The sequence below is a fragment of the Bos javanicus genome, chromosome 1 (genome assembly GCF_032452875.1).
Source record: "Bos javanicus breed banteng chromosome 1, ARS-OSU_banteng_1.0, whole genome shotgun sequence".
NCBI lineage: Eukaryota > Metazoa > Chordata > Mammalia > Artiodactyla > Bovidae > Bos > Bos javanicus.
The window spans coordinates 94,825,844-94,970,022 of record NC_083868.1 but is presented as its reverse complement, the minus strand read 5'-3'; the positions used below and the strand labels follow the sequence as shown (position 1 = coordinate 94,970,022).

Here is a 144,179-nt window from a genome sequence, read left to right as displayed (position 1 = left end):
CCTTTAACTGTGTGGATCACAACAAGCTGTGGAAAATTCTTAAAAGAGATGGAACTACCAGACCTCCTTACCTGCCTCCTGAGAAACCTGTAGGCAGGTCGAGAAGCAACAGTTAGAATTGGACATAGAATAACAGACTAGTTCAAAATTGGGGAAGGAATATGTCATATTGTCACTCTATTTAACTTCTGTGCAGAGTACATCATGTGAAATGCCAGACTGGATGAGGCTCAAGCTGGAATCAAGATTGCTGGGAGAAGTATCAATAATCTCAGATATGAAGATGACAGAACACTTATAGCAGAAAGCAAAGAGGAACTAAAGAGCCTCTTGATGAAAGAGGAGAGTGAAAAAGCTGGCTTGAAACTCAATATTCAAAAAACTAAGGTCAGGGCATCCAGTCCCACCACTACATCCCATATTGTCTAAAAGAGGAAATTCTACTACAAACACCAATGAGAAAATAATCTTCCTCTCTGCATTCAAGAGTCTGGGTAAACAACATTTGCCTGTCTGTAAAATGGTAGCCTTTGAGCTGAAGGATATTTTTTCCACAGCAAAATGTTCGAGAAGAATACATTTTGAATGGTTATATCCAGACACCTGTTGACTCTGCCTCAAAGGCTTTTAGGTCACTTCTACTGAACACAGAGGAAAATAGGGCTGTGTGATTGGCCAGGAAATAAAGATGCTCAATCTGTTTGCACCTCCGTTGTAGTAGCAGTATCTAACTAATGGAGGTCACCATGTCCATTTGGGGACCAAGGTTAATCAGTCTGTCAGACGTACCCATGGAGACTAGGGCTGTTATTTTGCTTGCCCCTTGAGTGAAGTGGATCACGGTCTTATTTCTTTTGGGTTATGGCAGCCAATTTATTGTTTCCCAGGAGGTTTCTTTTCCTCTCTTTTTCACGGACTCCACTCTGACATCTCCCACCAGGTAGGTCTGCACAGGGACCAGTTCCTCTTCTTGACCAAGAATCACTCAGCAAGCAATGATGTGAAGACCTCCATGAGGGGATGGGAAGAGGGATGTCTGGAATCCCATGACTGCACGTTAAAAACATCTTTGTTTTCCAAAGTGAATTCAATTTAGAACATCTGAAGAGTATTTATTTGTAAGATACTAACAGTTCTAAGATTATTATAAAATGCAGCAACTCTAGGTTTTGTCTCTCAGGGAAGACTTCTGCTGTCTGAAAAGCCAGGTTGATGGCACATGAATTGTATCCAATATCTGCAGTCAGTCTGTGTTTGGTTACTGCAGGGTTTTATAGCTGGTAAAGAAGTTGGCATAGAGTTAAATCTCAGAAGTGAAGTAAACAGCTTGTTTGGTGCCTGACTGTTGATCTAACCAGGTCACTCCCTACATTAGTAAACTACTGAAATTTCATATCCGGGATGGTTATCAGATGTAGTGATAAAGACCATGGAGTTTGTAAACAGGAGGTTTGATTCAAGGCCTTGTGGTTACTGCCTCTAGGGCTTTTTTTAAAGCAGTGTATTGTTTATTTTTGGCAGCACTCGGTCTTTGTTGCTTTGCGTGGCTTCCTCTAGTTGAAATAAATGGGGGCTACTCTTTGTTGTGGCGCTCAGGTTTCTCACTGCAGTGACTTCTCTTTTGCTGTAGAGCACAGGCTCTGGGCATGCAGGCTTCAGGAGCTGTGGCACACGGGCTTAGTTGCCCCATGGCATGTGAAATTCTCCCACACCGGGGATCAAAACCATGTCCCCTGCATTGGCAGGAGGATAATAATCCACTGTGCCACCAGGGAAGTACCTTCTGGGACTTCTTTAGGCTGTAGTTTTCTCATCTATAAAGTGGGAATAGCCTTAATATTTATGTCATGTGCATTGTGTGGAGGTTAAGTAAGACAAAGCATATGACTGAGTTAACACAATGCCTGGCACTTACAAGGACTCAGGGCTCTTAGCAGGGCTGCCTTAGCTACCAGCCACAGCAGGCATAGTACCTAAGGACCAGACAACTTTGAAGGGCCTGGGAAAATGGTTTAATTTCTTTTAGAATTGGAAGGAAAAATATGAATATGATAATTCACTTGGCTTATAATTTGTCTTTTTACTAATATGGTCATAAACCATGTTTTTTCATATAAAATAAGGAGCCTGGGAAAGCAGAAGCACCTGGGGCCCAGGAAAGTCATAATGCAACTCCAGCTACTAGCAGTCTTATTTGTCACAGTAGCAGGAGCCTTTGCAGCAAAATTGAGGTGAACAAAATGATAAGGTGTGACTGAGTCCTTTACAGAGTGTTGTAGTTAATCTCTCAGTGAAAGCAATACAGTGCTGGTAAAATCAAACATTTTGTAGGATTAGTAGTAAAATAGCTCTAAAGATGGGGGGAAATAAACATTTCTTTTGATAATATCAAGACTGCGTCATCACTGAAGAATGCATTGTCTGGAATGACTGTGTGTGACTGAATCACACTGACTTTCTCCCCGATCCTCCTGGATCAAGTAGACCCCAGCTGGGCCCTTCCCTTGTCTGGTGTAGCTCCCAACAGTTACATAAGACCAGGTTCAGCAATGCAGAGCAAAAACTTTATTCACTGATCAAGGATGGAGAAGGGAAAGCTCATGCTCTATAGCTATCTTCTCCCTGAAGGGAAGAAAGAGGGGGTGGGGTGGGGTGGGGGTATGGGGGGAGGGTGGTGGTTTCTAAGTGGTGAAAAGCAGGTGCATCATCAGAAGCTGAGGGAAAGGGCAGAGGTTTCCATGAGTAGCTAGGGCATCATGGTCCCTCAGGCTCCCTTGTACAAGGCACTCAATGTGCCTAGAAAAGTACAAGCACTTTGACTAGATTTATTAGCGTGACAATGAAGCAAAGGGGCTTTGAGGAGACACCTAGGTTTTCTCTGCACAGGAACTGCTCTTGCAGTTATGCTGAATCCATTCAGGGCAGTTGACTGTCAAGTTTCCTCTGAGGTATAATTGATAAACATCTTTGACAAACATCAAGTGTTTTGGAACAAGACTAGAAATAGGTTAAAATAGACCTTTCAGCTCCCTAGGGCTTCCCTGATAGCTCATTTGGTAAAGAATCCACCTACAATGCAGGACACCCTGGTTCGATTCCTGGGCCAGGAAGATCCCTTGGAGAAGGGATAATCTAGTATTCTTGGGCTTTCCTTGTGGCTCAGCTGGTAAAGAATCTGCCTGCAATGTGGGAGACCTGGGTTCGATCCCTGGGTTGGGAAGATCCCCTGGAGAAGGGAATGGCTATCCACTCCAGGATTCTGGCCTAGAGAATTCCATGGACTGTACAGTCCATGGGGTCGCAATGAGTCAGACATGACCAAGTAACTTTCACTTTCACTTCACTTTTTCAGCTCCTGGGATGTGCATGGGTGACAACCTCATTTTGTTAGTCCCACATGAGGCCCAAAGTCCTACCTCTCCCTCTTTCTTTTCATGCCTGAACTTTAGACTAGATGCAGGGAAGCTCCCAAGCTGGAGATGTGGCCTATCAGCTTTTACCTTTGCTTTCATTTGATATGAAATCTGGAAAAATACCTTTAGCTGATGCAGATGATTAATGGTTATGAGACACCCTGCCAGAGGTGGGGGTGCTTCTGACTCTCACTGGTAGTCAGATTCTATCTTTAGTTTCAGTCCCTTGGAATATCCTGTATCTCTTTCAAAGACATGGAATACAGCTGTGAATACCTCTGGATTGTCTTCTGCTCCATCCTGCCTGCACCTAAGTTACTCGTAATAAACTCCAAAATTGCACTTATGGAGTGGCCTGTTCATTTTTCAGTCTCAAAGTCCTTTCTCGGTTCAGAAGAGATTATTTAATATTCTTGCCTTGGTGCAGACAGAAATGGTCATGCTTACCCTACATGCTCAGGAGAAGAAAATCATGTTCTATACAAATTGTATCGAGGAGTAAAACACACCAGATATTACTATATTTTGTTTCACTTCAGTTCAGTTCATTTCAGTTCAGTTGCTCAGTCATGTCTGACTCTTTGTGACCCCATGAACTGCAGCACGCCAGACCTCCCCGTCCATCACCAACTCCTGGAGTTCACCCAAACCCATGTCCATCAAGTTAGTGATGCCGTCCAACCATCTCATCCTCTGTTGTCCCCTTCTCCTCCTGCCCTCAATCTTTCCCAGCATCAGGGTCTTTTCAAATGAGTCAGCTCTTTGCAATCAGGGCCAAAGTATTGGAGTTTCAGCTTCAACATCAGTCCTTCCAGTGAACACCCAGGACTGATCTCTTTTAGGATGGACTGGTTGGATCTCCTTGCAGCCCAAGGGACTCTCAAGAGTCTTCTCCAACACCACAGTTCAAAAGCATCAATTCTTCTGTGCTCAACCCTCTTTATAGTCCAAATGTCCTTGACTAGATGGACCTATGTTGGCAAAGTAATGTCTCTTCTTTTTAATATGCTGTCTAGGTTGGTCATAACTTTCTTTCCAAGGAGTAAGCATCTTTTAATTTCATGGCTGCAATCACCATCTGCAGTGATTTTGGAACCAAGAAAAATAAAGTCAGCCACTATTTCCACTATTTCCCCATCTATTTGCCATGAAGTGATGGGACCTTATGAACACATAAATGCCATTTCTTTTAAAAACAACATAAAACATCTATATTTTATCCACATTATGTTTAGTCTACTTTAGTAAATTTCTATTTTAATTAAAACTGATTGTCATATACAGAAAGAAAAGTACTGTATGATCTAACTTATATGTGGAATCTTAAAAAAAAATAATAAAAGCTTATAGAAAATGAGATGAAATTTGTGGCTACCAGAAGAGGACGATATAGAGAGGGGGAATTGGGAGAAGGTGGTTAAAAAACATAAAATTGCAGTTATAAATAAGTACTAGGGGTGAAATGCGTAACTTGATGACTAGAGTGAACTCTGAGGTATGACATATAGGAAAGTAGTTAAAAGAGTGAATTTAAGAGTTCTCACTCATTACAGGGAAAGATTTTTGTCCCCCCCCCTTTTTTTAACCCTTTCTTTTTTTTTGTATCTATATGATAAGGTCTATGTTAACAGAACATATTATAGTAATCATTTTATTGTATATGTAATTCAAACCATCACACTGTATGCCTTAAATTTATACAGTGATGTGTGTCAATTATTTCTCAGTAAAACTGAAAAGTTGGATGTTATAAAACTACATGTTTTATGAAACAAAAAAAATTCCTGCTAAACAAGCAATGGGACGCATGTTTGTTTTTGTTGGAAAGTGTATTTATAACTGAGCTAATCAGCTTGTTTCTCCACTGATCAAAGACAAGGATTATTGGTGGGATTAAAATCATTTCCAAACTTACTGAATATAATCTTATATATTAAGCGCCTATAAAATGAAGGAAGATAAAGGAAAGGAATGAATGAAGACCATGTCGGCTTTGGCCTCAGAGATTAGGGACAGCAACATTGTGGAAGGGTATTAGGAAAAAGAGCAACTTAGTAATAGTAATTTTTCTCATTTGAATTTCTCCCCAGAACATCTTTAGTCTATGATTCCATTTAATATATTTTAACATCAAAATGGTTTATATTGACAAAGTGTTTGTCAGTTCAGATTTGATCAACAGTTTTAAACAACTGGATGGATTCCTGGTCTTAGTGGCTTTCCCAGAACTTTGTCTCTTCTCTCATTGTCTGTAGAAAGATGTGGGAGGTTATTCCTCATATAAACAAGTCTCCTGGGTATTAAACATTTTTCTATGAAGGTCTATTACCTTGTCCAGTAACTTGGATACTCCCTGTGTGCTCTCAGTGCTCCCAAAGAAAATAGCTATCTTGATTTTTGTGATACTTAGTTTCTTGCTTTAAAAAATATGTAGTTTTACTGCCTGATTTCTATGTAGAAAGTGAAAGTCTCTGCAACCCCATGGACTATATGGTCCATGGAATTCTCCAGGCCAGAATACTGAAGAGGGTAGCCTATCCCTTCTCCAGGGGATCGTCCCAACCCAGGGATCGAACCAGGGTCTCCTGTATTGCAGGCAGATTCTTTACCAGCTGAGCTACCAAGGAAGCCCTGAATTCTATGTACATGGACTCATATAGTAAACGTTCTTTTGTGAGTTGTTTTTACTCAATCATATTATGTTTATGTTTAACATAAACATATGTTCTATGAACATATATAGATCACTATAAACATAGTGATCTATGAAGCTGCAGTTTGATAAAATTCTCACCACTTTAAAATATTCCATTACGTAAAAATTTGACAATTTATCCACTTAATTGTTAAAAGGCTTTGGGGTTGTTTTTTAGTGCTGCCATGAACATTCTTATACACAGGTGCTCTGATGCACATGCCCATTTATCTGTATTATAGGTTATGTTCCTGTCACTTTAACAGGGAAAGTTTCCAAATGCTAGTGCCAATTGGTAATTCCATCTGTGGTAAAAGACTTCCTGAAAGTTCACCAATACTTGACATTGTAGCTGTCTTTTTTTATCAGTCTGTTTGATGTATAATGAGAAGCTATTGTGACATAATATGCATTTCCTCACAATAACACTCAGTATCTCTTGATATGTTATTATTCATTTACAGATCCATCTTCTGTGCAGTGACTGTTCAAGTTTATTTTTTAACCTTCTCTTTCTGTGGGATTATTTTGTTCTTAATGGCTCATGAAAACTTTTCATATATTTGGGATTCATGTGTTTTGTTGTTTGTATATGTTGTAGATATCTGGTACTTTTCTGTATTTTCTTTGCACTCTCTAAATAATGCCTTTTGATAAGCAGATAGTCCTAATTTTTATATAGTCAAATTTATTAATCTATTCCATTATGGCTTATGTTTTATGTCTTGTTTACGAAACCCTCTCTGTCTCCAAATTGCGACTATGGTATGAAACTCTATTTACTTAGGTCTTGATATTTATGCTTTCAATCACCTGGAATTTATTATTATTATTTTGGCACTTCCCTGGTGGCTCAGACAGTAATTAATCTGCCTGCAATGCTGGAGACCTAGGATTAATCCCTGGGTTGGGTAGATCTCCTGGAGAATGGCACGGCAACTTATCTCAGTATTCTTGCCTGGAGAATCCCCATGGACAGAGGAGTCTAGTGGGCTACAGTCCATGGGGTTGCAAAAAGTCAGACACAACTGAGCAACTAAGCAAACACATTATTATTTTTTGGTATGGAGTGTGGTAGGATGTCTCAGTTCCTTTTATATGGATAGCCAACTGTCTCAGAATCTTTTATTGATAAATCCACACTTTGCCTATCTATCTCAAATACTAACTCTGTCACATACTGAACATCTTTATATGCATAAGTCTTTTGAGTTCCCAGTTTTGTTCATTGATTTATTTGTTTGTTGCCATGGGAATGCCACATTGTCTTCGATAGAAAGCCCTCTCACCTTCTTCAAGATAGTCTTGGATATTCTTGTCTTTTCTTAACTTCAGAATTAGGAGTTAGTACTAGATCATCCCTATGGTTCTCTCTAGATCCAAAAGATGTATTATATTCTATATCACATTATGCTGTATAATAACATGGTTGCTTTTCTTCATGGTACCACTGGATATACCAATTATTGCCAAACTACATTAATCTTTTAAAATAATTTTACATGGTTCTGTGGTTATTAAATTAGTACCTGTCCTTTTTTGAGGATTTTAATGCTCTTAGCCTCAATACCATTTTAGAATAATGGCATTGCTGATATACAAGTATTTATAGAGTATTACATGTGCCCAGCAGTTGCCTGGGGTTTAGAGGAAATGCAAAGAACCATGCATCACTGTCTGATGGGGAATAACACATACTTTAACTGGGGAGACATGGCAATGACACAGTACTAGCTTTGACTATATCTGGATTTAATCATCAAATTTTCAGGATCTCAGATTTTTGTCCCTTATTTGAAAAAACACCCCTTTTAGGCCCTCATATATGATGAATTGCCATACAACAGCTCTCTCTATACCCTGCCCATCAGAAGGCTGTCAAAACACAGATAACTTCCTGAAACTTATATGGTATTGTATGACAACGATGACTCCATTTTTTAAAAAGCAAGCCAACCTACACATAATAGGGATTCCAGGAAGAGACCACAACAGTATGCAACTAGATATCCACCACAGAAAGAAAAATGAGAAAAGAAAAGATTACATGGAGACTAAACAACATCCTACTAAAATACTAATGGGTCAATGTGGAAATCAGAAGATAGCTTGAGACAGACAACATTGAAAACACCACCACAAAAAATCCATAGGATGCAGCAAAAGCAGTTTTAAGATGGGTGTTTATAGCAGGACTTTATGCTCAGTTGTGTCTGATTCTTTGAGGCCCTATGGACCATAATCCACCAGGCTCCTCTGTCAATGGAATTTTGACAAGAATTCTTGCCTCCAGGCAAGAATACCGGAGTGGGTAACACTTCCTGCTCCATGGGATTTTCTCAATCTAGGGATCGAACCTGTGTCTCTTGCATCTCCTGCATTGGCAGGTGGTTTCTTTACCACTAGCACCACCTGGGAAGCCCCAGGCCTTCCTCAAAACACAAGAAAAAATTTAAATGAAGAGCAAATGAAACCATAAACAAAATAAAAGGAAAATCAACAGAATGGGAGTAAATTTTGCAAACAAAGCAACTGACAAAGAATTAGTCTCCAAAATTTACAAATAGCTTATTCAGCCCAATATCAGAAAAACAAATGACCCAATCAAAATATGGATGGACGACCTAAATAGACATTTCTCCAAAGAAGACATAAAGATGGCCAACAGGCACACGAAAAGATACTGAACATCATTAATTATTAGATAAATGCAAATCAAAACTATAATGAAGTGCAATCTCACACTGGTCAGAATGACTATCATTAAAAAGTGTACGAATAACAAATCCTGGAGAGGGTGTGAAGAAACGGATACACCCCTAAACTGTTGGTGGGAAACTAAATTTGTGTAACCACCATAAAGAACATTATCAGATCAGATCAGTCGCTCAGTCATGTCCGACTCTTTGCGACCCCATGAATCGAAGCACCCCAGGCCTCCCTGTCCATCATCAACTCCTGGAGTTCACTGAGACTCACATCCATCGAGTTAGTGATGCCATCCAGCCATCTCATCCTCTGTCGTCCCCTTCTCCTCCTGCCCCAATCCCTCCCAGCATCAGAGTCTTTTCCAATGAGTCAACTCTTTGCATGAGGTGGCCAAAGTACTGGAGTTTCAGCTTTAGCATCATTCCTTCCAAAGAAATCCCAGGGCTGATCTCCTTCAGAATGGACTGGTTGGATCTCCTTGCAGTCCGAGGGACTCTCAAGAGTCTTCTCCAACACCACAGTTCAAAAGCATCAATTCTTCGGCGCTCAGCCTTCTTCACAGTCCAACTCTCACATCCATACATGACCACAGGAAAAACCATAGCCTTGACTAGACGAACCTTTGTTGGCAAAGTAATGTCTCTGCTTTTGAATATGCTATCTAGGTTCGTTATAACTTTCCTTCCAAGGAGTAAGCATCTTTTAATTTCATGACTGCAGTCACCATCTGTAGTGATTTTGGAGCCCCCCAAAGTAGTCTGACACTGTTTCCCCATCTATTTCCCATGAAGTGGTGGGACCAGATGCCATGATCTTCATTTTCTGAATGTTGAGCTTTAAGCCAACTCTTTCACTCTCCACTTTCACTTTCATCAAGAGGCTTTTGAGTTCCTCTTCACTTTCTGCCATAAGGGTGGTGTCATCTGCATATCTGAGGTTATTGATATTTCTCCCGGCAATCTTGATTCCAGTTTGTGTTTCTTCCAGTCCAGCATTTCTCATGATGTACTCTGCACATAAGTTAAATAAACAGGGTGACAATATACAGCCTTGACATACTCCTTTTCCTATTTGGAGCCAGTCTGTTATTCCATTTCCAGTTCTAACTGTTGCTTCCTGACCTGCATACAAATTTCTCAAGAGGCAGATGAGGTGGTCTGGTATTCCCATCTCTTTCAGAATTTTCCACAGTTTATTGTGATTCACACAGTCAAAGGCTTTGGCATAGTCAATAAAGCAGAAATACATGTTTTTCTGGAACTCTCTTGCTTTTTCGATGCTCCAGCAGATGTTGGCAATTTGATCTCTGATTTCTCTGCCTTTTCTAAAACCAGCTTGAACATCAGGAAGTTCACGGTTCACATATTGCTGAAGCCTGGCTTGGAGAATTTTGAGCATTACTTTACTAGCGTGTGAGATGAGTGCAATTGTGCGGTACTTTGAGCATTCTTTGGCATTGCCTTTCTTTGGGATTGGAATGAAAACTGACCTTTTCCAGTCCTGTGGCCACTGCTGAGTTTTCCAAATTTGCTGGCATATTGAGTGCAGCACTTTCACAGCATCATCTTTCAGGATTTGGAATAGCTCAACTGGAATTCCATCACCTCCACTAGCTTTGTTTGTAGTGATGCTTTCTAAGGCCCACTTGACTTCACATTCCAGGATGTCTGGCTCTAGGTCAGTGATCACACCATCGTGATAGAGTTTTCTTAAACTAAAAAGTATTACCCCGTGGTTCAGCAATCTCATTCCTCAGCATATATCTAGAAAAGATAACAATCTAACTTGAAAAGATGCATGCACCCCAATGTTCATTGCAGCACATAAGACATGGAAGACATGGAAGCAACCCAAGTCTCCGTCAATGGAAGAATGGATAAACAAGATGCGGTACGTATATACAATAGAATATTCAGTTCAGTTCGGTTCAGTCACTCAGTCGTGTCCTACTCTTTGTGACCCCATGAATCGCAGCACCCCAGGCCTCCCTGTCCATCACCAACTCCCGGAGTTCACTTAGACTCACGTCCATTGAGTCAGTGATGCCATCCAGCCATCTCATCCTCTGTCGTCCCCTTCTCCTCCTGCACCCAATCCCTCCCAGCATCAGGGTCTTTTCCAATGAGTCAACTCTTCGCATGAGGTGGCCAAAGTACTGGAGTTTCAGCTTCAGCACCATTCCCTCCAAAGAAATCCCAGGGCTGATCTCCTTCAGAGTGGACTGGTTGGATCTCCTTGCAGTCCAAGGGACTCCCAAGAGTCTTCTCCAACACCACATTTCAAAAGCTTCAATTCTTCGGCACTCAGCTTTCTTCACAGTCCAATTCTCACATCCATACGTGACCACTGGAAAAACCATAGCTTTGACTAGACGGACCTTTGTTGACAAAGTAATGTCTCTGCTTTTCAATATGCTATCTAGATTCGTCATAACTTTTCTTCCAAGGAGTAAGCGTCTTTTAATTTCATGGCTGCAGTCACCATCTGCAGTGATTTTGGAGCCCCCCAAAATAAAGTCTGACACTGTTTCCACTGTTTCCCCATCTATTTCCCATGAAGTGATGGGACCAGATGCCATCTCAGCCATATAAAGGAATGAAATAATGCCATTTTCAGTGATATGAATGGACCTAGAGATTTTCATATGAAGTTAAGTTAGAGAAAGACAAATATTGTATGTAGTGTATCATACAAATATTGTACGATAGCACTTATATGTGAAAGTGAAAGTTGCTCAGTCATGTCCGACTCTTTGCTACCCCATGGACTATACAGTCCATGGCATTCTCCAGGCCAGAATACTGGAGCAGGTAGCCTTTCCCTTCTCCAGGGGATCTTTCCAACCCAAGGATTGAACCCAGGTCTCCCGCATTGCAGGAAGATTCTTTACCAGCTGAGCCACAAGGGAAGCCCACTTATATGTGAAATCTAAGCTATTTTACAAGTGAATACACAAAACAGACCCACAGACATAGAAAACAAACTTGTGATTACCAAAGGGGAAAGAGGTAGGGAGCGATAAATTAGGAATATGGGATTAACAAATATACAACTCTCTATACAAAATAGATAAACAAGAAGGTTTTACTGCATAGGACAGGGAACTATGTTCAGTATCTTATAATAATGTATAGTGAAAAAGAATCAGAAAAAAAAATATGTATAACTGAATCACTGTGTTGTACATCTGAAACACAGTGTTGAGAAAGATGACCTTTCTCTGTATTATGTGAGGACACAGCAAGAGGATGTCTGTCTGCAAACCAAGGACACGCTTACCAGACACCAAGTCAGCCAAAACCTTCATCATGGACTTTCCAGCCTCCGGAACTGTGAGAAATAAATGTTCATTTTTAAGACAAAAAACCTAAATCAACAACAACAACAAAAACCTCACACAAACAAAAACAGATAACTGCAAGGTGATTCGTCTAGGGGAAAAAAAAGAAAAACTTGGAAGAGATAGTATCTCCTTTAAAGAAACAGGAAACATAAAAATGACCCACCACATCTGTGCCAATTAAAAAAAAAAAACAAAAAACCTTTGTGTTCTCTTCTCTTTGTTGAAATCAGAGTCTCAATTAAGTTGTTTGGTTAGGAAGGAGCCTGGACTCTTGCCATAGTAATCTGCTTTGCTGCTTTGTATGCCATCCAAATGTTAGGTATGATGACAAAGGAACTGCATGAAAACAGTAATGCACCAATGATCTTTGAAATATTTTGAACCTAAGTGAAAAATGCTGAAAGGTAGCCTCCTTCCCAAGTGAATGCTGCAGGGTGACTTTGCCTTGCCCTACAGAGGCAGGGGAGTTTTCCTTAGATTATCCAACAAGACAGAGGTAAAACCATGACTAGAATTCTGATTCCCAGACTCCTGATTGGCTCTTCCTCCACACTGTTGGTGTTGTTTAGTCACTAAGTCATATCCAGCTATTCCCTACCCTCCACCCCTCCCCCCTCCTCCCCCTGCCATGGAAAACCTCCAGGTTCCTCTGTCCTTGAGATTTCCTTGGCAAGAACACCGGAGTGGGTTGCCATTTACTTCTCTAGGGGATATTCCTGACCCAGGAATTGAATCCACATCTCCTATTTTGGAATGTGGGTTCTTTGCCACTGAGCCATCAGGAAAGCCGTCTTTCTTCACATAGAAATAAATAAATCTGATCCATATAGCCTTTGGGGGAAGCCTGTGGGAGACAGGAAATGCACTCTCTCCTAAATTATATTAAAACAAGTATTTCAAATGCAGATAGCTATAGCATTTTCCTAGGAGTGCAGAGAGGGAAATCATGTATTTCATATACCACAGAAGTAAATATTTATGTCTGAGTTCAAGGTTAATAAATATTTTTCAGGAGATAGAATTTTTGGCAGTACATCAAAAAGTATATTAATATCTGTTATGGCTCTGATTGTCTTCCTTCCAAAGTGATATGTTGAAACCTAATCTCCAGTACCTTAGAAATGCAAATGGAAGCTTTATAGAGGTAATTAATGAAGGTTATAAGAATGGAGCACTAATCTAATATGTCTGATGTCCTCATAGGAAAAAGAATAAACCACAGAGATGGGCACACACAGAGAAAAGGCCATTGGAAGACACAGTGAAAAGGCGCCCATCTACAAGCCAAGGAGAGTGGCCTCAGGAGAAACTAAGTCTGCTCATATCTTACATGTTTGGCCTCCAGAACTATGAGAATGCAAATAAATATAGAAATGTAAATTCCTGTTATTTAAGCCACCCAGTCTGGGATGTTTTATTATGGCAGCCCTAAGAAATGAATACAGTATCTATTGAATCTCCTTACTCATATTATAATTATGATAATTATAAAAATATATGATAATAATTACTCATTATCCCTCTAAATGTTTTATTGTCTTAATTCTATAAAAAATATTCTGTCTGAAGTCTCCTTTCTCTATTAAACAAAGTACAAGAACCTTCACCTGGCTGTCTTGGGCTCTGGCTAACTGCTTTTCCTGTGTATGCATCTTGGGCCAAACTCTCCTATCTGAGAGTGGAGCCTCTTACTCTGGCCTCCATGTCCCTGGGATTCCTCTCAGGAGTTCAGGGGATACTGTAAAGGTAGGGTCACCCGGACTTGAGATGCAGGTGGACTGCAGTTTTTCACATCAACACATAACATGTTATTAAGTAAACAAAAGTCAAGAGTATTTTTGCCAGAATATTATGTGGCCAAGGTGGAAAATTGATGTTGATTTGGAAAACACTAGCAAGGTAGATGTTAATTTTCCTAGAATTAAAATAATAATTATTTTTTTAAATGCAGAGATCTCTGGATTGTCAATAGGGATATCTGTCCAAAGTTATTTTGCTTAATTGTTTACCCAGTTCAAATTCTTCAGATAATACTCTCCACTTTGTGATGAGTAAGCATGGTTCAATTTTACTGAATCAGTATTTTGTAAAATGTAACTCATGGAGTTTCTCTGGGTTGTATTTAAAAAGAGAAAGTTCTCTGTTGCTTAAGAATAGTAAACAGTCCTCTCTTGCCCCTGTAACCCAAGGCACTTCTATTTATTTACTTGTCCTGATTGACTTTGTGCCTGACACTGTGCTAAGTGCCTTTTATGCATTCTATCATTTAATTCTTGCAGTGTATTTATCAGTCATGTGCTAATAAATTTTATATGTAAGAAACCTGGGATCAGAAAAGTTAAATGATGATCCTAACTAATGATTTGTGGCTGAGTTAGGATTTGAACACAAATCTGCCACTTAACACAAAGTATTTTACCAATTTTTTTTCTTTCTTGAGTGTCAAATTAACCTGAGAAATGTTTTCCACAAAACATACCCTAGAGAAATTTTAAAACTGGAGGAAAAAAATGCTGCAAATATACCAGTTTTAATGGGTGACAAGTATCTTTTTATAAAAGCACAATTAAAATGCCACTAATTAAAATGTTGGCAATTTGATCTCTGTTTCCTCTGCCTCTTGAGAAACCTGTATGAAAGTCAGGAAGCAACAGTTAAAACTGGACATGGAACAAGAAACTGGTTCCAAATAGGAAAAGGAGTACGTCAAGGCTGTATATTGTCACCCTGTTTATTTAACTTATATGCAGAGTACATCATAAGAAATGCTGGGCTGGAAGAAGCACAAGCTGGAATCAAGATTGCTGGGAGAAATATAAATAACCTCAGATATGCAGATGACACCACCCTTATGGCAGAAAGTGAAGAGGAACTAAAGAGCCTCTTGATGAAGGTGAGAGAGGAGAGTGAAAAAGTTGGCTTAAAGCTCAACATTCAGAAAACGAAGATCATGGCATCTGGTCCCATCACTTCATGGCAAATAGATGGGAAAACAGTGGCTGACTTTCTTTTTTGGGCTCCAAAATCACTGCAGATGGTGATTGCAGCCATGGAATTAAAAGACGCTTACTCCTTGGAAGGAAAGTTATGACCAACCTAGATAGCATATTCAAAAGCAGAGACATTACTTTGTCAACAAAGATCTGTCTAGTCAAGGCTATGGTTTTTCCAGTAGTCATGTATGTACATGAGAGTTGTACTATAAAGAAAGCTGAGGGCCGAATAATTGATGCTTTAGAACTGTGGTGTTGGAGAAGACTCTTGAGAGTCCTTTGGACTGTAAGGAGATCCAACCAGTCCATCCTAAAAGAGATCAGTCCTGGGCGTTCATTGGAAGGACTGATCTTGAAGCTGAAACTCCAATACTTTGGCCACCTGATGCAAAAAACTGACTCATTTGAAAAGGCCCTGATGCTGGGAAAGATTGAGAGCAGGAGGAGAAGGGGACAACAGAGGATGAGATGGTTGGATGGCATCACCGACTCAATGGACATGAGTTTGGGTAAACTCCGGCAGTTGGTGATGGACAGGGAGTTCTGGCGTGCTGCAGTTCTGCGGTCGCAAAGAGTCGGACACGACTGAGTGACTGAACTGAACTGAATTAAAATGTAATTAATCAGAAAGTTTTTTAAGTAACGTGAATGGTGACTGTTTGGGGTCACCCTAGACGCGGAACTTGAGATGGGGGTTCTTATGCAAGGGATATGATAAAGAGTGTTCTCAGGAGAGGGAAAGGGTCCCCTGAGCATGCAGGACAGAACAAGGGAAGAAGTTAGGCACAGATGAAGCCTCAACACAGGCTTAGCTTTGAGCTGATCCCAAGAGATGCTCTGGAGCATGAATTTCACCACATCATTTATCCCACAGCAGGACAAGTGAAAGTGTTAGTCACTCAGTCATGTCTGATTGTTTGTGACCCCATGGACTGTAGCCTGCCAGACTCCTCTGTCCATGGGATTCTCCAGGCAAGAATACTGGAGAGGATTGCGATTCTCTTCTCCAGGGGCTCTTCCCAACCCAGGGATCGAACCCAGATCTCCTGCATTGCAGGTAGATTCTTTACCATCTGAGCCACCAGGGAAGCCCACCAAGACAAGGGGACTGTCTTTTTGTGCTGTGTATCAGTCAGTGATTTGTTTCACATTGCTCCTATGGGGAGGAGAGATGGGAGGGCATAGCTTCTTGAAGCAGCTCCCATTGGCTAAAGACAATTCTTTGGAGACTGAACAGCCAATAAGGCAGAGGGCTGGGGACTGGGTCACCAGCTCTCTAGAGGAGATCTGAGATATGAAGAGCACCTACTCTGTCCTCTCTATGTACTGGTCAAATCCACTTGCTCCTTGTATTAATTTCACTCTGTCTAGGTATAGATTCTTTAGGGTCCTCATTGATCAAAATTCCTGGGAAAGTTTACAAAAAGATTTGATGGGATGAACTACAGTGTCTACTGTTGCAGTTGGTCCTGGGACATAAATTATGCTCAATTATCTTCCTCCCCCACTGATAATAGTTGCCATCCTTGTCTATTAATACTTAGGCTGGTCTGGTTAAGTGTCCCAGACCATCATCTCTGGGGTGATCTGAGCCATTGGTGACTGTGGCCAAAACAGGCTGTGGTTGCTGCCCTTGCCCACATACAGCTAAAATTCAGCACAGAGTGCTAATATATGCCCTAGTAGAACACATGAGAACCAAATATATTCCCATTATGTAGTATAAGCTCTGCGTCTTAGGGAATATCTGTCAATTAAAGAAAATTGAGTGCCGAAGAATTGATGCTTTTGAACTGTGGTGTTGGAGAAGACTCTTGAGAGTGCCTTGGACTACAAGGAGATCCAACCAGTCCATCCCAAAGGAGATCAGTCCTGGGTGTTCATTGGTAGGACTGATGTTGAAGATGAAACTCCAGTACTTTGGCCACCTGATGCGAAGAGCTGACTCATTTGAAAAGACCCTGATGCTGGGAAGATTGAGGGCAGGAGCAGAAGGGGATGACAGAGGATGAGATGGTTGGATGGCATCACTGACTCAATGGACATGGGTTTGGGTGGACTCTGGGAATTGGTGATGGACAGGGAGACCTGGCGTGCTGCAGTTCGTGGGGTCACAAAGAGTTGGACACTACTGAGCGACTGAACTGAACTCTTGCTGGTGTGCTCTTTTTGTAGCTATTGCTCCATTTGTGCAAGCACCCTAAAATGACCAGGGTGCAGCTAAAGCTTCAAACTTAGTGGTACCCTTACTATGTGAATAGTGTAATTGACCATTGGGAAACCAGGATATTCAGACCTACAGAGACTAAAGCTACAGGAATAGCAAGTATAAATTTCCCAAATGAGTTTGGAAATGATGTCAAGTGGTGCTCTTCTGATTTTTACATCTTGTTTCCCAGGCTCATGTATTCTACTTACTGAGTTCAGCATCACAGACTGGCCATTGGTTTAGGGTATATATTGCACCTTGAAGTTTAGTGCCTCATCATTATATGTGTGTGGGGGGAGAGGGGGGGTTACCTCCAAGCTGGTGTCTCAGCTTCAAAAAGCCATCCTAGCACACTTAGTGGTCAGCATCTTCCAGATGGAACATTATGTGGTAGGGTCAGTGGGTCCCATTGCCATTTTCCTGCCAACTCACTCGCTATATTATAAAGAGGATCCTTTGGGCTGAGGTGATATTATATGGAATCCCATATTGGTAGATTAGGCCTTGAGTGGTGGTGCTGATTGAAATATCAAAAGCAAAAATGTAATCCACTTGCTACCAAGTGACTGGTGAGCCCCTTCAAGGAATGGTTTCAGGTCAGGGGCTCTGCATTCATCTCTGTACCAACAGGGTGGATATTCAGCAGTCAAGCATTTTGATGAGAGTCTGCACAGTTGGATACATGTGTAAGTCCCTCTCTGCTATCATGAGCCCATTGCACAGTTGGGGTGGTTGAGACAGTTGCTGCCTGACATTTGCTTTCTGAGTCATCCTGTCCACTTGTTTGTTTAGTGCTTCTTCTGTGATGGATGCTTTTTGGTGGACACTAATGGAGACTATCAATGATAGTGAGAGATCAGGCTTCAACACCTGCTACAGAAGCCAGGGGAAATAGACATGACACTTCCCCTAGCCCCGGCAGCTGGATTGTCCAAGCAGATGCCTCTACCAATTCTTGACTCTCAAAGTAGACTCAGATAGCTCTCAGTTACTGCAGCTACAGCTATAAAGTCTAGATTCCAGGGCCTGAGGGTGGAAGAGTCCTGCAGCACAGAAAGCTGAGATGAGAGTCAGCCAGCAGCATCGGCAATAACAAATGATGTCCTAAGAGGCAGTTCAGTCAGTTCAGTTGCTCAGTTGTGTCTGACTCTGTGACCCCATGGATTGCAGTATGCCAGGCTTCCCTGTCCATCACCAACTCCTGGAGCTTGCTCAAACTCATGTCTATGGAGTCAGTGATGCCATCCAACCATCTCACCCTCTGTCGTCACCTTCTCCTCCCACCTTCAATCTTTCCCAGCATCAGAGTCTTTACAAATGAGTCAGTTTTTCGCATCAGGTGGCCAAAGTATTGGAGTTTTGGCTTCAACATCAGTCCTTCCAATGAATATTCAGGACTGATTTCCTTTGGGATGGACTGGTTGGATCTCCTTGCAGTCCAAGGGACTTTCAAGAGTCTTCTCCCACACCATAGTTCTAAAGCATCAATTCTTCGGTCCTCAGCTTTCTTTATAGTTCAACTCTCACATCCATACATGAGTACTGGAAAAACCATAGTTTGACTAGATGGACCTTTGTTTGCAAAGTAATGTCTCTGCTTTTTAATATGCTGTCTAGGTTGGTCACAGCTTTTCTTCCAAGGGGCAAGTGTCTTTTAATTTCATGGCTGCAGTGATTTTGGAGCCCAAAGAAATAAAGTCTCTCACTGTTTCCATGGTTTCCCCACCTTTTTGCCATGAAGTGATGGGACCAGATGCCATGATCTTAGTTTTCTGAATGTTGAGCTTTAAGCCAACTTTTTCACTCTCCTCTCTCACTTTCATCAAGAGGCTCTTTAGTTCTTCTTCACTTTCTGCTGTAAGGGTGATGTCATCTGCATATCTGAGGTTATTGATATTTCTCCCAGCAATCTTGATTTCAGCTTGTGTTCTGCCAGCTCAGCATTTCACATGATGTTCTCTACATATAAGTAAATAAGCAGGGTTACAATATACAGCCTTGATGTACACCTTTCCTGATTTGGAACCAGTCTGTTGTTCATGTCCAGTTCTTACTGTTGCTTCTTGACCTGCATACAGATTTCTCAGAAGGCAGGTAAGGTGGTCTGGTATTCCCATCTCTTTAAGAATTTTCCATAGTTTGTTGTAACCCACACGGTCAACGATTTTGGCATAGTCAATAAAGCAGAAGTAGAATGTTTTTCTACATCTAAGAAAAAGATACCTCTTTTCTGTCCTAAGAGGCAGTTCCTTTGAGAAGGTTGTGGCTGTGCTTTCCTCCCTTGATTTTGCTGGGATCTGGCTGTTTGAACTTCTCTCTAATGCTGTCAGCAACCCAAGACTCTTTCAATGATTTCCTTTTCTTACTAAGTTATCTAGAATCAGTTTTTGGTTTTGCAAGAATCATGACAAATCCATTCTTTTGTTAATATCAATGAAAACTGGAAAGGTAGGTAGTGCTAGATAACAGACACAGAAAGACCTTTAGAAAGAGAATTACCAAGCCAAGATAGTGTAAGGAAATGAATCCATGTGTCAGGCATTCATATAACCTGGCCAAGTAGGGAAGAGCCTCATTAAAGGGAAGAGATTTTACTATTTCAAGAAGTGAACTCCGGGAGTTGGTGATGGACAGGGAGGCCTGGTGTGCTGCGATTCACGGGGTCGCAAAGAGTTGGACATGACTGAGCGACTGAATTGAACTTAACTGAACTGAACTGGTATCTTGTTATTGAAGTTACAAACAAACACTGACACTATATTTGTCCCCATCATCTTTTGTTTATAAACTTCAGGGACCAAAGTCCACCTACTGGCTCTCTATTTCATTTAAATTCGTTTGCCTTTCCTCCTCATGCCACGAAACACTTTGAAAAGGAAAAATACTCTTATCTATATTGCCACATTTAGCAGTTCAACCAAAATTTTTATGTTTTCTTCTTTTCCAGAATATATATATAAAAAAAAAGATATAGAGCTTCCCTGGTGATAAAGAACCTGCCTGCCAATGCAAAAGACATGTGTTCAATCCCTGGTCTGGGAAGATCCCACATGCCTTGAAGCAAGTAAGCCCATGTGCCACAACTATTAAGCTTGTGCTCTAGAGCCCAGGAACCGCACCTACTGAAGACTGCATGCCCTAGAGCCCATGCTCCACAACAAGAGAAGTTACTGTAATAAAAAGCTTGTGCAACATGATTAGAGAGTAGCCCCCACTTGCCACAATTAGAGAAAATCCCTTGCAGCAATGAAGACCCAGCACAGTCAAAAATAAACAAAAATTTAAAAGATATTTACTTACTTCCAAACCACTCTGAAATCAATATTTCCTTCCTTCCTCCATCAGATGGAAATCTGTCCCTCCATCCTTCCCACACTTCCTTCCTTTCTTTCATTCTTTGTCTTTTTCTTTTACAACTTTTATTTAAGAAAATTTAATATATATATATATTTTAAGGGATTAGAATGGACAAAAATGTAAAAGAAAGCAATAATCAGTAATTGTACTTGCCATAGGTCTTTTGTTTTTGTTTCTTTGATATATTTCCTTCAAGATTTTTTCCTGTTCATTTAGGTTGGTAGCAACAAAATTGTGATAAGAAATTAACAATGAAGGGAAATATTTACATACATACAATATATGTATAATATGTATATCGTACATTTTGCTTTACCCACTTAATATTTTAATTTTCCATTTTATAAAGCTATTTGAAGATATCATTTTTATTATATAATATTCTATCATGTGACTTAACTTTTTATCCATTTCTCTGATAACACTTGGATTGCTTCCAAATATTACAACTAAAATAATATTGTGAAATTTCATTTATTCATGACTATTTCCTTCCCCACATACCAAATTACCTTGTAGCAGAACTACTAGGTTAAGAGATATAAAAATTTTAAGTTTATTGAAGCATACTGTCAAGTTATTTTCAGAAAGGTTATACTAATTTACATTCTCACCAGCACTGCATGAGAATACCAATCTCAATATTGTATTTTTTAAAAACCTTTACTGAGTTGATAATTATCATCTCAATGATGATTTACCTGGTTTTAAGATATAAATTCTGTTTCTGCTTTGATGATTAAAGCTGTCACTCATCTTTTATTTCAGATTTACAAATGCACAGCTTGTTGGAAGAGAACCAATGATTTTAAAAACATTCTTTATCAGAAAAATATCTAGTGTGAGTTAGCCTACTGTAGGAAAGGAGAAATACTCTGTTGACTAATTTCTTCGTGTGACTGGGTAACTCCATGTGAAATTTCAGACAGGTTTTCCCCCAAGCTTTTGACCTTTCATGGCTGGTTCACACTTCAAAAAAAATTTTTTTGTACTTGATACTTTAGAGAGAATAACAGCTTTCCTTTATACCCAGTCAGTTGTTACCTGTAGAAGAATGAACTTCAGGATTCCCTAATATACACTCATACACATATTTATGCACACACATTTACCATACCACATCCCCCTCAGCCTTCCTTCACCAGTCTCCACTTAAGGCATCTAAGAAGCAAGCCCAAAAGTGTGGCTTCTGCATCTTCCGGTGAAGGTTAACTTGATAACCATAAATTAAGCACTGGACACTACGCTTAGAATCATATCTGGTCTAGAGGGTATGTCTAGAGGAAGTGATTTGAAGATAAGGTAATTTTCCCAGTTCTTTAAAGAGGCTCTCAAGAACTAAATAGCTGCATGACTGTATTTGAGCAAGTTTCATCCTCAGACCTACATTAACTAAGGATTTAGAAAGGTTCTGAACACACAAAAATACTGTTTCCTAAAATTGAAACTGGAAGCCTATGCTGGGAAGGTGACTAATCGTTGCATGATTTCATGGTATTAGTATGAGGACTGACTAATTGTTAATTGCTCAGTCATGTCTGACTCTTTGTGGCCCCACGGACTGTAGCCACCAGGCCCCTCCGTTCACGGAACTCTCCAGGCAAGAACACTGGAGAGGGTTCCTAGCTGAACTCAATAACATAATAACTTTTTAAAAAGTAGTGACAATGCTAAATAAATCAGCATTATCTAGAGGAAAAACTGGAAACACCTATCACAGGCCATAATACAGGCCAAAAACATCCATCTTTCTTGATCTAGCAATCTCACTACTAGGAATTTATCCTAAGAAAACAGAGTCTTCAAAGAGATTTATCTGCAAAATTCCCACTGCATCATTATTTATAAAATAAAAAACTGGAAATAACCTAGGAATCCAGGAAGAGGGAAATATTGGGTTGAAACACATAAAGTTGATGATATTCAACTTGTGCTAAGTTGCTTCAGTCATGTCTGACTCTTTGCAACCCCATGGACTGTAGCCTGCCAGGCTCCTCTGTCCATGGGATTCTCCAGACAAGAATACTGGGGTGGGTTGCCATTTCCTCCTCCAAGGGATCTTCCCATATTCAACTATTTTGACCTGCAAAATGGCAATTTTATGTAGTTCAACTTAAATATATATTAAATATATTGTGTTAGATCTGATTTTAGACCATATATTTCAATAAAGAAGATACTTCAATAAAGAATCATGTATTTAAAAAACACTTAATGATGTGAAAAAAATCACAACATACTGATTAGAGAAAAACATCATAACAAAGCAGTGAATATGACATATTTTTTTAGTGACTGGATAGATATACATCTATGACTTAACACATATTATCTCTGGCTGTGAAAGTATGGATTATTTTATACTCATCTTTATGACTTTGTCTTCCTGGTAATCGTGTATTATTTTTGTAATCATTGGGTTTCCTGGTGGCTCAGTGGTAAAGAATCCACCTGCCAAAGCAGGAGACGCAAGTTTGATCCCTGGGTCAGGAAGATCCCCTAGAGAAGGAACTGGCCACCCACACCAGTATTCTTGCCTGAAAAATCACAGAGGAGCATGGTGGTCTACAGCCCATGGGGTCACAAAAGAGTCAGATATGACTTAGTAACTAAAAACAATAACAATATGTACATACAACTCAGTAAAAAGACATGGGAGTGTATTTGCACTTTGCTTTCCCTCACAGCTTTCCACAACTCTTGTCATGGGGCCATTTTCATTTGAAAGTAGGCAGATTGTCATGGACATAAAATAATTTATTGTTGTTTTTGTTGTTCAGTGGCCCAGTCATGTCCAACTCTTTGTGACCCCATGGACTGCAGCTTGCCAGGCCTCCCTGTCCCTCACTATCTCCTGAAGTTTGCCCAAAATCATATCCACTGTAGTGGGGATGCCATCCAGCCATCTCATCCTCTGACACTCTCTTCTCCTTCTGCCCTCAGTCTTTCCTAGCATGAGGGACTTTTCCAATGAGTTGGCTATTCGCATCAGGTGACCAAAATACTGGAGCTTTGGCTTGATTGATTGATTGATTTCCTTTAAGACTGACGAGTTGGATCTCCTTGTCCACTCTTAAATCAAGGTTGGCTATTAGTTGAGACAGTTAATTAGGTGAGGGGTGATGTGCCTTCAGAAAAAGCATTCTCTATGCTTCTCAGATGGTTGAAATACCTTTAAAAGAGGAGAAGCTTTCAACAGGACAGGCTTCTTCCTTGAGAGGTAAAATTCTCATTAGACTGGGAGAAGGGCATGGGGCTAGTGCACAAAGACTGATCAGAAGCCAATACAAGAGCAGTATAGGGGGCAGGGCAGGAAAAGCTGAGAAAGAGTAGGTTGGTGCCACTGCAGACCCCAAGTAAAGCAACAGAAAAAATAAGAAAATAAAATGAACAAGAGCAATGAGCTTCTAATACCTCTTCAAGTTGGGATATTAGAGAAAGATCTTGGAGTCCCTCTGAATACTTAGGTTTAGATCCAGTTGTTGAGAAATCTATTTGGACTAAATTCCAAAATTCACTGGAGATAGTAAAAACATGTCAAAACATTAGGGTAAATGATTACAAATATGAATAATTCCATTCTTGTTTCAATACGTGTGACATCTCAAAGCATGAATTTAGTTGCTTCATCATTTGGCAAGACTGAAACAAGATAGTTCTCTGCTAGGGCCTTCAGATAAACTGCTGGATCCACCTAGAATTTCAGAATTCTTGTTTCAGTGATAATAAAGTAGGTTTCTTTCCTATGGTTTAATAAAACAGAGTTGAGAAAAACACAGTGATTTACTAAGTAGTTCATATGGACAGCTATTTTAACATAAATGAGTGTCATTTTAACTGCTGATTTCTTTAGTCAGGGACTAGTAACAGAACTAACTCCAGAGCCAGACTGCCTGGGTTTACATAACAGCATAGCCATTCATCGGCTGTGTGACCATAGTCAAGTTACCTAACCTCGCTGTGTCTTAGTTTTTCTATCTCTAAAATGGCAGTAGTTATAATAAATAACCCCCTTGTTGGATTATTGTGAAAACTAAATGAGTTGAAATATGTAAAGCACTGTAATAACTGGGCATAGCAAACAAAAGGGAAGTATTGGCTCTCAGTATCTCAGTATTCCTTTGTCTTCTATATCAGTCATTAATTTTTCTCATCACAGTGAGAAATACAATGTGCTTGTCAGTAATGGTTGCTTATTATGGCAGTGATTTTTAAAAGGAGGGTATAAGACTTCCCATGTGGGAGGAGGAGGTCCCTCACTTTTTAAAAGCTCTCCAGATGATTCTGATATCCACTCACTTCCCGGACAGTGATAGGGTAGAACAGCTCATCCAGTGACTGTTCTGCATTGTACTCCTCTCATCCGCTCTAACCTAACTATTTCTTGGATGGCTTTAGTCCTAGACAGAATAGTTCTTGGATACCACCCCCACCCCCACAACTCCCACACCATTTCAAATTATTAACAACAAATATTTGATTCTCTTTGTGTAAAAGCTTGATGACGATGCTTATACCACACCTGTCATGGGTGTTCTTTTTGCCACTGCACACTCCATTCACTAGCCAATCCACTCTTTATCCCTCACTGAGTCATGCCACCTCTCTAAGTGGGAAACAGCTCTGTATACTCCATACTTTGGCAACATGTTATGGATTAACCCTGTGGTTTGGGGCAGAAAGAGCCAATATATGGGGATGTTGTTAAAGCATTACTTCTTCCTTTTGCTATAGGAAAACCTCCAAAGGCCATCTCTCTGCAGGTTTCCCTGTCTTCTACCACAAAAGACTGCAGGTCAAAGAATTACCTTTCCCTCAGGCCACAGCCAGAACTACACAATGACTCTCTTGGGCTCAAGGCACTTTGGCTTGATGGACCCTTCCTTCATAAAAATATTGTTACATTTTATGACTATATTGGTATAAAGAAGAATATATCAATATTACATATTAAAATTTTTATTTTAACCTAAAAGTTTAGGGTTTTTTTCTGATTTTGAAAGAAGTTAATTCCCATTTCTATGGGCCTGTAAAAGCACAGTGGACCTGAGTTATGGCGCTCATTATGCCTAATGACAAGTTGGCTCTGGCCACACACTTGCCTGGGGCCCAGCACAGAAGACCCTTATCATTATTCCCAGCTTTCACCATGGCTGCACTAACTCCATGGCAAAACCTAGGAAGGGTAACTCAATAAGTCGAGATTGGGGTATGTTAGTATCCTACACCCAGGGAGCAGATACTATTGCCTTTTATGCTGAAGGAACGATTGTCATCAAAGCCTGCAATGTATACTACAGATGCCAGTGCCTTATACTAACTATGTATGGATTGTTAGTTGAATTGGATGGACTGAAAATTCAAAGGGCAAAACTAGTCACCTAAAGTAACCAGGCCCTGCTCAGTGTCTTTTATTGTTTCAGTTGCTAAGTCATGTCTGACTCTTGGACTGCGGTACACCAGGCTTCCTGGTCCTTTGCCCTCCTCACAGCAAAGATACGGGAGTGATTTGCTGTTTCCTCCTCCAGTGGACTACGTTTTATCAGAATTCTTCACTATGACTTGTCCTTCTTGGTGGCTCTGAACAGCACCACTCATAGCTTCATTGAGTTGTGCAAACCCCTTCTCCACAACAAGGCTGTGATCCATGAAGGGAACTCAGTGTCTGGGTACTATCATAAGAATTCTGTACCTATGAGGTCTTCAGGGCCTTTTTTTTTATTTTGTCTTTCAGACATTCTTGTCCTTTCATATATATAAGCATACCTCATTATATGCTGAAGTAGCGCTGACTGGTTATACTATTTATCTCAGAAATAAGTTATTTAAATATGTGTGTAGATTCATGCAAATGTAGCATATTTATTTGTATATTAACATTTATACGTTCTTTTGAGTGCTATGCATGTTTTCAGGAAACAAAAACAGGGATTACAGATGTTGTGTACACTCTTGGCCATTGAGCTTTAATTGAAAATGCAAAGACTATTAACCAGTGAGCACTTTGGCATGCTATTCTGAGTTCTGATTTCTGTAACACATGTAATTTACTTCACTGTAACTTCTTTTTCTGCAATTTATTTGGCATTTTGTAAAATACTTAAAACCATTAACGGTTCACTAAAGTTGTGTAAGTAATACTGCTGAAAATGATCCAAAGAATTAAAGGAAAGGTACCATGATGAATGTTAATATGCATATTTTAAGGGGTCTAGAAGCTAGACCTCTGGAGGAGGAAATGGCAACCCACTCCAGTATTCTTGCCTGGAGGATTCTATGGACAGAAGATCCTGGAGGGCTACAGTCCATGAGGTTGCAACAAGTCAGACGTGACTGATGTGACTTAGCACACAGGCACAGAAGCTAGACCTAGGTGGAGATCAACAACTAATTTAGGATTGTTGTAGAGGTTTAAAAGACAATAGAAGGACACTGTGAAATATTTTATGCCAATAGATGTAAAAATTTAAATGAAGTAGATGAACTTCTGAAAACAAATAATATACTGAATGGACTCAGAATACTGACAATCACCCACTTGAGTTGGCAGTTAGGTAGTTGATGACCTTGACAAGACTGATTTCAGTGCAACCATGGATGGGAAGAAAATACATAGACAGTAAGAAGAAACAGTTCTATTGAGGGGTTTTTTGTGAAGGGGAGCAAATTTAAATCTGCTTCACATCTCATCTTAAGCACACTCACACACACATACATACACACACACACACACACACACACACACACAGATCTTGCTTCACCAGGCTTCACCACTTGATTGAATCTATCTCATATGTTAACTTCTGGATTCTATATTGAATTGTTTTTATGTTATCCCTGTATAGATGGATCACAATACTTATACATACTTAGATAACATTGCATGTCAGTTTGCATAACTCTAAAGGCTTAGCCTGTCTCTACAGTCACAGAGTAATGCTAATATGCCAAGTTATGTCATTTCTCTTTTAAGTTTCTAATTGGGTTTTTTAAGATGCCTCACTTCCCCACTCTTAGTTAAGTTATTATGTAGTATCTGCTATGGCACTATATCCAGTCTGCCAGTCTTTAGGGTTTTTTCTCTTGACATCTATTTACAAAATTCAGCTGGACTGGCATTTTCCAAAATGGTTTCTCAGTTCAGTTCACTTGCTCAGTGTGTCCAACTCTTTGCAACCCCATGGACTCCAGCACACCAGTCTTCCCTATTCTTCACCAACCCCCAGAGCTTGCTCAAACTCATGTCCGTCAAGTCAGTGATGCTATCCAACCATCTCACCCTCTGTCATCCTCTTCTCTTCCTGCCTTCAGTCTTTCCCAGCATCAGGGTCTTTTCCAAGGAGTCAGTTCTTTGCATCAGGTGGTCAAAGTATTGGAACTTCAGCATCAGTCCTTCCAATGAATATTCAGGACTGATTTTCTTTAGGATTGACTGGTTGGATCTCTTTGCAGTCCAAGGGATTCTCAAGAGTCTTCTCCAACATCACAATTCAAAAGCATCAATTCTTCAGTGCTCAACTTTGTGGCCCAACTCTCATGGTTTCTAAGGAACACTAATTTCACAAGCCACACAATCAAAAAGGTTTCCATGGTCAGCTAAGTTTAGGAAACACTGCATGTTGGATCCACCACCACCCTCCTGATTATCCTTTTGGAAATTTACACTGTGCATAGATAGCATTGTAAAGGTTTTAAGAGGCTTCAAACTTGTTGAGTTTTATTTAGCACAGCTTTTTACAATAGAAATACTTGTAATTGGGTCTGAAAATATGTAATGATATCTGCACTTTAACTTCAGCATGGACTCAAACTGTGGCCCTAAAAGAATGGGCCACAGCCAACATTGCTGACCAGCCAACATTTTAAATGCCAGAAGTGATTATTTCAAATGCTTCTCTTGGCACTTACCAGGAGGTCCAGTGGTTAAGACTCTGCACTTCCACTGCAGCAGGCATGGGATCAGAAAACTAACATCCCACATGCTGCATGGCATGGCAAAAACAAACAAACAAACAAAAAAACAATTTTGGCATAGTAAATATGAGAAATTTTTTGATGAAAATAATGGCTGATTAACTAGCCTAACAAATGATAGAAATGAATTTCACTGGTGAAATGAAGGTTTTTAGGATACGTAAATTGGCTACAATCTGATACTTGGCTTTCATTATAACCTGGCAGCAAAGTTGCATGGACTTAATGACCCGAACTCTCTGCAACCTTTTTCAGTGACTACTATTATCTACTGAAAAAACTGAAAGAGTCAGGCATTTCCAAATTTTGTTTGCAAAACAGTATTTAAGAAAACAAACAAAAACCCCACAAAAACAGGTGTTATGGATTGGAGAGTACAGATGAATAAGTGAAGGGTGATCTCTGAGGCAAGAATTCCAAATAAAGTGAGGATAAAAGTGTGACTTCCCCTGAGTCTACAGATGATGACGTATTAGTTCCTCTGATTGTATTACCTCAGGCAGAAGACAATGGCTAGAGAAAATGAGTCTGTAGAGGACTTGTCCAGGGCACCTGCCTGAAAATTAGTCAGAGACATCCACAACTCCCACATATCCTCTTGACTCCATCCGTGATAGAATTGTCAGAAGAAAACAGTGCTGCTGCCATGTTAGTGCATCTATAATTCATGGAGCCCAGGGGATCTAAGCAAAAGTGAAAACTTCTAACTGTCTATGAGCTAATGAGTGTTGTGAACTGACTTGAGCATGTTTGGCTGATTATAGAAATCAGATTCTTTTGGGGAACCTCTAATATTTAGTTCAGGGCTAGAACTCTCCTCTTCTCATAACCTGCCTTCCAGGTAACAATGACATCAAGGATCAGTTAGCATTCTGCTACACAAACAAACACCAGCAATGGTTATTGCAGCCGCCCTTATTAGCTTGATGAAGTCCAAACTCTGTTCTATCAAAAACGGGCTCAACCTGCATCTTTCGTAAACAGTTTACTTCAGGTAAACTCAATAAATTCTAATGGCAGAATTCAGCCTCACTTCCTAGTGAGAGTCAGTGAACAGTAATACTCAGGGAAATCTACTGGGCAAGGAGTCCACTGGGATCCTAAATCTAAGGGGTCATGACAAAGGGTGTGGACTACTGGTCTCATTAAATACTTTGACCTTGTTCAGGCTGGCACAGAAATGCAGGTACAAAATCCCCGGAGAGCCTGAACACCTTGATTACCACTTGTTGCACTGAAGAAAAATCTATTTCTACAAGTTAATTATGCTACTTAACCAGGTCCCTTTTTTTGATCTAAGAGAAACAGCAGAAACACTTATAGGTTTTTAAAGGTTACTATAAATCTCAGGCGTATATGCTCAATTCAGATAGAATGTAGATTTAAATTAATAAAACTTTCTATTCCAACCACAATGGGGTAACTTGTCCTCGACCCATCTTTCTACCATTAAACAACTAGATGCATGCATGAATGACTATTTTCAGATGTTGAACTGCAGGGAGTTGTAGTGACCCCTGAAAGAAGGAAACAAACAAGGGGAACTCAGAGATCACCCAGCTCTGTGCCTGGAGGCACTTTTGAGACTGCAGCACTAACGGGAAACCCAAGTACAGCATGGCCCCCTCCCCGAGCTGAGTACCACCAGGGAGAAGGGAGCTACATGAAAAAGCCTACACACTGGTCCTTTGGTCTCTGTGTCCTAGCCTGCTCATTCCCTGGATGCAGTTTCATGAGGCTAGACAAAGGAGAACTACTACTGAGGAAAGAAAAACCACCAGGGAGCTGTGAGCTGAACAACTGTCAGAGATTCGGAGAGCTGGAAGATGTTTGCAGCTACTCTGAATGAAAGGACATCTGTAGCCTCTGGGCATTCAGTGGTGACCCTAGGAAGGTGATGCCTTGCTGCTGCTGCTACTGCTGCTGAGTCGCTTCAGTGTGTACGACTCTGTGCGACCCCATAGACAGCAGCCCACCAGGCTCCCCCGTCCCTGGGATTCTCCAGGCAAGAACACTGGAGTGGGTTGCCATTTCCTTCTCCAATGCATGAAAGTGAAAAGGGAAAGTGAAGTCGCCCAGTCATGTCCGACTCTGTGCGACCCATGGACTGCAGCCCACCAGGCTCCTCCGACCATGGGATTTTCCAGGCAAGAGTACTGGAGTGGGGTGCCATTGCCTTCTCTGAGGTGATGCCTTAGGAGCCTACTAATCCTAGTCTCCTGAGGGCCTACCAGGGGCTAGGGAGTAAATAACACAGGGTGTTTCTACCCTTTATGTAACAGAGGACTTTTCCTGAATCTCATGACAGTTTCGATTATGCAATTTTGGGTGTAGGAGTAAAGACAGAGCTGAATTCTTCCACCAAATATTAATAGAAGGGAGGTGGGACAATGGTGAGAAGGGATTCGGGAGAAACAGAGAGTGGCCAGTAAACCTGGGCCAGGGAGCAGAAAGTCCACGGGTCAAGTTTTTGGCGACTAAAACAGCTACAGAAGGAACATTGAAGAAAGAAATACCTAATAGAGATTAAAAAAAAAATGAGATGAGGAGTGAGAGGAGTTGTGCAATGCAAACTCATCTTGTTCATTTCCCCTTTGACATTTTCAGCAAGTCTACATATTTTTGTGCAAGAGAATTCTCTTTAGCAACTTCAGAGTTGACAGGCATTAAACTGTGAGACCAGCTTGACCCAGCAAGAAACAGAGATAACATATAACAGATATAAGGGCCAGGGGAAAAGGAGATAGCTGCTGACTGCATGGGCCTGCAACAACCCTGGCAGGGAGGTGAGGTTTTCTCCAGCACCTCAGGCCAAACACAAGGAACCCTGCTGCTCCCTCACTGACATGTCATACGGCGTAGCATCCCACCCCACCCTTCAATACGTTTGCAGTTCTCCTTGAAATGAGAAACTTTGTGGGGAACCGTGGTCTAGGATAGGAAGTTTTATTTTCAATTAAATTCTCCTTTGTAGAAAAGGAAAAACATCTCTATGCTAGTATTTAGAACATAACAAACTGTACATGTTTCCAATACTTTTTTACTCTAGGTAGCATTAAAAAAAAACTGCTCTTACTCTGGCAATCTCAATGTTGCCTCTGGAAAATGTCATTTCTAATTGTGCCTTGGTATACTGAGTATCAAGGAACATTTATGTAGGGATCAGTTTTCTTTGAAGGAATCATCTTTTTTTACATATGTTACTGAATTCTTCTCCTTCAATGCACCAGCATCCTTAAGTGAAAAATGAAAACCGTGCTTTCCCAGTGGAGTGAATGAATTCTTAAACCAGAGCTTCCAAAAGGCTGAGAGAATATGAATTGGTCTTCTTGCCTGGTCCTGAGTAACATTTCTTCTTGTTTATGAAATAAGGAGGCTGCTGTTGACTTGCAGAACTCTCCACATGCAAGCCTCTGAGAACATGAAAAGCAGCTTACTAGATGTAGAGAACGGACTTATGAACACAGTGGGGGAAGGAAAGGGTGGGACGAACTGGGAGGGTAGCATTGATATATATATATACAATACCATGTGTAAAATAGATACCTAGTAGGAAGCTGCTGTATAACACAGGGAGCTCAGCTCAGTGCTCTGTGATAACCTAGAGAGGTGGAGTGGTGGTGGGGTGGGAGGGAGGCTCAAGAAGGAGGGGATATGTGTATACTTATATCTGATTCATGGTGAGGTACAGCAGAAACCAACACAACAGTGTATAAAGCAATTGTCCTCCAATTAAAAACAAAACAAAAAAAAACAGCTTGCCAGGAACGAGATGCCCTTCATGGACCACTGCCTTGTCATGGCAAAGGGGCTTACATAACTCAGGAAAGTTCTGAGCCATGTCGTTCAGGTCACTCAAGATGAACGGGTCATAGTGGAGAGTTCTGACAAAACATGGTTCACTGGAAGAGGGAATGGCAACCCACTCCAGTGCTTTTGCTGTGAGAACCCCATGAACAGTATGATAAGGCAAAAAGATATGATACTGGAAGATGAGCTCCCCAGGTCAGAAGGTGTCCAGTATGCTACTGGGGAAGAATGAAGGGCAATTATGAAGTGCTCCAGAAAGAATGAAGTGACTGAGCCAAAGCAGAAATGATGCTCAGCTATGGTTGTGCCTGGTGGTGAAAGTAAAGTCTGATGCTGTAAAAAACAATATTGCATAGAAACATGGAATGTTAGGTAGGTGAATCAACATAAATAGGACATGGTCAAGCAGGAGATGGCAAGAGTGAACACCAACATCTTAGGAATCAGTGAACTACAATGGACCAGGATGGGTGAATTTAATTCAGATGACCATTATATCTACCACCGTGGGCAAGAATCCCTTAGAATAAATGAGTAGCCCTCATAGTCAACAAAAAAGTCTGAAATGCAGTACTTGGGTGCAATCTCAAAACCAATAGAATGAACTCAGTTTATTTCCAAGACAAAGCCATTCAACATCATAGTAATCCAAGTCTATGTCCCAAGCAGTGATGCCAAAGAAGCTGAAGTTGAATGGTTCTATGAAGACCTACAAGACCTTCTAGAACTAACACCAAAAAAAGATGTCCTTTTCATCATAGGGAACTGGAAAGCAAAAGTACGAAGTCGAGTGATACCTGGAGTAACAGGCAAGTTTCGCCTTGGAGCACAAAATGAAGCAGGGCAAAGGCTAACTGAGTTTTGCCAAGAGAACAGATTGATTGTATTCTTTGTGGCTGAAGATGGAGAAGGAACTCTCTACAGTCAGCAACAAAAAAGACCTGGAAATGACTGTAGCTCAAATCATGACCTCCTTATTACAAAATTTAGGCTTACACTGAAAAAAGTAGGGAAAACCACTAGGCCATTCAGGTATGACCTAAATCAAATCCCTTATGCTTATACAGTGGAAGTGATGAATAGATTCAAGGGATTAGGATCTGATAGAGTGCCTGAAGAACTAGGACAGAAGTTCATAACCCTGCACAGGAGGCAGTGATCAAAACCATCCAGAAGAAAAATATAAATGCAAGTAGGCAAAATGGTTGTCTGAGGAGGCATTACATATAGCTGAGAAAAGAAGAGAAGCAAAATGCAAGGGATAAAGGGAAACATATACCCAACTGAATTCAGAGTACCAGAGAACAGCAAGGAGAGGTAAGAAGGCCTTCTTAAATGAACAGTGTAAAGAAATAGAGGGAAAAATAGAATGGGAAAGGCTAGAGATCTCTTCAAGAAAATTGGAGATATCAAGGGAGCATTTCATTCAAGAATGGGCACAATAAAGGACAGAAGTGGCAAGGACCTAAGGAAGCAAAAGAGATTAAAATAGGTGGCAAGAATATACAGAAGAACTATACAAAAAAGGTCTTAATGACCTGGATAAGCATGAATGTGTGGTCACTCAACCTAAAGCCAGACATCCTGGAACATGAAGTCAAGTGGGCATTAGGAAGCATTACTACAAACAAAGCCAGTGGAGGTGATGGAATTCCAGCTGAGCTATTTCAAATCCTGAAAGATGATGCTGTTTAAGTGCTGCATTTAATATAGCAGCAAATTTGGAAAACTCAGCAGTGGCCACAGGACTGGAAAAGATGTTTTCATTCAATTCCCCAAAGAGGGCAATACCAAAGAATGTACAAATCATGCAATTGCGTTCATTTCGCATGCTAGTAAGGTTATGCTCAAAATTCTTCAAACTAGGCTTCAGCAGTATATGATACAAGAACTTCCAGATGTTCAGGCTGGATTTAGAAAAGGCAGAGGAGCCAGAGATCAAATTGCCAACATCCCTTGGGTCACAGAGAAAGCAAGGGAGTTCCAGAAAAACATCTACTTATGGCTCATTGACTACACTAAAGCCTTTGACAGTGTGGATCACAAGAAACTGTTGAAAATTCTTAAACAGATGGGAATACCAGACCACCTTACTTGTCTCCTGAGAAACCTGTATGCAGGTCAAGAAGCAGTTAGAACTGTACATGGAACAATGGCCTGGTTCAAAATTGGGAAAGGAGTATGTCAAGACTGTATATTGTCACCCTGCTTATTTAACTTATATGCAGAGTACATCATGAGAAATGCTGGACTGGAAGAAACACAAACTGGAATCAAGATTGCCGGGAGAATTATCAACAACCTCAGATATGCAGATGATACCACTCTAATGGCAGAAAGTGAAGAGAAACAAAGAGTCTCTTGATGAAGGTGAAAGAGGAGACTAAAAAAACTGGCTTAAAACTTAACATTCAAAAAAACTAAGATCATGGCATCTTATTCCATCACTTCATGGCAAATAGATAGGGAAAAAGTGGAAGCAATGACAGATTTTATTTTCTTAGGCTCCAAAATCACTGTGAATGTTGATTGCAGCCATGAAATTAAAAGACACTTGCTCTTTGAAAGAAAAGCTATGACAAATCTAGATAGTTTATTAAAAAGCAGAGACATCACTTTGCCGACAAAGGTCTGTCTAGTCAGAACTATGGTTTTTCCAATAGTCATATACAGATGTGAGAACTGGACCATAAAGAAGGCTGAGCACTGAAGAATTGATGCTTTCAAACTGTGGTGCTGGGAAATACTCCTGAGAGTCTTGGACATCAAGGAGATCAAACCAGTCTATCCTAAAGCAAATCAACCCTGAATATTCATGGGAAGGACTGATGCTAAAGCTGTAGCTCCAATACTTTGGCCATCTGATGCAAAGAGATGACTCATTGAAAAAGACCCTGATGCTGGAAAAGATTGAAGGCAAAGAGAAAAGAGGGCGACAGAGAAAGAGATAGTTAGATAGCATCACCAACTCAATGGACATGTATCTGAGCAAACTCAGGGAGATAGTGAAGGACAAGGAAGGTGGACATGCTGTAGTCCATGGGGTTGCAAAGAGTTGGACAGGACTTAGTGATGCAACAACAGAAAGGAGATCAGATCAGATCCAGTCGTTCAGTCGTGTCTGACTCTTTGCGACCCCATGAATTGCAGCACGCCAGGCCTCCCTGTCCATCACCAACTCCCGGAGTTCACTCAGACTCACGTCCATCGAGTCAGTGATGCCATCCAGCCATCTCATCCTCTGTCGTCCCCTTCTCCTCCTGCCCCCAACCCCTCCCAGCATCAGGGTCTTTTCCAATGGGTCAACTCTTCACGAGGTGGCCAAAGTGCTGGAGTTTCAGCTTTAGCATCATTCCTTCCAAAGAAATCCCAGGGCTGATCTCCTTCAGAATGGACTGGTTGGATCTCCTTGCAGTCCAAGGGACTCTCAAGAGTCTTCTCCAACACCACAGTTCAAAAGCATCACTTCTTTGGTGCTCAGCCTTCTTCACAGTCCAACTCTCACATCCATCCATACATGACCACAGGAAAAACCATAGCCTTGACTAGACGAACCTTTGTTGGCAAAGTAATGTCTCTGCTTTTGAATATGCTGTCTAGGTTGGTCATAACTTTCCTTCCAAGGAGTAAGCGTCTTTTAATTTCATGGCTGCAGTCAACATCTGCAGTGATTTTGGAGCCCAGAAAAATAAAGTCTGACACTGTTTCCACTGTTAGGGTATGGCAAAATAAATGTTTTTACAAATTGAGGTGTTTCTCCTTGGCCTATATCTGCCTATTGTTTAGAGGTCATTTTTAAATCTACCTTCTCAGGATCTGTGAATTTTCTGGTTCACACCCTCCTCTCAGATGAGCATGGAGTTGGGATGGTGGGATCTAGAGTTTTGACTCAGGTGGGGAGTTTTGGCCCGCATGGGTTTTTGAAAATGGGCCTGTCCATGGGCTTAAGAATATGGATCTAAGGGGGGCTGGGGGAAGATATGCACCTGCACTGCCATAACCTCCGATGGAAGGTGAGGATGATTATCAAACGGATTGAGTTGTTGCTGACTCTGGAGCTTTCAGAGAGGGAGAAAGAATCAGGTAATAGACACACAGCAGCAGGCAAGAGAACCCAGGATGGACATGTGGATGTGAGATGAACCACGGCAGGAGGCTGACCTGGAAAATTCTCTGCGATCATTTCTTTGGTAGATGGGAAGTGAATCATTAGGGGTGCTGTTTTTTATGGGTTGAATTGTGTTCACTCCCAAATTCTTATGGGGGAGTCCTAATACCTAGTACCTCAGAATGTGAACTCAGTTGGAGACAGGGTCACTGCAGAAGTAATTAAGTTACTATGAGGTCATTAGAGTGGACCCTCAATGGCTCAGCAGGTTAAGAATATGCCTGCAATGCAGGAGACACAGGAGACATGGGTTTGATCCCTGGGTTGGGAAGATCCCCTGGAGGAGGAAATGGCAACCCACTCCAATATTCTTGCCTGGAAAATCCCATGGACAGAGGAGCCTGGTGGTCTACAGTCCATGGGTTGCAAAGGGTCAGACACAATTGAGCGACTAACACACAACTTAATCCAATGATTGGTGCTGAGGGCATTTGGCACAGACATGCATACAGAAGAATGCCACATGAAGCTGAAGGCAGAAACGGAGATCAGGGTGATGCTTCTGTACACCAAGGAATGCCAAAAACTGTCAGCAAAACTCCAGAAGCTAGGGGAGAGGCGGTAACAGATTCTTTCTCACAGATCTCAGAAGGAGCCAATCCTGATAACACCGCAGATGTGCAGCCTCCAGGGCTATGAGACAACAAATTTCTGTTGTTTAAGCTATCAACTTTGTGATACTGTTATAGCAGGCCTGGCAAATAAATACAGACGCTGAGGGATTTTAGACACATGCACCTAATTATAACCTCTCTGCTTTTAGAGATAAGAAACAATGGGAAGTCAAATTAAAAAAACAGAAGCACACCTGTTTAGTGATTATCCTCTCACAGTAACATTTATCAGATCAAAATCAATGATAAGTCTGAAATTGAAAAGTGTTAGTTGTATCCAACTTTTTGTGACCCCATGGACAGTACCTCTGTCCATGGAATTCTCCAGGCATGAATACTGGAGTGGGTTGCCATTCCCTTCTCCAGGGGATCTTCCTGACCCAGGGATCACACTTGGGTCTCTTGCATTGCAGGCAGAGTCTTTACTGTCTGAGCCACCAGGGAAGGTGATGACTTCATATTCCACTGAATCCAAACTGTCATTTTCAGATGTGGAAACCACAGCCTGGAGAGCAGGAGGGTCCTGATAAGGTCACATGGTGAGACAGAGGTCCACAGTAGACTCCTGTGTTAGCCCACTAGGGCTACCATAACAAAACACCATGGACTGTGTGGCTTAAACAACAGAAATGAATCTTCTCACAGTTCTGGAGACTAGAACTCAAAGACTGAGATGTCAGCAGGTTTGGTTTTTTCTGAAACTTCTCTCCTAGGCTTGCAGATGACTGCCCTTTTGCTATGTCTCTACATGATCTTTCCTCTGTGCAAACACATATCTGGCGTCTGTGTGTCTAAATTTTCTCTTCTTATAGAGATACCAGTCAGATTGGATTAGCGCATAGCATGATGCCTCATTTTAACTTAATCTTTAAAACTCCGATCTCCACATACACGTGCTGAAGCACTAAGGGTAGAGCTTCAACATATGAATTTCGGGGGCACACAACCCAGCCCATGATATTCTGCTTCCCCAAACTCATGTCCTTTCACATGCAAAAAACATTCACTCTCCAATTCCAACAGCCCCAAAGTCTTGACTCTGAACATCAACTCTAAATCCCAAATCTCATCTAAATATCTAAATCAAGTGTGGGTGAGACTTGAGGTATGATTCATCCTGAAGCAAAATTCCTTTCCAGCTATGAACCTGTGGAATCAGATAAGTTGTCTGCTTGTTTTGTGATTAATATAGGATCTATCCTTGAAAATGTTCTGTGAACACTTGAGAAGAATGTATATGCTGCTGCTGTGGGTGGGATGTTCTATACCCATCTGTGAGGTCTATTTGGTCTATAGTGTTCTTAAAGTCCACTGTTTCTTTGTTGATTTTTCTGTCTGGCTACTCTAGCCATTATTAAAAGTGAGGTATTGAATCTCTATATACTATAATATTAGAGTATTGCTGTCTATTTCTTCTCTAGTTCTGTCAATGTTTGCTTCATATAGTTAGGGCTCTGATATTGAAAGAACATTGTATCTTCCTGTTGAACTGATCTTTTATCATTATATAACATCTTTCTTTGTCTCTTGTGACAGATTTTTTTTTTTTGGTGACAGTTTTTGACTTAATGCTTATCTTGTCTGAGAAAAGTATAGCCACTCATGCTGTTTTCTGGTTATAATTTGCATGGAATATCTTTTTCCATATCTTCACTTTCAGTCTACATGTGTCTTTAGACCTAAAGTGAGTTCCTTGTTGATAGTTTATCAACTTTGTTATACCTTATTCTTATATCCATTCAGCCATTCTGTGTCTTTTGATTAGGGAATTTAATTCATGTACATTTAATGTAATTATTGTTAAAGGATTTATTATTGGCATTTTGTATTGTTTGCTTTGTAGTTCTTTCATCTTTTTCCCCTTGCTTTTCTCATATTTCATTTATTTTCTATATTGATATGCTTTGATTTCTTTCTCTTTTTCTTTTGTGTAGCTTCTATAGGTATTTTCTTTATAGTTACCATCAGTTCAGTTCAGTTCAGTTCATTTCAGTCGCTCAGTTGTGTCCTCTTTGTGACCCCATGAATTGCAGCACGCCAGGCCTCCCTGTCCATCACCAACTCCCTGAGTTCACCCAAACTCATGTCCATCGAGTCAGTGATGCCATCCAGCCATCTTATCCTCTGTCGTCCCCTTCTCCTCCTGCCCCCAATCTCTCTCAGCATCAGGGTCTTTTCCAATGAGTCAATTCTTTGCATGAGGTGGCCAAAGTATTGGAGTTTCAGCTTCAGCATCAGTCCTTCCAATGAATACCCAGGACTGATCTCCTTTAGGATGGACTGGTTGGATCTCCTTGCAGTCCAGGGGACTCTCAAGAGTCTTCTCCAACACCACAATTCAAAAGCATCAATTCTTTGGTGCTCAGCTTTCTTCACATAGAGCTTACCATAGTCTTAAAAAGTTTAAGTTGATGAGAACTTACTTTCAATCACATATAAAAACTCTACACATTTACTTCTTTCCGTACCACAGTGAAAGTGAAAGTGATTTCGCTCAGTCGTCTCCGACTCTTTGCAATCCCATGGACTGTAGCCTACCAGGGTCCTCCATCCATGGGATTTTCCAGGAGGCAAAAGTACTGGCGTGGGTTGCCATTTTCTTCTCCAGGGGATCTTCCCAACCTGGGGATTGAACCCGGGTCTCCCACATTGCAGGCAGACACTTTACCATCAGAGCCACCAGAACAATTTCCTGTACCACATGCACTTGGTTATTAATGCCACAATTTATGTCTATTTGCACTGTGTGCCCATTAACATCTTTAAGGTTATAGTTATTCTTAATATCTACCATTACAATAATATTCTGTATTTATCCATATATTTATCTTTATCAACAAGTTTTACACTCTTTCTTATGCTACCATGTTGTTGCTTTTTAACATCTTTTTATTTCAAATTGAAGAACTCCTTTTAATATTTCTTGTAAGGTTGGTTTTTGCCTTTTCATACTGCAAGGAGATCCAACCAGTCCATTCTAAAAGAGATCAGCCCTGGGTGTTCATTGGAAGGAATGATGCTAAAGCTGAAACTCCAATACTTTGGCCCCCTCATGCGAAGAGCTGACTCATTGGAAAAGACTCTGATGCTGGGAGGGATTGGGGGCAGGAGGAAAAGGGGACGACAGAGGATGAGATGGCTGGATGGCATCACTGACTCGATGGACGTGAGTCTGGGTGAACTCAGGGAGTTGGTGATGGACAGGGAGGCCTGGCGTGCTGCAATTCATGGGGTTGCAAAGAGTCAGATATGACTGAGCAACTGAACTGAACTGAAGGTGGGTTTAATGGTGATGAACTTCTTCAGCTTTTGTTAATCTGGAAAAGCCTATCCCTTATTCATTTTTGAAAAACAGTTTTGCTGAATAACTATTTTTTGTTGGCAGTTTTTTTTATTTCAAAAACTCTGAATATATCTTGCCACTCTCTTCTGGCCTGAAAATTTTCTGCTAAAAAGTTTGCTGATAGTTATATGGAGATTCCCTTATACATACAGGTTGTCTTTCTCTTGATGCTTTTAAGATTCTCTCCTTGTCTCTAAACTTTGACAATTTAATTATAATGTGTATCAGTATGATCTCTTTGGATTCATTGTGTTGACCTATTTAAAGCTCTCTAGGCTCCTGGACCTGGAATGAGTTTGTCTAAGTGCTTTTGCCATTGACTAAAAAAATCTACACAGTCTGAATACTAAATAATACCTGTGAATAATTATCAGAGTCAAACAGAAAACATATTCTTGAAAGGGAGGAAATGAAACAAAACTCCACCCATTTTACACTTTGATTACAGGCTAGCTTTGGTGATGAAAAGCAAGTCAGTATAAATTAATCAGGAATCCTAATAATAACAGTCTTATGTTGCTAAAGAAGAAAAAACCACCTGCATTTACATATAAGAAGAAAAACATTTACATATATATTTACATATACTTTTTTACATACAAGTTTTCTCTCAGAAGTTGTTTTAAGGTTGTCAGCATCTAACCTTTCTTTTCAAGTTTCTGTTAGATTGTTTTCACAAAAGAGGAATGAGTCAGAAAACAGAAAGCAGAGTCAAAGGGAGAGAGAGAGAGGTGGGGGGAGGGTGTAAGGGGGAGAGTGTGACATGGGGGATGGGAATGAAGTGGAATGATTGGGTGGGTTTGCTATCCTGCTCCTGGGTTCCCTGAAGTGGGGAAAGTTCCAGGAATAGACACTGACTTGAGAGCCTCCTATGAGAATTCTTTCGTACTAATTGGGCCTTTTTCAAATTGTTAAACAATTGAAGTTTAACTGTTTATCAATGTTCTAATTCTCTTTCACTTCTGGATTATGTAACACCAAGCCAAAGAAAATGGCCAACCAAAGAAAACAAATAAATTTTTCTTCACGTTTTGGCAACTGTATTTATAAGTTAAAAATCTAGATATGAGAAAGAGTTTGATAAAAGTGAAGTTGCAATTAGAAAATGGAATGCCACAGAAACATACTTACTGGTCTCTCCTGGGTGAGATTTCAAGTTAATATATTTTCAGCAGAATGAATCACATATCTTCATGGTTACTAGTCAAGTGGAGATTGCTGTGGGTAACAGAAATGTTGCTGTACTTTCTGCCAGCATGATTGGTGAGAATGCCCCTGAATTCAGATTAGAGGATTATTTACTGCTGTTACCTCCAATACTGATATAAGACTTTGTTTTGCAGTCATATTCAGGTCACCTCTCATGGTATTGAGAACTTTCTTTTCAATGCAGACGATAAGTGAACAGTTCAGTTCAGTCGCTCAGTTGTGTCTGAATCTTTGTGACCCCATGAACCACAGCACGCCAGGCCTCCCTGACCATCACCAACTCCCGGAGTCCACCCAAACCCACGTCCATTGTGTTGGTGATGCCATCCAACCATCTCATCCTCTGTCGTCCCCTTCTTCTCCTGCCTTCAATCTTTCCCAGCATCAGGGTCTTTTCAAACGAGTCAGCTCTTCGCATCAGGTGGCCAAAGTATTGGAGTTTCAGCTTCAACATCAGTCCTTCCAATGAACACCCAGGACTGATCTCCTTTAGGATGGACTGGTTGGATCTCCTTGCAGTCCAAGGGACTCTCAAGAGTCTTCTCTAAAACCACAATTCAAAAGCATCAATTCTTCTGTGCTCAGATTTCTTTATACTCCAACTCTCACATCCATACATGACCATTGGAAAAACCATAGCCTTGACTAGATGGACCTTTTTGGCAAAGTAATGTCTTTGCTTTTCAATATGCTATCTAGGTTGATCATAACTTTCCTTCCAAGGAGTAAGTGTCTTTTAATTTCATGGCTGCAGTCACCATCTGCAGTGATTTTGGAGCCCAGAAAAATAAAGTCAGCCACTATTTCCACTGTTTCCCCATCTATTTCCCATGAAGTGATGGAACCAGATGCCATGATCTTAGTTTTCTGAATGTTGAGCTTTAAGCCAACTTTTTCACTCTCCTCTTTCACTTTCATCAAGAGGCTTTTTAGTTCCTCTTCACTTTCTGCCATAAGGGTGGTATCATCTGCATATCTGAGGTTCTTGATATTTCTCCCAGCAATCTTGATTCCAGCTTGTGCTTCCTCCAGCCCAGTGTTTCTCATGATGTACTCTGCATAGAAGTTAAATAAGCAGGGTGACAATATACAGCCTTGATGTATTCCTTTTCCTATTTGGAACCAGTCTGTTGTTCCATGTCCAGTTCTAACTGTTGCTTCCTGACCTGCATACAGACTTCTCAAGAGGCAGGTCAGGTGGTTTGTTATTCCCATCTCTTTCAGAATTTTCCACAGTTTATTGTGATCCACACAGTCAAAGTCCTTGGCTTAGTCAGTAAAGCAGATAAGTGAACAAAATAGTTTAATTTATATTAAATAGAGAAGTAGAGGCTATTATTATCTTTTGCAAGATCACTTATCTTTTTCTTTGGCCATGCCTTATGGCTTGCAGATCTTAGTACCCTAACCAGAAATTGAAACTGGGCAATTACAGTGAAATCAGATTAATGGAGACATAAATGACATAATAATTGTATGCAATGCATGATTCAAGATTTTCATTTGTTATAAAAGACATTATCAGAATAACTTGCCACATCAAACTAAGATCTGTATATTAGATAACATGGAGAAGGAAATGGCAACCCATTCCAGTGTTCTTGCCTGGAGAATCCCATGGACAGAGAAGCCTGGTAGGCTGCAGTCCATGGGGTCGCACAGAGTCGGACATGACTGAAGCGACTTGGCAGCATTATATAACAAAATTGTATCAGTGTTAATTTCCTAGTTTTCATTATTGTGTGATTATACAAAATGTACAAAGGTATTTAATGGTAATAGGTATCATGCCTTAAATTTATTTTCAAATATTTCAGAATAGATATTGAGAGAGAAAAGTGAAGCAAATGCACTAAAATATTAACATTTGGGAAATTGGGATGGAGAGCATTCAGGAATTCTTTGTAATAATCTTGCAACTTCTCTGTAAGACAGAAATTCTTTTTTTTTTTTTTTGTAAGACAGAAATTCTATCAAAATGAAAAAAAAAACAAAAAAAAAAAAATTTAAAGCACCTATGCAGGTTTATCTTGGGAAGTTTCTCCATCTTCTGCCTCTTACACCTTTCTAGGCCCAGGCATGGAATTGGTTATTTTTCCAAGATGCCCTCGTTTGTTCTGTTGGAAAGATGGTATTATAAACTATAACATGTATACTAAATGTACATATTAGCTGCAGTCCATCTGGGATGCCAGTTTTAGAAAATGATTTTAGTGGATTATCCTAGAAAAGATACAATTTGCTTCCTCTTAAGACATGTGTTTATACTGATTTTTCAAATTCAGTTCTAACACTATTGTGTTATTTCTTAAAATATTTTCTATAATTATTTCCATTTCTTTTATGCTGAAACCAAAATCTTGATTTTTAACAAAATAAATATTATTGCTAATAGTTTTTACCTAACTATAAAAAGAAAATGATTTCAAAACAATAATACCATTAATACAAACAGTAAGATGATAGGGACTTGCCTGGTTGTACAGCGGTAAAGAATCCGCCTCCCAGTGCAGGGGACACAGGTCCAGCCTATGATCCAGGAAAATTCCACGTGTCCCATACCCCACAGGGCAACTAAGCTTGTGTGCCGCAACTACTGAAGCCCAAGTGCCCTAGATCCCATGCTCCGCAACGAGAGAAACAACCGTGATGAGAAGCCCATGAAGGGCAACAAAGAGTAGCCCAGCTCTTCACAACTAGAGAAAGCCCGAGCGCAGCAACAAAAACCCAGCATAGCCGAGAATAAATAGTATATATATATATACACACATATATATATATACATACATATATTTAAAAGAGATGATAGGATGAAGTTCACAATTTTCTTTCACTTGTTGTTATACATTTCACTATGAATACATTGTCAGCTTATTTTGGCCTACAATCATTCACAATCACTCATTTCTTAACATGTTATAAAACACTTACCTAATGTGCAGTTGTTTGTTCCTTTTCAATTTGAGGTTGTTCATATTCCTATGGTGACATTCTCAGGTTTTAGAAGAATTTTAGCTTTATTTCAGAGAAGAACAAAAGTCCCTTAAGAGACAGGAGGGGAAAAATCAGCTACTGAATCTGTAAAGTTCTGTGTATAAATTTCATTCAAATTTCATTTGGTCCATCACCAGTAACTAAATGAATGGTATGTTTAAGATTCAAATGCATAAGTCCCAGCAGGGCAAACCAGTTCTGCCTTTAATATTCTGTAATTATAAAGTATTAATATGTTATTATATCTAAGTTCCTATGGAATTAAATCTGTAAAAACAAAAATTACTTCACATGTAAAGGCCAAGTTGCTCCCAATTACACTTACTCAAGTCTCAGAATCATTGCAACTTGTTAGATTCAAATTCTTTGATAAAGCGGTTGCTCTATCCTCTATTCTAGGCTTAGCCTGAGGATGGAGCTACTTGATGTTGACTATTTCTAGTTTCCAACTATGAAGATAAAATCTTCCAGGTATTGAGTCCATTATTTCCAGAGTGTTTCTTCCAAAATGTTTTGAGATTTTAGAGATAATGCCTTGAAGGCTCAAACTTATGAGGCAACCTGATGTATGGTATCCGGGAGTCTCAGGGGATAGTTAACTGAGAGGCTCCTAAGGGTTCAGAACAGGGAGGGTCTAGGGGATTTGGGGAGCAGAGAAGGAGAGAAGCCTAACTGACCTGATTTATGCTCTAGTCAAGTGTAGGGTAGGGTGGAGACCAGAGGATAGTCTTGGGGGCCATTTTCCAGAATTTTAAAGGTACTTGAGGTGTCCACTTAGACTTTTTTCCTTGAGGTTTTCAGTGAGGTCTTGGGTAGTAAGCTTCATCTCCCCCAACTACATACACACACACCCCATCAATCCATCTAGGCAAGAAAAGCATTTTCCATGATTTTCCATAGATGTTTCAAGATCTATTGAAGATTTCTGAGACTTCTGTTTATCTATTCCAAATTTTAAAATATTTCACATTTGGCTGACCATTATCATCCAGCATGGATAAGCATAGGTAGGACTCCCTTTTAAAATTTTTATTGCAGTATAGTTGATGTACAATGCTGTGCTAGTTTCAAGTGTACAGCAAAGTGATACATATATCATTTTCAGCTTTTTTTCCATTACAGGTTATTACAAGATATTAAGTATAGTTCCCTGTGTAATTTGTGCACTGGGTATGTCCATAGTAAGTAGTTTGGCTCTAGTGATGCAAGCAAGAAACCATTCTTTTCACAGATTTCACAGAATATACATGAGGTGGAGTAACAGAGGTTATGTGGGTGTGGGAAGAGGGAGAAGCCATTTTTCCCCTCCTTTAGAGGACAGAGCTTTTTGACATGAATGTGGTGCAGGATTGTTGCTGTTGTTGTTTAATCACTCAGTCATGTCTGACTCTTTGCAACCTCATGGACTGTAGCCCACCAGGCTCCTCTGTCCATGGAATTCTCCAGGCAAGAATATTGGAGCGAGTTGCCATTTCCTTTTCCAGGGGATCTTCTGGACCCAGGGATCAAACCCACATCTCCTGCATTGCAGGCGTATTCTTTACTGCTGTGCCACCAGGGGAGCCATGGTGCAGGATTGGAGCCCAGTTAAGGAAGCCCAGAGGATGAGATGGTTGTATGGCATCACCAACTCAATGGACATGAGTTTGAGCAAGCTCCAGGGGTTGGTGATGGACAGGAAAGCCTGGCATGCTGCAGTCCATGGGATCGCAAAGAGTCAGACATGACTGAGCAACTGAACTGAACTGAAGGCAGCCCTGGAGAGTGGAAAGGAAACAAAAAACAGAAACAAGACTTTACCTTGTCACTGTTTCTCATCTGGCAATTTCTTCAGCTAGATCTTGATAGGGATTGCTCCAAGTTTCCCAAGACTGAAACAAATTTTAAAATGTGAAAATTAAACCATCAAGCCAAAATTTCAGAAGAAGGGAGTGACTTGCTAGTCTACTTGGTATCTTCAAATGGTAACTGTTATTTTAACATTCAAGCTGGTTTTAGAAAAGGCAGAGAAACCAAAGATCAAATTGCCAACATCCGCTGGATCATCAAAAAAGTAATAGAGTTCCAGAAAAATATGTACTTCTGCTTTGTTGACTATGCCAAAGCCTTTGACTGTGTGGATCATAATAAACTGTGGAAAATTATCTGAAAGAGATGGAAATAACAGACCACCTGACCTGCCTCTTGAGAAGTCTGTATGCAGGTCATGAAGCAACAGTTAGAACTGGACGTGGAACAACAGACTGATTCCAAATAGGAAAAGGAGTACATCAAGGTTGTATATTGTCACCCTGCTTATTTAACTTCTATGCAGAGTACATCATGAGAAACGCTGGGCTGGAAGAAGCACAAGCTGGAATCAAGATTGCTGGGAGAAATATCAAGAACCTCAGATATGCAGATGACACCACCCTTATGGCAGAAAGTGAAGAAGAACTAAAGAGCCTGTTGATGAAAGTGAAAGAGGAGAGTGAAAAAGTTGGCTTAAAGCTCAACATTCAGAAAACTAAGATCATGGCATCTGGTCCCATCACTTCATGGCAAATAGAGGGGGAAACAGTGGAAACAGTGACTGACTTTATTTTTTTGGGGGGGGGCGGTCCAAAATCACTGCAGATGGTGACTGCAGCCATGAAATTAAAAGACGCTTACCTCTTGGAAGGAAAGCTATAACCAACCTAAACAGCATATTAAAAGCAGAGATATTACTTTGCCAAAAAGGTCCGTTTAGTCCAGGCTATGGTTTTTCCAGTAGTCATGTATGGATGTGAGAGTTGGACTCTAAAGAAAGCTGAGAGCTGAAGAATTGATGCTTTTGAATTGCGGTTTTAGAGAAGACTCTTGAGAGTCCCTTGGACCGCAAGGAGATCCAACTAGTCCATCCTAAAGGAGATATTCATTGGGTGTTCATTGGAAGGACTGGTGTTGAAGCTGAAACTCCAATACATTGGCCACCTGCTGCAAAGAGCTGACTCATTTGAAAAGACCCTGATGCTGGGAAAGATTGAGGTCAGGAGGAGAAGAGGACAACCGAGGATGAGATGGTTGGATGGCATCACCAACTCGATGGACATGGGTTTGGGTAAACAGGGAGTTGGTGATGGACAGGGAAGCCTGACGTGCTGTGGTCCATGGGGTTGCAAACAGGCAGATACGACTGAGTGACTGAACTGAACTGAAGCCAAGTTCCTTGAGCTGCTGGTTAAGGAACTCTTTATGAGAACTAGCTTTCTGTGTGATAAGGCTTCTTTTTCCTCCCTCCACCCCCAGGAGCTTTTGCTCCTTCTCAGGGCAGAGCAGGGCCAGTGCTTGCCTGCACTTTACCACTGTGCAGATTTATACAAGAAATCTTTTCTCAAGACACTTCTATCTGTTGGAAAATTTGTGTAATAAATAAATCCAAAGTGTGTGCTCCATGACTGGCACCCCCAGGTAGGCAGGACCCCAGACGTGTCCTGGGGCTATTGTCTGCCTGTGAGGCTGATATGGGGCTAGTGTTGGGCAAGGCGGGGTCCTGGCATAACTAGGGGACTGACAGGGGCCTAGGGGAACTGCAGCCTGCTGGCTGCTTGCCTGGGGGGTTCCCAAGACTGGTGCAGATGGACTGGTGGCGGGGGCTGGGTCCCAGCTGCTAAAAAATTTAGAGGAAGGACTCTAAAATGGTGCCAGTCAGCACCTTTGTCCTCACGGTAGAAGGAACTCCGCAAAAGGCTGCTGCCATCATCTATGTCACCAGGAGTTTTGGTTGCTTCCAGCGACTCTCCAAAAATCAGTGGGTGGGTCTGGCCCAGGCTCCCTTTAACGGACTGCTACTGCCTTGGATCTTGAAGTCTGCCAGCTCCCTTTTAGAGCAGAGTGTTTTCTGTTAGCACTCTGGCCTTCCTGAAAGTCAGCCCTGCTGGCCTTCAAAGCCAGGTATTCTAGGGGGTTCATCTTCTCAGTGCAGGATGGAGCTGAGGAACCCAATGCGGGGCTTGGGCCCTTCAGTCCTTCACGAGAATCCTTCCAATTGTGATTATCTTCCTGTTTGTGGGTTGCTTACCTGGAGGTGTGGGTCTTGACAACACCATGCCTTTGCTGCCCCTAGCCTCTTATTGTGGATCCTCTTTTATATCTTTAGTTGTAGATCTTTTCTGTTAGTCTTCGGGTTGTTCTCATCCACAGTTGCTCTGTAAATAGCTGTAATTTTGGTGTGCCCATGGGAGGTGAGTTCAGAGTCTTCCTGCTCCACCATCTTGGCAATTTCCCTCTTCCTATCCTTCCTGGTTGCAGCTCCCAAACCAGCTCCTGGTGAAGGGGATCAAAAAATGTACTGGGAAAGGCAGCCTCGAGCATGCGGTCTTTCAGCCACGTATGGATGGGCTTTCCTAAGAGCCTGTACACCTGTGCTGGGTTTATCATCTTGCATGGGAATAGAGCTCCCTATTTCAGACCCTCCGTGTGCTCCTTTGTTTTTCTGAAGTGCCTGTGTCAGTGCCCTCAGCACACTCCCAGCTTTCTGTGAGTCAGAGCCCACCTGTGTGGGGTTAGAGTCTGGGTCCTTCTACTGCAGCACAAAATAGAGGGCGTGCAACCACACTCCCTGAATTGGCTGCTAAGTGGATCAGCTGGCCCCGGGGCCTGCCACATTGCTAGGAGCTGGATCTTATGCATTTTTTCTCTCCTCTTGCTATGAATAAATGCTGTGTCACTTGAGCTTGGTGTGTGCGTTGTCTGTTCTCAGTGACCTCAAATCACGCACTGGTTTCTTCTCTGGGTGACACCTTGGCCCCAGTCATGTTATACTCTAACCTGCAGCACAGCCTGACCACCCAGTGGTCACTCAGGTGCTGTGATAACCTGAATAATGGCCCCTCAAAGATGTTCACACCCTAATCCTCAGAAACTGTGAATATCTTACTTTAAATGGTAAGAGTGACTTTGCAGTGGGATTAAATTAAGGATCTTGAGTTAAGGAAATGCCCGTGGATTATCCAGGTGGGCCAATGCAATCACAGGGTTTAACAAGAGAGGCAAAAAAGGGTGAGAGTTGTGAAGATGTGATGACAGACAGAGGGAGGAAAAGGAGGTGTGATGAGAGGCCACAAGTCAAAAAAGGCAGATAGCCTCTGGCTGCTAGGAAAAGCAACACATTCCCTCCTACAGTCTCAAGGAAGGACTGGTCCTGCCGCCATCTTGATTTTAGGCCAGTGAGATTGATTTTGAACTTCTGAGCTCCAAAAATGCAAGACAATAAATTTGTGTTGTTTAAAGACATGAAACGTGTGGCAGCAATAGGTTGCTAATAAAGACAGCTGGCAATCAGACCCAAGAACTGTCTTTCCAGCAGGCAATTCACAGGCAGGAAGAAGGGAGCTAAAATGTATTGAGTGTCCTAGCATGTGCTAAGTGAAACGGTACACATAACACACGTGTTCTTCTTGGTATGACTGTGTAAGAAGCAGGGACTTGGAGAAATCAAGTAGCCCGGGACCTGAGAGGAGTTCAGCTCCAGCCTTGCTGGGTGGATTTGCATTTCTGAACTTCATGGTACCTCATGGCAAAATGCTGGTACTAACCTTGCAGTGGTGTTTTGAGGCTAAGACTATATCTAAAGCACTTATGATAAAGTATTACTAATATTACTATTATTGTTATTATCACAACAGCAAAGCATGGTGTCCACATGGCTCCTATTAGTGTCAATAAGGCCACATCTTGGTTTTAAACAGTCCCTCTTTGTTTCCTGGTTCACTGGCTACTCCTTGTCACTATGGCCTGTCCCTGTGGCCCTGGCTCCACTATAACACTGCAAATGGTAGCTGCTTTTTACTCTCCTCTTAAAGACAGGGGCCGCAAAGATGGTCCCCTCTACCCACCCCACTGGAAATATGGAATTTTACTACTTGTTGTTTAGAGGGTGCTTGGGCAAGAGCAAATTATACATAGATAATGGTATTTACAAGGCCTTTACAGTTTTCTGAGATGCTTCCCCATTTTTTTTAATGGAATATTCTTTTTTTAATTAAAAAATATTTATTTTTATTTACTTGGCTGCACCACGTCTTAGTTACAGCCCATGGGTCCTTTAGCTGTGGCATGTGGGATCCAGTTTCCTGATCAGGATCAAAGCTGGGCTCCCTGCATTGGGAACGTGGACCTCCAGGGAAGTCCCTTCCCCCATTCTTTGAGTGATTCTTAAGGGCTCTCAGGTGTCTGCCTCTCTTACTATTGAGCAAGACCCCTCGATCTTGATCTGTTCAAGAAGCAGGTTAGCCAAACAGCGGTTTTTCTGCCTGCCCCTATCTATTATACTAGAGAAACCACCTTCTAATGTGGCAAAAAATATTAGAATGCACAAAAGTTATTCCAAAGAGTTTAAAATAAGTTAGATTAGTTTTGCCTGTGAGATGTTCCTCCTGAGGTTGAGTGATGAAGTGATATTTTTTGGAATAAAACAAAATACCACTGATAAGCTGGCTTGAACTGGGGGAAATTAGCCTCTTAAATGTGTGTGTGTGTGTGTATACAGAAGTAATATTCCATGTAGAAATAACCTGTTTCCTTTCTTTTGTTAGTTTGTATGTGCTTATTTTATGTTTTGACTGCTTTCCTGTTTCTGTTTTGACCATTGTTTAGGTATATCCTTGGTTTCGCTTTCCCCTATTTGTGGATACGAGATTAGTGAGGTCTTTCCTGACAAAATGAATAAAAAGAAACAATGACTATAAGAAGGATATAGACAATTTACGTTTGGTATATTGGTCATCGTGCAGAATAATCATTCATATAGAGCAATGAAAGCTTACTTTGTATTTTTATGGTAGATGAATCCTTATAAATGCTTATTATTGCAAATACATGAAAATTACATTATAACTACATACTCTACTTACATGAAGGAATTTTTAAGAATTCACTCAAGTATAGAAATACAAACATGTAGCAGCCTTGTTCCTCTTTGGGTTACTTCTCATAGTAAAGCAACAGAGAAACGAAAGCAGTACCTTAAAAGAAAATACAGGAAGAAACAGCTTATGTTTGTTCCTGAAACAGAATTCAAATTAAACTTAAGAAGGAAGCTTCCTTCATCTTGGAAATCAAACTGTATATAAATAAGTTAGAAAAAAAAAAGTCAGTTCTGTAATGTTGGTTAATAAATAACTCAACTGTTGATGAATCAGTCATATAATTAATTGTACTTTCACTAAAATGAAACTATTTCTTCTCAAGTGGGGCAAAAATTTTCACTTATGGGTCTACATACCTCATTAATTCAAACTCTCCTGGGTTATACAAGATTGATATTTTGACTGGGTTTCATATTCACAAAAGTATTGAGAAGAGATGATTCTTGGTATCAGATGGCCCAGGTGGTGCTAGTGGTAAGGAACCCACCTGCCAATGCAGGAGACCTAAGAGACCCAGGTTTAACCCTGGGTCTGGAAGATCCCCTGGAGAAGGGCTCAGCAACCCACTCCAGTATTCTCACCTGGAGAATCCCAGGGACAGATGAGCCTAACTGGCTATAGTCCGTAGGGTCGCAAAGAGTCAGACAGGACTGAAGTGATTTAGCACAATTCTTGATAGGTGAAAGCAAAGCATCTGGCTAAATGGTCACCTTTAAAAAAAAAAAAAAACTTTATTTTTTTAAGCATTTATAGATTCAGAACAAAATCTATCAGAAAATGGAGTGAGGGATTTCCCTGGTGGTCCAATGGTTAAAACTCTGCACTTCCAACGTAGGGGACACAGGTTTGAACCCTGATTGGGGAACCAAGATCCATATGCCACATGGCAAGACCAAAAAAAAAAAAAAAAAGAAAGTAGAAAGAGTTCCCATATACTCCCTACTCCCATACATGCACAAATTCCACCACTATCAATATCCCACACCAAAGTAGTATACTTGCTACAACTGATTAACCTACACTGACACATCCTTATCACCCAAAGTCCATAGTTTACATTAGGGTATATGTAACTCTTGGTGTTGGACATCATATGGGTTTTGACAATGTGTAATGGTGTGTGCCCACCGTTATCAGATCAGATCAGTCGCTCAGTCGTGTCCGACTCTTTGCGACCCCATGAATCGCAGCACGCCAGGCCTCCCTATCCATCACCAACTCCCGGAGTTCACTGAGACTCACGTCCATCGAGTCAGTGATGCCATCCAACCATCTCATCCTCTGTTGTCCCCTTCTCCTCCTGCCCCCAATCCCTCCCAGCATCAGAGTCTTTTCCAATGAGTCAACTCTTCACATGAGGTGGCCAAAGTGCTGGAGTTTCAGCTTTAGCATCATTCCTTCCAAAGAAATCCCAGGGCTGATCTCCTTCAGAATGGACTGGTTGGATCTCCTTGCAGTCCAAGGGACTCTCAAGAGTCTTCTCCAACACCACAGTTCAAAAGCATCAATTCTTTGGTGCTCAGCCTTCTTCACAGTCCAACTCTCACATCCATACATGACCACAGGAAAAACCATAGCCTTGACTAGACGAACCTTTGTTGGCAAAGTAATGTCTCTGCTTTTGAATATGCTATCTAGGTTGGTCATAACTTTCCTTCCAAGGAGTAAGCGTCTTTTAATTTCATGGCTGCAGTCACCATCTGCAGTGATTTTGGAGCCCAGAAAAATAAAGTCTGACACTGTTTCCATTGTTTCCCCATCTATTTCCCATGAAGTGGTGGGACCGGATGCCATGATCTTCGTTTTCTGAATGTTGAGCTTTAAGCCAACTTTTTCACTCTCCACTTTCACTTTCATCAAGAGGCTTTTGAGTTCCTCTTCACTTTCTGCCATAAGGGTGGTGTCATCTGCATATCTGAGGTTATTGATATTTCTCCCGGCAATCTTGATTCCAGTTTGTGTTTCTTCCAGTCCAGCGTTTCTCATGATGTACTCTGCATATAAGTTAAATAAACAGGGTGACAATATACAGCTTTGACGAACTCCTTTTCCTATTTGGAACCAGTCTGTTGTTCCATGTCCAGTTCTAACTGCTGCTTCCTGACCTGCATACAATTTTCTCAAGAGGCAGGTCAGGTGGTCTGGTATTCCCATCTCTTTCAGAATTTTCCACAGTTTATTGTGATCCACACACTGTTATAGCACCAAAGCACTTTCATGGCCCTAAAAATTCTCTGTGTTCTTCTGTTCATCCCTCCCTCCTCTCCAACCCCTGGCAACCACTGAATGAACTTTTTACTGTCTCCACAGCTTTTCTTCTTCTAAAAAGTCATGATATTTGGAATCATACAGTAGGTAGCCTTTTCAGATTGGCTTCTTTCACTTGGTATTATGCATTTAAGTTTCCTCTATGTCTTTTCATGGTTTGATAGTTCATTCCTTTTAGAGCTGAATAATATTCCATTGTCTGAATGTACCAGTTTATTTATTCATTCACCTACTGAAAGACATCTTGGTAGCTTTCAACTTTTGGCAATTATGAATAAGGTTGCTATGAACAATCATGTAAAGGATTTTTGGGGACATACATTTTCAATTCACTTGGGTAAATAAACAAGAAGTGGGACTGCTATAGCATATAGTAAGAGTATGTTTAGCTTTGTAAGGAATTGCCAAGCTGACTTCCAAAGTGGCTGTACCATTTTGCATTCCCTCCAGCAATGAAGGAGAGTTCCTCTTGCTATACATCCTCCTCAACAGGTGGTGCTTTCAGGATTTTGGATTTTGGTCTTGTGTAGTGTGTGGTGGTATCTCTTTGTTATTTTAAATGTTCAATTTGCTAATGACATGTGATGTTAAACATCTTTTCATATGCTTATTTGCTATTTGTATATCTTTGGTGAGTTTTCTGTTCAGATCTTTTGCCCATTTCCTAAACAGGTTGTTTGTTTTCTTATGTTGAGTTTTAAGAATTCTTTACAAAATTTGGATAACAGTCTTTTACCAGATACACCTTTTGCAAATATTTTCTCCCTGTTTGTTTGTTTTTTTAAATAAAATCATAGCACACAACCTGGTACTAAGCCTTGATTTGGGGGCAAGGTGGCTTGATGGGACAATATCAGGATGTTAGGGTATGTTGACTACGACCTGGAAACTTAAGTAAAATCATGAGTGAGAAGCTTCTACCAAGTGTGGCCTGTCTAAAAGGCAGAGAAGGAGGAAATACAGCTTATCTAAGAAACATTTTGCTATGACTATAAATCCAATATGGTTGAATGACAGACAGACTTGAGCTTTGCAGAGTTAAAAAGCTGGATTCTCTGTATTAAACTAAAGTCAGAGGAAGCAAAGAAAGGGGAAAGGGGTTGGATATAAGTTTGAGACCTGGAGGAGTCTGATTCTTCAGCCACTAACACAACTTTTGGGGCTCTTTTTATTGACAGAGATGACAGTTACCCCCACTGTAGAAACCATTCCATGATGCAGAACATGGTGTAAGGGGAAGAGATGAACTAGTCTTCCCCAACCCAGGCTATAGTTTTCCACTGCCATGTTTAATGCTGAAAACTTACAGAATGGATGGAGCTCTAGAACCTGTTGCTATATGACAGAACCCCTCAGATTTAGCTTTTGAGTCCAGAACCATAAGTCATCAAGATCTGTGGAATGAAAGAAGGAATTCATAGGGCCTGGACTCCATCTTAGGCCTGTTCATGCTGATCGTGCTCGGCCACCTTTCCAATGGACTCTGAACTCTGTGTTTAGTGCCTATGAAGACAACAACAGAAGGATAAGACCCCCTCCAGACAGGGGAACCTTGAAGATCGTATCTAGGTTACTCATTGCCTAAGAGAAATCATACACTAATCACCCCTTCCTCCAGACAGGCCATAAATTTTTCTGTATCTATCGGAGTGTAACCTTGGGTTTCTTGATTATTGGCTAATTGTTTGATTGTTTGAGCACATGAGCACCTAACACGTGAATGATGGGGTTATTGGGATTGTATTTTCCTTGGTTTATGTAAGTCTCAAGGAATTTGGAGTGGTGGGTTCAGACATGTACACATGGGGTATAAAAGATTTTCACCAATGCTGGTCGGGGTCCTTGGCTAAGAGGAGACTCTGCCTTGAGCCCGCCAGTGTAATAATAAACTGCACTCCACTATCTGCATTGTCCTTCTGAGTGAGTTTGTTTCCTGGAACGTGTGGCTATAACAGAACTGAACAGATATAAATCAACAAAGGCTACCAGAAGAGAAACTGCAAGTTTATTTCCCAAGTAACCAAAGACTTCTTTAGGTCCTTTGAGGTAAGAGAAATTACAAGTGAAAGCTAAGTAAAAAGAAACTTACTTCAGGCTAATTCTAGGAAATCAGCTCAAAAACGGAAAAAATAAGTACACGTTCAAACAGACCCCTGCAGTCACTCTTCCACCCAAACACTCAGACACACGCAAGGAAAAGCCATTTCATGAAAGCACCTTATTTTATTTAAACTCAAAATATGAGATAGTGTTACAGGCATTTATTTACTTCTGGGATATGGATCTATAGTACACTGATCCTTCTCAGACTAAACTGAGAATATTTAAGGCAAATTTTGCCAGCTTACCTAGGTAGGCTTAGGTTCATCTCTTTCCTTATTTGTTTACTTTGGTAAAAATACATTTGTAGGTCTTGCAGTGTGGTAAATACACACCTAATTTTTTTCCTTCTTTTCTTTTCCTGATTCTATCTTCAAAAACCAAAGAAAATCAGAGAGACTAGAGATCAGAAAAGGAGAGCAGAAAAAGGAAGAAGAGAGAAAAGAAAAAACACGGGAAAAGGATTTAGGTCTGAGCATAAGAAATATATCTCTTTAATGTGTTTACTACAAGATGAAAACATTATAAAGAATCAGTAGGGCCATTTTCTAAAGAAAAGAGGAAAACATTCCTCATCTTTACAAATTAAATATACAAGTATGGATATTTATTTTCTCCAATGCATTTTTTTTCTTTGAAATAATGATAATTCTTTGGAAAGACCATTGGGGTTTAAGAACATCAGCTTCTATGCAGAGTCAATTCCTTATTATTATGACTTTTTTTTTCTTTCATGAAGCAGGATATGGTAAATCTCTTTTAAGTCTTTTCCTCTTTTCTTTCTTTTTTAAAACCGTTTTATTTATTTACTGACTGTGCTGAGTCTTTGATGCTGCTTGGGCTTCCTCTAGTTGCAGTGAGCAGGGGCTGCTCTCTGGTCGTCGTTTGCAGGTGTCTCGCTGTGGTGGCTTCTCCTGCTGTGGGGCACGGGCTCTAGGCACGTGGGCTTCGATAGTTGCAGTACCCAGGCTCAGTGGTTCTGACTCACAGGCTTAGATGCTCTGCAGCATGTGGGATTGTCCCTGATCAGGGAACAAATCCATGTGCCCTGCATTGGCAGGCAGATTCTTAACCATTAGACCACCATGGAAGCCCCAGGATAAGCCAAATCTTGACAGGCAAAGCATTCAGTTAAAAGGATTTGGTTTTGTTTGTTTCTTTTTGTTTTGCAGTTGCTAGGGTAGAATGAGGGAAGAATTAGTCAATTGGTTCCTTCCCTAGGTCCAGCTGCCTCTCTCTCGTTCACTTTTGGTGAGGCTTCTCAGTCACTCATGAACTTCCTGCCACACGATAGTATGAAAGGAAAGAAGGAAAGTAAGCTTCAGTCCAAAATATCCCAGTGGATTTTCTTTAGCACTGGAATCTCTACTGAATAACTTTCCTTAAAACTTTTGCCTTTCCTAGCTGAAGATGCCTGGTAGAAAGATGGGCAGGGGTCCAGAGGCCAGAGACAGGTTGTTTGGTTCCCTTTTCTGCCCAGCAAATCTAGGTACCATGGGAACACAGTTCTGAGCTATATAATGTGTGTATGCTGATGTGCACTGAAGCAGAATTTCAGAGTCCTGAGAAAACTTTCTCCCCATGTCCCTCAGGATGTGATTGCCATGCTGATTTTGTTATAAACACAGCAAAGACCAAGAAATAATTTATTGTTTCTCCTTAAAATTCTGAAAATTCTAGAATTCAACCCAGACAAATCCACGCTAAGTCACTTAAGGCAACTAAGGCCTATGAGTCTCTGGGTGTTGGAAGTTCCCCTCAAGTGTCAGTCTAACAGGCAGGTGTTCCTGTCTGTCCAAACTCACCCAAATTCCCTGAGTGACCTCTAAGAAATCTCAGTTTTGATTTCTCCTCCCTTCTTCCCTCCCTTGGTCCTGCCTTCCCTCCCTCCCAAAGACAATGCAGACAGGAAAATAAGAGCAGTAATTATACTTTGAGTTCTCCAGAGGTAAATAAATTTATTACTTTAATAATTTGTTATCAAGATATAGATAGATAGATAGATATTGCATAGGGTATATATTCATGCATATAGTAAATGAATATATATATATATATAGTTTATATGTATGTATCCTGAAAGCTGTAGAAATAGCTTGTCTATCTTATGGTTCTTTTAGATGAGAACAGTATTTTCCCTTTACACTTTTTTCCTCAGGTAAAGAGAACATGTGGGCCATGAATTCAGCTAAGCTGGTACAGTCATCTAGAAACTGCTCCCTCAGTGGCTAACACACTACTTATCTGATTAACCACTTCCCTGGTGACTCAGATGGTAATCCACCTGCAGTGCAGGAGACCCTGGTTTGATCCCTGGGTTGGGAAAATCCCCTGGAAAGAGAAGTGTCTACCCACACTCCAGTGTTCTTGCCTGGAGGAGTCCATGAACAGAGGAGCATGGTGGGCTACTGATGGAAAGTTAATCTGGACTTTGCCAAGGACAGGGTGGAGTTCTTAGATAAGTTTTTGGAACTGAGTCCAAGATTTTATGAGACTGCATATTTCTTTTCAGTTAAAAAAAAAAAATCTTTCCTTGGGTGGAGAGGAAATCCTGGTAAACAAGATAGAGAAGAAAAAAGGAATAATAACTTTTTAAAACTAGCTTTAGAAGTAGGTGAGCTCAGAATGTGTATTTAAATTTTCTAGTAGTTTGCTTTTATTTCAAGTTACTGCTTCTTCTCACAGGCTGAAGTGTAAAACTGTTGGTTTGTGATTTTGCCACACCCTGCAATTTGGGGGCACCCTGATACTTTTTTCTGTTGCTACGAGATATATTCAGTGGGGGAGGAAGTGTGCACTGACCAGGCTTTTTAGAATAAATCTTACACGTCTGTAGAGCCTAGAGTTCTATGAGAAATAAGGGCTAAACAGGGTTTATAAATCCTGGTGTATGCTTCTGTGGTCTTCAGCCTTCCCTTGACGAGAATGGAAATTGAGAACTTAGGTTAAGAAATAGAAAGTAAAACTGACAAAGCTATTTGAAATAAAACAACTCCGGGGTTGACTTTCACAGCATCTCTGCCCTCTGTCGGCTTCCCAGGATAGTACAGTGTGGGCCAGGAACTTTGAGAGGTCCTTTTGCTGGTTTTCTTTCTGTTACAGAATTCAAATGCTAGAACCTTCTTGAGCCTCGGGGGGGAGGGGGGAGCGGAAATGTGACCTTGATACCTCCCTCTTGCAGGCGTAGTGTGCACCCCTCTAGGAGGGAGACTTCAAAAAAATGTCACAGTAGAAGGCCATGTATTCAGTGGAGACGTTACTTAGATGTTAACATGGTCAATAAACCTGTAACTTCCCCCACCTCTTTTCATCCTTGGAGACAGTTGTAAAGAGAAAAGGATACTGCACTTTCCTAAGTCTAAAGGCGTTCCTTCCAGTTACAGCACTGCTGCTTGTGAGCTGGGGTTCCTCGGATGAGGCATTCAGTTTCCTGAGTCTGAGAGTCCTCCTCACCTGTTTCTCCTCCACCTCTCTGAAGGTAGTAAAGAGATGTGTGTGGAGGTATTTTGCCCTTGGAGTCATTGAAGCATCAGTATCGGTGATAACAATAAGAACACAGACATACTTCTTACTCAAAGGACTGAGGATTGGAAAGGAAAAAGAATCACCCTGGGTTTCTGGCTGCCTCCACTTTTGAGGTCCTGGGAAGAATTCTGATTTAAAGAGAATAGATTCTAGAGTCAGACACACATAGATACAAGTACTGTCCCTGTGGCCCTTCCAGATCACTTATGTACTCTCTGCTTCTACTATGTTATCGACAAAGTGAGGACAGTGCAGATTCGATAAATAAATTATATCTCCTCTAAACTTCTTCACGGAGACCAGAGTTACAAGAAACACTCCTCATTTAAGAATAAAAGGTAGCAGCAAAGGATCAAGCTGAATTAATCCTCTTATAATTAGGAGCAAATTTCAAAGTATATAATAAAAATAATTATCTTAAAGTCAACAGAGTATATGGTTATTTGCAACAATGTGCTAATTCTTAGTCCAAAGAATGTTAGGGGGCTGAGGTGGCTTAGAGAGAGAGGACACATTTTCTTGGACAAAATTGAAGAATGGCACAATGCAATATCCTTTAGTTCATGTTACCCTGTGTAACACTATCAAAGGGGATCATTTTTCCAAAATAATTAAAAAATCAAGATTTTTTAAAACCAATGGTTTTAATCAATCTTCCAAAGAGATTTTTAAAATTCTTTGGTATTTAAGACAGTACCTTTTGGAATCATTTATTGTGTCATCATCCTTACCCATTTTCTCTTATTTTATTCTTCAGTTTTTACCTATCAGTACACACAGCCAAAGTCATGTTTGACTCTTTATGACCCCATGGACTATAGCCCGCCAGGCTCCTCTGTCCATGGGATTCTCCAGGCAGGAATACTGGAGTGGGTTGCCATTCCCTTCTTCAGAGGATCTGCCTAATCCAGGGATTGAACCCAGGTCTCCTGCATTTCAGGCAGATTCTTTACCATCTGAGCCACTGGGAAAGCCCCAATTTTTACCCAGCCTTTAAAAAAATATATATTTATTTATTTTTGGCATGTTGGGTCTTTGTTGCTGCAAGGGCTTTTCTCTAGCTGCTTTGAGCAGGGGCTACTCTTTAGCTGTGGTGCAGGCTTCCCATTGAGGTGGCTTCTCTTATTGCGGAGCATGGGCTCTAGGGTGTGGGCTTCATTAATTGCAGCTCATGGGCTCAGTAGTTGGGGCTCCTGAGCTCTAGAGCACAGGCTCAATAGTCATGGCTCACAGGCATAGTTGTTCCGTGGCATGTGGAATCTTCCTGGATCAGGGGTCAAACCCATGTCTCCTGCATTGGCAGGTGGATTCTTTACCACTGAGCCACCAGAGAAGCCCTATCTAGTCTTTTGATACATAAATATACATGAGATTGAAACAGTTCTCTAACATCACTTTTATCAAGTCATAGAATTCTGCACATTTTGCAAGAATTGCAATTTCATTTGATCACCTACATTCTTGCACTGTGGAATATATAATATCCCACAATTGATGAGACAGACTATAAAAATTGTGATTGGTTGATCAAGTCATTTAAGCCACGCTTGGAAGGTGGTTTGAGAGATGAGAACAATAGTTACCCTGGGTTGGGGGGCAGTATTGACAGGGAGGTGACACAGTGAGCCTCCTGGAATGTTTTATATTTCGACATGGTGGTGGTTACATGGGTGTATGTAAGAATTAACTGAGTTGAACTCTCAAGATGTGTACACTTTGTATGTAAGTTAGACATACATCAGCAACCCACTCCAGTATTCTTGCCTGGAGAATCCCATGGACAGAGGAACCTGGCAGTCCATAGTATCTCAAAGAGTAGGAGACAGCTAAAGCGATTTGGCATGCATGCATGTAATATATATGTTATTATACATGTTATATTTTACATATGTGTATAATTATATATATTAAAGGAAAAGACTAGCAGTGAGTGAAAATTGTGTTGCTGAGAAACCTATACCTTCAGATGCAAACATTTTCAATTAACAAAATACCTATATTTCACTAGGGACAGAAAACCTAAAAATATTCTCCTTAAATTAAAAAAACTGAAATGACATTTAACAAAATGTTAGGGAATTAATTCCCTGGCTGCCCAATGGTTAGGATTTTCCAATGCTTTTGCTTGGGAGAGTACAAGCTCAATCCCTGGTCAGGGTACTAAAATCTCCCAAGCTGTATCACACAACCAAAAAAAAAAATAAATTTTTAATACTGGGATTATATGTTATTTTTATGGTCCTCTTCACGCTTTTCAATATTCTCTCAATTTTCTATGATGAGCATCTCAATTTATAATTGGAAAAAATATATGCAAATAACTTAAAGTATCCTATAAAATGTTAACTAAAGTAGTATCTCATTTAATTTCAATTCAGTGAGTTATAATATTAACATTAAAGATGGTTCCTTTTGTGTTCTTTTTTTTTAAATAAAGGAGAGAACTGACTATTAGGTCACTTTGGGCTAATACTTTTTTGGACAACAGACACTAAAGGAATATGATTTTTCTTTAAAAATCATATGCAAGCTTATGTCTTTCTTGCTTTACATGAAAGCAGTGTGGCCTGCTATGGACTCATGACTGATTGGTTGAATTTATAAACTCAACTATGCCTTTTTATAGTCCATTTCTAGTAAGCAAGTGATTTACTCCCTTTAATTTTCAGTTTCCTCTGAATAAGGGATGATAATAGAATGGGAAAAACTAGAGATCTCTTCAAGAAAATTGGAGATACCAAGGGAACATTTCATGCAAAGATGGGCACAATAAAGGACAGAAACAGCAAGGACCTAACAGAAGCAGAAGAGATTAAGAAGAGGTGGCAAGAATACACAGAAGAACTGTACAAAAAAGGTCTTAATGACCTGGATAACTAAAATGGTGTGGTCACTCAGCTAGAGCCAGACATCCTGGAGTGCGAAGTCAAGTGGGCCTTAGGAAACATTATTACAAACAAAGCTAGTGGAGGTGATGAGCTATTTCAAATCCTAAAAGATGGTTCTATTAAAGTGCTGCACTCAACATGCCAGCAAATTGGGAAAACTCATCAGTGGCCACAAGACTGGAAAAGGTGTTTTTGTTCCAATGCTAAAGAAAGGCAATGTCAAAGAATGTTCAAACTACCACCCAATTGCGCTCATCTTACATGCTAGCAAAGTATTGCTCAAACTTCTCCAAGAGAGTTTTCAACAGTACATGAGCCAATAACTTCCATATTTTCAAGCTGGATTTAGAAAAGGTAGAGGAGCCAGAAATCAAATTGCCAACATTGCCAACATAGAAAAAGCAAGAGAGTTTCAGGAAAATATCTACTTCTGCTTCATTGACTACACTAAAGCCTTTGATTGTGTGGATCACAACAAACTATAGAAAATTCTTAAAGAGATGGGAATACCAGACCACCTGACATGCCTTCTGAGAAACCTGTATGCAGGTCAAGAAGCAACAGTTAGAACTGGACATGGAATGACTGACTCGTTCAAAATTGGGAAAGGAATATAAGACTATATATTGTCACCCTGCTTATTTAACTCATATGCAGAGTACATCAGGTGAAATGCCAGACTGGATGAAGCACAAACTAGAATTTAGATTGCCGGGAGAAATATCAACAACCTCATATATGCAGATGACACCACCCTAATGGCAGAAAGCAAAGAGAAACTAAACAGCCTCTTGATGAAGGTAAAAGAGGAGAGTGAAAAAGCTGGCTTAAACTCAACATTCAAAAAACTAAGATCATGGCATCTGGTCCCATTACTTCATGGCAAACAGATGGGGAAAAAGTGGAAACAGTGACAGATTTCATTTGCCAACAAGAGTCTGTATAGTCAAAGCTATGATTTTTCCAGTAGCCATGAATGGATGTGAGAGTTGGACTATAAAGAAAGCTGAGCGCTGAAGGACCGATGCTTTCAAACTATGGTACTGGAGGAGACTCTTGAGAGTCCCTTGGACAGCAAGGAGATCAATCCAGTCAATCTTAAAGGAAATCAATCCTCAATATTCATTGGAAGGACTGATGCTGAAGCTGAAACTCCAATACTTTTGCCATTTGATGTGGAGAGCTGACTCATTGGAAAAGACCCTGATGCTGGGAAAGATTGAGGGCAAGAAGAGAAGGGGGTGACAGAGGATGAGATGGTTGGATGGCATCACTGACACTGGACTGGAGCCAGCCAGGCTCCTCTGTCCATGGAATTTTCCAGGCAAGAATATTGGAGTGGGTTGCCATTTCCTTTTCCAGGGAATCTTCCCAACCCAGGGATCAAATCCACATCTTTTGTGCCTCCTGTATTGGCAGGCAGATTCTTTACTAACTGAGCCACCAGGGAAGCCCCAGTGGACATGAGTTTGAGTAAACTCAGATAGCGAAGGACAGGGAAGCCTGGTGTGCTGCAGTCCACGGGGTCACAAAGAGTCAGACTGAGCAACTGAACAGCAACAACAAGGGATGATAATAGTATCCATATCGAGAGGGTTATAAATAAATCAAAGTAAATTTTACCATCATTACTATGATGTATGATTAAACTGGTTTTGCTCTACATCAAGGAGTCACATTGTTTAAGGAGGGATGGTTTTACATTAAAAATGAATTCGTGTTCTAAACTTTCAGAAAATGAATAGCATGGTGCTAACCAACTGATCTTCCAATCTACACAGGTCGTCAGTAATCATCTGCATTGTCTAATCCTCATAAAGACTCTGAAGTAGGCAGAGTAGTACTCCTATGTCAGACATATCAACACTGAGACCCAAACTGGTGAAACAAGCCCCCAGAAGACAAGGAGAGACCAGAGTAGAGCTAAGGTTTTCTGACTCACAGACCTGGCAGTACCTGCTCCACCATGTCACACTGGCCATGGTATGCACAGGGCAGTTTCTTTCTGCTTAAGTTTAATCTTTAATTTCTATATGCTTCTCTGGTTTCTCCATTGATATGAGTTGGGTCCGTCACCCTATTCCAATCACTCATGCTCTTTTCATCAATCAAACTGTGCTGGTCAGTGAACTTTTCCACTTATAAACATGTACTCATAGGGCCCTTTTCCTGCCAACTTCAACACTAAAATCATATTCTTCATCCTTCGTAAAGTATTTCCTAATTTTCTTCATGTGGTACTCTGTTTAAACTTAACCCTGTTTTGAATCCTGATAACTGTTTGTTCTCCCTTTTACTTGTACGTATAAAGCTGTTTTGCATTTCAAATATTTAGGGCAATCGTCTTCCCCCTATCCCTCTATTACTTATCTTAGAATCTCTTATAGTACCCAGCATAATGGTTAAAAATGAAAGATGCTTAATGGGTGTGTATTGAATAAATGAATGAGTTAATGATGTAACAGCTAAACAGATACACGTTTTTAATATATATTATGAAATGAGCTTGGGGGCATACATCATAACACATAGTAATACCTTCCTTGGTTGGGATATTTGAATGCAGCCCATGACTTGCAGATTCTACTTGCATTTCACTCATGAACAAATTTTGAGATTTTAAAAACAGGATTCTTGCTCAGTTGTCCTTGGGTCTGATCTCATTAATATACTGGAAACTAATTTGCTCCTCTTTGTGGGCATAATTACTCCTACAGGCCACAGAGATAAGGTAGTCACAAAAAATCCCCTGAATGTCAAAATGGGTCAGAGAGCCAAGCCAGAGCTCATTGGTGGCAAGTAGGCAGACAACCTTTCCCCAGGTGGGTCACAATGCTCCTGCCCACAGTAGCATCCTATTCAACTTGTTTGTTTCACGGACTCCTCCATATAGTTAAGGAGACTGGTGGGAAAACCCTCTTAGGTATGGCATAGTTGATTATACTATCTAATGCAAAATGTGGTCTTAGAAATTGGGTGAATTATCCATTTTGATTTTTATGCACTTCAATTTTTTAATGTCCCCTTTTCTGACCTAAAGATGAGCTTCATATGACTTGAGATAATTTATACAATATATTTTATCTATTAAGAGTGTTTAACTAAGTATGCAAACTACAATATAAAATCACTTTCTACTTTGAACCAAAGAACTTGAGCTTTTAAAAAAATAAATTTTATGTTTAAAAGTTTAAAAGATAGGCTTTAGTTCTTTTTGGATGATAAGTCATTATTATCTCCTGAAATTCTCAGTAACATCAAAGGTAAGTGGGTGTGAATTTTGCCATCAGGGAAGTACAGCGGGAATTTCCAGAATGTTATCTGAGATGAGTGTGTCAGAGGCTTGGAGGTGAACCAGATGAAACATAAACAACAGCTGAATACCAGATGAAATAAATAACAGATTGGCTGATCTCAGAATACTTGATGAGAAGAGTTATGTATTAGTCTGAGTCCTCCCAAGAATGAAAAGCAATAAGAAATGGGAGCTATATATTCAAACATACATACACACACACAAACAAATATATGTAGTTGACCCTTGCACAAGTAGGAGAATAAGAAATGCCAACCCCTACCTTCTGATCCCCTATAGTCAAAAATCTGTGTACTGCTATCGCTTCCTCAAAAACAAAGAATAGATTAATGACTCACCCAAGGACAGGAAGCTGAAACAGTTCAAATAAAATCAGGACTAAAACCCTATTTCTGCTTATTCTGCATATTGTGATCTTTAATGGAACACAAACTTTTCCCAATGCTTTATTAATATAAAGATCTGTAAAATGAAAATACAGGCACTATATTTATTGAAAAAAATCCACATCTTTATAAGTGGATCTGCATAATTCAAATTGTTCAAGGGTAACTGAATATATATATATATGTATATACATGTATATATTCAGATATTTATAATATGTGAGAGTAATATATGTATATACATATATGTTTATATGTATAAACAAATATTTTCAGATATTTATAATAAGGAACTGGCTCATGACAGATGCTGAGCCTCCCGTGATGTGTAGTCTACAAACAGGAGAGTTGGTGGTATAATTCTAGTTCAATTTCAAAGGCCTGAGAACCAGGAAAGCAAATGGAGTAAGTTCCAGTCCAAGTCCGGGTTCAAAAGCAGAGAAGACCAATGTCCCAGCTCAAAGACAGTCAGGCAGAAGGAAATCCCTTTCTATTCACAGGCAGTCAGTCAGCTTTTTTGCTCTAGTCAAACCTTAGTTGTTCGGATGAGGCCTACCCACATTGGGGGCTTCCCTGGTAGCTCAGCTGGTAAAGAATCTACCTGTAATGCAGGAGACCTGGGTTCTATCCCTGAGTTTGGAAGATCCCCTGGAGAAGGGAAAGGCCATCCACTCCCGTATTCTGGCCTGGAGAATTCCATGGACTGTATAGTCCATGGGGTCGCAAAGAGTCAAACACGACTAAGCAAATTTCACTTTCATCCACTTTAGGGAAGGCAATCTACTTTACTCAGTCTACCAAGTCAGATGTTAATCTCATCCCAAAACACCCTTACAAACAGTCACAATAATGTTGGACCAAATATCTGGACTTCCTGGTCCAGTCAACTTGACTCACAAAATTAACCACCACTAGTTTTTTAATAGGATATCCTTCCACTCCCCAAAACAATCAATGAAACTTTTAGGACTTTATAGTCGGGATCAGAAACTCACCTTCTTTGGGTTGGAGTGATGTGATGAAAGAGCACAGAGCACAGACTTTTGAGTTAAATTGATTCGGATTCAAATCCCTTATCTCAGCCACTTTCCAGCTATGTGATCTTGGATAAGCTAATTAACCTCTCAATTCCCTCATCTCCAAAGCACAAGATACTGCAGACTCTTAGGGAAAAATATTGCAATATGCTTATCATATATATAAGCATTCAATACATCACATCTATTATTATTAGAGTTTCCCTCAGGATTTATTGTTCCAAAAGTAATAAAAGTAATAAAAAAGTTTATTGTTCCAAAAAGTAATCTCTGGGTACTTGGTACTTTAGGTAAAACAGAAAATAGTTTGTACATGGAAGATATATTAGAGTAGCTTAAATGTAGTATTTTTTAAGGTATGTTCAGTGTTTTTTTAAATCACCAAAGTGTATCTAAAACTTTTGGTAAAGTCTTAAAAATCAAACAAGATCATGATGTTAATACTTAGTATGCTCTATGTTCCTCCATCACGTGCTTTGATTTGATACATCCTGAATCTTCACTGGGTGTCTGATGTACCAGATTTGGCAAGGTAAGCCAAAGAGGAAATAGGACACCTCTCCATTGATGGACAACAAAGTGTTTCCCCTTGTTTACAGAACTCTTTCTCTTTTAGGTCATGCCAATTTGGAAAGTGGAAAAAAAAAATCATGATGGGTTGGGACTACTTACCTATTATGTAGGCAAGATACTACAGACTGTTAGGGGAAAATATTGCAATATGCTTATCACATATGTAAGCATTCAATACATCATATCTATTATTATTAGTGTTTCCCTCAGGATTTATATAGCATTGTTCCAAAAAGTAATTATTGGGCACTTGGTACTTTAGCTCAAAATTCTCCAAGGCAGGCTTCAGCAATACATGAACTGTGAACTTCCATACATTCAAGCTGGTTTTAGAAAAGGCAGAGGAACCAGTGATCAAATTGCCAACATCCACTGGATCATCGCAAAAGCAAAAGAGTTCCAGACAAACATCTATTTCTGCTTTATTGACTATGCCAAAGCCTTTGACTGTGTGGATCACAATAAACTGTGGAAAATTCTGAAAGAGATGGGAATACCAGACTACCTGACTTGCCTCTTGAGAAACCTGTATGCAGGTCAGGAAGCAACAGTTAGAACTGGACATGGAACAACAGACTGGTTCCAAATAGGAAAAGGAGTACGTCAAGGCAGTATATTGTCACCCTACTTATTTAACTTATATGCAGGGTATATCATGAGAAATGCTGGTCTGGAGGAAGCACAAACTGGAATCAAGCTTTCTGGGAGAAATATCAATAACCTCAGATATGCAGGTGACACCACCCTTCCTTATGGCAGAAAGTGAAGAAGAACTAGAGTCTCTTGATGAAAGTGAGAGAGGAGAGTGAAAAAGTTGGCTTAAAGCTCAACATTCAGAAAACTAAGATCATGGCATCCGGTCCCATCACTTCATAGCAAATAGATGGGGAAACAGTGGAAACAATGGCTGACTTTATTTTTGGGGGGATCCAAAATCACTGCAGATGGTGACTGCAGCCATGAAATTAAAAGACACTTACTCCTTGGAAGGAAAGTTATGGCCAACCTAAACAGCATATTAAAAAGCAAAGACATTACTTTGTCAACAAAGGTCCGTCTAGTCCAGGCTATGGTTTTTCCAGTAGTCATGTATGGATGTAAGAGTTGGACTCTAAAGAAAGCTTAGGGCCAAAGAACTGATGCTTTTGAACTGTGGTATTGGGAAGACTTTTGAGAGTCCCTTGGACTGCAAGAAGATCCAACCAGTCCATCCTAAAGGAGATCAGTCCTGAGTGTTCATTGGAAGGACTGATGTTGAAGCTGAAACTCCAATACTTTGGCCACCTGCTGCAAAGAGCTGACTCATTTGAAAAGACCCTGATGCTGGGAAAGATTGAGGGCATGAGGAGAAGGGGACGACAGAGGATGAGATGGTTGGACAGCATCATTGACTCAATGGACGTGGGTTTGGGTAGACTCCGGGAGTTGGTAATGGACAGGGAGGCCTGGCGTGCTGCAGTTCATGGGGTCAAAAAGAGTCGGACACGATTAAGTGACTGAACTGAAACTGAACTGGGACTTCAGGCAAAACAGAAAATAGTTTGTAGATGGAAGATAAATTAGAGCAGCTTGAATGCCTAGATAGAACTTTAGTTTTGGGCTCCTGCATTGGCAGATGAGTTCTTTACCTACTGCTGTCTAGGTTGGTCATAACTTTCCTTCCAAGTAGTAAGCGTCTCTTAATTTCATGGCTGCAGTCACCATCTGCAGTGTTTTTGGAGCCCCCCAAAATAAAATCTGTCACTGTTTCCCCATCTATTTCCCACGAAGTGATGGGACCAGATGCCATGATCTTAGTTTTCTGAATGTTGAGTTTTAAGCCAACTTTTTCACTTTCCTCTTTCACTTTCCTCAAGAGGCTCTTTAGTTCCTCTTCACTTTCTGCCATAAGGGTGGTGTCATCTGCATATCTGAGGTTATTGATATTTCTCCCGCCAATCTTGATTCCAGTTTGTGCTTCCTCCAGCCCAACGTTTCTCATGATGTACTCTGCATATAAGCTAAATAAGCAGGGTGACAATATATATCCTTGATGTACTCCTTTTCCAATTTGGAACCAGTCTGTTGTTCCATGTCCAGTTCTAACTGTTGCTTCTTGACTTGCATACAGATTCCTCAAGAGGCAGGTCAGGTGGTCTGGTATTCCCATCTCTTTAAGAATTTTCCAAAGTTTGTTGTGATCCACACAGTCAAAGGCTTTGGCATAGTCAATAAAGCAGAAGTAGATATTTTCCTGGAACTCTGTTGTTTTTTCGATGATCCAGTGGATGTTGGCAATTTGATCTTTGGTTCCTCTGCCTTTTATAAATCCAGCTGGAACATCTGGAAGTTCACAGTTCACATATTGTTGAAGCCTGGCTTGGAGAATTTTGAGCAGTACTTTACTAGCGTGTGAGATGAGTGCAATTTTGCGGTAGTTTGAGCATTCTTTAGCATTGCCTTTCTTTGGGATTGGAATGAAAACTGACCTTTTTCAGTCCTGTGGCCACTGCTGAGTTTTCCAAGTTTGCTGGCATATTGACTGCAGCACTTTCATAGCATCATCTTCTAGGATTTGAAAGAGCTTGACAAAGAGCCTGGTGAGCTACAGAGTTGAACACAACCGAGCACAGGACAACAAGAAAATAGACTCTTCTCTTCCCCACAACGATTCAACAAACGAAAAGCCACCAGCTCTTTGTTTACTGTGTGAAAGTCAAAGTCGCTCACTTGTCTCTGACTCTTTGTGACCCCATGGACCATACAGTCCATGAAATTCTTCAGGCCAGAATACTGGAGTGGATGGCCTTTCCCTTCTCCAGGGTATTTACTGCACAGTCCTCCCAATTTCCTTTTCCTCTGTGTAAAAACTCTCCTTTCCCTTGCCATGCTGGGACTTGCCTGTGGATCACCTTGGCTGCAGACTATGAATTGCAATTCTGTGCTGATCCCAAATAAACTCATTTTTTGCTGGAGAAATATTTGATTGCCTACTTATTTCAGGTCAACAAACTCATAACTTTAAAAAAAATGTTTTCTTTAGCTTTGAATAGTCCTTTGAGGTGGGCAGTAGGGTAAGAACTATTACTTTCATTGAGTGAACATATGGATACACTGAGGTTTAAAATGATGTCCTCAGTTTTCATCAAAATTGACTAAATAAATAGTTATGTATGAGTTCCTATTGTATTTGCTTTAAAATAATTAAGGATATTTTTTCATTAAGTTGCAAGGAGGGATTTTTTTAATTCAGTTAGGGAAACACCAACCCTAAGAAACTGGAATGCCTCAGAAACACTGACAGAAACACCAAATCACTAATTATGTTTTTTATTCTTTTCCTTAACTGCCAGGGGACTCAGAGCCAAACCAGAAGTTAACCACAACTGATTATTCTATTTGGTATATTTTTGTTCTTTTCTTTGGCCATAAGTGCCTATTTCTATATCACTATTTCATTATATTTTTACATTATCAGCTGTTTCAAGTATTTTCAGGCAGTAAGGAAGTTTCAGTTTTCAGTAAGAAAGTTTCACGCCAGACCTCCCCGTCCAACACCAACTCCCAGAGTTCACTCAAACTCATGTCCATCAAGTTGGTGATACCATCCAGCCATCTCATCCTCTGTCGTCCCCTTCTTCTCTTGCACCCAATCCCTCCCAGCATCAGAGTCTTTTCCAATGAGTCAACTCTTCGCCTGAGGTGGCCAAAGTACTGGAGTTTCAGCTTTAGCATCATTCCTTCCAAAGAACACCCAGGACCAATCTCCTTTAGAATGGACTGGTTGGATCTCCTTGCAGTCCAAGGGACTCTCAAGAGTCTTCTCCAACACCACAGTTCAAAAGCATCAGTTCTTCGGAACTCAGCTTTCTTCACAGTCCAACTCTCACATCCATACATGACCACTGGAAAAACCATAGCCTTGACTAGACAGACCTTTGTTGGCAAAGTAATGTCTCTGCTTTTGAATATGCTATCTAGGTTGGTCATAACTTTCCTTCCAAGGAGTAAGCGTCTTTTAATTTCATAGCTGCAATCACTGTCTGCAGTGATTTTGGAACCCCAAAAAATAAAGTCTGCCACTGTTTCCACTGTTTCCCCATCTATTTCCCATGAAGTGATGGGACCGGATGCCATGATCTTAGTTTTTTGAATGTTGAGCTTTCAGCCAACTTTTTCACTGTCCTTTTTCACTTTCATCAAGAGGCTTTTTAGTTCCTCTTCACTTTCTGTAAGGAAGTTTAGGTAAATATAAATTTTAAATGGTGAAACCAAAACACAAATGAAGAATTCCCTAAATTCACTGAGAAATTTCTAGCAGAGCTAGTACTGGAATCGTGGTTTCCTTAATTCTAGTAAAGGCTGTTTCTTCTGTTCTAACGTGAGCTGGGTGACAAGCTTTTTCCCTTAACCATGGAACATATTGTGTGTGTGTGTGTGTGGGTGGGTGTGCATGAACGTGCACACATGCTCAGTTGCTCCGTCGTGTCCAACTCTTTGCAACCCCATAGACTGCAGACCGCCAGGCTCCTCTGTCCATGGGCTTTTCCAGGCAAGAATACTGGAGTAGGTTGCCATTTCCTTCTCCAGGGGATCTTCCCCACCCAGGAATGAAACTTGTATCTCCTGCATTGGCACACTGATTTTTTTTTTTTTAACCCACTTAGCCACCAAGGAAGCCCATGGAACACATCTGTTTTTTAAAGTATAGCAATATGAAAATGTCACTGCTGAATTTTGTATGAATTGAAAATGTGCTTTAGCTTTTAAAGGCTATCTAGCTCTGCCTTACCTATTGTTTTCAAAGGCAGTTTCTTCTCAACTAAGGATTCATCCAGCACTGGCTGCTGGGTTTGGCCAGCAAGCACAACAAAAGATGAAGGTCCTATATTTCCTGCTATACTAAATGGTACAAAAATGAAGAACACAGTTTTTCTGTCAGCCTTTTCCCAAATGGATGGCAAATACCTACCTTGAATAAAAACATGTTTTTTAAAAAAAGACAAAACACTTTGGTAGGCAGAGACATGCTTTAACAAAGAATCAGTGTGAGTGCTTTTTAGTTTTGCCTTGCTTTGAAAATGCAGTTATGGGGAGGGAGGTGGGAGGGGGGTTCAGGATGGGGAATACGTGTACACCCATGGTGGATTCATGTTGATGTATGGCAAAACCAATACAATATTGTAAAGTAATTAGCCTCCAATTAAAATAAATAAATTTAAAAAAGAGAATGTAATAAAATAAAGTTAAAACACACACACAAAATGCAGTCATTTACTCTAGGTGCATGTGGGGTGCTCAGTCGTGTCTGACTCTTTGTGATCCTGTGGACTGTAGCCCGCCAGGCAGGTGGACTTTTTACCACTTCCCACTGAGCCTGGGAAGTCCCTCTAGGTACTTTTGAGGATTTTAAAGTCTCTCTATTTTAAAAACGCTCAGTTTAACTTATTCTGTGATTAAATACAGCATGCCCTTTTATTTACCTATTATATGTGCTTAGTCGCTCAGTCATATTTGACTCTTTGCGACACTTTGGACTGTAGCCCGCCAGCCTCCTCTGCCCATGGGCTTTTTCAGGCAAGAATACTGGAGTGGGTAGCCATTTCCAGGGCAATCTTCCAGACCCAGGGATCAAACCTGCATCCTCTGTGTCTCCTGCATTGTAGGTGGATTCTTTGCCCGCTAAGCCATTTGGGGCAGCCCCTTACCTTTCATAGTGGAGAAAAGTTCTTAGTTGTTTAGTCATGTCTCTTTGTAACCCCTTGGACTGTAGCCCGTCAGGCTCCTCTGTCTATGGAATTTTCCAGGCAAGAATACTGGAGTGGGTAGTCATTACCTTTTATCAGCTGTTAGGAAATCTCTTTTTAAATTCCAGGTGAAACAAGCTGCTGTATGGACGGCTAATGCCATCTATTTTCAAGCGCGCCCTCTGCTGGCTGTTGCCTTGAATTTTAAAAATATTCTGTAGGCACCAGGATTTCATTTGTTGACCGGATGTCTTTAATGAATTAGTAGAAAGAAAAACATTTGCGGGGGGGGGGGGGGGGGGAAGCGCGGAGAACAGAAACAAACAAATTTTTGTCTTAAGAGTAAAGGAGCAAATATATATATAATGGCACCAGGCATAATTTTCAGTCAGTTCAGTTCAGTTGCTCAGTCCTGTCCTACTCTTTGCAACCCCATGAACCACAGCAAGCCAGGCCTCCCTGTCTATCACCAACTCCTGGAGTCCACCCAAACCCATGTCCATTGAGTCGGTGACGGCATCCAGACATCTCATCCTCTGTCGTCCCCTTCTCCTCATGCCCTCAATCTTTTCCAGCATCAGGGTCTTTTCAAATGAGTCAGCTCTTTGCATCAGGTGGCCAAAGTATTGGGAGTTTCAGCTTCAACATCAGTCCTTCCAATGAACACCCAGGACTGATCTCCTTTAGGATGGACTGGTTGGATCTCCTTGCAGTCCATGGGACTCTCAAGAGTCTTCTCCAACACCACAGTTTGAAAGCATCAATTCTTCAGCGCTCAGCTTTCTTTATAGTCCAACTCTCACATCCATACATGACTACTGGAAAAACTATAGCCTTGACTAGACGGACCTTTGCTGACAAAGTGGTGTCTCTGCTTTTTAATATGCTGTCTAGGTTGGTCATAACTTTCCTTCCAATGAGTAAGCGTCTCTTAATTTCATGGCTGCAATCACCATCTACAGTGATTTTGGAGCCCAGAAAAATAAAATCTGACACTGTTCCCACTGTTTCCCCATCTATTTGCCATAAAGTGATGGGACCGGATGCCATGATCTTAGTTTTCTGAATGTTGAGCTTTAAGCCAACTTTTTCACTCTCCTCTTTCACTTTCATCAAGAGGTTCTTTAGTTTTTCTTCACTTTCTGCCATAAGGGTGGGTCATTGAAAATAACATTGTGTTTTAATTGTGACAACATAAAAACATTCGTGCAGCAAAGATTTATTGAGTCATTATTCCATGAGAGGCACTGTGTCATGCACTGAAGTTATAGAATTGATGCCGACATGACCCTGCATCAAGGATCCCACAGTCTTGTGAGGAAGTCAGATGCACTAACTGGCTATCATCTGCTATGTGTTGAGTGCAAAATAGGGCCAGAGGAGAGATCTCTAAATACCCCAAGGAGGGAGGAGTTAGGACAGGCTTCCTGGAGCAGACTGGCAAAGGAAGACAAGGAAAGGCAAGGGCAAGTGTAGAGAAGAGTACTAGGTAAGAGAAACATGGTGTGCGTGCACAAGTGTACATTGGTGTTGGCTGACTGCAGCCTAGCACCACATATAGGGCTTGCCCAGGAATGATGCTGTATGACAGCACTTCTCAGCTCTTTTGGTCTCATAATTTTCTTACCTTTCATAGTGGAGAAAACTATAAAAACTACTGAGGACCCCAAACAGCTGTTGTTCATATGAACTTTATTGATGTTTACTGTATTAGAAATTAAAACGGAGACATTTTAAACATATTGGATTAGCTAGAAATTCATTTGGGTTTTTCTATAACATCTTAAACAAAATTTCTGGCTAACTCAATAGTTAATAATGTACTTAGTTATTACATGTTACCTTAAGCTATATCCTATGGGGGAAAAAAATTACTAAATTTTCCAAACACAAACAAGTGAGAAGTGTGGCATTGTTTTATGTGTTTACAAAACTTTTTAATGTCTGGCCTAACAGGAGCCATCTGGATTCTCATATTTGCCTCCACAGTCCATATATTAAACCACTGCATGTCAAGTAGCAACTGGAAAACTCTACTCTTATGAAAGAAAAACAGTAACAAATAGCTAGTCTGGGTAGAAAGTCTATGTGAGAAGATGGAGCTCTCAATCTGAAATATCTGGGAGGAACATTCCAAACAAGACACAAAATGTCACCAGCCTCTCTCTCTAATGACAAAATGCTGGTGCTGAGTGACAGGGCTGAGCAATACATGTATGCCTACTGTAAATCATATTTACATTTCCAACCTCTGAAATCATGGGAATGTCGCGCTGATATCAGTATCTTCTAGATGTTTAAATAAGGGATCTGTTGGAAAATATGAGATTTTTTAAAATGGGGGATTAAAAAAGAAAGATCACAAGAAAAAGCAATACTAAAACACATACAGTGCATTTTAAATGCCCCAAAGGAGAACTTTAAATGCCCCAAAGGAACCATTAGTGGATCCCACCAGCAAAATATAGCCACCCACCAGAGGTTTTGTTGGAGAGGATGAAAATAACTCTAATTGAATAGGAAAATCTAATTTATCCACATGTATGTGACCATTTAGAACCAAATCAAACAATTTATTTTGAAAAAAATTTTTTTGTTAATTCCTATGATTTTGAAGTAAACTGAGCATAACAAACTCAATCATGAAATTATTAGCTTTACTTGTAATGTCAGGGTTAGTGTGAAAACTTGCCTTCAGTGGTATCAATACTTCTTTGGTTGAACTTGTTCAAATACAAATTCATATGCACTGTGATACACCTCTAATGTGTATTGAAAGTCCTCAGATTGTTACAGGGTCTGCCTAGTGCCTAGTTTTTATGACTATTCTAGCCAGTTCAAGGCAGGTTTCCAGTATGAGCAGCACATACTATATCCAGACATGAAATGAATGCCATAAAGGAGGCCACTGAGCCCTTCTCAGTAATTGAAAGGGAGCTGGAGGACTCCAGGGGGTGAAGATTTGCGCAGCATTGTGGCTAGGGACCTGGGGTATGGAGAGAAAGGGAGATGGGAACCAGAAAATGAATGAGGGGAAGTGAAATAGGGACATTTCCAGACAGAGACAGTTTATTTACAAACATGAATCAAAACAGATTTATACTTTCCTAACTCCACAGTGGATTTTCGTCTTACAAAAGTAGATTGGCTACCAAAATCCTTCATAAAATCTGCCTTCCCCTTTGCAGTGAGAAATAAGCAAAAAGTCAAAGGTTAAAAGATCATGCACAAAATATTATATTCCCAAATATAATTATACAAGTCTTTAACTTCTTCACAAATCAATGATAAAAGATTAACTAACTTATACTTCACTATATTTTGTAGCACAGATTTTTTTCATCATATATTTATGTTCACATTTCACAAACATTATAAAAAGACTGTCCACTTCTTTTCTTAAAATGGGAAAACAAAGCCATAACACTTAAAAAATTCAATTTGCAGAGCATAAACTTTTTTTATAAGAACAGAACTTAAAATAAACTCATTTAAAACCAAAATATCTTCAACATAAACTCTGTATGTTTCCCAAAGGAATTCTTAGCACTCAGATTTTGGTTGGTTTAGCCTGTCTTGTGGGCTTCCCTGGTGACTCAGTGGTAAAGAATCTATCTGTCACTGCAGGAGATGTGGGTTCAATCCCTGGGTCAGGAAGATCCCCTGGAGGAAATGGTTACCCACTCCAGTATTGTTGCCTGGGAAATCCCATGGACAGAGCAGCCTGGCTGGCTATAGTCCACGGGGTCACAAAAAGAGTTGGACATGACTTAGCGATTAAACAGCAATAAGCCTCTCTTGCATCTAGTGGTTCTTGTGTATCATGATTCCCAATTATTATCCCAAGGAAAACTTCAAGCAAGGTGGGATACAGTGTAAGTCATTATCACATACATAAAGGCTTTATTTTTGACCTTGTCACATGGCTTGCAGGATCTTAGTTCCCTGACCAGAGATCAAACCCAGGCCAAGGCAGTGAAAGGGCCAAATTGTAACCATTGGACCACCATGGAATTCCCAATATAAGCTTTAATGAAACTTGAGATGCTTCAAGTTTCATTCATTCAAGTCTCAAGAAAAAGACCCCCTTTTTCTTTCACTCCCTCTTTTCATCTGAGAGAGCCCTTTGGAGACCTAGAAGGGCTGGATTTATTGTCTGTAGTTACTACAAAATTTGGCTCACAACTTTGGGGGGAAATGCCGTTTTAAGGAATTTTGTGCATGTATTATATTTTCTTTGTTTCCCTAGAGATGGATAACCTCAAAATAAGATCCAAATATTGGTTCCTTCAAATGATGTAAAAAAGAATAGTATTAAATGAGGAGGTTAGCTATCATAGAATAGGAACTAAAGTTCAAGTTTTTTAGGAAAAAAAAAAACTGATCTTGCATATGTCTGTGTATATGAAATAATGACCTACAAAACAAAACACTGTTGAAGAAGAAGCCAATACAATTTGCCAGTCTGACAAAATGGTTGGAATGTATAATTGGAAGATACCTCATAAAGTTGTTCAATTCTCTGATTTTAGAGGACAGGCAAAAAAGGCCCAGAGATGGTAAATGACTTGCCTGAGTCCATTAGCAGGTTAATCTGTATGATTATTTTTATACACACAGGCACACACACATATACTCACTGTTGCATTTACTTCCGTACATAAAATGCTTGTAACTTAAATAATAAATGAATAATAAATATGCAGATTCTCATTTGTTATTTCATCCTCATAAGTAGGAAATACCTATCTTCCAAATGAGTAAAAAGGCTCTACTTTCTTTCCACTGGTGAATTTACTGTATCAAGGCTTGGCTGTATGTCTGCTTTCTGCAGTGCCTGAAAGAAGCACAGATTCGAGCAGTAGGAAGAGTGGCAGGAAGGAGCAAAAACATAGTCAAGTTGAATCAGAATTGGAGCTTCTTTTGGTGCCAAGGATGTCCCACTGGCAGTGAAGGCTTCACATGAAATGAAACTTGGTCTACTGCAACTTCAGACCTAGCTGGAAGGTGATAATGAAGGGTATCACCACAAGAGTATGAAGTAGCTCCTCCAACCACAGAGAGCAGAAATGACCAGTGCGTATCTCATCTAAGTTACTGAACTATGAACTTAGATGACTTTACTAGGTGTAATCATAGTGTCTAATTATTTTAATTTGTTATGCATATAAACATCAAAATATTTAGGCTTTATATTTAATATATAATAATATTAATAGCTATTTTACCTCTTTCCATAAAATTATTTGTGGATATAATTCTAAAGTCACTTTTTTAAACCTTAAGGTAGTTTTTTTTTTTTAAAAAAAACATCATTATCTTTAATATTCTTTACTGACTTTATCCTGAAAAATCTTGTCTAGCTATATATATATTAACATTAAATAACTTAAAAAAATAAATGATACATTATATATACCAAAATAGCCCCATTTTAAAGCTACACAAGTGAAAAGGTTGAGTTTTCAAGAATAAACTAGACCCTCTAAAGGCATTTTTCATATTTTTAATATTAAATGTATCTTCTTCTCTGACTATGCCAAATATATACACACTATTCTTAGTAACTTATGTCAGATGTAGCCATTATGAAAACATTGGGTTGGTTCACTTGTCTATTTTTACTTGTTTTGTAAAGGAACATTTATTCTAAATCTAAATAAATTTGCTCCCAGATCTCCCCCAGGGAGATGGCATAACCAAAAAACAACGGTGTGCAGATATCCAGTGCATGCAACCTCATATTTTCTAATAATAGTGGTAGAAAGTAACTTTCAAGTATTATCATAATCCAACTGGACTTATAGATAGCTATCATATAAATTAACACGGTAAAGGAAGAAAGTCATTTGAGAAACTTGTCCTTGCTAGAACAGCTTTGCCAAAATTCCCATAGGAAACAAAGCCACCCATCCATAAAGAACAGAGGGCATTTGGTACCCAGCACTGACCTTGAAGTACACATATTTAACACTGCTCTGAAATCAAAGTAAACTCTAGCAAGTTGAAGAAGAGCCCACATTTTCTTTACTCATTAAAGGTCATCCTCAGTGGGTAGAATTTCTTCTAAAAAGAACTTGACGGAGGCAAGTCTCAAGCCGAATTCCAGCTCCTAACCCTGCTGTCTGTAGCTGTGGGCATTAGTAGCAATTTGGTTAAAACATGAACAGAGAGACTGGCCCACTTACAGAACAAGATTCAGATGTTTCTGCACTCATGTTACTCAAAAGCATTTCCTAAAATTAAATTAAAATGAAGTCTGCAGAGAATAGAGATTCCATAATTCATAAGTAATGAGAGGAAATTAGTCGACTAAAGAGTCAATGTCTTTCCAAAGCAGGTGTAGGTCGTCAGCAGGGGCTCAAGCTTTTCAGAAATCTCACTCCTTCACAGGTTTTGATCCAGCCACTTGATGTAACTATTCCTAGTCCGAATTCCCACTGAGAAGTTGGTTGGCCAGCTGGTGAAAATCATGCACCCGTGGAAGCCATCCTCAAAGTGATCCAAGGTCACCTCCACACCCGCACTCTCCAAACGCTTTGCGTACATGATTCCATCATCTCTTAGGACATCGTGCTCACAGGTCAGAATATAGGTCTTTGGGAGGTGCTGAAGGACCTCCTGGTCTGCGATGAGTGGGGCAGAGCGGGCATCCAGCAGCTGAGGGATCTCTTGGACAATCCTGGAGTTGCCAGTGGTCTGCATGACAGGCTTATAGTTCTTTGTGATGGAAGTGGGCAAAAGGGATGTCCAGTTTAGACGGGCCCTGAGGGCAGAAGCCTCATCCACATCCAGTGACGTGTGATTGTTGACTATCATTGCCTGGACAAAGTCATAGTTGCCATTGAAGTAGTCCACCCAGTACTTCACCATGACATATCGGGGCAGAATAGGGGTGTTCATATTTTGCTGATAAGAGGGTGTATTAAAATCTAAAGCTTGAAGAACTGGATAAATTAAAGCTTGCACTTTGAGCTTGTTTTTTAGGTTGGTATCTTGATTAAACTGGAGAAGAAAAAGCAAACACATTATTTCATTTCACTTTGAATGGCCACCACCATCACCACCACTCTTCAAGCTGTTGGATATTTACTAAGAAAGGTGTGATGTTTGCAACTCATACTTTTGAGTGAACATTTCAAAAGTACGTGATCTCTTAGGTCTTTAAACACCCATCAACACTCTTTGTCTATCCTTTGGCATAATACTCATCATGCTGGGTGTTATGGATGGATAGTTTTGTATTCCCAAGAAAGGCCCAAAAGGCAGTGCCTTACTGGGGAGAAAAAACTAGTCTGACTCTTCCAGAGAACATGGGTATGAAAAGCTAAATGAACAGATGATGGGACTCCAAAGTCTTTTAATAGGACCTCAGGGTCTCTCCTCTGATGAGCCTAGAGTCCTCACGGTTGGTGAGAGGGAGGGAGTTTCAATCATGCTGTCAGTGCACCTTCCATTGTACTTCACGAGTGTGTGTCTGAGAGTGCAACTGAGATGGGAAGGTGACTGAACCCCTACCACTGCAGAACTCCATTCCCCCAGGTCTCCCTGCAATGCAAATATATTGCCTCATTTTATAATTCTAGTGTCTAAAATGATATATTTTTTACATAACATCTAACAGGCAGCTAACTAGGTCACTGTTTCACAGGCTACTAAACAATCTTCAAGATAACTTCAGCCAAACAATTTTGTTTCTCAACAGACTTTAGAACCCTATCTTGAGGAAAGATGTAGTTGCTCTGTAAAAGCAGTTCTTAATACATGCCAAGAACTGTACATACATCATCTCACTAAGTCCTGGCAACAGCCTTTCATTCAGATGGCACTATCTTCATTTTCCTGAGACTTGCCCAAAGCCGCACACCTCCCCTAGGGGGGCCTGGATTCCACCCAGTTCTGTCTGGTTTTAAAGCCCATGATTCTCTCTGCAGTGCACCAGGACATGTGGATAGCAAACCTACCAGTGCCAAGCAGAGAACTGAGTTCTTTAATTACAAGTGAAAGAGAAGAAATCAGGACATCCCACAAATGAAAAGGCAGATGCTATTTGAGAATGCCAAAAGAAATTTGGAGGTAAGAAGACAAAAATGCTATTCTTAAATTATTTAACCCATTAGAGGGGAAAAAAATGTACTTATCTTTGAATTTACACAGCTGCCCAAAATTTGGGATGCCATTAGAGTTAGACAGAATTTAACCAAGTAAAACTCAGTGAGTGAGTGAAGTCACTCAGTTGTGTCCGACTCTTTGTGACCCCATGGACTGTAGCCTACCAGGCTCCTCCGTCCATGGGATTTTCCAGGCAAGAATACTGGAGTGGGGTGCCATTTCCTTCTCCAGGAGATCTTCCTGACCCAAGGATTGAACCCAGGTCTCCCGCATTGTAGGTCTAGTAGACGCTTTACTGTCTGAGCCACCAGGGAAGTCCCTGAAGTAAAACTCAGATTAACATATATTTTAACATTCAAAGTGCCTGAAGCACTTAACTTAAAAGTTAACATTTAACTTTTTCTTTTATATTAACAAACACTTTTAAATTTTTAAATTTGGCTCAAAGTTTAAGGAAACAATCTTAGCAATGGAAACATAAGCAAAAATACTCTGTTTTTCAAGTCCAACATGGAAAAGGAGCAGAGAAAACTTAATTTCCAGGCATATCCCTGAGGGGCAAGGGTAGGATGCTAAAATGCTAGCTCTCTTCTCTCATTAATTGTAACCAGGGCCTTTCCAAAGACTCAGAGATGACACTTCTTTCAATGATCCATTTTCCTACTTCAGAAAGATCTCTGAGAAGTTTCCAAGTGCAGTCATCTCAATACCTTGGCCCCTGAGTAACCAGCCTACCCGGCTAGACCTTTGCCATACCTAGTGGACACGTGCTGTCTGCTGAACATTAACATGCACCCTCCTTTCACCAGCACCTCAGGCATCTCTGTTACCTGTTGGCCCAGGGCAGCTGCCAAATTCCCACCAGCACTGTCACCAGAAATGCCGACTCTGCCTGGGTCAACTGAATACTTGTGTAAGACTTCTGGCTGCAGGAAGTACTTCGTGGCACGTACAACATCGTGAATTTGCTCAGGAAAATAAACCTTTGGAACTAGCCTGTATCTGTGAAGAAAACACAAAGTCTTTACAGGCCTTTTAAAGGTTAAAGGGAAACTGGTTCTTTTGAAGCCATGAACAAACAAGTAAGGAATTATAATAAATATAAAAATAAACCATTTTCATATAATTCAAACGCTTAGTTTAAAAAATGTAATGATTTTGTCATATATATATATATAGCTGAGTTCCTTCGCTGTTCACCTGAAACCATCACAACATTGTTAATCAGCTAAACCCCAATACAAAATAAACAGTTTACCAAAAATACAATGATTTTGTAATAGTAATTTTTTCTATCAGTCACCAAACCAAACAAGCAAAACAAAAATCTACAGCTGTCACCAAGGAAGATAACAAAACTTTGAAGTAAAACGCAGATGTTGATTATTAAAATACCAAGAGAACCATAGCAGATTCTGCAATACTATTTCTGGAAATCAGTGTTCCATTCACAACACTTCTGGGTTAGAAGGTGACTCGGCAGCACTAACCACTTCATTGGTCTCATGTTTATCGAGCTCACATGGTATTTTTCATGACTTATGTGATAAATAAAATCGTACTCCAATAAAGAGGTCAGGCCTTCCTGACATTAAGCCCAAGCAACGTGTTTGCTCCTTGGAAGGTTGAAACTAAAATGTCAGCTGTCAGCCAGTAAAAGGGAAACCAAGTTTCCAGAAGGCCCATGGCAGGCCCTCTGGGACACTTCTGAGGCTTCTTCTACCACCTTACTTTTCAAGATTAGAGTATCTTTGGGATTCTACTCTGTACACTTAGTTAAGACTGATATTCCCTAAGAGCCCCAAGAACCTTGGTTTTGTCAAATGTCCCTCTTGTAATGTCATCTTATGAATCCATTAGTAGTCTCAGCTTGGAGCATCCCAAGGTCTCCACCCTCCTTTCCTTGTTTATTATTTCTCACTCATCCTTTAAGTTTTACTTGAGAGTTTGCTTCCTCCAAGAAGCCTTCCTTGAGTATAACTCCACTTGCTTCTGGGGCTGAGCTGGCAACCATTCCTTGATAATTCTATGTGCTGGGGTATATTGCTGTTTATATTGCCTCATATTAGCATGACTTCTTTCTGTATTTCCTCTTAAGAGTGTGTTCTCTGATATCAGGGACTGTGTGTTTCCAGTGTATATTTATCAATGTGCTGAGCACACAATCATCCATCTAGCAAACCATTTTTGAGTATTAATATATCTTCATTTTGCAAATGAAACTGAGGCATAGAAAGCTATTTAACTTGTAAAATAAATCAAACACCAATCAAAATAAGGTAGGATAGAAACCAATTAATTAAAATCTAATAATAGTTAATACTCAAGTCCTTTGATTTCAAATTTATAATTAGCATATTTATTCTCAGAAATTAGTTTTTTCTATACTACTCTACATAGGCCATTCATTTCCCCCATCTAAATTACAGATATATAGTTAATTAAATATCTTGACATTCTGGGAATTCCCTGGTAGTCTGCTGGTTAGGATGTCATGCTTCCATTTCAGGGAGCAAAGGTTCAATCCTTGGTCAGGGAACTAAAATCCCAAAAGCTACACAGTGCAGCCACCAAAAAAATCTTGACATTCTGTGCAGACACAGATCAACAACACAGACACAATCAGATAAACAAATATTTGTGAAAGACTTGATAAATAGTGAATGTATGTCTTGGTCTTTCAGGAATTATGACATTTTAAAACATAAAATGCAGTAAGAAATCCCCTTAGTGGTTGCCCTGTAACAGATAAAATAAGTTTTCTAATTTCTTTTCTACTTTTCCATCTGTGATGATCAAGTAATCATCTGAAATTATTTTTCTCCAGGTGATTTTCACAGTGCCTTAGTGAAGCTCCCACATCTTTGGTTCATTTATTAATAACGGGTGATAGAAGTAGGAGTACACCACTTTGTCCAATAGGTGGAGTCATCTCATATGAGTCTATTTACCATCAGTTCTGGGATGAGGTTTCAATTTTTTAATTTCATTATTACCAAATGGAATTCTTAATTCTTTCAATGAAATAAGAATAAATGCACTTTATGACTCAAGGTGTGAAAATAAAGGCTGTTTTGTCTCAGAAAGATGCCAGACAGCATGAGAGGCTGTCTTCCTGGTGGCCCAGGGGGTGAGAACATATTTTGTTATGTTCTGAACATACATGTGAATCAAATGTTCAGATGTTGTTTCACAAAAGATCTTAGTGACTTTTGAACCAAGAGGAACTTATAATCTAAAAAACATTCTATTGCCTCAAATCTTATGAGTTGATTAATGGCTCTAAGTTGCTTCAGTCGCGTCCAACTCTTTGTGACTTCACAGACTGTATGTACCCTGCCAGGCTCCTCTGTACATAGGATTCTCTAGGCAATACTTGAGGGGGTTGCCATTTCCTCCTCCAGAGTTGATTAATAACTGGCTCAAGCAACAGAGTAAACAACGTAGTCCTCTTGGTTTCCTTGGTCAGTCTCCTAAACTGCTCCTCCCCTTATCTTTGTTCATTCTGGAAACATTCTCTAGTTTTAGACACCAAGAAAGGATACTATTTTCACAGACTGAAGAATGCAGTGAAACTAGATATTTCTGAGGTCACCTAGTGTAAGATGAGCCTTCAAAGTAGCTCAGAATTGACCTGAGAAGCATCACAATAGTTCTGTAATAGCATTACAGACACAGAAAACTGAGAGTCAGGAGGAAATTTATGAGTAGTATACTCAAAGAAAGCATGCATAGATACATGTATCTGCTGCTTTTGCTCAAGGCTGTGTCCCTGCAAAGTACTCAAAGAGGATTCCGCCTTTTCCCTCCCCAGTTGTATTGAGTTAAAGCACCTGATGAATTTGTGGCAAATACAGTCTCAATTTGCCTAACTCAGTGAAGGATAGATGACTCTGCAGTGTTTAGCTTCTGTCTACCTATTACACCACGTGCCTCCTACCAGAAGAACAAAATTTGGTGTAAACTTGAGAATGAGGTTTACTCAGTTTAATGAATACGTACACTCTATAAAAATTAACTTTTTCCTGCTCACCAGGTGCTCTACAGAGGTTTCACTCAAATCTCAGAGCGAATCTGTGGGTTTAAGGGTGTGAACATGCAGCTCAAAGGGGATGCATAACCAGCCTACAACAGCTAGTAAGTGGCAAAGCTACAATCCAAATTTATACCCCACATGCCTCATCCTTTTAAAATATTCTCATTCTTCAAAACCCGCAGACTTCAAATGTACCTGTGTGTTCTTATTACCTCGTCAAAGCAGTAAATTCTCAAAACTGTAGATTTCTCACATCCCAGAACTTCTCTCATGATTTCAATGTTTTTGTGATATTCTCAAAACAAATCACCTGAGACAGCGTCTGGCCCATGGTACATCTTTAATTATCCATACATGATAAATCTTTAAATAAATTTAATAATTTAATAATGATATTTTTATTCATCCCAAACAAAATTTTAATTTTTATACCTTTTATGTGTAAAATCTGTCATTATAGCAGCAGTGTTATAGTAGGGGAAATATTAAGCCATATACCTTTAAAGACATTAAAAAAAGAAATTTTTCCTTAATCACCTACTCTTCAGGCACGTCTCCAAGGGCTGTCTGTAGGCCCTGCATAGCTCAGAGTTTCTCAGCTCTGTATGCACTTTAGGATAATCTTGGGAGATTTATAAAAAACAAAACATTGAGGTTTGAGCTCCTCTACAAAACATTCCATTTGATCTGAGGTGGGGCCCAACATATCTGTATTTGAAGAAAAAGTCCTCCAAGTGATGCCAGGGTTCTGAAATATCACTGAATCCAGCCGTACCATCAGTATCCTCTGAACACATCTTCCTGTTCCTGTTCCCAAAGCATTGATCCCTCTCTCCATCCCATGTGCCCTTCACCCAGCAATTCCATATCAAATGTTCCCATTCTTTAAATCTCATCTCAAATGCAGCTTCCTCCATGAAAACTTCTAAGAGCCCGGCCAAATGCAGCTCTCCTTTTTTGGAGCCCTCAAAGTCTCTCTTACAATAAGTCATAACAGACATGCCAGCTTCTAGGAATAGACAGAAAGTCATAATTATGTACTAAAGTGGTCCAGGTATAAGCAGTGCCATTTCCACAATCTATTAATTCATTACCTACTTTATCAGTGAGCAGAGAGATGGAGCAATGCTCAGAAAGACTGACAAACTCCTTAAGTCAAAGGTAGATACATGAGTCCAGAGTTGAGGGGGACTCTGGAAGTGGAATCCCTGAGTGACACTAGTGTTCTGAGAGTGTTATAAAGTGCATTATTCCTCAAAATAACCTGGCCTGGAAACACCAGGACAGCCTTCTGCAGTGGGCAAGGACACTGAGTTCTATTCATGCAGTGCCAGGCGGGTGAAAGGTACACATGATATTCTGGAACAAAATTCTACTCCTGTTTGATTCAAGAGGAAGACAAAATCACATTCCTTTTTTGCCCTCTGCCCCCACCTTTTTTTTCCCCTTTTTACTGTCTCCCAAGAAGAGCTCAAGAGATTCATCTTGAGAACTTGAAAAATGTTAATATTTTGCTCAGTTTTAAAGAACCTGTATGTTTAGCAGGGGTTATCTGAAACAAATCAACGATTACACTCTTACTGTGCTGTTTGAGGGAGACAACTCCAGAGGAAGAATCTGTTTATTCTTCTAATAAGTAAAGCTTCCTTTCCTTTAGAAGAATATATAATAAAATTTAAAATAAAATTATGAAACACTGTGAATAGGTAATTGTTTCTCTTTTCATTTGTGCAATAATGTTTGTGCATAAAGGTTGAGGAAGCATTTTCCTTTCTGTTTCTTCTCTCAAAATTGCCTCCAGAGATAGCTTTGACTATCAGTCATTCAGCAAGGGAGAGCTGAGCTTAACAAAAACTTGGTTGATTGGACAATAAGTACATTCAAAAGAACTGACAGATGTCAGGATGTATCACCAAAATCCTAGGAGTGACTGATCCTAGAATTATGATCCATTCAAACAATGTGATTCCCTAATGCTGTTTACAAGTTAAGGCTTCGCTATGGACACAGCTGGGAGATTCCCAGCCTCCCTTCCCCCATTCAGATACAAACCTTGCCTTTAACCTCAAGGGCCACTGGAGCCCAAGTAGGCTTGGTGCAAAGTCCCTCTGACCTACTTTCTCTGTGATTTCAGAAGTTAAACTGAGCTCTGGGCTCAGGTGTGGGTGGAACTAAGCTTCCCTACCTTACTGCTTGTTTACAGCACAGGCTTTCTGTACAGCTTCACCCTCCTCCCTACAAATTCTAAAAGGCCTAAACCACAAGAGAGAAACCAGTGGATTTTTTTTTTTTTTAAGTCAAAAACAGAGTCAAGAAGACTTTACCTTAATATGTCTAAAAAGGAGACATTCATTAGTTAATGATTGTTAAGGATCTAAAACAACCTACTTTTTAAAAAGAAACCACAATATCTTTCTGTAGCATTAAACTGTTTGTAACACTGGCCTTTAGGTTTGCTAATACAGTGGCCTGGACTGAGTAAAAAGAAAGTTTGGGACAAATCTTCCCTTTCTTAGAGGGAACCCTCAAGAATTCAGTCTGCCCACCTCCCGGGGCTGCCTGAGTCAGGGTGATACGTGAGGATTTCTCCACTCAGGACAGGGAGGAAGAGCAGGAAAAGGAGCAGAGGGCAAGTCACAGTGAGGTGACTGTCACATCGTGTCTTTCACAGTATCTTGTTTGAACAACTATCAACATGTATGTCTCATTGTGCCTCCGAGAAGCTTTGTGATTTTGTCAGCTTGCACTCATCTAATCTTATGGATGAGGAAAACAGAGTCATAAAAGTCCCATTGCTTATAACTCTGTTAGCAGCAGACCAAGATACACATTCCAGCTTCCTTTCTGTCTACTGGGCAACGTTCCTCTTTACAGCTCTGTCAAGTTTTAAGTTCTCTGTGCATAGTGCTACCTGATATTTGGTGGATGGGAAAAGGTCTCCATCAACACAAAATAGAAAGTTTGAGTGTAGCAAAGACTTAAGCAAAACACAACTTGAAACCATTTTTCACAACCAAAAAAGCTAGAATTTAATAATATCCAGCATAATAATACTTTGTTATTACCTTACATTTTATCTTTTTGTAGTTGAAGTACAATGACCACACAATATTATATTGTATGTACAACATACTGATTTGACATTTATATATATTATGACATGATGACTACAATAAGTCTAGTTACCATTTGTCACCATACATAGTTAATACAATATTGCTGACTATATTCCCCATGCTGTACATTAGCATCTTATCTTTCAAAAAAATTAAATATTCCTTCTCCCTGATGTTTTATGGTTTTAGTATTGTGTTTCATTATATAAACTGTAGTTAAACTACACTGAAGTTTATGAAAATAAGCTTATAAACATAAACTTCCCTCCCAGATTATGTAAATGAGGATACATCCATGTATTTTTGATATTATAAGGTGAACTCTTTCATTTACTTCACAAATACTTAATGTGCTGCTGCTGCTAAGTCGCGTCAGTCGTGTCCGACTCGGTGTGACCCCATGGACGGCAGCCCACCAGGCTCCCCTGTCCCTGGGATTCTCCAGGCAAGAATACTGGAGACTTATTGTGCAATTATGTGTAAAAATAGCATAGCGTTATTGAAGCTACTGAATAGAAGTCATGGCCTATTTTTATGCCTTGAGATCTTTATCTACCTTGTTAGATAAAGATGAAGTTGTTAGATTTGTCCCCAGAATCTTGAGCCAATACCAATGATGTTAACTCAGGAGTTCCAGCTCATGGTTGTGCTTCATATGAAGTGATTTCATCCTCAACCCTTGCCTATCAGCTTCCTCAGATTATATATAACCTTCCAGAAGGCCATCCCCACACTGAAACAAAGCCATGACATCACTACCCACTCCTGTTAGCCTCAAGGATAAGGAGCAGTTGTGTCCAGACAGCCTCCCTGCTAGGAGAAGGAATTCCAAGAGAATCAAGAGTCCACCATATTTCTGAAGGCTCCCAGGTATACACCCATATTTCTTATTTTCCTTAGTTATTTCCAGAAGCATGAGTCCCTCCATTAGTCACCTCTCATGTTTCATTTCCTTAATGTTCTCATCCTCCTCCTTTCCTCCCAATCCCTCTCATTTCCCCACTTTGTACTTCCATGACCAACTCACTCTTTTAACTAGGTTCTGCTCATCCTTAGGAGTGCAATTCAAACCTTCGAACTAGGTAACATAGATGCCTCCATTACTACTTCCCTTTCTATTTCAAATCACTTATTACATTATTAACATTATTTGTTCAAGATTTGCTTTCCTGTCTAGACTGTATACGCTATGAGGGCAGAGTTTATGTTTGTCTCACTGTTATGCATCAGAATTTAACAAAATAGCTGGCACACTACAGGAAGTCAATAGATATTTATGGAATAGAAGAAGGAAGAAAGAGGAGACCTCTGAACATACTTTCCAAGAGAAACATCACAGTCATATGGTGTTGGCCATACCTCAACTAGAACATAAAGGTTATGTGGCTCTTCAGGGGTGGCTGGCCTGGATGGATCCTAATCACCTTAGCTCAATATTGCTGCAAAGAAAAGTTCTGTGAGTTCCAAACGCGTTGATGAATAAAGTTGGACCTTTCTGTACATGGGCTAGGGCACTGAGTCTCCAGACTTGCCTAGTGCCTTAGAGTATCCAAGGCCCTTTCATCTCAGATGTCCAAACTGATTCTTGTAACAACTCTCTGAAGTCATTAACCCAACTCAAAGTGTATTTATTCATTCAGTTCAGTTCAGTTCAGTTGCTCAGTCAGTTTGACTTTTTGCGGCACCATGAACTGCAGCAGGACAGGCCTCCCTGTCCATCACCAACTCCCGGAGTTTACTCAAACTCATGCCCCTTGAGTCGGTGATGCCATCCAACCATCTCATCCTCTGTTGTCCCTTTCTCCTCCCTCCTTCAATCTTTACCAGCATCAGAATCTTTTCAAACGAGACAGCTCTTCACATCAGGTGGCCAAAGCATTGGCGTTTCAGCTTCAACATCAGTCCTTCGAATGAATATTCAAGACTAATTTCCTTTAGAATGGACTGGTTGGATCTGACCTTTTCCAGTCCTATGGCCACTGCTGAGTTTTCCAAATTTGCTGGCATATTGAGTGCAGCACTTTCACAGCATCATCTTTTAGGATTTGAAATAGATCAACTGGAATTCCATCACCTCCACTAGCTTTGTTTGTAGTGATGCTTCCTAAGGCCCACTTGACTTAGCATTCCAGGATGTTTAGCTCTAGGTGAGTGATCATACCATTGTGATTATCTGGGTCATGAAGATCTTTATTGTAGAGTTCTTCTGTGTATTCTTGCCACCTCTTCTTAATATCTTCTGCTTCTGTTAGGTTCATACCATTTTTGTCCTTTATTGTGCCCATCTCTGCATGAAACGTTCCCTTGGTAACTCTAATTTTCTTGAAGAGATCTCTAGTCTTTTGAATAAGTGTCTCCGGTATTTCACTGGCTCATAGGTGTATTGTTCTTCTGCTGTGACCTGCAGGGTTTCTGTAAAAGAAACCCTACAGAAACCCTGTTTCTGTCAGACCCAACTGAACAAGTCAGGCCCATTCTATTGTTCTATATTTAACTTCTTTTAAAAAAATCTTAAAAACATCCTATCTATCTGTCTTTGTTTTATGATATGCCCAGGCTTAAAAGAACACTTGGAAGATAAGGCTCATGTAGAGAATCCTCATGGTGCCAAGTAAAAACAAGACCACCTTCTGTCCTTTCCTCAGGCCTTTGAGGAGCTGGAGCTACACAGGAAACCACTGAAGAGGCCCTGAGGCCAGTTCACTAGCACTGAGCTTCAGGGCCTTGATCTATAATGGGGTGTCATCTGCTTAAATAGCTGCAGTCTTCCTCTGACCAGCTGCCCAGGCCATATGATATAAAGGTTTACTTGATGCTTCCTGCAATATAAAATTGCACCAGGGGCCCCTTGAGTGGTCTGGGAGGCCCTGATGAGTATCCAGGATGGCCTGGAAATTGTCCAGGGCTGTCTAGTGTCAAATTTGCTGAGGAGGCTGCCACTAAGACTCTTGTTCACAGGGTCAGAGCTGCTTCAGTGACTTTGGAGACTAGCCCTTCCAAGGGACTGGAGAGGCAAGGATTCCCTTAGGTTCCTGATCTAGAGGAGGGGCAAAGAAGAGATAAGCTGTGAATGGGATCTCAGCTGGCAGAGAGAGGCAGAGGGAAGGTAAGGCAAGGTCAGGGCATGGAAAGTGGCAAATGTTGCCATAAACCTGTCACTCGTCATCATTAGCTTCCTTCAATGTTATATTTGTTTTTTCAATTATTTTCCATTATAGATTATATCTTATATCTTATAAAGATATTGACTATAGTTCCCTGTGCTATAAGGTAAACCTCTGTTGCTTGTTGCATATCTACTTTTTAAAAATAAGAAACGTAGCATTCTATTGATATCAAGTCAAACAAGTAGAATCAAAATGTCATAAATTTTTTAGTTAGGCAAAAATTCATAAGTTTTCTAAAATATATGTATTATACATACTATTTATGTATATGTATGTGTTTGTGTGCTTAGTTGTTCAGTTGGGTCTGACTGATTTGCAGAAACCCTGCAGGTCATAGCAGAAGAACAATACACCCGTGAGCCAGTGAAAGACCTGAGATACTTATTCAAAAGACAAGTGCCATCAATAGATAAGTAAAATGATGTAGAAGGTTGACTCCTATGTAAAGTCTTAATGGGACCTGGGGCCTCTCTTGTTTCCTTGGCTAATGTGGTTCTTGACAATTGTCTGGCCCTTGGTTGCCTTCCGGCAGAACAAGGAGAGTTTGTACAATAACTAATACTTCCTGCTGCACTTGGATCAATGTGACAGGACAGTCACACACACACTAACTAAAAGTTAGTCACTCAGTCGTGTCTGATTCTTTGATACCCGAAAGAGCCCACCAAGCTCCTCTGTTCATGGAATTCTCCAGGCAAGAATACTGGAGTGGGAAGCCATTGCCTTCTCCAGGGGATCTTCTCAACCCAGGGATTGAACCCACATCTCTTGCATCTCCTGCGTTGCAGGGAGATTTTTTTTTTTTTACCACTGAGCTACCAGGGAATCCCCATATATATGTATACAAAAGTTTTTCTACTACTCTTGATAAAGGATGAGAAAGAACACCAAAAAAAAAAAAAAGAAGAGCTGGAAAAATTAGAAAACATAAACTATATGAAATGGGAGCACTGAATATAAAATATAAAAAGTGAAACAAACTAGATGAAAGTATAAAATCATCAAATAGTCCAGTTGTTTTTAAACATGACTGTTCATTAGAAACATATTTGGAGCTTTGGAGGAAAAAAAACAATACCTGGGCATTTGTATTTTTCAAAAAATTTCAAGGTAATTCTGATATGCATCTGGATTTTAAAAAGTGATTACAAGTTTTTCTATTAAATGGTAGTTTTGATGATATAGAATTCTATTATTTTTCTGTTTATCAATCATGATACAATGGTATTAAATGGGTAATAGTTACTTAATCACAATAATAAAAGAAGTTTATCAGTTTTCACAATCAATAGCCAGACAAAAAATAAAAGACAATTATAATTGTAAGCCATAGTGGGAATATGATTAACTTAACAATATAAAATAATTACATACAATTTGAGGCGTCGAGCAGAGTGATGTGGTAAGTGGAAGTGCATACATGCACATGTTTTTATCTGCCCATCCAGCTATGTCTTTTGGTTGGTGCATTTAATCCATTTACATTTAAGGTAATTATCAATATGTATGATCTTATTACCATTTTCTTAATAGTTTTGGGTTTATTTTCTGTAGGTCTTTTCCTTCTCTTGTGTTTCCTGCCTAGAGAAGTTCCTTTAACATTTGTTGTAAAGCTGGTTTGGTGGTGTTGAATTCTCTTAATTTTTGCTTGTCTGGAAAGCTTTTGATTTCTCCATCAAATCTGAGTGAGAGTCTTCTTGCTGGGTAGAGTATTCTTGGTTGTAGGTTCTTCCCCTTCATCACTTTAAATATATTGTGCCATTCCCTTCTGGCCTATAGAGTTTCTATTGAGAAATCAGCTGATAACCTGATGGGAGTTCCCTTATATGATATTTGTCATTTTTCCCTTGATACTTTTAGAATTTTACCTTTGTCTTTTAATTTTTGTGAGTTTGATTACTATGTGTACTGGGGTGTTTCTCCTTGGGTTTATCCTACCTGGGACTCTCTGTGCTTCCTGGACTTGGTTGACTATTTATTTCACATGTTAGGGAAGTTTTCAGCTATTACCTCTTCAAATATTTTCTCAGATCCTTTCTCTCTCTCTTCTTCTTCTGGAACCCTTATAATGAAAATGTTGGTGTGTTTAATGTTGTCCCAGAGGTCTCATAGGCTGTCTTCATTTTTTTTCATTCTTTCTTCTATATTCTGTTCTGCAGCAGTGATTTCCACCGTTCTGTCCTCCAAGTCACTTATCCATTCTCTGTCTTAGTTATTCTGCTATTGATTCCTTTTAGGCTATTTTTCATCTCTGTTTGTTTGTTCTTTAGTTCTCCTAGGTCTTTGATAAACATTTCTTGCATCTTCTCCATTCTGTTTCTGAGATCCTGAATCATCTTTACTATCATTATACTGAAGCTTATCTCCACTTCATTTGGTTGTTTTTCTGGGGTTTTATATTATTGTCCTTTCATCTGGGATATAACTCTGCTTTTTCAACCTTATTAACTTTCTGTAATGTAGTTTTCTTTCTAGCTGCTGTGGGATTGTAGTTCTCCTTGCTTCTTCTATCTGCCCTCTGGTGGATGAGGCTGAGATTTCTCTAAGCTTCTTGATGGGAGGGACAGGGTGGTAAAAGCTAGGTCTTGCTCTGGTGGGCAGGGCCTTGCTCAGTAAAGCTTTAGTCCAACTATATGCTGATGGGTGGGATTGCACTCCCTCCCTGGTAGTTGTGCCTGAGGCAACCCCGTCCTGGGGTCTACAGGCTCCTACTGCTTAGTCACATCAGTCGTGTCTGACTCCGTGCGACCCCATAGACGGCAGCCCACCAGACTTCTCTGTCCCTGGGATTCTCTAGGCAAGAATACTGGAGTGGGTTGCCATTTCCTTCTCCAAAATACCACCTAGTCTCACTCATATGTAGAATCTAAGAAACAAAACAAGCAAAATGAAAGACTACAGGCTCTACGGTAGGGTTAATAGTGACCTCCAAGAGGGCTTATGCCAAGACGGACCTTCCAGGACTACCGCTGCCAGTGCCCCATCCTTGTGGTAAGCCCCTGCTGATCCAACCTCCACAGGAGAAGGTGTTTTGGTTCAGTTTCCTGTGGGGTCATTGCTCCTTTCCTCTGGGTCTTGGTGCACACAAGATTTTTTTGTACCCTCCAAGACTGGAGTTTCTGTTTCCCCCAGTCCTGTGAAAGTCCCTTAATCAAATCCCACTGACCCTCAGAGTCAAATTCCCTGGAGACTCCCAGTTCCTTTGTCAGATCCCCAGGCTGGGAAGCCTGATATGGGGCTCAGAACCTTCACAACAATGTGAGAACGTTTTTGGTTTTACTATTCTCCAGTTTGTAGGTCACGCACCTGGCGGTTATGGGATTTGATCTTAATCTGATTGTACTCCTCCTACTATCTCACTGCGGCTTCTTGTCTTTGGATGTGGGGTATCTCTTTTTGGTGGGTTCAAGCACCCTCCTGTCTGTGGTTGTTTGACAGTTATTTGCAATTTTGGTATTCTCACATAAGGAGATGAGCACACGTCCTTCTACTCCACCATTTTGAACCAGAAGCCCTTTAATGTTAGTTTAATTCTGGCTCAAAGAAGCATAGGAACCTAGGGTGTGAGTCCACCTGATTTATTTAATTCTTCACTCCACCTATGTGACTTCACATAGATTACTTAACTTTATCGACCTCAAATTCCTCATCTATGAGGAAAATTATCAAAATACTTATTTTGGATGACTTTTATGAGAGCTAAGCAAAACTCTTTATTCATTCATTCCATAAATAGGTATTAAATGCTCTTCTGGTGTTTTGTGACTAATTTTCAATGTGTGTTTGTTTGTTGCAGGGGGGTGGGGGGTGGGGCTGGGGTAGGAGAGGGGCTTGTCCCATACCTTCATCAAGCAATGCACCAAACATCAGTTGGGTGTCTTACAGTTCAACTCAATTCTGAGAGTATCTACCTGGAGATAGCATCAGATTCCACAGATTAAGGGATCAACATTTGTTCTCTGTGATTCAGTCAGTAAAGAATCTGCCTGCAATGCAGGAGACCACCTGAAATGCAGAAGACCTTGGTTCAATACCTGGGTCAGGTTGGGAAGATCCCCTGGAGAAGGAAATGGCAACTTACTCCACTATTATTTCCTGGAAAATGCCATGGACAGGGAAGCCTGGTAAGCTACAGTCCATGGGGTCACAAAGAGTTGGACACAACTTAGTGACTAAACCACCACCTACAAAACTGTAGATCCCCCCCTACTTCAGACACCAGACACAAGCCCAAGTAATCACCTATGCTTCTCAGCAAGTTATAGATGGGAGGTTCCAACAATCCCTCCAACTCAGGCTGCCAATCCCAAGTCCAAGTTATTACTTATACTTCTGACCACCTGGCTATAAATCAGAGGGTTCCACAACTTCCTCCTCAGGCTCAATTAATTTGCTAGAGCAGCTCACAGAACTCAGAGAAATGTTTTGCTCTCTAGGTTACTGATTTATTATAAAAGAATACAACTCAGGAATAGCCAGATGGAAGAGATATGAAGGGAAAGATACATGGGAAGGGTTCAGAGCTTCCACATCCTCTCACAGGTGTACCACTCTCCCATTTACATGTGGTCACCAAGTGGAAGCTTTCTGAACCCTGTCCTTTGGGTTTTCATGGAAGATTCATTACATAGGTATGACTGATTAAATCGCTGGCCACTGGCAATTGATTCAGCCTCCAGCCCCTCTCCCCTCCTCAGAGACCAGGCTGTAGGAAAGTTCCAGCCCTCTAATCACATAGTTGGTTCTCCTGGCAACCAGTATCCCCATCCTTAGGTGCTTCCAAAGGTCATCTCACTCACAAAACAAAGACATCTTTAATACTCTGAATACAGGAAATTTCAAGGATCTGGGGAGCTGTGAGCCAGGAACTTTGGATGAATACCAAGTACTTATGAAAAATATATATTTGATCATCGGTATGACCAAACATATATCTCTTACAAATCACAATATCATAAATGTCCTCTATCTGCCAGGGACAATTCCAGACACTAATGATCAGCTATGAGCAAAACAGACAACCATCCCTAAAATCTCTGCCTTCACAAAATTTACATCTTCTATTTCTACCTGATACAATAAACACATAATAAGTTATATATATGGTCTGTCAGTCCACTGATAATTGGAGATAGTTTTGAAAATTTGGAGAATTATAATTGATAATTTTGGAGAAAAATAAAACAGAAGAAGAGTGGACTGAAATTTTAGGGGTGTGAAAGAAGGCCTTGTTGAAAGGATAATATTTGGACAAAGATCTGAAGGAGGAGAAACAGTATACACATAGCACCTGCACCATGCCTGCCATGGAACACCATGATTTTTGTGTGACTACAATCACTGCAGTTGTTAAAACTATTTTTCACATTCTTCAGTTCAGTTCAGTTCAGTTCAGTTCAGTCACTCATTTGTGTCCAACTTTTTGTGATCCCATGAAATGCAGCACACTAGGCTTCCCTGTCCATCACCAACTCCCGAAGTATACTCAAACTCATGTCCATTGGGTCGGTGACATCATCCAATCATCTCATCCTCTGTCATCCCCTTCTCCTCCTACCTTCAATCTTTCCCAGCATGAGGGTCTTTTCCAATGAATAAGTTCTTCCCATCAGGTGGCCAAAGTATTGGAGTTTCAGCTTCAGCATCAGTCCTTCCAATGAATATGCAGGACTGATTGCCTTTAGGATGAACTGGTTGGATCTCCTTGCAGTCCAGGGGATTCTCAAGAGTCTTCTCCAACACTTCTCAACACTTCTCAAAAGCATCAATTCTTCAGCACTCCACGATCTTTACAGTCCAACTCTCACATCCATACATGACCACTGGAAAAATCAAAGCTTTGACTAGACCGACCTTTTTGGCAAAGTAATGTCTCTGCTTTTTAATATGCTGTCTAGGTTGATCATAGCTTTTCTTCCAAGGAACAAGAGTCTTTTAACTTCATGGCTTAAATCATCATCTGCAGTGATTTTGGAGCCCAAAAAATAAAGTCTGCCACTGTTTCCACTGTTTCCCCATCTATTTCCCATGAAGTGATGGGACCAGATGCCATGATCTTCGTTTTCTGAATGTTGAGCTTTAAGCCAACTTTTTCACTCTCCTTTTTCACTTTCATCAAGAGGTTCTTTAGTTCTTCTTCACTTTCTGCCATAAGGGTGGTGTCATATCTGAGGTTACTGATACTTCTCCCAACAGTTTTGATTCCAGTTGTGCTTCAGTCCAGCATTTCTCTTGATGTACTCTGCATATAAGTTAAATAAGCAGGGTGACAATATAAAGTCTTGACATACTCCTTTCCCGATTTGGAACCAAACTGTTGTTCCATGTCCAGTTCTAACTGTTGCTTCCTGACCTGCATATAGATTTCTCAAGAGGCAGGTCAGGTGGTCTGGTATTCCCACCTTTCAGAATTTTCCACAGTTTGTTGTGATCCACACAGTCAAAGGCTTTGGCATAGTCAGTAAAGCAGAAGTAGATATTTTTCTGGAACTCGCTTGCTTTTTCAATGATCCAGTGGATGTTGGCAATTTGGTCTCTGGTTCTTCTGCCTTTTCTAAATCCAGCTTGAACATCTGGAAGTTCACGGTTCTCGTACTGTTGAAGCTTGGCTTGGAGAAGTTTCAGCATTACTTTGCTAGCACGTGAGATGAGTCCAATTGTGGGGTAGTTTGAGCATTCTTTGGCATTGCCTTTCTTTGGGCACATTCTTCTTAGTTTCCCAGTTCAGTTCAGTTCATTTGCTCAGTCATGTCTGACTCTTTGCGACCCCATAAATAGCAGCACACCAGGCCTCCCTGTCCATCACAAACTCCCGGAAAAACAGCTAATACAGAACTGGTAGAAGCAACTCAAAACACTGATATTAATTCTAACAATGATAATAATAGGCTATACTAAGAATAGTGAACACATCACTGTTTACAAGGTCTGAGTTATAGAACCTGACTCCAGGAGAATACCTTTTCCAACTCTTGGATGTAGGACAGATTCTCTTAAAGTGCTTATTGGTTTTTAGATATAAAAGGTGGTAATCAAACTGATTGCATAGATAACGGATTGTATATTTCTCTCAAAATCTCAGTTAATTCCTTTTCCAGAAGTTTCTAAAACTAAAGTAAAAAAAAGATAATTTGAGGCATTATAAAGCTAGTTGAAGAAATTCTAAGTTACATCAGAAATCATTTTTTGTGACCTCAGGAAGATCAGTTCACCTCTCTGGACTTTAATTTTACATTTTATCACTTATAAAATAAAGTAACTAAATAGTTACTTAGGATCCTTTGTTAAATTTCCTTGTATGACAATTATTAATTACTTACTCAATGGAGACAATGACAGCATTCAATTCCTCAGCCATGGCTGTGCACAGTTCATCATAATACCTGATTTCTAAAAGAGACAAGAGAGCAATCACTCACTATAATGCAGTCTATTTAATACTGTCCATTCTTAAATTCTGCTAACTGACTCAGACTTGAGTTATTAATGGTAAGAATAATAAAAAGTAAATATGAACATACATCTCATTAACAGAGTTACAAGTACAAATGCAAAAGAATTAACCTGGTTTCTGATAAAATGCAATTGCTATAAATAACAGGAAAGCCATACAAGATTACCTTCAAATCTGTTGTTAACTAAAAATTTCTTTCATAATCGTCTATATAAAGTACATTAGATCATCACAGCACTGTTTACAATAGCCAGGACATGGAAGCAACCTAGATGTCCGTCAGCAGATGAATGGATAAGAAAGCTGTGGCACATATACACAATGGGCTATTACTCAGCCATTAAAAAGAATACATTTGAATCAGTTCTAATGAGGTGGATGAAACTGGAGCCTATTATACAGAGTGAAGTAAGCCAGAAAGAAAAACACCAATACAGTATACTAACACATATATATGGAATTTAGAAAGATGGTAATGATAACCCTGTATGCGAGACAGCAAAAGAGACACAGATGTACAAAACAGTCTTTTGGACTCTGTGGGAGAGGAAGAGGGTGGGAAGATTTGGGAGAATGGCATTGAAACATGTATAATATCATATATGAAACGAATTGCCAGTCCAGGCTCAATGCATGATACTGGATGCTTGGGGCTGGTGCACTTAGACGACCCAGAGGGATGGTATGGGGAGGGAGGAGGGAAGGGGGTTCAGGATGGGGAACACGTGTATACCTGTTGCAAATTCATGTTGATGTATGGCAAAACCAATACAATATTGTAAAGTAATTACCCTCCAATTAAAATAAATAAATTTATATTAAAAAATTACATTAGATTCATTCTGATTTTGTAATTCTTCAAAGAGATATGCCTTTCTAAAAATCATAGTGAATAAGCAGTTCCTCCTTAGAACCCCAACATTTTTCTTTTAATACCCTCATTTGCTGTGATTCAGAAAAGTCACCAACTTGAAAACTATGGTATTCCGTTTAAACCAACATACAACAAATAGAGTTTTAGGAAGTCTTAGCATTTCTTAGAAAGAGAATCCAAAAGTTTTTACATATTTTAATATGTAACACTTTAATCCCTTGTTCTTTGGATATATTAATATTCTTACATTAAGTGCTAGATCGTCTCAACAGAAAGCCACAGAATACCTTATTTATAGACTTTCCAAGGCAGTATTAGAACCAGAAGTTCAATAACTACATAAACAGTTGCATATCTCCTCCAGACTGAGGCTTTCCTCTCTGACGGGACTGATGAGTCAAAATTGTGTGGAAAAGGCTAGGCTGACTCATAATCCATACCATTCCTGGCACTTCCACATCCTGGCCTCTGGTGTACTGTCTCTCCTGGCAAGCGTCCAATGCTACAGATGCTATCCTTTCTAGGGCAGAGACTCTGTTTTACTCATTTTTGTATTCCCATCATCTAGCACACATTAGAGTGACCAAAGGTCCAGGTTTGCACACAACTATTAGAGGTTCTATACCCAAAGTCCTATAACCCAGGAAACCTCTCAGCCCTGGGCAGACCTACATATTCAGTAATCATCTGTTGGAAATATGAAAAAATATTCTTTTATTCAGTAATCATCTGTTGGAAATATGAAAAAATATTCTTTTATTCATAAAAGAATAAAAGAATAAGTGATGAATATGGAGTTAAATGAAATGAGATTACTAGAGAAAGTTACACTTTTTGGCCTTTACCACATTTTTTTTTTTTTTAAGACAAACCAGAACAAGTTGCCTTTGCCTTTTTTTTTTTTTTTTAATTTACTGTTATTTATTTATTTCATTTCCTTGGTGGCTCAGCCAGTAAAGAATCTGCCTGCAAAGGAAGTGACCCAGGCTCAATCCCTGGGTCAGGAAGACCCCCTGGAGAAGGGTATGGCAACCCACTCCAGTATTCTGGTCTGGAATTCCTTGGACACAGAAGCCTCGTGGGCCACAGTTCACGGAGTTGCCAAGAGCTGGACATGACCGAGTGACTAAAAACAACAACATTTATTTATTTGGCTGCACTGGATTTTAAGTGTGGCATGTTGCAGCATGTGGGATGTAGTTCCCTGAAGCCAGGCGCCCTGTATTGGCAGTGCGGAGTCTTAGCTACTGGACCACCAAGGAAGTCCCACCATAGCCTTTAAACTTAATGGATGAAAATAATTTCTGGGCTGAAGATGAGAAAGTAGCTCCGTAATAATTATGAGCAGAGGTAAGGCCCTTATCTGTCCTCCTTAATATGCTTTTCACTGGCTGCTCCACTTGGCTGCCTGCGATTTTTAATGTGTATTCTGCTCATGAAAGTTATCCAATGCTAAAAAGAATGTTCTTGAACTTTTCAAGGTCATTATCCCTTTAACTGGGGCATACGTTTTATATTTTCATCTTTGGTTTCATAAGCAGATGAAATGTTGATGAATTAACATGTACACACAGAAATCCTTGTTCTATTTCATAGAAAGATGTCTTCAGAACACAAGTTGGTCTAGAGCTACAGATACCTGCCTCATATTCTGGCCCAACTTTACCTTGTTTGGGTATAGAAAGCAGCCTCACTACTTCACAATAAGTTAGTGTATGATTTAGATTACAGGAAATATTTTCAAAACAGTCTGCCTGAATTAACAAACAGGCAAAACTCTTGGTGTAGGGTAGCTATATAATTAATCATCCAAACCAGGATCCTTTCAAGAATGGAAAGTGGGGAAGAGGGGGTGCTATGAATAACTTTGCTTGGATGGTAGGGATAACTGGGACTGCCAGGGGGTCGAAGTCCAGTGGTCCCCTTCTCCTCACCCAGTAAGAAAGTCAACCCAGTCATACATCTCTGCCAGGGCCGGCCACAACCCCAAACAGCCTAAAGGTGAGGACATACTTGCGCTTGCCAAGGCCCAGCCTCCTCCATGGATGTAAACAATGCTGCGTTTCAGAGGCTCTTCTGGTTTTGGAGGGCCTTCAAACACTCTGACTTCCACACCATCAAAGTCAGTGTCGGTCACCTTCACCTGAGCAGACGACCATGCGCTTTTCTTGCCAAAAGAAACGATGATGAAGTTCAGCGCAAGCAGATGATGGCTGAGGCCCAGGAAGTGTATCAGGTTGCTCTGGAGGATGAGGGGAGGATGAAGGAGAGCGTGCGTCAGCTTTGTTGTCACCTGAGCCAAACTCACCAACCCTCAGCATTTGAATTCTTACATGCAATTGCCACTACGCTTGAGGACTCACTGGCCACTTTCAATAAAATAACACAATGTATCTATCTTTCTTTCCTTGAGCTTCCAGAGTATTTTCTTATATGAGATCTTCTTTGATCTTCAGATAATCTCTGAGTGGGAAATATGTCACTAGTCTTGTTTTATGAAGTAGGCTTAGGAATTAGCTGAATGTGCCCATCTTGCTGGTTAATTGGAATTTCTGCAACTCAAACCTGGGAACTGTGAATTCCAGTTTTTAGTCCCTTTCCTCACCCTAAATTAGCACATCACATTTCCAATAACGTACTAGGAGTGAAGGAAGAATACTTTATTTGAATACACATAAAAGACTCTTTGCGACCCCATGGACTGTAGCCTACCAGGCTCCTCTGTCCATGGGATTTCCCAGGCAAGAGTACTGGAGTGGTTTGCCATTTCCTTCTCCAGGGGATCTTCCTGACCCAGGGATCGAACCCAGGTTTCTCACATTGTAGGCAGACGCTTTACTGTCTGAGCCACCAGGGAAGATCCCAACTTTATCTCCTAGTGGCTCTCAAACCTTGAAGGGGAGCAGCTGAAGATTTAACAGTGTGCTTCTGTAGAATATGAAACAGAACACTGATGATTAGTGAAATATTTAATGCCATCATAAGATCAAGAAGACAATGTCATGAGTAGAAATAAGAGCTATATGTAGTCTGCAATACACCATAATACAGCTTCCCAGCACATGCATAGAGCACACTGTTATGCCTTGAAGAGGACACAGATGTGCTATGACACTGATGCTCTCTGTCCCTGGGCAGCCAAGTTCCTGAGCCGTTTACCCCACTGTCTCATATAAAATATTATTACTGTATACATATGCCCTGCCATGAAAAGAGCTGGAAAGACTGCATTATAGAACAATTAGCCAGTGTTCATGAAAAGCAAGAACCAGAAGCGATTTATCTAACCATGAACAGTTTTTCCAGCAATTCCATTAATATCTATTGGCTGCCAATATATGCAACAGCAAAGCAAATGAATATTAATAAAATAACTCAATTTCAGTGTGTATCGACCAATTTATTGAAAAAGTTAAAACAACTTTTACTGTTCTTGATATGAAACAAATAAATGTGTTTGTGCACACACACACATATACAGAGGAGTCTAATCATAAGATTAAAGGTTTAAAGTCTTTGGCAAACTAGGAAGAGGTAATCATCATTTGAGTTTTGTGGTAACACATCAGTCTAATGGGGGAATGCGGAGATTCACTGGGACCTAGTTGAGAATCTCTGTATTCACTAAGATTTCTAGACTTCACATGATAAACCCTTGTGAATTAACAGAGAACACACAAGATCAATTCTATTTCTCACAGCCAAAGTTGCTCAATAGGCATGAAACAATAAAATATGAAGAAAGAAATGGCAGGCTTGCCTCAGTTACTTTATGGACTACATTTTTTGCTTTTAGCTAAATGAAGACTTTATTAAATATTTAAAACAAATTATATGAGTTTCTTCACTAAAGGAAAGCTGTAAAACAAGTGAACTGTCTTTACAAAACAGATTACAGTAGATTATTCATTTTACATAGAATCCACCCCTGGTTTCCCTTATGTATTGCATGCTCTGATTGCATGCAGACTTACCTCAATCTGCCCATACCTTTCCTAAAGCACTTCTACTGTATTAGCTTATGATCACTGACATTAAATGGGGTTTCTGAACAACTATCTGCATTGTTCACAACATCGACAAGGGACAAAAGTGCTCATTGGAGAAGGGACAGTTTGTTTATGAAGGAGAAAAAGGTAAGTAGATGCATCTTAGGCTAGATGGGTGTAAAAATTGTGCTAATATTTGGAATTCATTGATAAATTTGAGAATGAAAAATCATTATCCTACAGATAATAGTGAGTTTGTTTCAAAATTTGAAAATAGAGATAATCAAACAGTAATCTGTCATTAACCAATTTATTATTACTATTATTAATAATAGTTATCACTGCCTGAGTGCCTACAGTGTAAGGAGAGGTTGTTGAATTCTGGCTACAGTTCTATTATTTTCCTCCTTCTGAGGAAGAGAGAAAAGAAGCTTAGGGATTAACCAGTATAGAAGCTGGATTCCAGGAACTATGAGAGGGCTGCAGGACATACAGAATTACCCTAGAGATGCTTGTTGAGAACAGTGTGCGCCCAGGAAGCTGCTCTGAAAACTATCCAGGATAGGATGACATTCTCATGTGTATGTGATATTGTGTGGCATGATAAAACTGTGAATGGTGTGCAACGTTTCCCCCTAATATCAATTGCTTTCTTTAGCCTTTCTCACTGCTCCCCTCCTCCCTACTGTCTGGCAAATAAAATCAGTAGCCAAGCCTTTCTGTAGTTGTTACCTCAAGGAAGGGATATGAGAACAAATAGCAAAGAAACAGGAGTATTTTCCTGCTTTTAATTTTCAAAAGCCTACATCCTTTGGAAAATTGAAACAAAAAACAGACATCAATTTAGAAGACTGCATGATGAATAAGAAGTCGCCTGAACAGAAAGTGAATCTCCAAACTAGGTGGTGGCAGATGGAAGGAGAAAGTATTGGAGATGAAATGAGGAATGTAAGGATTGATATCTGAGATTCAATGAAAAAAGAATCTTGGGACACAGCAACCCTCAGATGTGTCTATGGAATCTGAGAGCAATAGACATGTGTCTCATGCCCAAGACAGAACCCTGGAAAAAGGCAAGACTCTCGGGAAGACTGACTTCAGGATATGTCTAGGAAGGTGGTGCCTCAAATGACCTCAGAGAGCTCCTTGGGCTCCAGATGGTGCAGGAGCAGCAGAAGAATTCCATGTGCCCCAAAGGCACAAAAATAGCAAGGTTGCATGAATGTCTTGCAGACGTTTCTGAGACAACTCCATTATCCACGGCCCATGATGCATTCTCAAGGGTCCAACAGGAATAGAAGAGAGCACTAATAGATCTGAAAGGCTCTCATAAGTAAGAACAAAGGATATCCCAGGGCAACTTGTAGGAACCAAACACCAAGGACCAGGTGGAACAGGAATGTGGGCTGAGGATGTGTACCCAAATGCCTCCCCCCACCACCCAAAGTATTATGTCTCAACATATAAAACACCCCAAAACCTGAAAGAAAACAGTGATGGAGGAATACCTAAATTCATTGGAATTAAGTTCTACCTAAAGAATAAAGGCTTGAAATATAGATCAAGTTATACTTCTTGCATTGAGTTCATGAAATGAGATTCAGATCCACCCAAGAGATATTCTCAAGTTGTTGTTTCCTGAAACCTTTTTAGAAGTAGCCAGAAAACTCCAGTAGCACAAAGAAGCATTCCAAGCGTTAAGAGTTTAATGGGTTGTGAATTGACCCAGTCTTGGCTGGCTTAAGTACCCTAAGGCAATGCTAGATGTCTTAAAACTTGCCCCATAACTATTCCAGGATCTAGAAGGGAATTCTGCCTGAGGAGGTGGAGATACTCATTACACCTTACTAGAACCAGTTATAAAAAATAGGTTGGCCACGGGTTCCCTACCTGGGTCTGATGACCAAAGGTCATAGGACAAGCAAAATGAAAGGAAGTCAAGCAAAAACTATACTCTGCTTAAATTATACTCTGTTCATTTTTGTGTTTATGAATGGGATTGTTCTCTGCTAATTCATTTATCATTCAAATAAGAAAATATATTCAATGGACAGGGAAACTTAAGGGGGAGAAAAAGACAATCTTCTGGAGCTTAGAGAAATAGAAGAGAACCAAGAACTGTAAATGAATAGCTGATGTTAGTTAGTTAAGTAATACAAGTTTAGTAAGAGAAACCTAGATAAAGGGTTGCACAAGCCCAGAGAAGGAAGGAATTACTTGTGCCTCTTCTTGATGAGATGAAATTCAGTAAGGCATCTATTTTGAATTGTGCCTTAATAGAAGATGAAGGGGCTTCCCAGGTGGCTCAATGGTAAAGAATCCACCTGCCAATGCAGGAGATTTGGGTTTAATCCTTGGGTCGGGAAGATCCCCTGGAGAACGAAATGGCAACCCACTAAACATTCTTGCCTGAGACAATCCCATGGACAGAGGAGCCTGGCAGGCCCCAGTCCATAGGGAGCAAATAGTCAGACATGATTGAGTGTACACACACACAAGATGAAGTGCGAACAGTAAGGAAAAGGATAGGAAACCAAGATGTGAAAGTGTTTGACAAATGCCTATGGGAAGAAAATGTAATCAAGGGAAGTGGAGGCATGCAGAGCATGGCAATAAAGGCTCAATGTAAGAGGCATGTCAGTGTCAGGTTTTATTTCCGAGGGGTCCAAAAACACTGCTGACAGTGACTTCAGCCATGAAATTAAAAGACGCTTGCTCCTTGGAAGAAAAACCATGACAAACCTAGACAGTATATTAAAAAGCAAAGACATCACTTTGCTGACAAAGGTCCATATAGTCAGAGCTATGGCTTTTGCAGTAGTCAAGTACAGATGTGAAAGCTGGACCATAAAGAAGGCTGAATGATGCTTTTGAATTGTGGTGTTGGAGAAGACTGCTGAGATCCTTGGACTGCAAGGAAAACCAACCAGTCAAACCTAAAGGAAATCAACCCTGAATATTCATTGGAAGGACTGATACTGAAGCTCCAGTACTTTGGCCACCTGATGCAGTCAACTCACTAGAAAAGACCCTGATAATGAGAAAGACTGAGGGCAAAAGAAGAAGGCAGCAGAGGGTGAAAATGGTCGGATGGCATCACTCAATGGACATGAATTTGAAAAAACTTCAGGAGATAGTAAAGGACAGGGAAACCTGGCATGCTGTAGTCCATGGAGTCGCAGAGTCAGACATGACTTAGAGACTGAACAATAACAACAAGAGTCATGTCAAACACCAAAGTCAGTAGCATAGACTCCACAGTGATGCCTGGGTTAAAAGCTCAGCTTCCCCAACTGCCAGCAGTGGGATCTCAGGAAAGTTACTCATCCTCTCTGTGCTTCAATTTCTCATATATAAAACAGAAATAATAATACTAATTGGTTGAAAAGATTGTTGTGATGCTTAAAAAAGTAAAAACAGGTACTAGAATAGTACCTGGCTTTTACTAAGCCTTCTATTGTTACTGTCACATCACTGATCTGGAAAATCCTGCATGATGAAATGTGGGTCCAGGGATAGACAGCCCCATGTTTCCAGGGAAACTGAGATGATCGTTTTTTTCCCGTTACATAATTTGTTATTAGGACCACAATGATTACCTGAAATTATTACAGGTTAAAAAGATGTAAAATTGTTATCTCTAAAAAGTTCACTTGTATGCTCATGTCAAAGTGGGAGGGAGAGGTGGGGAAAAGTCCTAGTACACTCCACACACATCAATAACTCAGTGTGTGATCAACTTTCAACACAAACCAACCACATTAGATACCTGGAGCATCTATTATAACTCACTACCTGCTTCACTTCTCACATTCAAAAGTTGGTATTCCACACAAGTGGTTCTCCGACTTTTCCTGTTGATGGCCATTTCATCCTGTCAAGCAGTTTTCTAATTCTCCTCTCCAGATTCTGCCTTTTTCCTGCCTGTTATAGGACAACAATTTCATAGAACAAACTTATCTGCATGACCATAAAGTCACATTTAAAAGAAAATGTATTTATTTTGACTGCTTCAGGTCTTAGATGCAGCACTTGGGGATCTTCAGCTGTGGCACATGGGTTCTTCTCTGGGGCACCTGGGCTTCTCTCTAGTTGTGGCCCACAGGCTCAGTAGTTATGGTGCATGGGTTTAGTTGTCTCACGGTATGTGGGAGCTTAGTCACCCCATCAAGGATAGAACCCATGTCCCCTGCACTGAAGGTGGATTCTTAACCACTGGAGCACCAGGGAAGTCCCAGTCACATTTTTTTTTTTTTAATTTTTTGATTGAAGGATAATTGCTTTGCAGAATTTTGTGTTTTTCTGTCATACATCAACAAGAATCAGCCATAGTCTGGTCACATTTTTTAAACATTGTAAAATTTGAGTATACTTTAAAATGCATATTTATTTATTTCTATCGGTGTGCAAATTACATGACCTGCACTTTTTAACACTGTACAGATCACCTGTGACTCACTAACGCAGTACTTTTTTTCTACAAACAACTTCAATGTTTGTGTCAAGAAACTACCAAAAGTCAGGTAACAATAATTCAACAGGTATTAAACAGGCCCTGACTAGTATGTGTAAGGACTTCCCAGGTGGCACAGTGATAAAGAATCTGCTTGCCAATCTGCTTCCCTGGGTCAGAAAGATTCCCTGGAGTAGAAAATGGTAACCCACTCCAGTATTCTTGCCGGGAAAATTCCATGGACCGAGGAGACTGGTGGGCTATAGTCCTTGAGGTTGCAAAGAGTTGGACACCACTGAGGACTGAGCACGCACGCACAGAGTACATGTAAAGATTCTGCTATATGTGACAGCAATACAAAGATAGGTGAAAGATGGACTCAGAACTTAGGCAGTTAAGAATTCAAATCTTGACTAACTGCTGCAAATTTCCATCTGTCTTTAAGCTTTCAAAGTTAACTAAACTTTCTCTGACTTTAGCTTTTAAGGGAAATCCTCTGATTTTAAATCATTGATTCAGATCATTTTTTTTTTAAAGTTGCAGACCAAACAAAACTTGCCTGCAGGCCAAATCTGGACTAAACCACCAGCTGCAACTTCCAATGTAGAAGATGATGCAGTCTGACTAAAGGTGCAGCTGGAAAAATGGTGGCAGGTGAAATGCTCTTAGTTGTTAATGGTTAAACAGAAAGGATTTTGGACACTCTTTTTAATGAGACTATATTTTGGGCAAAATGATGCAGCTGAGGTGCACACAGTAGATTTGCGAGAGGAGACTAGAGGACCACAGCCATAGCATTTGGCAACTGTCGAGAGGAAGAAAATGAAGGTCTGCCCCAGGAGAATATAAGGGAGGGAATACATTCAAGAGGTATCACTGAGGCAGTTGATGCACCTTGGTAACTGCACACAGAGTAAGATATGGCATCAGGAAGCAGGCTGGTAGGACACAGGCAAAGGACTGAAAGGCCCTGGAAGTCTTCACTTAGGGTATGAGAAACACAGAATACAGGCAGAAGAACAATCAGGAAAGGTAATAAAATTCCGTTTTAAAATTATTCCATTTAAAGGACATCTAGGTAGACAGGTATAAAAGAACATCTAGGTAGACAGGTATAAAAGACAGAGTCAGAGATTCAAGGAGGCAAGGCCTGGAGGAAGAGCTCACAGGTATCTGTAATAATGCAGACAATTGTAAGACTCAAGAGATCTAGCAAAGAAACAAAACACAGTGACAAGGAAATAGACCAAGGAGGAAACTATGCTTTTCCTAGCCAGGAGAAGTTTTGGGCACACTGTGGAGGCATAATCCAATTATTTCAATAGTCTCATCACTGCCAGCTCTGCCCTCTGACTACTGCTCCCTTAAGAGATCTAATGATTGTCAACCTCCTGGGTATTTCAAGATCTTCTCATGCCTTCTGTTCCAACCTGCAGAGAATTCCCATGATCATGATTGCTCAAACCAAGCAGCAAAAGTATCAGTCCAGGCTAAGTGATACTAAGAATTATAGCACCATTATCAGCTTATGATATGATGCAGAAACTTAAAAAATAGAGATACATGACTTAAAGGACAAAGATATGTATAACTCAGTTCAGTTCAGTTCAGTTCAGTCACTCAGTCATGTTCGACTCTTTGCAACCATAAAACTAGACTTCAAGAAAAGAGAATCTCTCATCTGGTTGCCTGGAGGCAGTATCAGCTTATTAAACAGAGTTTAATAGAGACATTACTTTGCCAACAAAGATCCGTATAGTCAAGGCTATGGTTTTTCCAGTGGTCATGTATGGATGTGAGAGTTGGACTGTGAAGAAAACTGAGCGCCGAAGAAGTGATGCTTTTGAACTGTGGTGTTGGAGAAGACTCTTGAGAGTCCCTTGGACTGCAAGTAGATCCAACCAGTCCATCCTAAAGGAGATCAGTCCTGGATGTTCATTGGAAGGACTGATGCTGAAGCTGAAACTCCAGTACTTTGGCCACCTCATGCGAAGAGTTGACTCATTGGAAAAGACCCTGATGCTGGGAGGGATTGGGGGCAGAAGGAAAAAGGGACGACAGAGAATGAGATGGCTGGATGGCATCACCAACTCAATGGACAGGAGTTTGGGTAAACTCCAGAATTTGGTGATGGACAGGGAGGCCTGGTGTGCTGCGATTCATGGGGTCACAAAGAGTCGGACACGACTGAGCAACTGAACTGAACTGAACTGAGTGAGTGATCAGTAGGCTGGACAAGGAGAGAAGGGTGGGAAAAGGCACACAGATGTTTGTGGTTGTGGAGCACGTGTTCTACACTTGTGCCTTCTGCCCATCACCTTTACTTTGCTTTACAAATGTTCAGCATCCTCCTCCTCTAGTAAGGAAAATATATTGAAGTCCTCTTTCCTACTGTCGCCTAGATTACAAGGATAAAAACGTCCTTTTATTTACTGAGGGTTGGAGATCTCTAATCCGATCCAACTCTGATGAAAGGACGGGCTCTGTTGGGAGGCTCTAGGCCATATGGTGTATGCATGCACAGTTGTTCAGTTGTGTCTGACTCTTTGGAACCCCTGAGACTATAGCCTGCCAGGCTCCTCTGTCTTTGGGATTTTCCAGGCAAAAATACTAGAGAGGGTTGCCATTTCCTCCTCCAGGGGATCTCCCTGAACCAGGGATGGAACCCAATAGGTTCACCAATGATATCATGACCCTACTGCCCACATCAATGACATATTTGGCTTCTGCAGGTATTAAAAAACTTGTTCTTTCTTGAAGCTTTCTTCCTTCTGTATTTCACCAGTCTCTTGCCACATTAATAATTAATTCCTCCTTTTTCTCTTTTGGATATTTTATTGATTTTTTTTCCTTCCTTTCCTGTCCACTGGCCCTATAAATGATGGTGGCCTAGAGCATTCCATGGACTGTACAGTCTATGGGATCGCAAAGAGTTGGACATGACTGAGTGACTTTCACTTTCATCTGGTTAAGGAACCTTCCTATAGTTGTCCTTTCTCCCTTTTTTCCTTTAGTCAGCATTCATAAAATAAACCTTCTGGACCATACTCTGAGAATAGGCATGGACTAAAAGAGTTCTAGCAAAGCACTGGAGGGAATTATTAAGCCAACCTGTGAAGCACAAATATAATTATGTATTAATAACAGTAGGGTTCTCTGATGAGACTGCTCTATTACATTTCTTATTTGTTCATTCCTCCATCTAAGATTTTCTTATAAGCTACAAAACAAACCTGATGAAAACCTCACCACCACTCACTGATAAGATAACCTAGAAGACAGAAAGGCAAGAACTCTCAGAGGGATCTGACACCCTAACCCCTTCTCCCTAAAGCCTTCAGTTTGTTCTCTGATTGCAGTTCAAGCTGGGAGAGCACAAAAAGGAGAAGCTGGTCTCTTTCCAGTGCCTAAACATGTTTGTTTACTTTTCACTATTGCACAGAAGATAATTTCTGTATTGCCAAAGCACTTGCTTAGCTCCAAAAGTCCTCTAAATTTGAGGGGGATAACAGCTCATACATATTGACATTTGCACACAGGCAAATGGAGTCACGAAGAGTCGGATATAACTTAGCAACTAAACAACAACAAATCACTGTTCTTCACGTGAAGTCTCAGGCCACAAGTGGTCCATGAAAGGTGTCACATAGGCATGAAGTGGGGGCCTGGACTGGAATCCACTCTGGCTCTGGAAACCTCAGCCATCATCCTCAACTGTCACTCACTAGTCAATTGATTCTCAAACCTACTTCATGAAACTGGAAGACATTACATCTGGAATGACCCTTAAGTTTCCCATATTACACAAAGGGAAACTGAGGCCTGGAATGGATATGTGACTCTCCCAAGATCAGCAGCTCTAGCCATGAACCCTCTGGGCTGAGGAGGCCCCTCCATCTGCCCCTTTTTTCTCAGCTCTTCCTCACCAGCACATTTCTTTCTCAAGCCTTTTAGCAACTTGAGACAAGATCTGAGACTTGGAGATCAAATTTTTTTTCCAGTGTCCCATGTCCATGGTCATAAACAAATGCCCTTCATGAGGCTACACAAGCTGCAAAAAGCCTCCCTTATTGCCAGGACAAGTAGTATTTGTTTTCATCTGAGTGTTCCAAATAGCAGCTGACTCAAGGCAGCACAAAAGAATTAAACTTCTAAACAAAACCTCCTAAACTTCCTCTGCTATAGACAGTACAGAGCTTGCCCACTCATGCCCTCTGCCTGACTTCACAAGTGTGTTACACAGGATACTGCAGGAGTTGAGTTAATCTTTTGCTCTATGTAAAGTGCAGAGAAGAAAATTTGATATCTCTTTGAAAAACTGTTTATTAAATGGCATATAGACCCAAAAGATAAAAGGCAAATGATTTTTATAGATATTAACTACACGTCAGAAGAGCCAGATTCAGATGCTAACTATAGTAAGCTAAGATCTCTTTGTGTATATTGAGAATGTGATTATAATAATTCAATAGATACTATATAAAATACAAAATACATAATAAAGTATAATATTTATAATAATTATTCTGTATATTGCTTTACAGTTTATAATCATTTGAACTTTCTGAATTTCACAAGAACCTGTGAAACAGAAAGAGCAGATATTACATTTTTTGTTTGTTTGTTTCAGGCTTAGAAACGTTAAATGCCTTGCCCAGGATCAAAGAACTCCAAGTGACAAAGTACTAGAACCCAAAAGTCCAACTGATTGCCCTATCCCTCTGAATGTTATTACTTACAGGTCAGAAGAAAATCACTACTAAACCACTGTTTAAAGCTGAGTTTCTCCCATCACACAGGTTTTGAACACCTAAACAAATAAAAAAGGCCTAAAATCAGGCTGGAGAGTGCAAGAAGGTCATGAAATTTATCTCACCCTACCAGCTACAACTTCTCTTTGCCAGCAGATCTTCTGGGCTGGGTAGCAGGACTAGTTTGCCTAGGTAAACAGTGTCTAAGAAAACTGGCATCAGTGCAAAAGCCAATGGCTCTACAAGCAATTGGAATTTCTACAGCCAGCAGTTTCAAGTTAATACAGCTCAGTCACTTGTTGGCCTGAGGCATTAGGAGACAGGCTGGACCACCGGGCTCAGGAAGGAGAGCAGAAGGCAGGGCTGTTGTGAAAGAATACGCGTTCCCCAGTGATGGAGGTTTTACTTTTACCCCAGGAAAGGCTTCTCAATTTAACAGATTCAGGAAATTGAAACAATTTACTCTTTACAAACTTTTATTCATGATTCATAGCTACAACAATCTAATGTGGTTAATGCATAACCTATTAAGTCTAAGTCAAATATCTGTACAGCAGATGAGATAACTATACAGTGGTCCTCAGTACCCACAGGGGATTGATTCCAGCACCACCACCTCCAGCACATACCAAAATCTGTGGGTGTTCAAGCCCATTATATAAAGCGGCATAGTGCAGTAGGCCCTCCACATCCAGAGCTTCAAGGATAGAAAACTGATCCAGGTGAGCAACAGCAGAAACTAAGGACCGACTGTACTTCTGTCCTAACATAAATTTATAAGTTACATATCCCATCATAAGGAAAATGGTCCATGTCTATGATATGACTTTGAATCTCTCTTTATGATACATTTAAAGAACATCTATTCCTCCTCTCTTGCTTGAGCCTCCTCCCCCACCGCCGTTTCAATCCTAGGGAAGTGAAAGTCTGGTCCCAACAAAAGATATAGAGCCCAAATGAAGAGACAAAAGGAGTTTGGCACACCAATAGGTTAGTAAATTGTTTGGTTTAAAAATACACTTAAAAAAAAAAAAAAAGATCCAAAATCCAAACTATAATATAAAAACAGTAGAAGTTATAAGACATATCCTGTTTGCTATATAGTCTCATTTAACACACTGCATTTTTAATTTACGTATCTTGTTCATGAACATAACCAAATCTTTGAGTCCAACAGTGATATTTATGGAGCTCTGTAGTTCTACCAATATCTTGGATGGCACTGCAATTTCCCTGAAAAGAAGAGTTACTTCTCTATGGTTTAAATTATGTTTTCCCCAAGGAAATGTGGTTCTTTGTGAACTGCATTTGAAGGAATGGAGCAGAGAACTCTTACACAATACAGCAATTTATACTTATTCTTTGATGGCTAATTCTAAAATAAGATCCCTTACATTATTTACCATAAATATACTGATATCTATTATTTATAATAGAGTGGGGTGAAGCTGGAATACACAAAAAAGCTTAATAATCAATAGAATGCCTTAAGGCAACTTTGTTCCTTAGAGGTAGCAAGGTCACAATATATTTAATTTATATTTTAAAGTATGTCCTTCTACTTTTTGTATCAAAGAGAATTCTTTTTGTAAACAAAAATAATTTAAAGAAGTTTTTCTCAGCTGGAAAGCTGATGGTCCTCCCTATCAGCTGCTTTGGAATGCTTTGAGAATAAACGATGTTTTAATCAGCTCACACTTCAACAGCTTTAACAATAATACAAAAGTGTTGAGGTCCTTTAATGGACCGGAACTTGGTGGTCCAGAGTCAACAATAAGAAAGTAAAGGAGAGAAAGAGGCTGATATTCCTTGGTTTACACTGAAAGCCAAGAAAGCCCCTGCACAGGGCTTGCTCTGTTCACGGAGGCCTCAGGCACCCTCTCAATGGGGTGAAGGCGCAGAGCACCTTCTCGAGAGGGTCTTAGAAGCCTGGGCAGGAAAGTGAACTCAGAGAGCCTCTGCACTCCAGGGGATCAGCCTGAAAAAGAGAGAGAGGGAGGGAAAGAGAAAGAAAGAAAGAAAAAGAAAGACACGGGGACCAGAGCTCTGATGGAGCAAAGGTGTTTTAATCAACATGGTGTGGGCATATATACTGTCTTACAAGGTAGTTATTCTCAGCAAAGGTAAAGATTAAAATTCCAGACTTACAAAACATAGGCGATCCGTATTAAAGAGAGAGAGAGTTGTAAACAATCACTTTTATCGTATGGTTCACAAGAAGGAAGAGGGTACTTATCACCATATAGAAACACTAATGAAGGAAATGCCTGGATTCCTCAGTCCTGGGAGAGGCTTGCCTCTCCTTCAGGAATTAATAAGGAACAGAGAATTCCTGACAGATCCAAAACAGCACACAGGAAGCTTCCTGACACAAAAGTATATATATATAACTAATTCATTTTGCTTTACACCTATAACTAACACAACATTGTGGATCAACTATACTCTAATAAAAATTTTTTTTAAATACACTTATTTTTAAGAGAAGGTGATTGAGAACTGGTTCTTTTGTGCCTTATCTCTATTATCCTCATTACATAATCAGGAAAGTTGTCTAGTCCGAGATTACACAAAAGGTGTTTCCTAGACTGGCAGCATCTGAACACAAATTCTTGTGGCTTACCTCTGGGAGTAGGACCCAGAAATGTCTCCAAGTAGTTATTCTGCACATTAGAATTGCCTATAGAGCCAGACATCCAGGAATGTGAAGTCAACTACGAACAAAGCTAGTGGAGGTGATGGAATTCCAGTTGAGGTATTTCAAATCCTGAAAGATGATGCTGTGAAACTGCTGCACTCAATATGCCAGCAAATTTGGAAAACTTAACAGTGACCACAGGACTGGAAAAGGTCAGTTTTCTTTCCAATCCCAAAGAAAGGCAATGCCAAAAAATGCTCAAACTACCACATAATTGCACTTATCTCACACGCTAGTAAAGTAATGCTCAAAATTCTCCAAGCCAGGCTTCAGCAATACGTGAACCATGAACTTCCAGATGTTCAAGCTGGTTTTAGAAAAGGCAGAGGAACCAGAGACCAAATTGCCAACATCTGCTGGATCATCGAAAAAGCAAGAGAGTTCCAGAAAAACATCTATTTCTGCTTTATTGACTATACCAAAGCCTTTCAGTGTGTGGATCACAATAGACTGTGGAAAATTCTTAAAGAAATGGGAATACCAGACCACCTGACCTGCCTCTTGAGAAACCTATATGCAGGTCAGGAAGCAACATTTAGAACTGGACATGGAACAGCAGACTGGTTCCAAATAGGAAAAGGAGTACGTCAAAGCTGTATATTGTCACCCTGCTTATTTAACTTATATGCAGAGTACATCATGAGAAACACGGGGCTGGAAGAAGCACGAGCTGGACTCAAGATTGCCAGGAGAAATATCAAGAACCTCAGATATGCAGATGACACCACCCTTAATGCAGAAAGTGAAGAGGAACTAAAAAGCCTCTTGATGAAAGTGAAAGTGGAGAGTGAACAAGTTGGTTTAAAGCTCAACATTCAGAAAACTAAGATCATGGCATCCGGTCCCATCACTTCATGGGAAATAGATGGGGAAACAGTGGAAACAGTGTCAGACTACTTTGGGGGGCTCCAAAATCACTGCAGATGGTGATTGCAGCCACGAAATTAAAAGACACTTACTCCTTGGAAGGAAAGTTATGACCAACCTAAACAGCATATTAAAAAGCAGAGACATTACTTTGCCAACAAAGGTCCATCTAGTCAAGGCTATGGTTTTCCAGTGGTCATGTATGGATGTGAAAGTTGGACCATGAAGAAAGCTGAGTGCCAAAGATTTGATGCTTTTGAACTGTGATGTTGGAGGAGACTCTTGAGAGTCCCTTGGACTGCAAGGAGATCCAACCAGTCCATCCTAAAGGAGATCAGTCCTGAGTGTTCATTGGTAGGACTGATGTTGAAGCTGAAACTCCAATACTTTGGCCACCGCATGCGAAGAGTTGACTCACTGGAAAAGACCCTGATGCTGGGAGGGATTGGGGGCAGGAGAAGGGGACAACAGAGGATGAGTTGGCTGGATGGCATCACCGACTTGATGGACATGAGTTTGGGTAAACTCCAGGAGTTGGTGATGGACAGGGAGGCCTGGCATGTTGTGATTCATGGGGTCGCGAAGAGTTGGACATGACTGAGCGACTGAACTGAACTGATACTATGTGCTTGAGGACTTCCCAGGTGGTGCTGGTGGTAAAGAGCCCGCCTGCCAGTGCAGGAGACTTCAGAGATGTGGGTTTGATCCCTGGGTTGGGAAGACCCCCTGGAGAAGAAAATTGCAACCCACTCCAGTATTCTCGCCTAGAGAATCCCAAGGACAGAAGAGCCCAACAGGCTTCAGTCCATAAAGTCGCAAAGAGACAGACATAACTGAAGTGATTTACCATGCACGCACACTATATTCAAAGTGTGCAACAGTCTCTCATCAGGCAGTTTTTGTTGTGACTGATTTTCTTTGCAATGTGTGAAAGCCCTGGGACAGAGCTGCCAAGGGCAGGGCTTGCAAATGACAAGCCATAGAGGAACATCTGGCCCACACTGGCCTCCTTCAGGCTTGAATGATCCCTTCCCCTGAACCCTTCCTTATCCTTCAAGACACCTCCTCTCTAAAGTCTACTTCCCTTCCACCCTTGGCACAGAACAGATTTCTTTGCACTCCGTGTGTCACACTGCGTGTCAACATGTAGCTTGAACGTATCTCCGTTTCTGCACCTCTCCTCTCTCAGTGTGAGGTTTGATTTGTATCCTGCTTCCCCGTCAACTCTTTGAGAGTAGGGACCCATTTGAAGACATCTGCATATTCGAGCAGCTAGTGCACAGAGATGAATGGATGCGGAGCAGGCCTGATGGCTGCCTCAAAGTTGCTGAACAGGAGAGGCTTCTATTTCCCTGCATCCTTTGTGCAGGAGATCCGGTCACAAGCTTGCCCTCTTCCAGTCCTCCAGCCCCTCCCAGGCTTGGACCAGTTTCTTTCCCTGCAGCTGGGCCCCCACAGGAGCCACCCCTCCCCTTGGCCACTTCTCTAACTCCAAAGATTCGGGGAACTAAGGGCCCTCGGAGCTGAGCCAGATGGTGAAGGAGGTAGTGACGTGATGCCCAGTGCATGATGGAGAATGAGAGTGTGCTGGTCACTTGGTAGAGGAGCCTCAGGCCCTAGAAGAGAATGTACCAAAGCCTAAAAATGACTTCAGTGAGAGCTTGACTCACTCTGAAAAGCTGAGTCATTCCCCTCAAAAAGCTGCAGAAGCAACAAGATCAGATAGAAGTTAAATTTGAAAGAATTTCAATCTCTGGCAACAAGCATAATGACATCTGTAAACTCTTACTTGTCAAGATCCACTAGAACACAGGTAAAATGGAGGAACAGGCATGGACCTTAGAGGCTGAGGACTCAGGGACAAAGAGGTGGGAGGAGGAAGAAGAAGACAAACACAATGGGCCCAGGATCTCCCCTCCGAAGTGTCTGATGACTCAGAGAAGTAAGAAGGGACACAGGTTGAAGAGGAGAAAGAAAACCAAAGGAGAAAACAAAACAAAACCCAACTGAAGCATTTAGAAACATGGGTGGACTTAAGAAAGGCTCAGGTTTTTCATTAAAATACAATGTGAACTTGTTATGACATTATTGTGCTGTGTTGCATGCTGTGCTCAGTCGTGTCCAACTTAGTGCAACCCCATGGACTGTAGCCTGCCAGGATCCTCTCTCCATGGAATTCTCCAGGCAAGAATACCAGAGTAGGGTGCCATTTCTTACTCCAAAGCATCTTCGCAATCCAGCAATTGAACCCATCTCTTGCGTTTCCTGCATGGACAGGCGGATTCTTTACCACCAGCACCACCTTCATTTTTTCATATCTATTAAATTTCCTTAAAAACTGATTTGGGAAGAATTGCCTAGTCCAACCCCTTTGTTTTACAATCAAAGCTGAACTGATATCTAACCCAGGCCCTCTGCATTGGGAATGTGGAGTCTTAACCACTGGACCAAGAGCAAAGTCCCATATTATTTCATTTTTATCCTACATCCATTCAATATAGGACTGTGCTGGGTTTCCTCAGTTATACAGCTTTATGCAACACTGAACACTGGGACACAGGCCTGCAAAGCCATCCTAAGGATCCTTCCCAGGGCTTACAGGGAATTAGAGGAACAAGTGCAGAACATAATGTTCTGCATTTGACGATTTGAGGCGATTTGAAGGTGACTCTCCAGACAGGGGCTTTAGTCTCTAGGTGAAAGAGTTAGGTAAACCTGGGTCTCTCCTAAAACTTGCTGGTGCTTGCCAAACTACCCCCACTTCCTGTCCACACTTCCTTTTCATTTTCTCCAAGTTTTCCTAGTTGGTGCTAGAGATCTTACTAGGCTAAAAATCAAGGTCTCCTGTCCATTTTTTCTTGAGGGAGAGAGAGCTAAGAAGCAATAACACAAAGAAGGAGTTTTTAAAAAATGGAAAACATGCTTTGCATAAAGAAAGATGGGCCAAGTGTTTGCACAAGCTGCTTGCTACTTTTGCTATGGGCATTTCCAGAACAATTGTAAAGTGAATAGACAATGATGGGAAGAATTAAAGAATGGATGTCAGATAGTATTCGCTGATGAGGGGCAGCCCAAAGTCTGCTAAACAGCTCCTTTATCCAACCAAACTCTCAGACCTACTTACAGTTCCCCTAACTGTTCGTTCTTACCAACTTGCTTTTGTTCACATTTTATATTCTTTTCTTCCTCTTTCCCCTTTCACTCGCCTGCCTGCAATGTTATTCTGATGCATTCTTCAAGACACATCTTTGATTTTAACCCTCTCAAGGTCGATCCAGTCCTTCTCTGAGCTTACAGCCCTTGTTAACTCCACTGCCCATTTGAAAATTACCCATGTATACTTATTGCCTCCTGACACCTCTAGGTTTATGCATCTGTATGATTTTACTGGCTGTGTACATTATGTCTTGTTTCCCCAAGACATAGATTCTGAACCATTCAAGAATGGGAACCTTTTGGAACACTTGTGCAAAATTAAGAATATTTGTTAACTACATGAAACATTAAATGAGTGTTAACTGTAGAAAATAGGTCATGAACTCGTGTCTTCAGGGGTCAAGATAGTGCACACAAATAAGTAAAACAGATGTAAGACATCAGGAAGTGGGGAGGTTTGTGGCAAACTGGAAAAACAATGCCCTGAATAAGGAAGAAGCTGTGGGCTTCCCCAGGTGACTGTGTGATGTGGCTACTCTGGCCCAGTGTTACCAGATGATCTGATTTTTCAAGAAAAGTAGGAAGTGCAGATTATTGTGTGAGATATTTTTAATTTTAGGTGTTGGCAATGAAGTTTTAAATGTTTAATAAGCAGTATGGGCCAAAAATAACATATCTGCATGTCAATCTGTAGTTCTCAAGCTTGCTGTTTCAGTCAGATCACTTTTTTTTTTCATACAATGTCCTATTCCAAAACTTGGACAATAATAACAAAATTAAGGCATAAAAATAGATATTGTCGACTTTTTTGGTTTCATTTCACGTTTTAAATTGCAGTGACACATAGTAGTTTAAGTAGAAAGTAGTGACAGTGGGATTATGGAGAATCTGAATGAGAGCTATGGACCCTCCCAAGGACTGTACAGGCTGATGCACTTGTCTCTTTTTAAAAATTATTTTCCCTTAAAGAAGATGTGGTACATATATACTACAGTGGAATATTACTCAACAATAAAAATAAAGAAATATTGCCATCTCTGGCAATATGGATGGACCTAGAAAATATCACACTAAGTAAGTCAGACAAAGACAAATATATCACTTATATTGAATCTAAAAAACAATACAAATAAATGTATATACAAAACAGAAACAGACTCACAGACACAGCAAACAAATTTATGGTTACCAAAGGAGAAAGGGAGTTGGGGAAGGATAAAAATAGGAATATGGGATTAACAGACACAAACTACTATACAAAAAATAGGTTAGCAACAAGGGTTTATTATATAACACAGGGAACTATATTTAATTTTTTGTAATAACTTATAATCGAAAATAATCTGAAAAAATATGCATAACTGAACCACTTTGCTGTACACCTGAAACACAATACTGTAAATCAACTATACTTCAAATTAAAAAATTCTTTTTCCCTTAAAGCCATACAGATTTCCTTCTCCTTGACTACAGTCTTGTTAGCAGTAATTATGGTCATTCTTGAGGGATCACAAAAAAAAAGGGGGGATAAAAACTAATTTTTCTGAGACAATTGGGTTAGAGTAAGAGGATAAAAGGAAAGTATGTTTAAGAGACTCTAATATGATATGACATATGAGTATGAAAGGAGGTCCAAACTGCCTTAATGCTACCTCCTTCTTGGCCCTCCCATCCCAAGGATGCCAGGAGGTGACTTCCAGCTATTTATGACTGGGTGTTACAATGATCGGTGCCCAGTACTGTGCTAAGGGTCACTGGCCCTTCTCCTTGAAGTTGTGAAAGTGAAAGTCGCTCAGTCATGTCTGACTCTTTGCAACCCCATGGACTATACAGTTCATGGAATTCTCCAGGCCAGAGTACTGGAGTGGGTAGCTATTCCCTTCTCCAGGGATCATCCCAACCCAGGGATCGAACCCAGGTCTCCCACATTGCAAGCAGATTCTTTACCAGCTGAGCCACAAGGGAAGTCCACCATGCAATATAACCCGAGACTTATTACTCATTTGACAATACCCCCTATATAATTCTGTATACAAAATGAATCTAATTAGTGTAATATCTCTCTTTGGGATGTTTCATGGACCCTCTGAAGCATCCCAAAGTTAGCTAGAAATCTTCTTCATTAGAATGATTTAGGAAGCTTTGTCAACAAATATCAAAAAGGTTTAGAACACTCAGTCAGATAGGATTATTGAAGTTGACAGATGTGTTAAACATTTGGTGATAATCCACAGGTGCTCTGGACATGCAGATCCCATAATTCCAACAGGAGTGGAAGCTGACAGTCCTCACACAAACTGAAAACCAAAGCAGCTTCCATAGCATGTAAATCTAACCTTTACAAAGAAGTAAGGAGTTCACATATGTAATCTAACTGACCAAAAATACTTTTTACAACTACTTTCAGAGACTTTGGTTCACTCCTTTATACCCTTAGTGGGGGCAAATCCTCTTTCCCTGAAGTTGGATTTTATTTCTGGTAAAGCCAAAGTTCCTCTAGATAACAAGACGTGTGATGAAGCTGAGGATCACACTTCATTCATAAACAAGATGAGACCATAAAGTAATGAGATGGACATTCACATGCACCTCATGAAATGACTTGAAATGAAATTTCTTAAAAAATATTTTAGACAAGTTCTGAGTACAAGCAAGGCATCATCATTAGATTAAAGCTTAGAGGAAGATACCTGGAGGAACAGGAACTTTGTTAACAAGCTCCTATATTTCCCTTTGAAGGGCAGCATAGAGATTGCAAAGACCAAAGGACTGAAATAAAAACAAACACGTCTAAATTCCTTCTTAGCCGCTTACCAGCTGTATGCGTTTTGCAAAAATATTTTACTTGTCAAGTATTTTTTTTTAATGAAAGTTTCTTTATGGTGTTACAGTGAGACTGTAGGTAAATTTTTCTATTTTCTAAATTTTTATAGCATAATTATGTACCTCATGCTATATAAAATAATTCAGTCCTCGAATTTACTAAAGGAAATATGCTTTTAGGGAGAAAAAAATTTCAGTGGCTGTGATAGAGATTACATTCTCCACCCTCTGACATCTACCTACTGCTCAAACAACCTTTTACCTACTCATATTCCTACACACCACTGACCAGTACACACCTCTGCCTGTAAAACTTGCCTGTCCTGCCCACGTAGTATTTACTTTCCTCAAAGGTACAGAAAGCTGAACTGCAGGGCTCCATCTTCTAATGGAATTTCTCCTGCTTTACCAAATTCCAGTTCCTCCTTCAGTGACCATCTCAAATGTCCCCCTCCTCTGTGACACCTTGTCCAACTCACTTCTCAGACAGTTGCTCCTGCCTCAATGCTCTCTAAGACCTGGTTCAAGTTTCTAATTTTGACACTTGCTGTATTGTCATTATGAGTTTCAAGGTCTCCATCTTTGTCCCCCTTGGTCTATTATTATGCCTGATACATAATTAGTGCTCAGTATAATTGCTGATGATACCACTCTAATGGCAGAAAGTGAAGAGTAACTAAAGAGCCTCTTGATGAGGGCGAAAAAGGAGAGTGAAAAAACTACTTTAAACTCAACATTCAAAAAACTAAGATCATGGCATCTGGAAGACTCTTGAGAGCCCCCTGGACTGCAAGGAGATCAAACCAGTCAATCCTAAAGGAAATCAACCCTGAATATTCACTGGAAGGACTCATGCTGAAGCTCCAATTCTTTGACCACCTGATGCAAAGACCCTGATGCCGGGAAAGACTGAAGGCAAAAGGGAAAGGGGGTGATAGAGGATAAGATGGCTAGGTAGCATCACCTATTCAATGGATAGAAATTTGAGCAAACTCCGGGAAGTAGTGAAGAACAGGGAAGCCTGGCATGCTGCAGTTCGGGGTCACAAAAAGTCAGACACCACTTAGAAATTGAACAACATAACTGCTGAATGAATGGCTTATATTGCTGACTATACTTTCTTTCACTGTTGCTTCAAATTCCTGCTTTCTCAGGAACTTTACTCCTTATCATTTCCTATTTGGGCTCTTCATGGACAGGAAATAGGAATCCTGGGCAAAAGCAAGCACATTTTACTGGTTGGTCCTATTGATGATGATGCCTTATTTGAGAAGTAGGATGTACAGGGAAAATTTCCTGTCTGGTTTTTATCACCAATCTTCTTTATTGTGGAAGCTGTCCAGGGGCTTTGAATTACTTATCCTCAATTCACTTAGCAATTACGAGAGTATTTATCTTCTGCCAGGTACTTTTAGGAGCTGGGTACACAGCAGGGAAGCCCACAGACTTCCTCCTCTCACAAAGCTTCCAACGTAGCAGGGGAGACCATTACTTAGAGAGAGAAATTACTTAGAAGGAATAAAAGAAACAATCGCCAATAGCAATATGTTCTATGGAGGGAAAAATCAGGGTAGAACAAGAGAGGAAAATAGGGGTGAGATAGAAACTAGACTGGGTGGTTAAAACAAGAGGTTTCTAATCATAGACACCTAACCCATTTGATGAACATACAAGAAGTTCTCGTCTCATAAGGCACCACAGCTGCCAACAACTGCAGTGTTTCTTTCAAACTTTAAGCAAAGAAATACTTTCTGAAGCAGTACTTTAGCAACATAACAAGAAAAACAAAAATTTCTTTAAGTTGGTCTAAGGCAAAAAGCGTCTAAAACCAAACAACAGTAGAAAGACAAATTGTTTTTCAATCAAATTATGTATGTGGCCACTAGAATTTAAATGTTATTCTACTAGTCTGTAACACAGAATATTTTTAATAAGTAGTTTAAAGCTTATTTCACCAAGTTGTACATTTTCTTGAAAAATCATATATTGGTTGTATGTTTTCATTATCATATTGGCTTACTTAAAGTTACCATAATTAAAATAGTGAAATATATCTTAACGACACAAGACTGAGATTAGTTCCACCTATGTCCTAGTTATGCAAAGATCTCCTTTACAAGTTTCATAGCTCTCTGAAATACAAAAGAAATAACTCCTGTGTATGTGTCCATGCTGTCCCATCTCAGGGATTTGCACCTGCTGTTTTCTTTTCCTGGAATGCCCTTCTTTCCACATCTGTGTGATGTGCTTCTTTTCATCCTTCCAGACTCAGCTGAGCCTGCACTCCCTCTGGGATCCTCTGCCTGAGTCCCCCCTGGCACACACACAGAGGCTTCTCTGCTGGGCTCCCACAGCACCCACTAAGTACCACGAACCATAGCACTTAGTAGGCCTTGTTGAGAGTGTTTCCTTGGTTTTTCCAAACTAGAAATGTGAGCACCTCAAGGTCTCTACAGTGTGTGACACCTCCTGGGTGATCAATAAATTGCTGAAAGCATACTGGTACTTTAGAGAAAGCATAATGCACCATTTTCCTCCATAAACAGAAAGAGGAAGAAGTGTAACAGAGCATAACACTATACATTAAGCATCATTTCAGTGGTTACAAAAGACCTTACATAAACCCAGCTCTCCCACATGCACTAAAAACCACAGGAACCAATCTTTAAGGAGACACCTTTAAGGATCACAAGTATATAGAACTTAAAACATGCTACCCAGGATTGTTTCAGGTTCTCCGAAATCTGAAAATGGAAATAAAATAACAAAAACAAAAAATGGGGATGGGGAAGATAATGGCAGAAAACATTTAACCACTAACAACAATCAAATGAAAGTCCAACTTTTTAAGCAAAAATTCTAAGATTTCCCCAAAAACATGCTTTTAGGGAGCCAGGAAATCATCTGGTGTGACCCTCATTGGAAAGCAGACAGGAAAAGCTACTTAGTCTATAAGAGTCCAGATTTTAAAATATGTTTCCACATAGTTGAATCAACCAACACAAATTTAAAGATAGTCATTTGAGGAAGAAGAGTTTCTTGGCTTTTTATTTCCTCTTGTTTCTTAGTTTTATAAATATATTTTTTATTTTCAAATATACATTTACTTCTTTAATGTGCTACTGCTGCTAAGTCACTTCAGTCGTGTCCGACTCTTCGCGACCCCATGGACTGCAGCCTACCAGGCTCCTCTGTCCATGGGATTTGCCAGGCAAGAGTACTGGAGTGGGGTGCCATCGCATTCTCCGAATGTACTACTAATAGTTATATATTGATAATTTTTATATATTTATATATAAACCTGTTTAGCACCTCAGTAATATCCATTGGTAAACTCCATGTCAGGTTCTTTTAATTACAAGCTATGAAGGAGTTTTTGGCTGTTTTCCATCATAAGTGATAGCTCAGTAACAACATGGCCAAAGTTAAAACGCTATTTTTGGCAGACATCTTTGAAATCATTCCAACAAAGAGGCTAAAGGTTGAGACGCTGAAATGTAAAAGCCACTGTTGCCTGAAAGTACGCTTTGTGGCTGACCCACTAAAAGGTCCACCAGGATGCCCAATGAAAGGGCTTGACTCCATCCTCAGATTTCTCATTTCTCAGAGAAATCTGACACAGCTGACCACCCCCTCCTGGTGGAGCCTTTGTGGGTTTTGGTTTCTTTGACACTGTTTCCCCAGTTTTCCTTTGTTCCACGACTGCTCTGTCTCCTTTCTTGGCTCCACCTCTTCTCGCCAATTCTAAAACCACTCTCTTATTCAACCCTGTTTCCTTAGGGGATTTCAGGTCTTTAGGGAATTTCAGTTACATTGACCTGCCAATAAGTTTCTCCATATTTCCTGTATTTCCTTTATATTGGTGTTGTTTTAGTTGCTAAGTTATGTTCGACTTTTTTGCAACACAATGGACTGGTTCTTCTGTCCATGAGATTTCCCAGGCAAGTATACTGGAGTGGGTTGCCATTTCCTTCTCCATTCCTTTATATTACTTGCCATATATTTTTGGCTTAGGGTTTTAACTCCAGGAAGGCCAAGTGCTATTTGTTTTGTGAATTGCTATAACCCCAGAGCCTGACATTTACTGATTACTCAATTAAACCAATGATAGAGGCCATGGTGAATTTCTTTTATTATGGTGGTTAAGCTGAAGACATCTGTCTTTAGTAACTTTAAAGGTCAAAGTCATATTTTCCAACTTTATAGGTCAGATCTGAGCCCAAAAGATGGCAATCATTTGAGCAAATTCAAAGCCCTTTGTTTAGGAAAGTATCAACCCTGCTTGCAAGTGCTTCTTTACTATCTTCACAAGTGTCAGATGGCTCACATCAGGGCAGAATTCAAGTAAAGCACTTTCATTTACGTAAAAAAATGTCATGTCACCAACTGTACCTTAGATTCTTAAAGTCTAAGGAACTCTTTTCAGGGACACATATTATGCTAAAACCAACGGATATCTTGGCAGAGTCTGACAAAGATCTTTGACATAAGACAGTAATGGTCTAAAAGACATGCAATTTCTTCAGTTTTTAGAGTACTAACTTCAAAGCCAGAACGCTTGAATTAGCATTCTGGCTCTAGGAGTGTAATCTGGGAAAGTTACTTAACCTCTCTGTGCCTCAATCTCTACATTTTTAATATAGGAATAATCTCTACATTTTTAATATAGGAATAATAATAATAACACAATAATATAAATGTGTTGACCTTTAATAACAACACAGGGTTGTTATAAAGATTGAGTTAATATGTGAAATGGTTAGATGGCATATGTTACCTCTAGGATGATGACTCACATATCCAGGTAGAACATCAGCAAACTAAGCCCATAGACTCCAAAATTTTAACTACAGGAAGAGGTTTTTCTTTCTTACTATATACCAATTGCTATGCTAAGAATGTTACATACACAATCACATTTATCATAGAAAAAGCAGGGGAATTCCAAAAAGCATCTACTTCTGCTTCATTGACTACACTAAAGCCTTTAAGAGTGTGGATCACAACAAAGTGTGGAAAATTCTTAAAGAGATGAGAATACCAGACCACCTTACTTGCCTCCTGAGAAACCTGTATGCAGGTCAAGAAGTGACAGTTAGAACCGGACATGGAACAACGAACTGGTTCAAAATTGGGAAAGAAGTATGTCAAGGCTGTATATTATCACCCTGCTTATTTAACTTCTATGCAGAGTACATCATGAGAAATGCTGGGCTGGATAAATCACAAGCTGGAATCAAGACTGCCGGGAGAAATATCAACATCCTCAGATATGCAGCTGATATCACTCTAATGGCAGAAAACAAAGAAGAACTAAAGAGCCTCTTGATGATGGTGAAAGAGAAGAGTCAAAAACCTACCTTAAAACTCAACATTCAAAAAACTAAGATCATGGCGTTCGGTCCCATCACTTCATGACAAATAGATGGGGAAAAAATGAAAACAGGGACAGATTTTATTTTCTTGGGCTCCAAAATCACTGCAGATGGTGACTGCAGCCACAAAATTAAAAGATGGTTGCTCCTTAGAAGAAAAGCTTATGACAAATCTAGACAGCATATTAAGAAGCACAGACATCACTTTGCTGACAAAGGTCCAGATAGTCGAAGCTATGGTTTTTCCAGTAGTCATGAATGGATGTGAGATTTGGACCATTAAGAAGGCTGAGCACTGAAGAATTGATGCTTTTCAATGGTGTGGAGAAGACTTCTGAGAATCCCTTGGATAGCAAGGAGATCAAACCAGTCAATCCTAAAGGATATCAACCTTGAATATTCATTGGAAGGACTGATGCTGAAGCTGAAGTTCTAATACTTTGGCCACCTGATGCAAAGAGCTGACTCTTTGGAAAAGACCCTGATGCAGGGAAAGATTGAAGGCGAGAGAAGAAGGGGACAACAAAGAATGAGATGGTTGGATGGCATCACCAACTCAATGAACATAGTTGGAGCAAACTCTGGGAGAGCGTGAAGGACCAAGAAGCCTGGCATGCTGCAGTTGATGGGGTTGCAAAGAATTGGACACAACTTAGCAACTGAACAATAAAAACAACAAGCCTCGAGGGAAGCACTGTCATTATTCCACTTTTATAGATAAGGAAACGAAACCTTTTAAGTTTTAAGTTACTTAAGAGTTTAAGGAACTTGCCCAATTAGTCTCATGACGAGTAAATGGTAAAGCTATGATTTAAGCCCTGTAGCAGGAGCCAACATCAGGCTAGGTAAAAATTTTCTACAGTTGTATAGAAATCCATGAATTTGAGAGCATTAGCAGATTGACAAGATTAAAGGTGAAAATTAAAAAATAAAAAACTGCACACTACTATTGGAGTATACTGCAGACGACTGCCAAAAATCAGACTAGGACCAAACATATTAATTTTGTGATGGGTTATTATTCCAAGTGTTTTACATATTAACTACTGTGGGATGATGACAAACAATAAAGCTTTGGATACATTATCATTTGCAACCTTCAAAATAACTTCAGGAGCTAAGTATTATGACCAGTTACTAGATCAGGAAACACTCATAGGTTAAATACAAGGTCATAATCACACAGCTAGTATAGCTCAAGTTGGGATTTGAGCACAAGTCTCCCTGACCCCCAAATCCATGCTCTAGAACACTATGAAAATGGACCCTCGAATTCTGTAAATAAACCGTCAGTACCATGAGGTTTAAATAAAGATTGATAGTCAATTAAATATGGGACTCAACTAAATATTCTTTCTTTAAAATTCAAAATACATGTCAGTATGATAGGGATTCTGAAATGTTTCACCATTAAAAAAGAAACCCTGATTAACTCTGTTTAACTCAGCATTTCCTAGTCTTATTTACCAATGAACACTTTTCAGTGTATAACATATACTAAAACCCTTCTAGGACTAAAATTTGTAAACAGTACATAGCAGGCTCCTTGCCCACGAGATGCTTTTTCAATGCGGATTTACACAAAAGATTTGCGGGTGGAATAAGAAGGGGAAAAAAGGGAGACTGAACAATCTAACAGGAAGCTGTGGAAGATAGCTGAAAGGGCTATGGAATCCAGCAGGCCAGGTTCACAGCCAGCCTCCCAGGCAGTCCCGTCTGTGAACCACTCAACCTCACTGAGTTTCTATGTCCCTTAACTGAGGACATTAACTACTATTTCACAAGGTGACTGTGTTTATTATTCAATAAATGTATCTATTATTATGCAGGCACCTACCAGTAATCTTATTCTATTAAAAGTCAATCATCTTTTAAAAGCAAAATTGATTTGTCTTGTGAAGAAAATCAAGGAAGCAGGGATTACGGCTCCTCTGGACTGGCTTCTCTCCAACAGCCATGAAATGGAAGTGACTGAAACCTTAGGATAGAGTGACTCTATTTTTAGAACTGATGCATAAAGTAGGAACAGTGAAATAAACATCTTGTGTTTTAGGAAAGTAGACTTCAGAATGGTCAAGAAAAAGGTAATTTGTGTCCCAGGGCAGGGACAATATTATAGGACAGGTGGCACAGAAGAGTGTCAGTCAAATTAATTTCTCATGGGGCATTCATCAATTATCCATTCTGGAGGAAAAGAGAAAAAGAGAATGATACCAAATAAATGTGGGAATTTGCCAGTTATCTTTTAAGGAGGTGGCCTGTAATATAACTAACATTTAGCTAGAAACACATGATTCATTACAAATTTAAAAACAACCATAAATCTACAAAAATATTCTGAGGAAATCAGAAACCCAGAAAACAGCAAGGCTTGCAAAAAACAAACCAGAAAAAAGTTTCAAAGGACAACAAAAAGCCATTTTGGGATAAGTTCAGAGTCAGAAGCACAGGAAAGCACCAGTTCTGATGTTTGGGGCAAATGAAGTAACAGGGAGGACTGAAAGAAAGCAGAACTATGAATTCTTACTTCCTCTATCACGCATTATCTTCAAACCCCTCTCCCCACTCAAAAACCCAAAAAACAAAAATACCAAAATAGTAAGAGAAAAATTATGTCTATGATAGGTGAGGAAGCTTATGATTTGGTGGGGAGTTTGTATGTAAAGAAATATCAACATTAGGGAACATACAAGGGCCATAAAAGAAAAACAAAATGCTAGCAGTGTATGAAGGAGAGAGAGATGAAGGTTGACTGGGGAAGAGGGGAAGTTTCCAAAAGAAATGATCTTTGAGTGGGTGTTGAAAGATGTGTGGGGTGTTGGCTAAAGTAAGAGGGTGGGAGGGCATGTGAGGCAGAGGTGACAACAGGCAGAGAGGTGTCAGGCTGGTCATGGGGACACTGTGAGGCTAGATTCAGCAGACCGGTACCAGTTTGGAGCAGGCCCTAAGTGCTAAAGAACTTAGTGCTTTCATTCTGCCACTATCCTAGAGAACAGGAATTCCACCTGGTGTGAGGGGTGGGAGCTGGTTCCCTGGAGGATTAACAGTAAACTCTGAGCAGAGCAGGGAGCACAGCAATCATTCCATAACTTTGAGTTGATTATGCTGATGAATGCATGTCACATAAATGCAGGCTGAGCATATGTCCAAATTCGTCTGGGAATAGTTCTGGTTTAAAATGGTTGTCCTGTCATGATTGTCAATAGCAACCCCTATTACTCTCAGACATGGCATGGTTTGAATAATAAATTTTGAGGCTACACTAGGTACATGCAACTTTGAGGCTACCCTAGGTACATGCCACTTGGGGACAATCTCTCTGTGTTTAGTAGCAATATACATGTATTTAAAGAGTTACAAACTATAGGGCTTCCCCGGTGGTGCAGTGGTAAAGAATCTGCCTGCCAATGCAGGAAACACAAAAGATGTGAGCTCAGTCCCTGGGGTTGGGAAGATCCCCTGGAGGAGAGCATGGCAACCCACTCCAGTATTCTTGCCTGGAAAATTCAATGGACAGAGGAGCCTGGCAGGCTACAGTCCATGTAGTAGCAAAGAGCTGGACGTGACTGAGTGACTGAGAGTACAAACTATAGCAAAGAGAGCTTCCTTACAGTTTGCATGCTGTGCCATTAGCAGCCAACAGGCAGGCTGCTAACGGGTTACAGATGAGCTATAAGACGCTGAAAGTTAGATGTTTTATAGAGGTAAAAACTTAAAAGCATTTTTTATAACTATTCAAAATCTATCAGAGTTGGCATTCTCTTTGAGAATGCTTTGTATAATTTTCTTTATGAATCCTGTGAATTCTGTCATTCAAGTCCTTACAGATTCCCCTAGTATTTCCTCTATGTTCCCCTGGCGTGTTTTACAAAGGTCATCACATCTCTTACAGGAAAAAAGTCTGGAAAACACCAGCGTAGATTTATTTAATAGCTGGAGATCAAAAAAAAGTCAGGATACAATGTACCCATAATAAAGTTATCATGAGCATACCCACATGCATCCCTGCAGCTATGAGTACCTGTCAGAGAGACAGCACCAGAGACAAAAACGGGCAAATCTATCATGCAGGACTTTGTTTTCAGGTCACTTGGCCCAGCCGTGAAAAAACGAAATTAAGAGTCTAGCAATTTTCATTCCAGTCCTATTTTGCCACTATTACTCACGTGAACTTGGGAGTGTCATTGACCCTTTCAGAACCTGTTTCCTCACTCGACAAATGGAAATAACTAATGTCAGCCAGTTATTTACTGTAAAAGTAAAATGAGATCATGTAAGTGAAACCCTTTGTAAAACCTGCAGTGCTATAAAAATGTAAGGTATAACCAAAGAATTATGTTCTTCAGGGTCTCATTCTCTTAGGGCTGGCCTTCTCTTCCTCTCACTGGTGAGCTCCTGGGGTTTTCTTGGTAGGATCCCCCCATCCTCCTCTCACTCTAAACACATTCATTCCCACTGCTCGCACCATTACCCATTCACTGACCTCTGCCAAGCCCATATCTTAAGCTCAGCGCTCTCTCTCCCCCCCAAATTCAAACTATTTATGAACAGCTACACTTAAACTGGTCCCATGGACACTTCAAAGCAAGGTACCAAACTCTATGACCTTCACCCTCAGACCTGCTCCTTTTCCTAATCAGGCTTGTTATCAACATTCACCCAGTTACTACAGAGTCTGTCCCAGAAGTCATCTTTGACTCCTTTCTCTCCTTCACTCTTGCAGTCAGCAACTCTGGCCAGCCTCACTCCAAACCCGTCCCATTTTATTAGTTCATGCTCTCCCCTCTCATCTGGATAATTGCTTCTCAAGTGGTCTTTTGCCCTCATTTATTTTCTTAAACTCTAGTCTCTATACTGCCACTGAGAAAACCGTTCTCATATACAGATCTGACCATGTGATTTCCCTGCTAAAATCCTTTCAGTGGCTCTTTCCTGGCCCACAGAACCCTTCATTACCTGGCCTGTGCTTCCTTTCGACCTCACCTCTCTGACTTCTGAGCTTTGCACTCCAGAGCCACTAGGAACTACTTTTAGGGCCTTAGGTTGTACCATCCTCTCCCACTGGAACATTCCCTTTGTCTGGGATGCCCTTTCCCCCCTCCTTTCTCTCCTTCTTGTCTTCCTCACCTCTTTCACTCAGCTGGCTCTTATGGAAAGTCAACCTAGCACAACGGTTGAGCTCTTAAACTCACAGTAACACAGGCTCCACCTCTTACAGGTTTTGTTATCAAAAGCAAGTTATTTTTCTTTACAGTTCAGCTTCCTCCTTTGTAAAATAAGGAAAATAAGAACACTTATCTCATAGAATTATAGCACAAACTAAATGAACTGTATGTAAAGCACACAGCACAGTATCTGGCACAGAGTAAATGCTCAGGATATGCTTAATAGACGTTATTTTTACTGTAAATGGGCTTCCCTGGTGGCTCAGATGGTAAAGAGTCTGCCTGCAGTGTGGGACACCCAGGTTTGATCCCTGGGTCAGGAAGATACCCTGGAGAAGGAAATGGCAACCCACTCCAGTATTCTTGCCTGGAAAATTCAATGGACAGAGGAGCCTGGCAGGCTAGAGTCCATGAGGCTGCAAAGAGTCGGACATGACTGAGCGACTTTCTTTACTGTAAATGCTCACTCAGCTTTGATAATTCAGAGCTGATATCAGTGTGAAAGGGAAACATCTGCTCCTGATGCCAAGGTCAACATTGTTGTTGTTGTTTAGTTGCTCGGTTATGTCTGACTCTTTGGGACCCCATGGACTGTAGCCCGCCAGGCTCCTCTGTCCATGGGATTTCCCAGGCAAGAATATTGGAGTGGGTTGCCATTTCCTTCTCCACAGGTTAACATTAGGTGTCCTTTTTAAGGCAGCAACCCATAAATGCCTCTATCATAATTCTTCTATCATTCAAGTCACATCACATTCTATAACTGTCAGTAGACTTATCTCCCTTCACTGGACTGTAAACTCGTAAAGGTTAGACATGTGTTTTATTATTTCATCAACTCCTAGCATTGCTGTTCATTGAATTAATGATGACTTTGGAATTTTAACTTTATTAAGGATAGGATATTAAGCTAGGATATCGATTTTATTTTGGAAACACTAAAAGACTGTTAAAATTTCATACTATGACACATCTTAGACTAGGTAGGGAAGATAGTTAGGCCTGTCACCATGATATTTAATTACATGTCTTTCTTTATAAACATAAATGAAGGAGAAAATAAATGGTAGACAGTTACCATATAGTTTCATTTGTCAGTAAAAGTAAACATATGCTCACTAATTTAAAAGAACTAATTGTGCATTAATAGGATGGTTAAGAACGATTATTACACTTTCACACCTCAGAAATATTTTCATATCAAGCTCAGGCCACATGTTAGCAATAGGATATCACACTAAAATAAAGTAATAAGGTTGGCATTTCTGTGCTCAGAGCCATATTTGTAGAGTTTTAGGAAAAGTAAAAAGGAAACTGGCTAAACCTCAATACAAAATAAAAAGTTTAAAAAATAAAGAATTAAAAGGAGAACTACAAATTAGGCATTATCTTACACACTTGTAGTTGAATCAACCTGACTTTAATATTTGATTGGATCCACCAGCAGGTTCTGTCTACCACGACCAACTCATTTTGCTCACCTGTCAGAACTAATACTAATTAAATATTGTACCCTCAAGCTATTCTTAAAGCCATTCTGCTGCCAGGTGTGTTTAAAGAAAATTTCACTAAATCAGCTAAAAATTACTGTGCTTAGTGAGCGAAATCTCTAATTTACATGAAGAAATATGTGTCAAGGCAAGTCTAGAAGGCAATAAGCAAAACTTATTATACACTAATGTTTTAAAGTTAAATTTAGGAGTAAACATTCCAGTTCATGAATGCTCATGAAGAAGGTTACCAAGCTGGAGTTCTGCATGACATCCAGCTGAGCTGTCATTTAAAGCATACCCACACAGCCCAAAGGCACATCATGCACAGAGAATTTAGGTGAGGTCACATTCGATTTCAGCAAGTTTGAGGACATTTTACAGGATGAAATACCTTGTTCAACTAGTCCAAAATCACTGTCATTTATAAGAAACAGGGGAAGCATTCAGCAGAAATATCAGCTTCAATAATCTCTCTTTTATATTATGTCACTGAAAGGATACATAGGGTAAGAACTAGAAAGTTAAGAGGTGATTGAGGTAAGAAGTCACGCTCTGGCCCATTATTACCTTCAGTCAACATCTTTACCACCCCCTCTAAACTGTACAAAACCACTCCCTCCTATAAGCTCCTGTAACTGTACCTCTTCTGTAATACTTGTCAGCGCTTGCCTTTTTAATAGCTATACGTGAGCATACTTCTTCATCGTACTAAGCTGCAATTTCTGTGGGTCAGACTCACGCACTAAGCTTTCAATCTGTGTTACATCTAAGTGACCGCACATGAAACCTGCTATCATGATAGTGGTCAAAGGATCCAGGATGCCTTTTTTAAAGAAATCTATTTTAGGGAATTCCCTAGTGGTCCAGTGGTTAGGACTCAAAGCTTTGAGTACCTCAGTGCCATGGCTGGAGTTCCATCTTTGGTCGGATCCCACAAGCCACATGGCACAGCCAAAATAGAAAATAAAATAAAATTATCTTCTTCATAGTACAATTACTGAAATACTAATCACATTGATATGTATGTGCATTTCAATTCCACTTTAGAAGTAGAAAACCTACTACAAAAAAAGCTTTTAATTAATTTCTTATTTCATGATCATTGCAGAAAAACTATACAGATAGGAAACCTGAAGATATAATCTTATGGCCCAGAAAAAAAATCACTATATTTTAAATTACGTCCAGCTTTTTCTATACATCTATATATAGATTTATAAAGCTATCTGTTTTGATGTATAGATATTTCAAATGGTATAAATGCTTTTTGTAGCATTTTCTCACTTACAGCTCAGTATAAATCACTTGTACCTCATTAAACTTTACTTTTACAACTTAACTGTTTGACCGCATAGTTTCCAAAATATGGGTTTACCATATTTACATAGTCTTTTATAGTTCTTAAGTTTTTTAAAATAACACTGAAAATAAAAAAAAGAAAAGAAAGGTTGCTGAACGTTCTCTCATATATTTCATATATGGCAGTGCTTTTGGACTAGTTTAAAAAGATTATTGTACCTATGAAATGTTTCTATCTTTATAGCTATAGCTTTGACTATATGCATAATTACGTGAATTCATCCAGAGGGATTTTTGGGTCAAAGAATAAATACTTCCACAGCTTCCCATGGGCACTGCCAAACTGCCATCAAAAAAGTTGTTAAAATTTACATTTTTTTCCAGCAGTGTATACTTCTCAGTATCTCTACCTGTATCAGGATTACCATTTTATAAAAATTTTTGCTTGCACAGCACTTTGAAATGTCTTCAGAACGTCCACCAAACTCCTTCCTTTTGTTCCCCTAATCTTCATCTACATCTCTCTCCATTGCCCTTCCCAGACTATTTTTGTCTGTGTTTTTCCACTGTCCAAGTCTTATGATGGCTTTGCTATCACACTGAAAGATGCCTGGCTATTTTATCACCTTAGAGCCAAAGTATCAGCTGACTAATCTGATAAACATGCTAATGTAAAGGGCTCCTTTCCAGTAACATGTATGCAATACAATTTGAACAGTTTAACAAAAATATAATCTACATCAGCAGTGTATTTAACTTACACAGTAGTGGTCCTCAGTTTTTGCTGCGCACTGAAATCACCTTGGGAACTGTTTAAAATACTGCTTCCTGGGACTCCTCTCCCAGAGATTCTGCATAAATTTGGTATACATTGTGAACTGGGCATTAGGATTTTTGAAGGCTTCCTAGGTGACTCTAATGTAGCATCTGTGTTTGAGATGACTTGAGAAAGATCCTAAGTAACTTCTTCTTAGGTAGTATTGAAGGACCCCAAGGAAGAAAAGCACAATGAACATAATCTCAATACTCTGACTCATCTGCAGAAGATAAAGGAGATGAGAAGGGACAGGGAGTGGTGAAGCATTTGCCAATGACAACAGAATAAAAGTAGCATTCACTTTTTTTTTTTTTTTTTTTTTGGCCACACCACATGGCATCTTAGTTCCCCAACCAGGGATCAAACCCATGCCCCCTTCAGTGAAAGGCACAGAGTCTTACCACTGGACCACTAGGGAAGTCCCAAGCCTTCACATTTCTTGATATTAGGCAGGTGCCTGCTGTATTAAGTTGACCAAGCCTTACCTCTGAAGTAGCTTTTGTAATGGAGCCAATCAATTCAAAGTAAAATGATGTGGGCAAAAAACTTTATGCCAGGCAATTTAGTGGTAGCATTCCAGGTTTCAATGAGGTAGTCTACTTCCAGTTTACGTTTATTTTATTGTTTCAACAAAGTTGAGCAGTACTATAGATTTTCCCCACAACCCACAGTGGCCCTTTGGGACAATATGTAGAAGAATATTGGAGTGGGTTGCCATTCCCTTCTCCAGGGGATCTTCCCAACCCAGGGATTGAACCCAGGTCTCCCGCATTGTAGGCAGACGCTTTTACCGTCTGAGCCACCAGGGAAGTCCACTTAGAAGAATAACTACAACCAATTCCAGCCATTAAAATACATTACAGCACTCTTACAAAGCATCAAAAGCTATCAGCCCTACTATACAAGGAAAGCTGAGGGTCAGAGAAGGTTAGTTAATGGGCTGGCCTCTCAGCCAGCAAGTGGCCTGGCTGAGGAGGGATTCAGGGAGGCATGACAGTCATGCTCTGTTTACCACCAAGTGTCAAGCACATTGCCTTTTCCCCAGGACAATTTGAAGTGACACTGGTAAATTGCTTTCCAGGGTGGAATATGCTTTCTTGTGGGCTGAATGATCTTTCTGATGTTTTACAGTTCTGAAGACAAATGATAAGAACCACTTGTGTGCTAACTCAACCCCAGCCACAGTGTCCAGTGAGGATACTCTGCTACCTTATCTGTCTCTGTGACCTGGCACTATTACATTATCATTCCCAAACACCAGCTAAGGGCACACGCTGCAGATGACTGTAAGGTCCAAAGGTCTTACTGGACTGGTTGCTTTGTTGGGGAAGAAAGACATTTGTCCAATCATGGCTTTTTTCAAATTACTTATGATAGGGAAGATTTCCTTGGATCAGAAAGGAAAGAATAATCTCTGTGGCCAACACAGTAGTTTGACTTATTTTTTCTTTCTTTCTGTTTTTCTTATCATTAGGCATTATTCTTTTTACTGTAGAAGGCCATTTAAGCCACCCAGGTAAATATCATTGTATCCCAGAATCTTTAAAGGGTGCTACTCCCCAGCTACAAAATTTCTGGAGGAAGAGAGTGATTGCAGAGCATCCTGCACAAGACTGCCTTTCTTGGAGCCAGTGCTAGAGAAGGGGATTGTCATTCTTTCGTCTTGTCAACATTGTAGTAAGCAGGAGGGAAGGAAGAGGCTCTATTGCCTCATAGACCCTTCCTAAGAGAAAATGCGGGACTTGAGGGTGGAAATGTGGCTGGATTCAAGAAAAGCAAAATCTTCCTAGACATGTGCTATAATACCCTAGTTAAGGGATTTGTGATAGGACAACGCCTCAGAGACTAGGTAATCCTACACACAGTTGGAATGCACAGGGAAAAGGAATATCAATCCTCTAGGAAAATCCTGTTTGTTTCTTTTTCTTCCTCTCTCTCTCCCTAGTTGTCATTCTTTAAAGGAATTTACAAAAATAACCTGAGGTTAAAGCCCAAGGTTGGAGGAGGGGAGGAATCTCGGTTTGGGGGGAGGGTCAGGAGTTTAGATAGAGCAGGATGCTCAGAAAGCCCTGTTCAGTCATACGGCTCAGACTTGATAGCTGATTGTAGTTTACATTTTAGATTGTCTGGCACTAAAAATAATGCCTCTGACATAGAATAAACCAGAAAGTTACATTTTTCTGTCTACGGGGTTAAAAAAAATATACACTCACGGTACAGGAAAGAACTGTCACCCTGCCAGGCTAAGCCTGGATATCCTGACTCAGGCAAAGGTTAGCTCTTCTACAGTTAAGGACATACATGAAACGCTGCAGGGCAGGCGCAAAACAAGAGCATCATGCAAACACCTGCTGTCACTACCTCCACAGCCTCTCCCGCAGCCAGCCAGGCCTCTCCGCCTCCTTTGTTGGGCTGAGCTGAGGAGTGCCGGCCATGACGTGCAGATCTGTGCCGTCCCCTAAGTACTGTGGGAGCCCAGGCTGCTGCCCGTGGCAATGGAGGGCTCCACTGTCGGACACAGTGCGAGATCACCGTGCCAAGTCTGCTCTTAAGGTGGCTGCATTCCCAGGAACCAGAGCCTTCCTACAACACTTAACTCGCTCTCTGCCGCCCTCTATAAGAGAACAAAATGGGGGAGGGGTGGGTTATAAAACGCTGGAAGCTTGATTTTTGACGTTGCAAACCAAGATAGAAGGTGGCATTTAGGAAAGACGAAGGATTTAAACAGTCGTCAAATTCTGCTCAAGAACTTCCTTCTCCGGAATCAACACAGACGAAGACCTATACACAGACCTAACCCGCTGCTAGACAAGAAGCGAATGCGACATCCTGAAAATGTCAGCCTGAACCACTAAAAAGCAATAGCCTTATTGCGCCACAAAAATATCCATCTCATGGGACAAAGGCCGGAAATTCTCTTTCCCCCTAAAATATTGCTTAAGAGAAGGGACAGAGAATCAGCCCCGGGCTGCGTCTCACCACTTGCTGTGCGCTCCGGAAAGTGGCGTCCAGCAGCATCAGCTTCCAGGGATCGGAGACGGAGCTGGGCAGAGGGATGTAGATGTAGTAGGCAGCCAGCGCCACTAGGGCGGTAAGCAGGACACAGGACGACCTCATCCTCCTCCGGCTCGGCGGGCCTGCCAGACGGACGAGGAGGAAAGGGCAATACCACCCAAAGACCTCAAGCAAGTTTCTGCGAGGGCCAGCCGCTCATTCACCCGTTTCTTGTATGCCCAGAACCAATCAGAGGCGGCGTCGGGAGGAAGTCGGAGCGCTGACTTGCCCCCTCCACTGTGTCCTTGCAAAGTGTTGAAGACACTCCAGGTTTGAGAAAGCTGTGGGGCTGTGCTGGGCGAAGAACAGCGGACTCCGGAGGACACAGGTGTGTATTGCACACCAGTGACCACGGGCTTCCCTTCTGCAGGTTTCCAAACGGAAACAGTCCCGAAATAGTTTAAGTGCATTAAGTTTCTGTCTGTCTAAAGCACATTTGACTCAAAATGGAGTCAGATGTGAGAAAGATAATAAAATGATAACAATAAAAATCCACTGACTTCTACAGCCAGATTTGCAATAGAATGTAAAGCCTATCTGATATGTGGTGAGAGAAGATAAGAAATTCTTATAGCTCAAGCGAATGATAAGCCAGTAGTATAATACATCAAGCACATAAATCTTGGTTTCCAGATCTCATTCTCCAATAAAAAGAACCATGACTCTGCCATGGCTATGTGGTGAGAGAAGATAAGAAATTCTTATAGCTCAAGCGAATGATAAGCCAGTAGTATAATACATCAAGCACATAAATCTTGGTTTCCAGATCTCATTCTCCAATAAAAAGAACCATGACTCTGCCATGGCTCCTTGGAGAAAAGACGGATTGTAGGGCTGAGGCAGGTAAAGAACAGGATGAACCTGATCTAGAAGATGAGGAAGTGCTAAAAAATAATGAGAACTTGGTCAAAAGGACACAGTTGGCAGCTTTAAGGGTCTTCCAATGTCAAAAACTGGGATAATTTTAGCATCAAAATAATACTAATGGATTATAAACCATTAAATAAAATGAATATCTAGGAGTCTATACTAATAGAAATAAATGGGAAACACTATGTGAAAAAAATTCTTTCAGTGGGTCAGTGGTAAAAGAAAAAGTATTTGAATCCAGATTTCCTATTAAAGATAGGGGGAGGGGGGTGGATATAAAATAAGACAGAGACAGAGAGAGAACTTCAGCAGATACAACCAAAGATCCAGAAGGAAAAATTTGGAAGAACTGTTTTAAGGAGGCGGATAGAGAATAGCTCCAAAGCTATTGATCAAGGCCTTAAAACATCTGGTACATATAATTTTGCAACTTAATATAGTAATTTAAATTTAACCTAACCCAAAGTAATAAAATAATCATAAATTGGGGGCTGAAAACGAGATTATTGGGAGAAAGTTGGCTTCTTATTCAAAGTTTGGAAGAAAATACTTATGCGAAGGGTACACTTCAATGATGTTTCAAGCATTCAAGTTTGAGATCATCATTTTATATCTTTTTGTAGTTACTCATTAAACATATAACTCTGAACAGAGATATATTAATTTGTGGGTGTGTGTATGTACATAAAGTTAGAAGCTAGTCTCTGTGGGTGATTACAGATAATCCCAGAGCTATCAATCGAGTTGACAACTGCATTGATTAACATTTTAATTAATGTTAACATTAATGATGACATTAATGTGCTTTCAGGTAATCAAGGCTATGGTTTTTCCAGTGGTCATGTATGGATGTGAGAGTTGGACTGTGAAGAAAGCTGAGCGCCGAAGAATTGATGCTTTTGAACTGTGGTGTTGGAGAAGACTCTTGAGAGTCCCTTGGACTGCAAGGAGATCCAACCAGTCCATTCTGAAGGAGATCAGCCCTAGGTGTTCTTTGGAAGGAATGATGCTAAAGCTGAAACTCCAGTACTTTGGCCACCTCATGCGAAGAGTTGACTCATTGGAAAAGACTCTGATGCTGGGAGGGATTGGGGGCAGGAGGAGAAGTGGACGACAGAGGATGAGATGGCTGGATGGCATCACTGACTTGATGGACGTGAGTCTGAGTGAACTCCGGGAGATGGTGTTGGACAGGGAGGCCTGGCGTGCTGCGATTCATGGGGTTGCAAAGATTCGGACACGACTGAGCGACTGAACTGAATTGAATCTGTAAAATAATTCAGAGTTTTACCTTATAGACTTTAATATTTTTCTTCTGAATTTTGATTGTATTCATAAAATCATAGATCTTAGAGCTGATGACTAAACAAATAACAAACCACCCACACCTGACCCATCCTTCTATCTTCAGCCAGTAGTAATAAGCTTGATATATAGATGAGCCTTCTGAGACCCAGAGCAGCCTCAAGAAGCCTCTTCTAGTTTGTAATATTTATTTTTTCTGGACTTCCCTAGTGGTTCAGTGGTTAAGAATCCTCCTGCCAGGATTCTTGTGCAGGGGACATGGGTTTGACCCTGGCTCAGAAAGAGTCCACATACTGAAGGGCAACTAGAGCCCTAGAATCTGTGGTCTGCAACAAGAGCATTGAAGGCAGGTTCTTTACTGTCTGAGCTACCAGGGAAGCCCATCTGGAACAGGAGAAGCCACCACAATGAGAAGCCTGAGCACTGCAACTAAAGAAAGCCCATGCATGCAACAAAGACCTAATGCAGCCAGAAATAAATGAGGTAATAAATTTTTTAAATACTGTTGGTTGGAATTGATAATATAAAAACAGAAACATTAAAAAAAATATATTTATTTCTCCTGCCTCCCAATGCTGTCCAACTTCTCTTCAGCAGTGCACTAAGAGATAGAAACTAAGAAGAAAAAAAAAAGAGAGAGAGAAACCACTATCTTAATAATCTTCAGTGCTTCTTCTGTAGATCTGAGATTCCTTTAAAAAAAGAAACCAATCTGAGATAAATTTAAACACCTTTATCATTTTTTCTAATACTTCATTCATTCAACAAATATGATCCACACTAGGAACAACAAATAATGGTCCACTCTAGGAAATAAAGGAGTTGGGGGCAAGGCAGGAAGATCTTGGCTCTTTCTGATTTTTACGTGTTTGGTGGTGATGGTGGTTGTGAAGTGAGAATAAGGAAGGTACAGAAAGGAAAGGCAAACAACATATAAACAATATAACTACAAACCAGGTTCTGTGGTTAACATTCTGAATGTATAAACTCATTTAGTCTTTACAACAGTTCTCATGAAGTATGTACTTTTATTATTCCAAAAACAGAGGCACTGAAAGATGAAGTGCTTGTCCCCAACTCACCCAAGTAGTAGAGGTGTACTGGGGAGTTGAGCCCATTGAGTCTGGCCGTTGTGCTCATGCGCTTTACCACTCAACTCTGCTGCCAAGAGGTTAGGACTGGGAAGAAAACAGAATGGTGTGGTGTGACACCTTGTGGCTGGTTGCTGCTTTAAACTGGGTGATGGAGGGGACTTCTTTAAGGAGTGTGCATGCTTCTTTAAGTCGCTTCAGTACTTTAAGTTGCTTCAGTCGTGTCTGACTCTGTGACCCTTTGGACTGTAGCCCACCAGGCTCCTCTGTCCATGGGATTCTCCAGGCAAGAATACTGGAGTGAGTTGCCATGCCCTTCTCCAGGGGATCTTCCAGGCCCGCATCTCCTGGGTCTCCTGCATTGCAGGAGGATTCTTTACTGCTGAGCCATCAGGGAAGCCCTCTTTAAGGAGATGTCATTTGAACTGAGACCTGAGTGTCTAAAGAGGTAGCCATGCAGGAATCTAGAGCGTAGGGAACAAGTGCAGTGGTCTTGAAATGTCACCGGGTCAAGGAACAGACAGCTGGTGAGACAGCTTTCTCTGCAAGGGGTGTGGTGGAGCAGGCCCAGTCAAGAGGTAGCATGGGTGCAAAAGGGTGGGTTATCTAGGACATGATAATGAGGTGCCATGGAGAGCCACTGGAGACCTTGCAGCAGGGGAGCAACAGAATCTGATC

The 144,179-nt window shown here is 40.3% G+C and overlaps 1 protein-coding gene across 2 annotated transcripts; it reads right to left on the bottom strand.

The window, feature by feature from the left end:
- Nucleotides 1-76,591: 76,591 nt before the first annotated feature.
- On the bottom strand, nucleotides 76,592-140,499 carry NCEH1 (neutral cholesterol ester hydrolase 1). 2 transcript variants are annotated; one of them, XR_009736287.1, is made up of 6 exons: nucleotides 140,161-140,358; nucleotides 102,312-102,540; nucleotides 99,291-99,360; nucleotides 82,483-82,654; nucleotides 79,492-80,545; nucleotides 76,592-78,540 (listed from the first exon to the last, which is right to left on the bottom strand). XR_009736287.1 is itself a non-coding variant. In XM_061415643.1 (5 exons), exons 1-5 carry the CDS (start codon nucleotides 140,296-140,298, stop codon nucleotides 79,928-79,930), a joined length of 1,227 nt encoding a protein of 408 aa, XP_061271627.1. In that variant the 5' UTR covers nucleotides 140,299-140,499; the 3' UTR covers nucleotides 76,592-79,927. The 2 variants fall into 2 exon arrangements, 1 of the variants encoding a protein (XP_061271627.1); XM_061415643.1 differs by having other exon boundaries at nucleotides 76,592-80,545; nucleotides 140,161-140,499.
- Between the last annotated feature and the right edge of the window lie 3,680 nt (nucleotides 140,500-144,179).

Coding starts and splice junctions, on each gene's coding strand:
- NCEH1 (XM_061415643.1), bottom strand. CDS start 140,298: ATGAGGTCGTCCTGTGTCCTGCTTACCGCCCTAGTGGCGCTGGCTGCC. Junction 99,361..102,311: donor CTGGGCCTTGGCAAGCGCAA/GTATGTCCTCAC, acceptor TGTCTCTTTTAG/AAATCAGGTATTATGATGAA. Junction 80,546..82,482: donor CAGCTGCCCTGGGCCAACAG/GTAACAGAGATG, acceptor TTTCTTCTCCAG/TTTAATCAAGATACCAACCT.